This window comes from Taudactylus pleione, unplaced genomic scaffold (genome assembly GCF_031769625.1).
Source record: "Taudactylus pleione unplaced genomic scaffold, aTauple2 ptg000149l, whole genome shotgun sequence".
NCBI classification, from domain to species: domain Eukaryota; kingdom Metazoa; phylum Chordata; class Amphibia; order Anura; family Myobatrachidae; genus Taudactylus; species Taudactylus pleione.
The window spans coordinates 1,592,600-1,736,778 of NW_028284551.1; the positions used below are offsets into that span (position 1 = coordinate 1,592,600).

The window sequence follows — 144,179 nt, forward strand, 5'->3', positions numbered from 1 at the left end:
TCACGCTGAACGATCAACCACTGTCTGCCCACTATAGCTGAAAGCTCTCAATCACAGATTAAAACAACAGTTTATTGTTAGATCTTTTGCAAATTGTTCAGAGTGGAAGATCATATTTCAAGGGAAAATCGTTAAGAGGTTGGACAGGGATAAAATCGTCTAGTGGATGCCCCCCATTAGACTACTACATCCTTTACTCTCCCTGCAGCTCATCCTTTTGTACATATTGCTGCCTCAGTACTTTCCTCTTCTCTTACAAACACATATGAGCTTTTAACTTATCTAAACACATTGACAATAACATCCACAACCTCTCGCCATAACAAACATTCAGTCAAATCCCACAAATATATTTATATCTCGCTCCTGTTGCTTCTATTAGCTGGTGACATATCTCCAAATCCAGGCCCAACCCACATGCCACACCCACAACAAACTATAAATCCAGCTAACCTCATAAATATTGCATGCCTCCCTTCACCATCCAAGTCACTAAAATGTGCCTTATGGAATGCACGCTCTGTCTGCAACAAACTAACATCCATCCATGACCTCTTTATTTCAACCAACCTCAACCTTCTGGCAATAACAGAAACATGGCTAACACAATCAGACACCGTCTCCCCTGCACTTTCATATGGTAACCTACACTTCTCACACACCTCCAGGCCTGGCAATTGTAAAGGAGGTGGGGTAGGAATATTACTCTCCCAATCTTTCACATTCACAGTTCTCCCACAGGTACCTTCACTCACATTTACATCATTTGAAGTACATTCTATCAGGACTTTCACCCCTTTCTCTCTGCAAGTTGCTGTTATCTATCGCCAGCCTGGGCCACCGCACCAATTTCTGGAACATTTTTCAGCCTGGCTCCCTCACTTCCTATCCTCAGACATCTCCATCATCATTATGGGTGATTTCAATATCCCCATTGACAGTCCACAATCTCCTCATGCCTCCAAACTATTCTCTCTAACCTCCTCTCTTGGCCTCTCCCAATGGACTGACTCCTCTACTCATAAGGAGGGCCACTGCCTTGATCTTGTATTTACCAGACTATGCTCAGTTTCTGATTTCTCTAATGCTCCTTTCCCTCTCTCAGATCACAATCTTATCACCTGCACACTTTCCTCCATTACATCAACCTCAATGTCAGTGAAATCAACCAAACCTCCTAAAACCCGCAGAAATATTAATGTGATTAACTTTCAACAACTATCTACCTCTCTACAACAACTCTCACCAATTTCTGCACTCACTTCTCCTGAGACTGCTGCATCACAGCTAAACCAGATTTTAGTAAAAGCCCTCGATGAAGTAGCTCCAGCTACCCATCACACTCCGCGTAGACTCAGACGTCAACCGTGGCATTCTAACTTAAGGCATCTACAAAATCTCTCACGTAAAGTAGAACGTCAGTGGCGAAAGTCTCGCACTCCAAGTGACTTCCTCACATATAAGTCTATCTACAACTCTTATCGTACTGCTCTGGACACTGCCAAGCAAATATATTTCCAATCTCTTATCTCTGCTCAAGCCTCTAACCCCAAGCGACTTTTTAATACATTTAAACTGCTTCTTACCCCTCCCTCACCCAAGCCACCTGCTACTATCTGTGCACAAGATCTTGCTTCCTATTTCAAGGACAAGATTGATAATATCCGAAATGAAATGTTATTCTCTTCCTCAGCTAGTGACCTACTCAATTCCCTACCTGAACCCTCTGGCACATTCTCTTCATTTGACCCCACAAATGAAGATGAAGTATCTACACTCTTCAAATCCTCCTACTCTATTACCTCTCCTCTAGATCCTATACCCTCACAAATTAGTAAAGCTCTGTCTCCTGTGCTCATCCCAACCCTAACTAAAATCTGTAATCTCTCTTTCTACTGGCATCTTTCCATCACTGTTCAAGCATGCAGTGATTACTCCCATTCTGAAAAAACAAAATTCTGACCCTAACACTCTCTCTAATTACCGTCCTATCTCCCAGCTCCCATGCCCCTCCAAGCTACTGGAGAGACTTGTCTACACCCGCCTCACACACTCTAACACCCACAACTTATTGGACCCACTTCAGTCTGGCTTCCGTTCCCAGCACTCCACAGAGACAGCACTGACTAAGGTAGTAAATGATTTGGTCACTGCCAAGGCTAAAGGCCATTACTCACTTCTAATTCTTCTAGATCTCTCTGCTGCTTTTGACACTGTTGACCACTCTCTTCTCGTACAAACATTACAATCCCTAGGTCTTAAGGACACAGCCCTTTCTTGGTTCTCTTCCTACCTATCTGATCGCTCTTTTTCTGTTCGTTTTCTGATTCTGCCTCCTCTTCACTACCTCTATCAGTTGGAGTACTACAAGGCTCTGTCTTAGGTCCTTTGCTATTCTCAATCTATACCACCTCTCTTGGCAAACTAATCCGCTCTTTTGGATTTCAGTACCATCTGTATGCGGATGATACTCAAATCTACCTATCCTCTCCAGATTTATCACCATCTGTATTGGTCCGTGTCACTGAATGTATTTCTGCCATTTCATCTTGGATGTCATCTCGCTACCTGAAACTTAATATTTCTAAAACAGAATTAATTATATTTCCACCAGCCAATAACAGTTACCAATCTGATCTCTTTATCACTGTTGATAACTCAACAATCCACCCCACAAGCTCGCTGCCTTGGTGTCATCCTTGATTCTGAATTGTCCTTTGTTCCCCACATTCAATCTGTCTCAAAATCATGTTACATACATCTAAAAAACATATACAAAATTCGACCATATCTCACACAAGACACTGCAAAAACTCTAATCCATGCACTCATTATTTCCCGCATTGACTATTGCAATAGTCTCCTTACTGGTCTTCCCAAAAACAGGCTATCGCCATTACAATCCATTATGAATGCAGCTGCAAGGCTTATCTTCCTTGCCAAACGTTCATCGTCTGCTGCCCCGCTCTGTCAGTCCCTCCATTGGTTGCCGGTTTTCTACCGTATTCAATACAAAATACTGTTACTTACACATAAGGCCATTAACCGAATTACACCAACATACATCTCTTCACTCATCTCAAAATATCTCCCAACCCGACCTCTCCGCTCAGCACAAGAACTGCGTCTCTCATCCCCACGCATTACTTGCTCCCATTTACGGTTACAGGACTTTCTTCGGGCTGCACCCACTCTATGGAATGCCTTACCACACACAATAAGACTTACCTATACTCTTCAATCCTTCAAGCGTTCCCTGAAAACTCACCTAGTCAGACAAGCTTATCAGATTCCAGAACCGACCACATAACCTTCATAGCTTCCATGTCTTATCACATCCCCTCTCACAGTCCACACATAACCTCACATATTGTCTTTCTTTCACATACTCCTGACATTTTGCCGACATTCCTGTGTGACTGGATCATGCAGCCAAGCAAGAAACTGCATTCTGGCCAGACCAAATTGCAATATATATAGCACCTATCCTTGTGTATCAATGCCTGTTTCCCTATAGATTGTAAGCTTGCAAGCAGGGCCCTCTTACCTCTATGTCTGTCTGTTATTATCCTGTTTTGTTCTATCAATGTTTCCAATTGTAAAGCGCAACGGAATATGCTGCGCTATATAAGAAACTGTTAATAAATAAATAATACTGCATCTTGTATGAAATCCTGTGGGGATAACCCTACTTTGCAGGCCATACATGACCACAGCACAGGGGCAGCAGCCACCTGTTTCAGTTTCTCTGGACATATCTCTAAAGTTATACAAAGCCTGAGTATAAATGTGACAATGTTTCACACCCAATATATCCCACACATCTGTAGTAGAAACAGAAGTGATAGGTTATGACTGAGTTATTCAGAAATAAAAAAAAAGGCTGCATAACCGAAGATTTCATAAGCCACATGCAATGCAGATATACGAAATTATATATATATATATATATATATATATATATATAATTTCCAAACAAAATGAGGGTGCACTCACCAGACTTCATAGATATCAAAAAGATTTGTTTTATTTACGTCATCTTAAAAATACAGCCATAGATCGACGTTTCGGTCCCATGCTTGGACCTTTGTCGAGATATATATATATACATATATATATACACATACACACACACGCATATACACTAAGCTCTTAGCCAACTACCCATAGCCCAGGTAGGATATAGAGCTCTGTATGACCTGATCACCGCAGGAAAGGCATACAGGGAGACTGACCCAACCTCCTGAGCACACAGCCACCGAGAGAACCGGAGAAATGGTCTCTGGCAGACTCATATAGAGGGAGGCTCGGAGGAGCAACCAGGACACATGAAACTCGAATCTGAACCAGCATCTGGAGAGGGGCCGCCAGGGGAAAGTATACCTCCCCTTTGCTGTATGGATCCACCTGGCACATTGACATGGCCACCGTCATCAAGTCCCTGGCTGTCAGGATCCCTCATGTTAGTGTTGGGAGACAGTTTGCAGATGGCTCCTCACAACAGCGTCCCCCGGCGAGTCTCCACCGCTAGCGGCAAGGACATCCAAATGGTTCCCTGCGTCGGCGGCCGTGAGAGAACCACCATACCTGCATCCACGATGTTCCCGACTGCAATCCTGGGCCAGCTAAGCCAGCCGAAATCACCAGTTCCGTTACTGGTGTTGCGGCGCCGGTGGGGGAAGATGGAGCGGCAACACGGGCGTCTATCCGGATGCTTAGCTGCTTTAGGTTCTCCCCTTAGTCAGCACGTGCCGCTGCTCAGAAGAGAAAAACTGTCAGTAAGGTGCCTTCTCGCACCAAACCAAAAAAAAAAACTAACGGCCTGTAGCCAGGGTATATATGAAGGAGGACCCAGTGCATCCTGGGAGCTCAGCACTTGTTAACTGTTTGGTGCCTGGATCACTCCAACCACATACCCCAAGGTATTTTCTGTGGACCCTACGGACCCCGAAGAAATACGCTCGTTTCCATTTGTATGCAACGCAGCTAGTGGGGCCAGCGAATGACATGAGTACAACTCTGCATATGGGCAAATATACACATTTTCACCCATACACACACAATTTGGGAGAAACGTGCCAGATTTATTTCTCCACATTATGCTGCATTGTGAGAATGTCTGTTCATGCCATTAGTAATTTCTCTTTTATACCCCTCTGTGGTTTGTAGAACTGTCTACATAAAATGCTGGGAAATCTTTAATTACATTAACTATCATATGAATATGTGTGGGTGCTTATTTACTAACAAAGGGCACATGCACAGCAATCACCCTTTTGCCTTCCAATATATAAATACCAACTTGTAGATTGCCTAGTATGAGTTACAACACATTCTTACTTATTAAAATGAGACCTGATCAGTAATGTGTGAAAAACAATGCACTAATGTTACAATTTCTAATGCCTTACAAAATCTTTATTACTTAATATCCTCCATGTTTTTCTCAGGATGGCAAATCCTGTAGTATAGTCCCCGTTTTCAATTAGCACTGCATCTGGTAATTTGGATACATCAGGAGCCCTTGTTCTGAGAGCCACAGCACATAATTATGCATGTAAAAATATGTTAACTTGTATAGGTTTGCTCATGCCATTCCTTGTGTGAACACAAGCGTTGAATTCAAAGTAGCAAAATCGGTCATAGGTAGTTTGTAAGTTTGATGAGGGAAGAAGGAAAAAACACTACTTGTGCCTATAAATTGGGGAGATTTTGAGATAAAGAAGTTGGAATATCTTCTACAAATGTACATAACTCATTATCTTAAAATTTATACAACAGGTACGCTTGAGTAAAAACTGAGCCCACATTTTCTGACATAATAAAATTTATTTCCATTTCATGCATTACGGCAGCTACAAGAGTAATCATTTAAAACTGAAGGACAATAGCTTTTCTCTGGCCATACAATTTAGCCTCATTTGTGAAATGAATGGAAAATCCACAGATACAAAGAATCAAAATTAAACAATCTTCACTGTTTTCATCTGCAACCTGACAGCCACAGACTGCAGAGGATTCTGGGAGTTCAGCATCTTACATCTGAATACATTTCACTCTGAAGTTAACCATAATCAAAAGTCAAAAACTAACTCTTACAAAGTCAAGGAAATGCCCAATGTAACAAGCATATACTGTATCCCCCCCTCGCAAAAGTGGTTCTCTTTATTTTTGGCCCCTCTTAAGACTGTTATAATTGTACAGCTACAAATAGCTACACTATTGCTCTTCATATCCTGAGGATCACTGGAACGAAAAAAAATGCTAGTATGTCATTCACAGATTACCAGAGACATTTCTAATGCTTTCAGTTCTAGACAAGCCGAACTCTTGATATGCAATGTTTACCAATGGCAGAACTACCTTCTCACATATCCAAAGGTATAATATGTGCAAACTTGTATGAGCTCAGCAGTGATAGTTCTATGCTCATCTCAAGACACTTTTGAAGCAGCAAGAAGTCAAGCCTTTATATTTCACAACACAAAGACTGTACTACAACTGAGAAATTAAATCCTTCTCAGGTAGTATTTAAAATGTAGCTCTTTGGAAAAAAGCTACCTATGTCTTGTGAATTTTAAATCAAGTTGGATTTGAATCCCTTAAAATTTGTAAATAATCTGCAGATTAATACAGACTGATGCCCAAAAACATTCCACTTTCTTTTTATACAGAACTTACATTTGAATATAGAAAATACAAGTATTTTACTATACTTCTGAAATTACACTCCAAGTCAAAAAGGTAATTTGTCATAATGATTACTACAACTAAATCGGAGTCAAGTTTGCGTAAATTTAGTTTTAATTCAAGTGGGCTAATTAGTTTACATCAAGCCTGTAACAAGGATTTTTGTTTAATACAAAGCCTGTAATTCAAGCTTGTCTTTTGAAAACTGGGTTGTATCCAGGCTATTTTTAAGTCACTGTGGTGGATATTAGGGTCCAAAAATATCCATGCCAATATACTAATAAAATACTAGGAATTTTTATTTTATTTTTTTAAGTTAACGCAGCAGTGTTACTACATTCAGGTTAAAACAAAAAACAGCATTCAAAAGCAATTCAAATACTGAAAATTGGTTTTAATTTGATATTTTATTAACATGGTAGTTTTTTCTGTAACATGTGCTTACACATTTGCACGCTCTGAATGGTCTGCTTAGAATTATGGTGTTTATGTAATGGACACGAGAACAGGGTAGTATTGCATGTATATATAAAAAAAAATTATAATAGAAAAAAAAATATATCTTAGGTTTTCATTATTGTAGGCAATTTTGTCCACATCACTTACGAAGCTATTGCCAAATCTCTCCATCGATGCAGACTTTGGAAGGGATGAAAATAAAATGTTGAGTAAGGGAATTCAACAGTGGCATAGCAGAGCTCTCAATATGAGAAAGCTGACAATGTGGACTTGTTCTTTTCTGCTGTGTAATTTTGTCATAGGGAAGAGTGTTTTGTCAATGGGCAGAAAGTAAGAAGGCGATGTGAAGTAGGCTTCTGTAGAGTCAATTTTCCTCACAGTATTGTGCAGGGTCAAGAGGAAAGCTTAATCCTTTTCGGGAACCAGTTTCAAGACCTTTCCAATTGCAATGGTCTTACCTAAAACAAAAAAATGGTTACTAGCAATAATATTTGTAAGCAAAGACCGTTCTTAACACTAAACTTGTGTCTGGATTACTAATAATCCCTACGCTGAACGCAAACGCACCCACCATCAGAGACCGCATGTGTGAGTTTTCATCAGTCATCTATTTTCCAAAACGCTGGTGTACATTGGGTCCAGTTAGAACTCACTAGGGCTCGCATGTCAGCTAATGCCTTCAATGTGACAATTTGTTTTAATGCTATAACATTAGTATTAGGGATGTGCAGGCTCGGATAGGTTTGAGTTTGTACGCAGAGTTCGGATTTTTCCCTCCAAAAAACGGGACTCAAAGAGGCAAAAAGTCATCTTGCATGGACAAACATCATCATTCCTGAACATTTGTCCAGGAATGATTATTGTCCATGCAAGATGACATTTACAGCATTACCCGGTGCTACAGAAAAAAATAGTTTTACATACATGGGGGAAAGGCACATCGGACCCCATTCTCCCCCCTACAGCCTCGCATCCACATGGGGGAATACGTTCTGGAAAGAGGGGAGACTGATGTGCCCCCTAAGTAGTTGCCTGGTGACCACCAATCCATAAACAGTACACAAAATAAATTTTCAAAATGTTCCCATCTTGTAATAGTGCATATAACAGTAAGCAGTGATGGGCTACCATATTCTTCATACACATAGAAAGCATTTCAATAGGGACAGCAACAATAAAAAAAAAAAAAAAAGTGCAATTCCCCCCCCCCCCCCCCCCCCCAAAACCGACACCTATAGAATCCTGCTTTTTACAATTTGAAAAGGTGTATTATTGGTGAAACTAACCATTTCTTTGTTGCGTTTAGAGCAGTGGTTCTCATACTCGGTCCTCAGGACCCCACACAGTTCACGTTTTCCAGGTCACCCAGCAGGTGCACAGGTGTAGTCATTATTCACTGACATTTTAAAAGATCCACAGGTGGAGCTAATTAATTCACTTGCATTGCTGTGAGGAGACCTGGAAAACATGCACTGTTTGGGTCCTGAGAACAGAGTTTGAGAACCTGTGGTTTAGGGGACTACAAAAAAAAATAAAAAAATAAGTTTGCTTCCCTTTCTAGATGTGTCAATAAAAAACACTTTTGGCCATTTGGGCTAATTTTTCTTAATTTGTGTGTTAAGAGTAAGAAAGAAGACTAATGGCATTTTCTGAAAATACTAATGGGGGGTATCCAATTAGCCCCAAACATAGTTCGGGCGCTAATGGATCCCCCGGGACTATCCAATAGCCCTGAAGTCCGCCTAACGCCAGCACTTATTGGGTACTGAAAAAAGCCCCAATATGTCCCAAAAAATAATCCACAATAAGTGACTTTTTTTTCACCCCTGAAATGGCAAACACACATAGGTTCGTGAGCTTATCGCGGACCTGTGTTTTCGAGAGAAATATCCTATTATTTCTGATGAAATAATAGGATTGGGTGTGAAGAAAAAAAAAAAAAAAATCGGTGAAAAACGGGGATTTTTCGCCGATCATGCCTAATTGGATACCACTTTAAGTCTTTGAAAAGAAGGGGAGGGGCGGGAAAAAAAAAAAAAAAAAGGTATTTGTGCGAGTACCGCGTCAAAAATATTCAATAATATTGATGTTGGAATGTGATGAGCGCTAATGTCAGAAAATGGCCTCAGCACAAGGGTGAGAAATTCCTCAGTAGTGACATAATGAAACCATTGACATAGCTCTAAAGGAAAAATACCTGTTACTAACGGTAATCATGCACCTGCTTTGGATATTGTAGATGTTTATGATCATGAATTATAGCACTGCGGTTCTCACCTTCGTCTCGCAAGGTAAATCGACCCATCTGAGGGAAATCTTTGAATGTTTCAAGGCAGATAGTTCCCGCTGTCCTTAAGCGGGCGATGCATACTTGATCTTGTTTTACAAAGCGGGGCCGTATCTTACTTTTTTCCCCTGATTTTTTGTCTACCAAACAGATTAAGGCCTAACAAAAGAGAAAACAAACATTGTTAGTCCATTGATAAAGGAATTTTAGTAGATTATTTTGCTGGACATCGAGCTAAACTGCAGCTAAAACAGGATTTTTGGTCAACTTACCGTTGAGTCTTTTTCTCTTAAGCAGGCTGGGAACACTGGACCATGGGGATTGTAGGTTGCATCTGGAGCTGGCACTTAATGAAATGTAGCTTTAAATCCTAAACTCCTCCCCCCTGCAATACCACAATTCCAGTACTACTTTAAAAGAGTCCGGAGAGGAGTAGCAGAAACCCTGTGAAACTGTTTAGAACCAAACAAACTAGTAGGGAAAAGATCGGTCAAGAACCAAACACCAGCAGAGCCAGATTATCCCAGTCCCGGGAATTCACTGAAGGAGGAAGAACCGAAAGGACAATATCCTGTGTAAGCACAAGATCGAAGCAAGTGTTGGCGGGAACAAACCCTGTACGGAGCAACTGCACTGTCATCATCGAAGACAACAAAAAGGGTGGCTTGCCAACCCCAAACACTGAATTATGCCAAGGGAAGGCAATAGCCCTAGGGAAAACCAGCTTACTAACCGAAGATCCATTGAATGCCACGACGCCAATGGAGCTTGGATGAGAGCCGATAAGACTAGATTAAGATTCCACGGCTCAACCTGTGGATGAAACGGTGGCTAAATACGCAGCTCACCTTGTAAAAACGGTTTGGACCCTTGGAAGAGCCAAATGCTGCTGGAAAGAAAAGGGCCAAAGCCTGTATGTCCCAAAACGAAGTCGGTAACCGGCCTCCAAACCCTCCAGAAAGAAGGCCAAGAGACGTGAGGCGCAAACACGTAACTGGGACACCAGAGGTAGAGTTTCCAAACCCGGAGGTAAGCACGAGCTGGACACAGTGTGCTCGCAGCCTAGTACAGACAACGAGAGAAAAACCTGCAGCTTTCTCATTCACAGAAGTCCCGTTGCAAAAAACAAGGAAAGTGTTCTTGTAGAAACGGGCCAAGTCGCAGCAGGTCTGGATGAAATGGGAGATGCCACCCTGGACCTACCGACCTTGGGAGAACGTACACATACCATGACTAGTGTAGCCAGCCAGGAGCCAGCAGGATTACCCTCACTCGGGAAGCCTCAATGTCCCTGGGGACCTGAGGGAATACGTGGACGGCAGAAACAGATGCTTTGGAGGAAACATTCCCTGGAATAATCAAGGCAGCGACTCGTGGAAGCCAGCTAATATCCAGATCACATACCCAACTGTAGAGCCTCGCAAACATGACAGAGGTCTTCCTATCAATCGAAAAGGCAGGAAAACCACTGGTGAAAGAGCCCTGGGAGAAAAGTGAAGTCCACTGTCCAATCTCCCCTTACCGGTAATGACCACTGCTGAGAGAGACAGAACAAAGGACTCCACCCTGATAAGGCCTTAGCATTGTCGCCGCGTTCTTGTGGATGCCGAAGGATGTACATATGCCATCGCCAGGTCGTTTGTCCGACTGACTGCGACCGGGAAGCCAGTGAGGATGGACAGAGCCCCAATAGAGCTAGCATGACGACTTGTAAGCTCGAGTCCATCGAACAGCCGAGCAGTCTTGGACGGTGACCCAAGGCCCCAGTGGCAAAACGCAAATTCACAGCACCTCAGGAGGCTCGCGGCCATGGTCAGAATGAACCAAAAACGGAAGGACCAAGGATGGGACCCGGAGGAGGAGGAGGAGAACGGAACCCACCATCTATGGAGAGTGACGGGTGCTGTCGGGCAGGACAGGAACTGAGACGAGAGGGATGCCAAGCAACCCTTTCAAGCTTGGAGAAGTATCCACTGGGACTCCAGTGAGTAGAACCTGGACCACTGAGCGGTCCCAAAGTGGAGACCAACAACCAAATATTCCACAAGGTCGACAGACGAGGCACCGACCGAGCCTTGGACCAAGGTCAGTAGGGTCCATTCCCTGTCCGCTGCAAGAACACAGCTGGATAGGTGTCAGAAGCCACCCCCAGAACGCGGGTGTGCAAACAATGAAACCAGGGAGACACTGCCAAGTTGGAATACAGCACTGATCTGAACGTATGTGAAACAAGCGACCTAGGAAGGGCTGCAACTGTGAAGCCGAGGTATCCATCACAAACAAAACCTCTGAAGAGGGTCAAATTGTGATTCATTCTGTGCGCACCATGCGTGGCAGCACCAGCCGTATTGTATTGCAAACACACGGAGCCGGGGCTCCACTGGACAGTAGGGCCCGGAATAGACAGGGGGATGAGTTGACTACACACTGAAATATAATGACCTGCCCAGAACTAAACCCTAAGAGACACGTTTCCAACGTCTAGCGAGGATTTGTTGTCCTGCGCAGTGGATCCCTGATCTGATAGAGTTCATGCCAACTGAACTACCCACCCCCTAGTGCTCAAGGCATAAGGGGACAAGAGCGGTCGGAATGAGCTGTTCGCCATTCGAACCAGGAAGGCGATAGAAGCCCAGTTTCCGTACCTGTGACGGTACGGAGCAGAAAAATGGAGTGGAATGATACCACACCACAAGGTCACCGCTTATGCCGCTTCCCAGGGAAGAGCGATGTGAAAAAATATTAAAACAAACAATGCCTTGGTGGCGGACCTCTGAGGTCCCAGATGAAAACCTTGCGAAAGATGCCGAGCACCCAGCTGTCTGAAGACATCACTCAACGGTCACTGAACCGGAGCAACCGCCCTACCAGTTGCAAGCGAACTGGTTAGAGAAAGACACTTCGTTAGGCCCCAGGCTTCCACAGAGTTGTGTCCCTCAAAACGGAGAGTGTTACGAAACACAGCCCCCCTGGAAAACAAACCCCTGCCGGTGAAGACTCTGTTGTGTCAGACTGACCTTCCAAGGACTTACCACCTCGAAGGAGGAGTGAAAACTTGGATGCTCGGCCACCGGCAGAAAGGTGCTTTTCCAACTGGTGGGAATTATCCAGTTGTGGCCAAAGAGAACGTCCTTACCAAACAGAAGATAGTGTAAGGAACACACTTGGTAATTAATGCGTATGTGAAGCATGGAGCCAAATGGCCTTCAAGCCAAACCAGCAGTACCTGGAAGCCACCTGTGCCCAGTCTTGCCTGGCCTCCCACACAGAGCCAGCCACTAATGTCCCACCAATTCAACAGGGAATTCCAGGGCGAATCACTGTGAAGCCCCTAGACAGATTCGTCAGCAAAAGTGACCATAGCTCATGAAACAAAACAGACCGGAGAAAACCCTCAAATGGTCCAGCTAACAAATTCTTACTGAACGCTGAGCCCTGCACAGGAAGGGCGTGTGGCGATCCAAACGGCTGACGCCGCAACTACCGTTGGAGTTGCTTCCGCCTGGACATCCAATACGCTGGAAACTAATGTGCGAGGAACTGGCCCTCTGAATCCGGCGTCTCCTAAGTCTCCCTGAGGAGCCAAGAGAGATTCACCAAAGGGAAAGTAGTAACTTTCCGTCACCCATACTTGTACATACCCAGAGCCACTGCTGGGGAATCCATATGTAAACCTCCTAGAGAGTAGTGCCCAGCAGCGGTGAACCGAAAAGGTCAGGAGGTCCTCATTCTTTGGGGCAGTGCAAAACCGTGAAAAGTTGTGTGCATGCGAAACATCTTATGCCTGGAAGGAGAAAGACGCCTCCGAGACCACCCTCTACCTGCGCCTCATACAGCAGAGGATTCCTGAAAAGGCGTAGCAGGAACCTGGTGTAAATCATGCCGCCGCACGCTGCAAAGCACAGAGCTAGAGCAGGACATACCTTGGCTGGGAACTTAACCCTTTAGCGGGAAAGAAACCTGCGCCAGAGACAAAGGAGTAATCAAGCCAGAACTTACTCTCCCTGTGAAGCGTCACTGGCTTCACCAGGGTGTAGACCGACCCGCTGAGAGCCCCAGCCCCTGCAGGTCCGACCCTGGTGGATGCAGCACCCCAGAAGCCTATGTGTCACAGGGTCCTATACACACACACACACACACACAGCTCTCCCACCCCCGAGCGCAACTGTCCGACACCACCATGCATGGGAGTAAATATCCATAATACAGCAAAGTCCCTGCATACAAACTCCACACAGTGAGGGCTGTAGCGGGATGGTACCCCTAATCACAGTGCGGCGAGGCCATAATGCTAACCATTACACTGCCAGTGTTGTCAAGAGTCATGCCCAGGGTCTGGACAGGTTTGGAGTAGGCTGTCAGTCCTCTTCGATGCATCAAAGCTGCTACCACAGGGACAGCCGCAAATACTGAGCCCTGTGCGGGGGTGATCTCTGTGTCACAGAGGTGTACTGCTCTGTGCGGACCCGCCCGCAGCTGTGTTGGCACCGAGCACATCCCATGTAACTAGCCACACATCATACACAGACAGTACCATGTGTAATAATTCCTATGTGTACCTCAGCAGAGCAATTGGAGGCAGAACCATTGTTCCCTTGCAAATAATGACACCAGCAACACCGCACAGGTGATAAAACCCCAAAAATTTGTTTTAAATATATACATACATACAGCCTTCCCAGAGGAAAGGACTGCACCAACCGATTATCCCAGCCTGCCTGGTCCATAAACACTCAGGAGTACAGCAGACATCCACCTTATAGCAGCAGACACTACTGGAATTACTGCTGCTTGTATGTGCAGGGGAGGCCGGCAGCTACAGGCTCCGCCCCCGATCCACTCCCTGTCTGCAACAAGTGCTACTCGCCTGCCTGGGGAAAGCACTTGGTATGCTCTGCCTGAGCAGCCTGTGAGGCGCGCGCTCTTGCACCAGAGCCACCCTCTTCAAAATCCACCCTATAAAAAAAAGTGAGTGCACCCCATCCCTTGGTCCAGAGTGATCGCAAATACGCGCTATAGCGCGTATTTTACCCAAAAATGGGCACCGGGGACTTACTTTTTCAGAAGGAACAAGGTAAATGTTTAATAAGTGGGTGGCCAGCAGACGAGGGTGTCTTTAGGTTCGGTGTAGCTAATACTACAAATCAGGGTGGGAGTGGGGGGTGCTGCAGAGGCTAACACTCCAATTAATCAATGTGACAGGCGCACAGGGGGGTTCGTCCCACAGGACTGTCATTTAGTGTTCAGTCAGCACATTACCTCCTTCCTATACCCAGCACTTGCCTGTACCTAAACCCATCCTTGCCCCCCAGTACTTCCCAAGCTATCCACCCTTATCCCCCCAGCACTGCCTGCCCCTAACCCTCCCTGCAAACTACCCTTATCCCCGTCCTATCCCCAGCACTGCGTGCCCCTAAACCCTTCCTTGCCAGTACTGCCCCAGCTGCTACCTACCCTTATTCTCGTCCTATCCCCAGCACTGTGCCACTCTCATCCACTGGTACTGCCCCAGCTATCTACACTTATCCCCATCCAATACCCAGCTCTGCGTGCCCCTACCTCCTTGCCCCCCAGTACTGATCTACTGCTTACACTTAACACCCTTCCTACTCCAACTGCCACATGCCCTTACCCCCCCCTTCTACCATCTCCCTGCACCAAATGCTCCCTGCCTCAACCCCCAGCTCTACCCCAACTGCTGCCTGCCCTTACACACCTCTACCCCATCTGTTACCTGCCTCCAGACCTGTCCAAACTGCTGTCTGCACTTACCCCCTTCCCTATCCCCAGCGCTACCTGCCCTTACCCCCAGCTCTATCCCAACTGTTTCCTGCACTTAACCTCCTCTACCACAAGTGCTACCTTCCCCCATCACTGTTCCAACTGCTGCCTGCCCTCACTCCCTCCCTAACCCCAGCACTGCACCTGTTGGCAATGTAATATCCGTAATGACTTCCCATAGTGTATGTGTAGGGCATGTGGGGTTGTCTGATGCTATGGAGCTCAAAAGCATAATAATATGTGAAAGGACCCAGAAACTAGGGTAGGACCCCAATTCTTTAGCTGAGCACGATCACTGGTCCAGATGGACTCTCCGGGAGACCGAAGTGCTCTGTGGGGGGTGTATCGGGGGGTGTCCTGCGGGTGCGCACCCCCCGCGCCGCTGCATATCAACGAGCTGTTGCACAGTTCCTGCAGCCACCTGCACTCACGCTATGCGCGGCTACAAGCGACGCACCGCTCCTTAACTAGAAATAAAAAGAAAAGTGTTACAAATAAAATAATAAACATAGCTACCTAAAAGGGCTGCGTAACAGCCCATCCAAATGTGCCCTACTCCTCAGGCACTTAAAGACTGGAATTGCAGGGGGGAGGAATTTAGGATTTAAAGCTACATTTCATTGAGTGCCAGCTCCAGCCCCAACCTACAATCCCATGGTCCAGTGTTCCCCAGCCTTGCTGCAAGAGAAATAAGAAAGTACACATGTAATAGTTTAAAAAAAAATATGCGAAAAAAATAATAAACTAAATAACTTACTGTTATCTCAACTTCTTCAATACATGTATGAATATGCAGCACTGCATTGTAACCAGGACAAATAATTGACTTGTGCTCGATAATCACAATCTGAAAAAAGAATATAGACAGTTTACCAAATAAAAGCATAAAAATGTATTGGGGTACCATAGCAACAACATTTGAGCTAACTTCCTAAACTGTATTATAAAAAAAACACTAAATCCCTTTTGTTGCTAAAAGGGAGTTACCATTGACCTAGTCTTCGTAAAGGTCCTCAGAACAGTTTTATATGGCCTCTAAAGGACTTAGAATTGACAAACAGAAGATATCAATTTTACCTGGGCATCAAATGTGCGTCCAGAATGACAGAGGTTGTTCGGGTCGCAGAGTATAAATCCAGGAAGAATTTCCTCCTCTTCTATTCCTTTCAGCCGGAGCTTCAGATTTTCACCAGACGCTACAAGCTCTGTCTCTACTTCATCAGAAAGTAGTCCAAGAACTTCAACAGTGTGCTTTAAGGAAATATTGTGAGTAATGTTAGTACACAAGCCTGTATATTGCAAGCAAAACAAAAACCATACTGGTATTAAACAACAAGAGATATGGTAAGAACTTACCTTTGTTATCTCTGTTTCTACGAAGTCCATAGGGTCCACAGGGTTGACCTTGGGGTATAGGTTGGGAACCAAATCCAGGCACCACGCAGTTAAAGCTTTTAGCTCCCAGGTTGCACTTGGGTCCACTCTCCCTATAACCCCACCCCCCAGCCAGAGGCACCTCAGTTTGTAAGTAGCCAAAGGCCGGAGGAGGAGAGAAAGAGAGAGAGAGAAAACTGGAACACTCTAGAACGATACTCACAGAAAAGGAGACGGGAAACCGGTGACCAGTAACACAGCCCATATGAAGCCAGGTGCGTCAGGGTGGGCGCCCTGTGGACCCTATGGACTTCGTAGAAACAGAGATAACAAAGGTAAGTTCTTACCATATCTCTTGTTTTCTACTTCAGGGTCCATAGGGGGTCCACAGGGTTGACCTTGGGGATGTCCCAAAGCAGTTCAACCAAGGGTGGGGACGCTCCTGTGCTGAGAGGAGAATCCGTCGCCAAAAAGGAAGCATCCTGAGAGGCAAAGGAAACCAATGCCTAGAACCTTAAAAAGGTATGGACAGAAGACCACGTGAACACCTAGTAAGGCAAAACAGCCGAGGCGCCACAACGAGCCGGCCACAAGGGTTACATGGCCCGAGAAAAAACAAACCTCAACGACATAAATGCCTACCCATGGGTAGGCCCCTGAGGAAGACATACGAGGCCATCCAGCCAACGTTTCATTATAGGCCGGCCATCGTTTCCTGTGAAAACCAGAAACCGCAGACCACCAATAAGGAGTCCGATTACCATAAGGAACTTGAACGGATCATATAAAGCCAAAGAGGCCGGACCACAGTCAATGAGGCCACACCAGCCGAGAAGACTGGGGACTGAATGGCCGTACCATAAGTTCCAGAATATGGAACCTAAAAACCACTCTAAGAAGAAATACAGGGCGAGAGCAACTCACACCCTGACATGATGCCCTCCAGAAGAGGGAGCCACATGAGAACGCTCCCAATTCAGACACTCTCCTGGTTGATTTAAACACCCTGAGAGAGAGAGAGCTTAAACAATAGACCATGTAATGGCTATCACAACCAGCGGTTCCATTGACTGTCCCCGGAGGGAACAAAGAACCACTACTAACTCCCCAGGTAGCCCTAGGGAGGACAAGTGGAGGCATAATCCAGAAAACACTCCAAAGGATGAACTGGATACCAGAGCGGAGCAATTCCATATCTTAACCATACCGACAGTGTAGAGATCCGCACTGTCAGGAAGGCCAGGCCAAGGGTGAAACCCAAGCCAGCCGGAAGGAATGCCAGAATATCTGAAAATCCTGGACACCGGAGGATCGTATCGACAGGTACGATACCATAAGAATTATGTATGCCACAGTCCGTGGCAGATCCCAGCAAAGTCTGGCCTATCTACTCTAAACATCTCAATGAAGACAGAGCCAGGGAAGCCCTAGGACCACAGTAGGGGCGCAGTCAAAGACAAACGATCCAGGTCCAGGGAAAAACAAGGACCGAGACAACAGGTCCAGATAGTGAAGCAGTAGGAATGGAGTATCGATGAGGAGACTCCGAAAATCTTAGTACCAGTGATGTCTGGGACGAACTGGAGCCCCCAGAAGGAAAGCCCCTCCGTCTCGAATTAAACTTCCGAAGACCTCGAGGAAGAAGGGAGACCGGAGGACACAGGTACACAAAGTGGAAGGACCACTTCACTGACAAAGAGTCACTGAAGGTAGCTTCAGTACTCCTGGAGCTGGACTAACACCGGTAATGTGTGATCAAGTCAGAAGGCCATGAGGATCAATCCCCTCAGGGAGGCCCCCTCTGCTCACCAGAAGTTGAAACCTCTCTTGGAGAAGAGACTAGTCCCCGGGATGCACGTCGCGACGGCTGAGGAAGCCCGCTTCCCAATGGAGAGCTCCGGGAATAAACACTGCAGAGTTGGCCAGGAGAAGACCCTTGGACTATGTCAGAATGGATGACATACCTGACATTGCCACCCAACTACCAGTGTTGCCTAGATGGAAGTCACTGTTGTGACACTGTCGGACTGAACCTATTCAGGTTTACCGTGACATATGGGTTAGGCCAGAGTGAAGGTCCAAGACAGCCTAAAGTATCAACAAGTTAAGTGGCAGGGCAGAAACGACAGACGTCCAACTGCCCCGAAACGAATGCGGACCAGACACTGTCTGTAGCAAAGAACACCCTGGACGAGATGGCCATAGCCACCCGGACAGAGACCAACTCGTCTCCGGAGAAAGTATCATCGTTCGAACAGCGATCCGATGGGAAAAACTCGATCCATCTGGAGGGGAGTCAATTATGGCAAGGCCTGGAATGGAACTGAGCACATTCCACCCTACCAAAAGGTAGACACTCTGGTAGACCGCGCATCACAAAGAGTAATGACATATGTCGAATGCGTAGATATCCGCACACTCCAAGTTGAAGAGTGGAGATCTTGTCTTATGCCAGAAAAATTCTCAGAGTCTGAGAATCCAGCAGTGCTCCCAAATGAAGAAAACCCTGTGAGGGATGTAGGGAGGACTTTTTCTCCGTTGACTAATTATCTGTGCCGAGAAGAAGCCACGGTTATCCTGACCTGGCGGTAAAGTACCTTGGTGATCCTGCTAAAAGCAGGAGACCGTCCAGAGAAAGGAGCATTCGGATACCCTGAACAGGTGAACTGTCAGAAAATCCATAAGGCTGGTAAACCCCGATGGACTTGAGGACAGTCCCAAAAGGCAGAGCCCGAAACTTACAAGTGTTGCTGTGGCACAGCAAACCTGAACCCATGCTGATGAGAGGGCTCTGTACGTACCCGTAGGTACGTATCCTGAATACTCAGATATACCCTAAAATCCCCAGGTTCCAAACGTCGGATGATGGAGCATGGACGATTCCACCTGAGTCCAGGCACCGTTGGAATCTGATTCAGGGATTTGAGACAGAGTATAGGCAAATGAGGACCAGTCGGTCACCGCCCCAGAAAGAAAGTAGAACCACCAGTCCCTCACTGAGATAGTGAGGTTGGCCGAAATAGCTCTGCTTACCACAAAGACTGTATAGTTTTCTGGGATTGTAAGGCCCTGATCAGGTCTGAAGAAGGGCCCGTTTAACAATGCCTGTGAGGAGGCTGCCTGAGCAATGAGAGGCCGTTGAGAATCAGTACCTCACTCTGGAAATTCCCCAGATGTAGACCTGTCCCGTCAGGCTGAGGGTATATCCTCAGGTGTAGAAACAGGGTCGTCCGGAAGTCCAGGACTGCTCGGTACTGGATATGGTGGCCCCCATGGAGGCCGACAGCCTAGGAAAAGACAGGCCTTTAGGCTGACCCTGAGGACAAAAAGACTTAACAGTTAGTCCGAATGTAGTGGGAGTAGCTAAAGACGGTATCTCCCCATTAGTGATACTGCCAATGATGCAACGATCTTGTCAGGACCAAACAAGATCTTCCCCATGGAAGGAGTGTGCACCTCTGCTTTCCCATAACGCAGCCATAGGGTACTGCGGCGGATACAGACGCCGCCGAAACCCTGAAAGTTAGAAGACCGGCATCCCATGAGGTAATCCCACATATGACCACTGCATATTTTATGTGAGCGGCAAAAGATATTTGAACCTCAGACGTGTTGGAGGGGAAAAACATCACAAAAGCATCACCATGCGATGGCCATGGTAGGACGGGCAACAGGCCCTGAAAACGAGTACATTGATTTCAGGCAAAGTTACCACCTACGGATCCGTAAAATCCGTCCAGGCCGGGATGGGAGGCGTATTAATGCCTGTAACCCGATGATTAACATACAAATCCATCCCAGAAGGGGATTTCCATTACTTGTGAGGACCCTCAGGGAATGGGAAACAGGAGGCCTTTGTGACTCCTCGTATCTGGCGACAGCCAGACTCCCGCTATGAGATCCACCCGCTGGGCAGAAAACGGGAGATGTATGATACAAGTGCAGGATCGACATTCTCTATATCCAGAATGAACCTGGCTACCAGCCCCAAAGCAGGGATAATAATACTTGAAATCGGCTCCCCCCATTTGAGAGGGAAAGAGCCGAATATACCATCCAGTTCACGGCAGAGCCACTGGTCAGTAACCACAGGGCGTATATCACGCCAATTAGTATTTCGTATAAAACGACATCCACCAGGGTGGCCGTTGTGGTAATCCCTGCAAGGGGAATGACAGACCGATGTGGTATCGGAGGTAATTCATGTACTGTGAAAAACCCCAGCGGGGAGCGACAGTCTGTTGCACAGGGGTAAATTGCAAGAAATTGCGAGATACCCCGAGTTCAAAAGGGCAGTATGGTGAAGTAACTCCAAGCGAGTGACGACAATGGGGCCCGCCCGGCGATCCTCAAAGGAGAGGATCCTGAGAAATAAACCGCCCTTTAAGGGGGTCGTGCAAGGGGCCCCGCACCAGATGGTGCCGCATACATAAACCTTTCTGAGTTAAAATCCTCCGCACTAATTTCTGCAGGCTATGACTTGCAGGATAGCAATAATGGGTGCAGTATCGTGTGCAATCTCCTGGTCAGATATATCTGACTATCTTGACGGAAATATTAAGCAGCGCCATACCGGTCCTGACTGACGCTAAGATTAGCTGCAGGGACCCATTATCAGCGTATGCAACTCACAGTTCCACCTAAAATATGGCAACGTGCAGCACGCAACAAACCTCACAGATATTAACAAATATATATGTGAGGTCTCAGAACCACCCCAGGTACACCTGTATTAGGGCAGATAAAGAAAAGGGATAGATATACACTGACAGGTGAGAGAAAAAGCAGACAGTCAGCACTAGCATAAGTCACATACAATGCAGAAAAATATATACACATACATTTGCATGACATATAATATACTGCACAATGTCGCTACATTCAACTGCCCAGATTCAGTGTCTGGGAAGGCTATAGCGCTGTGTACACTCACCCAAAATGGCCAGGTACGCAGGGGGACTGGGCTCACTGACATCCTAAGAGTTCTGCAGCACCACAGAGAGAAAATGGCCACTGGAGACCTCAGAAGAAGCGTGGCCCGCGGAGGAAGCAGCTCAGCGACGCCAGACTGTATTATTGAAAGGCGCGCTGAGCTGAGGGGAGGAGCCGCTAGACAGGGAAGGCTTCCTCCCCTGGCTAGCAATTAACCCCCCGGGATGCCGGCTCCCGCTGCCGCTATAATCCCTGGTGGGCTGTGGACACGCGGGGTATGCCTCCATGGAGGGGGAGCCCGCCGCCACCGCTAGCGCCTCCGGTCTGTCCCCAGAGACCGGAGGCATAAGGCTGCATATTCACACGTGGATCACCGCAAACGGTGACCACGCGACTCACCTGTCCCCGTCGATCCGGCAGCAGCCCAGGGATTCCTCCAGAGCCCGGCTAGTACAGACTCTGGGGTCCCGCTGCGATCCCCAGATCTGTACTGGCGTCGCAGCGCCGGCGGGGTGTAGGAGCGGCAGCTCAGACGTCCATTGGACAGTCTGATGCTGCCGCTCTGAAGAGTAGTAAAAAATAATAAAATAAAACTCTTAAGCTTAGGGGCTGCTAAGCAGCCCCCCTGCAGTAACGGTGACCCAACTCCGGCCGGGCACCAACTTAAACTGAGGTGCCTCTGGCTGGGGGGTGGGGTTATAGGGAGAGTGGACCCAAGTGCATCCTGGGAGCTAAAAGCTTTAACTGCGTGGTGCCGGGATTTGGTTCCCAACCTATACCCCAAGGTCAACCCTGTGGACCCCCTGTGGACCCCCTATGGACCCTGAAGTAGAAATTTTGCATCATCTTTAAGCTCCGATTAACAAAAAAATTAGGGTGCTACCAGTGCTAAATTGGTGGATCGAAAAGAATGTTCAGTTCCCCACCTCAGTTTCCCTAGACATTGCTAAATATAATGGTGACTAGATGGTCATGACTTGAATCTATCTTGAATCTATAAGCTTGAAAGAGAACAGGTACCCTTATTTTAGCTGCAGATTTTACCAGAGTTCTTAGCCTATTGTATTTTAAGCACAATAAAGTTCTTTATTACAGTTATACATTTTTAAAATATGCATTAGCTTCCACAGCAGACAGACCTAGCAGATGGACGTGACTTTCTCTAAACTGCAAATGTAAGTGACACTTGCATGATATCACACCTCTAAGCAGTGTGTTAAGAAAATGTAAAACAAATGATTAAGACCAAATATTCCTGTTAAGCGACTGTAAGAGGGTCTGTGTTCTGAAACTGTGCAAATTATTTTTTATAGCTGCTGACATAGAATTGCATGCTCTTATAGAACATGTGCTTGATTCGAATGAGAAACACTAAAGCACAGACTAACTGCTATTTAATTAGTGGGTTACAAACCTGTGTGGACTGGCAGCAGATCAGAAGTGGGCTGCTCCCCCATAAACTATTATACAACTAAAGGCCCCCATACATCAGCAATCGATTGCAGATTTTTATGCACAATGTATGGGCTTCACAGATCGCAACCAAAAAGTGATTGGAATTGTTAAATCAGACTGTCCAACATGTTGGATTTCACAGATGGATTGGGGCTGTAGATTGCTAGTGTATGGAGATGATCAGCAGATTTGCAGACAGCTACTAGTGAAATGATGGAACTTTCAAGATTGGCAGATCTGTGTTTGCTGAAAATGATCTGCAAATCACTGAAAAAGATCTGTAATGTATGGGCGCAGCTTGCTAGATTGGGAAATCCTAAAATCGGGCAATACATCTTCAAATTGTTCAATTGTGGTTTTCAGATTGCTGATGTATTGGGGCCTTATCCTAAGCAGAACCTACTCTGTACTACACATGCTCCTAACATGTACTTCTAATTTGCAGAAATTACTAGGTATTAAATAGGCATAATTTATATTATAGCTTACTTTAATAAAGCATGTCTGGTCAGTCTAAGAAGCTACTTAAATTGATATATTCCCTAAAACATCAGTACCATCACCTTTGTTGATATGAAAGTAAATAATTTAGAGCACAAAACAGGTGTCTCAAATTTTGAATGTCACGCTCAGCTTGAAGCATTACCAGAGTCTCTGAACTAAGAAATTTAGTTTTGAAATGACTATTGTCGGACACCATGTTTCAGATCAGTAAAGCTACATTCGTGAAGGCAGTTTTCCGCCAACAAACTAAAGCTTTTGAGAAATTAAACAAACAGATTAAATGGGAGCGGCAAACCTATTGTCCCCAAAAAGATTCCCAGCTCTCTCTTGGAACAAGACAATAGCCCAACTCACCTTGTTTGGCATCATGACAAGCTGCTGTCCTTTGCATATTGAACCAGATTCTAGCTTTCCTAGAACCACGGTTCCCATATCCTACAATAGAGTAATAAAATAAATTGGTTAAAAGCAGAATTGGATGTACAGCAGGACATACAGAAGGTAAGCGACAAGAAAGGACCTTTTGTTTTTACCATGAAGTCCCTTTGTCAAAGTCTGTAGGGTAGACAGATTGTGGATTATGTTCCTTCCCTGGGAACTGGGAAAGCAAGGAAACATCACCCCTATAACATCCACTTTTTCCCATCTGTTTACACTAGGCCCACAAGGAGATAAAATACCCATCAAAACAGTACAGAAATAGATTCCTGTGTGAGTTGTGCATGTCCTTCTACACCCATGGTAAGGGAATCAACCAAAGTGCCAAGCATCTTTCCACAATAGGTGGATACATGAAGTGGGAGCACCAAAAGCAACCTGCCATGAGAAAAGCCTAAGGGCGCACAACCTCCTGGAAGACTTAAGGGGAATGAGACAAAGATGGCACCACCAATCAGTATGAAAACCAGATAACACATTCGGTTGGAAGAATAGGCAAATAGGGGACACAAAAAAAAAAAAAAAAAAAGTGGATTCTGCACACACAGCATGGACTGTGATTAGGTCAGCAAGGTCTCTTTGATTAAGCATCATAGCTGGTTTTAAAATAGTGTATTTTAACGGGGTTAGGATTTGGCGAAAGAAGGGGATTTGAGATTAAACCTGGTTGAGGTGCAAAGCACAAAGTGACTATTTGTACAACTTCTGACCTTGACTCAATGGACACTGATTGGTATGAGACTCCTGTGGACACCACATACCCTGAGATGCAGATATGAAGGCTGGCATTAATAATGACTATATACAACACAGGAAATGAAAAAAATATCCTGGATGTATAATGAGATAAACAGTATTACCACCACTGTAAGAAAGCCACCCAGTGAGATAGTAATATAGGACTTTGTGGTGCCCGAGAGGTCCGTTTCACAAGGGCATATATGCGTTCTCAATAGAACGCATATGGACTTTTGTGGCTTCCCATGTCAAGACCACTATCCCTACCACTCTTCTCAATAATGTTCTCCAGAGCACAAAGTGGGAAAATTACTACCTGGAGAGAGGAACATTTTCCATAGGAAAGAAAAACAAGAGATATGGTAAGAACTTACCTTTGTTATCTCTGTTTCTACGAAGTCCATAGGGTCCACAGGGTTGACCTTGGGTATAGGTTGGGAACCAAATCCGGGCACCACGCAGTTAAAGCTTTTAGCTCCCAGGATGCACTTGGGTCCACTCTCCCTATAACCCCACCCCCAGCCAGAGGCACCTCAGTTTGTAAGTAGCCAAAGGCCGGAGGAGGAGAAAAAAAGAGAGAAAACTGGAACACTCGATAACCATACTCACAGAAATGGGAGACGGAAAACCGGTGACCAGTCACACAGCCCATTTGAAGCCAGGTGCGTCAGGGCGGGCGCCCTGTGGACCCTATGGACTTCGTAGAAACAGAGATAACAAAGGTAAGTTCTTACCATATCTCTTGTTTTCTACTTCAGGGTCCATAGGGGGTCCACAGGGTTGACCTTGGGGATGTCCCAAAGCAGTTCAACCAAGGGAGGGGACGCTCCTGTGCTGAGAGGAGAATCCGCCGCCAAAAAGGAAGCATCCTGAGAGGCAAAGGAAAACAATGCCTAGAACCTTAAAAAGGTGTAGACAGAAGACCAGGTGGCCACCTAGCAAGGCAAACCAGCCAAGGTGCCACCGCGAGCCACCCACGAGGGTTACATGGCCCGAGAAAAAAAACAAGCAGCAACAACAGAAAGGCCTACCCATGGGTAGGCCCCTGAAGAAGACATACGAGGCCGTCCAGCCAACATATGGCCATAGGCCGGCCATCCTTTCCTGTTAAAACCAGAAATCTCAGACCACCAATAAGGAGTCCGATTTCCGTCAGGAACTTGAATGGATCACATAAATCCACAGAGGCCGGACCACAGTCAATGAGGCCACACCAGCCGAGAGGACTGGGGACTGAATGGCCGCACCATAAGTTCCAGAATAATATGGAACCTGAAAATCACTAAGAAGAAACACAGGGTGAGAGCAACTCACACCCTAACAAGATGCCCTCCAGAAGAGGGAGCCACATGAGAACGCTCCCAATTCCGACACTCACCTGGTTGATATAAACTCCCTGATAGAAAGAGAGAAAGCCAAAGCAATAGACCATGTAATGGCTATTACAACCAGCGGTTCCATTAACTTTCCCCGGAGTTAACGAAGAACCACTACTAACTCCCAAGGAGACCCTAGGGAGGACAAATGGAGGCATAATCCAGAGAACACTCCAAAGGATGAACTGGATATCAGAGCGGAGCAATTCCATAACCTAATCATACTGACAGTGTAGAGATCTGCACTGTCAGGAAGGCCAGGCCGAGGGAGAAACCCAAGCCAGCCGGAAGGAATGCCAGAAAATCTGGAAATCCTGGACACCAGAGGATCGTATTGATAGGTATAATACCATAAGAATTATGGCTGCCACAGATTGTGGTAGGTCCCAGCAAAAGCTGATCCATGTGCTCCAATCATTCCAACGATGACAACGCCATGGAAGCCGTAAGACCACTATAGGGACGTAGTCAAAGACAAACGACCCAGGTCCAAGGCAAACCCCAGGACCCTGAGACAACAGGTCTGGGTAGCGAAGCATCAGGAATGGAGTATCGATGGAGAGACTCCGAAAAACCAAGTACCCCTGACATCTGGGGCAATCAGGAGCCACCAGCAGGAAAGCATCTCTGTCTCTATTGAAACACTTCCCTCGAGGAAGAATGGAGACTGGAGAACACAGGTACGCAAATTGGAAGAACCCCTTCACCGACAAAGAGTCACTGAAGGTTGCTTCAGAATCCCCAGAGTTGGACTGTAACACCATAGTGTGATAGAGTCAGAAGGCCATGAGTGTCACCTCAGGAGGGCCCCCCCCCCCTGCTCACCAGGAGATGAAACCTCTCTTGGGGAAGAGACTAGTCCCCGGGATGCACGTCGTAACGGCTGAGGACTCCCGCTTCCCAATGGAGAGCACCCGAAATGAACACTGTCGAGATGGTCGGGAGGAGACCCTCAGACAATTCCCGAATGTATGACATACCTGACATTGCCACCCAACGAACAGTATTGCTAAAAAGGAAGCCACTGTTCTGACCCTGTCGGACTGAACTTTTTCAGGTTCACCTGGAAACAAGGGCTATGCCAGAGTGAAGCCCAAGACAGGCTAAAGTTCCAACAAGTTAATTGACAGGGTGGAATCGACAGACATCCAATTGCACTGAAATGGATGCGAACCAGACACTGTCCTTAGCAAAGAATACCCTGGACGAGATGGCCATAGTCACCCGAAAAGGGACCGACTTGCCTCCGGGGAGAGCATCATCGTTTGAACAGTGATCCGACAGAAAAAACTCGTTCCATCTGTAGATAAGCCAATTATGGAAAGGCCTGGAATGGAACTGAGCCCATTCCACCCTTCCAAAGGCAGACACTGAATAGTGGACCATGCATCCCAGAGTGTAAAGACATATGGCGACTGCGCAGACATCCATGTACTCCTAATGGAAGAGTGGAGATGCCGTCTTAAGCCAGAAGAATTCTCAGATTTTGAGAATCCAGCAGGGCTCCTAGGTGAAGAATACCCAGAGAGGGATGCAGGGAGGACTTTTTTCCCCTTGATTAAACGTCTGCACCCTGAAGAACCCACAGTCAACCAGACCCGGCTGTAAAGTACCCCGGTGATCCTGCTAAGAGCAGGAGGCCATCCAGGTACAGGAGCATTGGGATATACTGAACAGAAGAACTGTCAGAAAATCCCAAATGCTGGTAAACCCCTGTGGGGCTGAGATCAGTCCCAACAGGCAGAGCCCGAAAAATCGTAAGTGCTGTGATACAGCAAACCTCAGTCCATGCTGAGGTAAGGTCTCTGTAAGTACCCGTAGGCACGCGTCCTGTATATCCAGTGATACCATAAAGTCCCCGGGTTCCAAACATAGTATGATGGAGCATAGGGATTGCTTCCTGAACCCAGGTAGCTTTAGGAACTGGTTCGGGGAATTGAGACAGAGAATAGGCCAAAGAGGACCATTCAGCCACCGCACCAGAAAGAAAGCAGAACAACCAGTCCCTCGCTGAGAAAGTGGGGATGGCCCAATTAGCTCCGCTTACCGCAACAACTGTATAGCTTTCTGGATTTGTAAGGCCCTGTTCCGAATAAGGGCCTGCGTACCATCACATGGAAATAGGCCGCCTGAGCAAAGAGAGGGCGTACCCTCCTACCCACGTAGCCGCGGCAACTAGACACTAGTACCGGGCAAACTGAGAAATCGCCATCTCCCAGTGGTAGGCCTGTCTCGTCAGGCTGACGATATATCCGTTGGTTCAGAAGCAGGATCGGCTGGCAGTCCAGGCCTGCTCGGAACTGGATATGTCAGCCCTTGTAAAGGCCGACAGTCTATGAAAAAACAGACCTTTAGGCTGACCCAGAGGACAAAAAGACTTAATAGTCTGAGGCCCCGTAGTGAGCATAGCTGACGGCGGGAAATTTGTACTGCCACTGTCAAGGTCAGATATACCCTATAGATGGTATCTGCACCTCTGCATTCCCAGAGCGCAGCCATAGGGTATTACGGAGGATACCGTCGCAGCCGGAACTCTGAAAGTTTGGAGCTGGTATCCAATATAGGCATGTCCACCTATGACAACTGCATATATTACGTGAGCGACCAAATACACTTGAACCCCAGACGTGTTGGAGGGGAAAAACATTACAAATACATCAGCTCAGTATGCAATAGTATTACCCATCCTACCATGGCTATAGCATGGTTGGTTAACAACCCCTGAAAGCGAGTATACTGATTTCAGGCAGAGTTACCACCTACGGATCAGAAGAATCCGACCACGCAGGAATGGGATGCGTAGTAACGTCTGTAATCCGACGAGTAACACGCCCATCCACCCCAGGAGGGGCTCATGATGACCCTCAGGGAATTTGGGACAGGAGACCAAACACTGTTGTAATACCTCATATCTGGCAACAGCCAGAGTCCCGCCCTGCGATCCACCCGCTAGTCAGCAACAGGGACCCAGAATGCACGTAATACTGAGGGTGTATGATACAGGTGCAGGTCAACATTCACTCTAACCAGAATGGACCTGCTACCAGCCCGAAAGCAGGGATAATAATACTTGAGATAGGCTTCCCCCCCGTGTAAGAGGGAAAGAGCCCAAAACAGTATCCAGTTCACGGTAGAGCCAAGTGGGAAGTAACCACAGGGCGTCAACCACGCCAATTTGCGTTTCATAGAAAAACGACTTCCACCCAGGGTGGCTGTTGTGGTAATCCCTGCAAGGGGCATGACAGACTATTGTGGCACCAGGGGGAATTCATATACTCGAAAAAACCCCTGTAGGGAGCGGTAGTCTGTGTCACAGGGGAAGAGTGCAAGAAACTGCGAGATACCCTGAGATGAAAAGGGCAGTATGGTGAAGTAACCCCAAGTGAGGTACAACAATGGGGCCCGCCCGGCGATCCGCAATTAAGAGGATCCCGAGAAAACAAACAGCCCAAGGGGGTCGTGAAAGGGACCGGCACCCGATGACGCCACATACAAAACCCTTTAAGAGTTAAATCCTCCGCACTAACACCTGCAGCACATGGCTTGCAGGATAGTAAAAATGGGTGCAGTATAACGCTCTATCTCCTGGTCAGACATATCTGACCAAGCCTTGTGATCAAGCAGCGCTATACTGGTCCTGACTGAAACTAAAAATTAGCTGCAGGGACCCATTTTCAGCGTATGCAACACACAGTTCCACTCAAAATATGGCAACGTGCAGCACGCAACAGTATGTGACAAACCTCACAAATATTAACAAGTATATAAATGTGAGGTCTCAGAACCACCCCAAGTACAGCTGTATTAGGGCAGATAAGGAAAGGGATAGATATACACTGACAGGTGAGAGAATAAAGTACAGTCAGCACTAGCATAAGTCACATACAATGCAGATATACACATATATACATAAACATGTCATATAATATACTGCACTATTACACTGCATGCAACTTACCCAGATTCAGTGTCTGGGAAGGCTACAGCGCTGTGTACACTGACCTAATGGTGAGGTACGCAGGGGGACTGGACTCACTGCCATCTCCAGAGATTTCTGCTGCACCACAGAGAAAATGGCCGCTGGAGACCTCAGAAGAAGCGTGGCCCGCGGAGGAAGCAGCTCAGCGACGCCAGACTATGGATACTGAAAGGCGCGCTGAGCTGAGGGGAGGAGCCGCTATAACAGGGAAGGCTGTCTCCCCTGGCCGGCTATTAACCCCCGGGACGCCGGCTCCCTGCACCGAACACTAAGTCCCTGGTGGTCTAGTGGACACACGGGGTATGGGGGGCCCGCCGCCACTGCCGGCGCCTCCGGTCTGTCCCCAGAGACCGGAGGCACAGGACTGCATTTCAAATGCGCGGATCACCGCAAGCGGTGACCCGCGCCTTACCTGCTCCCCGTGAATCCGGCAGCAGTCCTGGGCGCCCGCAGAGTCCGGCTAGTACAGACTCTGGGGTCCCGCTGAGATCCCCAGATCTGTACTGGCGTCTCAGCGCCAGCGGGGTGACGGAGCGGCAGCTTAGACGTCCTATGGACAGTCTGACGCTGCCGCTCTGAAGAATCCAAAGGAAAAATAAAAAACTCTGTCCTTTAGAAAAAAATAAAGCTTAGGGGCTGCTAATCAGCTCCCCACTGCACTAAACGGTGACCCGACTCCGGCCGGGCACAACTTAAACTGAGGTGCCTCTGGCTGGGGGTGGGGTTATAGGGAGAGTGGACCCAAGTGCATCCTGGGAGCTAAAAGCTTTAACTGCGTGGTGCCCGGATTTGGTTCCCAACCTATACCCAAGGTCAACCCTGTGGACCCCCTATGGACCCTGAAGTAGAAACAGGATTTCCTATAACCCAGTGATTCACCAAGGTCTACTTTGATTTGTGACCAATATACTATAACCCCTCCTGATAATTTCAATAAGTGGTAAATTACCACTAAAATCACAAGAAGCTTGACACTTTTTCAATTTGCTTTTCTAAACATTAAAAGCCACAGTATGTGACAGTCTGTTTGGCTGACAGCATATTTCTAAAATGTGTGTTAAATGTAAAAGCTAAAGTACTTCATATTCACCTTGTATTTATCCACAATTGGAAGTCGGACAGGTCCATCAAACGATCTGTTAAAGGTTGGCAAGTTATCGAGATATGGGATAAATGGTAACCCACTGAAAAAAAAACAACTCACCATTATTTGTGAAGAAAAAAATATATAGATATAGAGAGCGATAGATATCTATCTCTATCTATATATAGCAAATCCAAAAGGAAACTGGCACACATTTTACACACACTACCAGTCAAAAGTTTGGACACCTTCTCATTCAATGGTTTTTAAATTATTTTCAACATGGTAGATTAATACTGAAGACATCAAAACTATGAAAGAATAATGTTGTAACCAAAAAAAATATGAGATATGGTAAGAACTTACCTTTGTTATCTCTATTTCTACGAAGTCCATAGGGTTCCACAGGATACCTTGGGGTATAGGTGTGACGTCAGTCATCGGGCACCATAGAGTTAAGCTTTCAGCCTCCCAGGATACACTAGGGTCCCCCTCCTATACCCCGCCCCCGGGCCAAGGCACCTCAGTTAGTTACCAAGCCATAGGCCAGAGGAGGAGAAGGAAGAGAGAAAAAAGATCTGGACACACACAAGAATCATATTCTCACCAGAGGGAGACGGAAAAACCGGTGACCAGGGCAAAGCCCATCTGCAGCACAGGTGCGACAGGGCGGGAGTCCTGTGGAACCCTATGGACTTCGTAGAAATAGAGATAACAAAGGTAAGTTCTTACCATATCTCATATTTTCTACTTCAGGGTCCATAGGGTATCCACAGGATACCTTGGGGATGTCCCAAAGCAGTATCCTTTAAGGGTGGGGACGCTCCTGTGCTGAAAGGAGAATCCGCCGCCCGAAGGAAGCATCCTGAGAGGCGAAGGTGTCAAACCTGTAATACCTCACGAAGGTATGGACAGAGGACCACGTAGCAGCCTTGCAGATCTGGACTGCAGAGGCACCACGTCGAGCTGCCCACAAAGGACCCACAGACCTAGTGGAATGAGCCTTCACAGAAGGAGGAACCGGCAGGCCTTCATGAAGATAAGCTTCCGAAATAGCCATACGGATCCAGGCTGCCAAAGTTTGCTTTGAAGCAGGCCAACCCTTTTTACGGAAGCCATATAGAGGACAAACAAGGCGTCCGACTTCCTAAAGGAAGAAGTGCGGTCAACATAAGTCCTTAAGGCCCGCACAACATCCAAAGTGGCCTCACCCACTGAAAGACCAGGTGAGTTAAAGGCCGGAACAACTATTTCCTCGTTAACATGAAACTGGGAAACAACTTTGGGAAGAAATTCAGGTTGAGTGCAGAGCACTGCCCTGTTCCCATGAAAAATCAAGAAAGGGGGTCTACAAGAGAGAGCCCCTAAATCAGAAACACGTCTGGCCGAAGCTATGGCCAGAAGGAAAACAGTCTTAGCCATTTAAGATCCACTGAGCCCAGTGGTTCAAACGGCGGTCCCTGGAGAGCCCTCAGGACCACAGCCAAATCCCAAGGCGCCACAGGTGGAACAAAGGGCGGCTGAATGCGGAGAACACCCTGCATAAAGGTGCGCACATCCGGGATTGTAGCAATCCTACGGTGAAACCAGACAGACAGGGCCGAAACCTGTACCTTCAAAGAAGCAAGGCGAAGCCCATGATCTAGTCCCGCTTGTAGGAAGGCGAGTATCCGAGACAGACGAAATTCCCGTGGTGCATAACCTCTCGGTTGACACCACTGGAAGAACGTATGCCACACGCGATGGTATATCCTCGCGGAAGACGGCTTCCGAGCTCGTAACATGGTACGCACCACAGAGCTGGAAAACCCCCTGGACCTCAGCATGGCTGTCTCAACAGCCACGCCGTCAAAGACAGCCGAGTCAGGTCCGGGTGATGACAGGGACCCTGCGACAGAAGGTCCGGTCGTAGCGGCAACCGCAGAGGACTGTCCACGGACAGACCTTGAAGGTCTGAGAACCAGTGCCGTCTGGGCCACGCGGGAGCTATCAACAGGAGCGTCCCTCCTTCCGGTTTGAATTTCCGGATTACCCGTGGAAGAAGGGAAATTGGAGGAAACAGGTATGCGAACTGGAACGTCCACCGGACGGACAGAGCATCCACCAGACACGCCCCTTCGTCTCTTGTGCGAGACCCATACACCGGCAACTTGTTGTGCCGGGACGCCATGAGATCGATCTCTGGAAGACCCCATCTGTCCACCAGCAGTTGAAAAACGTCCGGTGCAGGGACCATTCCCCCGGATGAACGTCCTGGCGACTTAGAAAGTCCGCCTCCCAATTTAGCACTCCCGGGATGAAGATCGCTGATATGGCCGGAAGATTGCGCTCCGCCCATACCGGGATCCGAGAGACCTCCACGAGAGCCGCCCGACTGCGGGTTCCTCCTTGCCTGTTTATGTAGGCCACGGTGGTAGCTTTGTCCGACTGGACCTGTACCGGACGACCCTGGAGAACCCGATGTGCCTGCCGGAGAGCATTGAAGACCGCACGGAGTTCCAAGATATTGATTGGAAGCTCCGCTTCTGTCGGGGTCCACCTGCCCTGGAATAAGTGTGGACCCGAAACTGCTCCCCAGCCCCGAAGACTGGCGTCCGTTGTCAACAGGACCCAATTTGGAACCCAGAACGGACGTCCCTTGCTGAGATGGGTCGTCTGTAACCACCAGGCAAGGGACAGGCAAACCTCCGGGGTGAGCACAATCGTCTGGGACTTCAGAGACTGAGGCAGCCCGTTCCACTTGGACATTGGATCAGGTGCTGCAGAGGTCTGGAGTGAAACTGGGCATATTCCACCATGTCGAACACCGACACCATGGAGCCCAGTAACCTCATCGCCGAGTGTAGAGACACCCGGCGGCTGTGCAGACAACTGCGCACCTTCGACTGTAAAGCAGAGATCTTTTCCCCCATCACGAAGATCCTTTGCTGTCCTGAGTCCAATAAGGCTCAGAGGTGCAGAATCCGCTGAGACGGGATTAGAGTGGACTTCTGCCAGTTGATTAACCAGCCGTGCCGTTGCAGTAGTGCAATGGTCAGGTCCAAGTGGCGTAGAAGGAGCTCGGGAGATCCTGCCACTAATAAAAGGTCGTCCAAGTACGGCAACATACGGACTTCCTGCAGCCGCAGAGAAGCCGCCATGACCGCCATCCCCTTGGTGAACACACGTGGCGCTGTCGCCAGGCCAAAAGGTAACGCCCGAAACTGGAAGTGGTCGCTGCCGATTGCAAACCTGAGGAACTGTTGATGGCGCGAAAGAATAGGGACATGCAGGTAAGCGTCCTGTATGTCCAATGACACCAAGTAGTCCCCAGGTTCCAGCGCCAGAATGATGGACCGTAGGGTCTCCATCCGAAACTTCGGCACCCGCAAAGACTTGTTGAGAGCTTTGAGGTTGAGAATCAGACGATACGACCCATTGGGTTTCTGCACCAAAAAAGATTTGAATAGAAACCCTGGCCACTCTGGGAGAATGGAACAGGCACTATAACTCCAGCCTGGATCATAGTGTGCAAGACCTTCCACAGCTCCATGGCCTTGTTCCGGTCTGATGGTAGACCCGTGGTGAAGAATCGAGCCGGGGGTCTGTGCCGGAAAGAGAGGGCGTACCCTTGGGAGACCACCTCGAGAACCCAAGTGTCTGTCGTGGTAACCGACCAACACCGGGCGAACTGCAGCAGGCGGCCTCCCACTTTGGGATCCCCCAAAGGGAGACCCGACCGTCAGGCCGCAGGCTTGTCATCTGGCTTAGGGGCCGGACGTCTGGTACTCCATGCCTGCTTCCGGGGCTTGGCCGATTTCTTAGGACCAGCCTGTCGAGGAAAAGACTGTGGTTTGGGCCTGCCCTGGGCCTTATAAGACCGAAAGGACGATGGTCCAGAACCAGAAGGAGCAGCGGCCGACGGGAGACATGCCGATTTGGCTGCTGCCAGCGTGGCCACAATCTTGTCTAGATCCGGACAGAAGAGAACTTCTCTGGTAAATGGCAACGCCTCCAAACCCTTTTTGGAATCAGCGTCCGCCTTCCAGGATCGCAACCACAAGGTGCGACGAGCGGCCACCGCTGCTGAAGAAATTCGAGACACCAGGGTACTAATGTCTAAGGCCGCCTCGTTGATATAAGTGGCCGAATCACGGAGATTACCAATCAACTCCGCCTGATCGGCCGGACAGTCGGAATCAAAAGACGCCTCTAATGAATCCGCCCAGCGCTCTGGCAACCCAGCAAATGGCCATAGCCGGCCGTGCTGCCCCCCCCGCAAGGGAATAAGCGGACTTCAGGCAGATCTCCACTTTGCAGTCCGTAGCATCCTTAAGGGAGGACATGGATGGCATCGGCAATGTGGCACTACGGACAAGACGGGTCACGTGAGAATCCATCTGTGGAGGGGATTCCCACTTTGCAAAATAATTATCCTCGAACGGATAAGCCACCGCCAGGCGCCTTTGCGGCTGGTAACGTTTGCCAGGCTGTTTCCACGCCTCCTCTAAATGGTCCATTAACTGACCCGAAAGAGGAAAGACTGTGGCATCGCCCTTCACATCTTTAAAAAAGGCATACTTGGATTTAGCCGCTGGGGGAACTTCGTCCTCAATCACCAAGGTTGTGCGGACTGCCCGAATAAGTCCAGGAATATATACTTTGGACTTGGCGTCAGCGTCCTTAGTATGGAGAGGTTCCTGATCATAAGGATCCAGAATCTCCCCATCAGACGTCCCTTCGTCATCCTCATAAGGAGCCGACAGACGCCACCGGCCGTTTATGTGGCCGCATCACAGACTCCCCTTGCAACACATCCGACAAGTGCTGTACAGAACTCGTCAGGGAGTTAACCCACGCCGGCTCTTGAGAAACCAGGAGCGGGGAAATAGGGAGACTGTGGGGTACCACCAATTGTCGTGGGAAACCCTGCATGGGTGACGACACCACTGACTGCTGGGACAAACCCATCTGTGTAAACGCGGGCTGCGGAGCTAACTGGCCCACTAAGGTCGTAAGCGCCTGAGCGAAACAAGCCCAGGGCGGCTCCTGTACCGGTGCTGTAACCGTAATAGGCCATGCCATCGACAAACACTGCCGGCAGAGGCCCTCCGCGCTACCCTCCCCCTCCGCTAACGGTACTTTACACGTAGTACACTGTAGCCGGAGAGGAAAATCACTTTCAGACATGATGGCACCAAGTATGTGACCCCTCTCACCAATTATATATTAAATAGGCGAGAGACCACCCTGCAGCACCGCACCGCAAGGGCTTAGCAGAAAGGACAGGGACAGTAATAAAGATGACAGTCAGAAGAAAAGTTACAGGCAGCAGTGCTAGCAGTCATATACAATGCAAAGAAATATAAATTCCTGCACTAACAGCGCTGATCAATCAACTACACAGACACAGGGCCTGGTAGGACACAGCGCTGCATACACAGACCTGCCACAACAGAGGAGAGGTATGCGGGGGGACCCAGACCACGATGCTTCTGTCCAGTGCTTCCAGCAGCGTTCACCATGCGTTCTGGAAAGATGGCCGCCGAGGAGCAGAGAGGAGGCTGGCCTGGGGGAGGAGCGCTGCTACAGGACCAGTCGGCAGTGTGCAGAGAGGGCTGTGTGCAGCGGGGGAGGCGCCGGCTGTGAGACAGGGAAGGCGCGCTCCCCTTGCATGCATTTAACCCCTGGGACGCCGCAGCGCTACCGCTCTGCTGCGGTCCGCTGTCCCAGGGGGGTAGTGGAAGCGCAGGTTCTTACCTGGCTCCACGCTGCAGCCAGTCCCCAGGGAGCCCCCTGCCTGGGGACTCTGGACCATGTAACAGCGGGGACCCACCGCGGGACCCCGCTGCTTACCTTGCTGTCCCCCTTGAATCCGGCCATGGTCCGGAACAACTGGGGTCACTGCTAGCTGTGACCCCAGATGCTCACCAGCATCCCCGGATCGGTACCGGCGTTCTGGTACCGGCGGGGGTGTAGGGAAGACAGCATGGACGTCAGGACTGACTGTCCATGCTGTACATCCAGATGTGCAGCCACAGCTGCATGAAGAAAAGCTTCAGGGGCTCTTCTAGCCCCCACTCCAACAGGCGCACCCGACTCCGGCCGGGCACCAAACGAAACTGAGGTGCCTTGGCTCGGGGGCGGGGTATAGGAGGGGGACCCTAGTGCATCCTGGGAGGCTGAAAGCTTACCTCTATGGTGCCCGATGACTGACGTCACACCTATACCCCAAGGTATCCTGTGGATACCCTATGGACCCTGAAGTAGAAAGTGTTAAACAAAGCAAAATATGTTTTATATATTTTAGATTCAGAAATCCCCTATAGGATGAAACGCGTTGAGGCAAGCTGACCCAGGCTCTCTAAATATTGGACACATATACCCAAGAGGACTGGGTACCATCCTAAAAGATGAGCATATTTTTTTTTTTTTACACCGTTTGTGTGTTTCCCTAAAACGGTCTCCTTATGTTATTATATCCAAATAAAACCATTGTTAAAATGTACGGACGGGGGATCATTTGTATCCATTTCAAAGCTTGTGTGTATTTACCACACACATTTCCAAGAAATACTGAGGGAAAAAGGGATACTAGGATATACTTTGGAATTACATACTACAGGCTTTTAATACAGCATTATTTGTACGCAGTTTTTTTGTAGTACTTTCCAGCTACTCACATAAAAAATACTACATTAGATCATCCCTTTCCCTTGGGCTTGAATGAGCTCCTTCTAGGGTGATCCAGCAGATGACATCTTGTCCACCCCATCCAGTGTGAGCCCTGTAGCTTTGGAATTCAGATAAGCTTTAAAACAAGAGATATGGTAAGAACTTACCTTTGTTATCTCTGTTTCTACGAAGTCCATAGGGTCCACAGGGTTGACCTTGGGGTATAGCTGGATCTGGATCCACGGGCACCACGCAGTTAAAGCTTTGCTGCTCCCAGGATGCACTTGGGTCCGTCCTCCTCTATACCCCGCCCCTGCCACAGGCACCTCAGTTGGTAAGCAGCTAAGGCCGGAGGAGGAGACTAAACAGAGAGAAGGAAGACTGGAACACACAAGAAACCATACTCACAGAAATGGGAGACGGAAAACCGGTGACCAGCCACACAGCCCATTTGAAGCCAGGTGCGTCAGGGCGGGCGCCCTGTGGACCCTATGGACTTCGTAGAAACAGAGATAACAAAGGTAAGTTCTTACCATATCTCTTGTTTTCTACTTCAGGGTCCACAGGGTTGACCTTGGGGATGTCCCAAAGCAGTTCAACTAAGGGCGGGGACGCTCCTGTGCTGAAAGGAGTACCCGGCGCCCAAAGGATGCATCCTGAGAGGCAAAGATGTCAAACGCATAAAACCTCAAAAACGTCTGAATTGAAGACCAAGTAGCCGCCTTACACAGCTGAACAGCAGAGGCGCCACGTCTAGCAGCCCAAGAGGGACCCACAGAACGAGTGGAATGAGCCTTAACAGAGGCTGGCACAGGTAAACCCTCCTGCGCATAAGCCTCACAAATAACTGAACGAAGCCAACGGGCTAACGTTTGCTTGTTGGCAGGCCAACCCCTCTTGTGAAAACCGAAGAGGACAAACAAAGAATCCGACTTCCTAACCGAAGCAGTCCGGTCCACATAGATTCTAAGTGCCCGGACCACATCCAAGGAAGCCTCACCAGCAGAAAGATCAGGTGACTGAAAAGCTGGCACAACAAGTTCCTGATTAATGTGGAACTTTGAAACCACTTTGGGCAAAAACTCAGGACGCGTGCGGAGCACTGCCCTGTCCTGGTGAAAAATCAGAAAAGGAGGGCGACAGGAAAGCGCCCCCAATTCTGAAACCCTCCTGGCCGAAGCAATTGCCAGGAGAAAAATGGTCTTAAACGTCAGCCACTTGAGCTCCACCGACTCAAGCGGCTCAAAAGGAGGACCCTGCAAGACCCGCAGTACCACAGTCAAGTCCCACGGAGCCACCGGAGGCACGAAGGGAGGCTGGATCCTGAGAACACCTTGGAAAAAGGTGTAAACATCTGGCAGTGTAGCAATCCGTCGCTGAAACCACACGGACAAAGCAGACACATGAACCTTCAGAGAGGCCAGGCGTAAGCCGAGGTCCAAACCCGATTGAAGAAATTCCAAGATTCTGGAAACCCGGAACACCTGCGGATCATAGTTTCTGGATTCACACCACTGAAAATAAGTGCGCCACACCCTGTGGTAAATCCGCGCGGAGGCAGGCTTGCGTGCCCTAAGCATGGTACCAATCACTGAACTGGAGAAACCCCTAGACCTCAAGACGGCTGTCTCAAGAGCCACGCCGTCAAAGACAGCCGACCCAGATCCGGGTAAAGGCAGGGCCCCTGAGACAACAGGTCCCGACGCTGAGGAAGGTACGGAGCGTCGATGGAGAGGCACCTCAGATCGGAGTACCAAGGACGTCTGGGCCACGCCGGAGCCACCAGCACGAGCGTGCCGCCGTCCTGCGTGAATTTCCGCAGAACCCGAGGAAGTAAGGATATCGGAGGAAACAGATACGCCAGGTGAAACGTCCATTTCACCGACAGAGCGTCTACCAGACAGGCGCCTGCGTCTCTTGTCCTTGACCCGTAAACGGGCAACTTGTGATTGTGACGGGAGGCCATCAAGTCCAGCTCCGGCAGCCCCCACCTGTCCACGAGTAGCTGAAACACCTCTGGGTGAAGCGACCATTCCCCGGGATGCACATCGTGACGGCTGAGGAAGTCCGCCTCCCAATTGAGGACTCCGGGAATGAAGACTGCCGAGATCGCTGGAACGTGACACTCCGCCCAAGCAAGAATGCGAGACACCTCCGACATTGCTGCCCGACTGCGAGTTCCCCCTTGGTGGTTGATGTACGCCACCGTGGTAGCGTTGTCGGACTGCACCTGAACCGCCCTTCCGTGAAGAGCGGGGCCGGACGACTGCAGGGCCCTGTACACAGCCCGCAGTTCCAGGATGTTGATGGGGAGAAGTGCTTCTTCCGCGGACCAACGACCCTGAAGCGATAATGAGCCGGTCACTGCCCCCCAACCCCGAAGACTGGCATCCGTCGTGAGCAGGACCCAGTCCGGGATCCAAAAGGGGCGCCCCTCGACCAGATGCACCGTCTGAAGCCACCAAGCCAAAGACTGCCGAACCTCCGCGGACAACACCAGCATCTGAGAGCGGATCCGGTGAGGTAACCCGTTCCATTCCGATAGAATCAGCGCCTGCAGGGGCCGGGAATGGAACTGGGCAAATTCCACCATGTCGAATGTCGACACCATGGACCCCAGAACTCTCATAGCTGAATGGACCGACAGGCGGCAACTGCTCAGGCAACTGTGTATCCGCAGCTGCAGGGAGGAGACCTTCTCTGGAGTCAGGAAAATCCGCTGCTGACGAGAATCCAGCAGGGCTCCCAAATGAACCATCCGCTGTGATGGAATCAGGGAGGACTTCTTCCAGTTTATCAACCACCCGTGTGCTTAAAGACAAGCAATGGTCAGGTGGAGATGTCGAAGAAGCACCTCCGGGGAGCTCGCCAGCAGCAGAAGATCGTCCAGGTACGGCAACAGACGTAGACCCTGACCCCGAAGGTGGGCAGCCATAACCGCCATCACCTTGGTGAACACCCTCGGAGCCGTGGAAAGGCCAAAAGGCAACGCCCGAAATTGGTAGTGATGGTTCAGGATAGCAAACCTCAGATACCGCTGATGTGCCGGTGCTATGGGCACATGGAGATAGGCGTCCTGGATATCGAGGGAGACCATATAATCCCCGGGTTCCATCGCCAGAATGATGGAACGTAACGTTTCCATCCTGAACCTGGGAACTCTGAGGTATCTGTTCAGAGACTTCAAATTCAGGATAGGGCGATGAGAACCATTGGGTTTCTGTACCAGAAACCGAGTAGAATAGTACCCCGTCCCGCGCTGAGACTGCGGAACGGGAACAATGACCCCTGCTTGTAGCAAGGATTCTATAGCTACCTGAATCTGACCAGCTTTGGTCTTGTCCAGAGAAGGACTCGTACAGAAAAACTGGTGGGGCGGCCTGAACCGAAAAGACAGGGCGTACCCCTGAGAGACTACTTCTCGAACCCAGGCATCCGTGGTGGTATTGTGTCAACACTGGGCGAATTGGAGAAGTCGGCCTCCCACTCTGGGGTCCCCCAGAGAGAGGCCCGTCCCATCAGGCAGCAGGCTTATCCTCCTGCTTGGAAGAAGGGCGTCGAGCACTCCATGCTTGCTTCTTGGGCTTGGGTGCGGCCTTGGTCGCCGAATGTCTCGGGAAGGACTGGCCCTTGGCCTTACCCTGAACCCGAAAGGCAGAGCTCCTCACTTTAGCCGGCGCAGAGGCCGAAGGGAGAAAAGCCGACTTGGACTTAGCCAAAGTATCCACTATTCTGTCCAAATCCGGACCAAATAGTAAATCACCATTAAAAGGCAAGGCCTCCAGACCCTTTTTTGAATCTGCATCAGCCCTCCAGGACCTCAGCCACAGGGAGCGCCGAGCAGATACCGTGCAGCCGACACCCTAGAAGTGAGCAGGCTGGCATCCAAAGACGCTTCCCCAATATAGGAAGCTGCATCCCGCATCTGTCCCACTAACGCTCTCTGGATATCCGGAGCCTCATCAGGAAAGGTATCCTCCAAGGCATTGGCCCATGCCTCAATGGCTTTAGCCACCCAGGAGATAGCCATTGACGGGCGAGCCACCGCCCCGGAAAGAGAATAAATGGACTTTAAACAAGTCTCCACCTTCCTGTCCGTGGGATCCTTCAAAGAGGAGATAGACGGCAATGGCAACGTCGCGCTTTTGATCAAGCGGGTAACGTGGGAATCCACCGCCGGCGGAGTTTCCCATTTCCTGCAATGAGCTTCAGGAAAAGGATAGTTTGCCGCCAACCTCTTCTGTGGATGGAACCTCTTACTAGGTAATTGCCAGGCCGCCGCCATATGATCCGATAATTGATCAGACAGGGGGAACACAGTTGAGGTCACCTTGGCCTTTTTAAAATTAGGAAACTTCGACCTAGGAGCCGGCGCATCATCCTCAACATGTAGGATAGCCCGCACCGCCCTAACTAAGGCTGGAACATTAATGGAAGACTTAGCTTCCACCTCCTGCCCCATGACATCAGAGTCAGAGTCCTCATGGATTTCTCCATCATCTGAGGACACTTCCGAGTCCGACAACTGCGCAGCTAGTGAACTCACAACCGGACGTTTAGACACCCTTGGTGGCACATCACCTTGCAACATGGACTGAAACGCCGAGGATGAAGCCGCCAGACTCTGTACGGAGCTGGATAGAACATCCACCCAAGGCGGAGGCTGCAAAGGCACTACAGACTGACACGACCCTGGGGAAGACTGCACATACACAGGCAGTCCCGAGTAAGGACCCACAGTCTGGGCCCCGGGGGAAGACCGCAACATTTGTGGAACCCTCTGGGAATGGGGGATGGTGGGCTGCGGTAACGCTCTAGAAGGGACCGCTGATGGGACCGATAACCGGTCCGCAATAGACGCCAGCACCTGTGAAAACATCGCCCAAGGAGGGTCCTGTGATACAGGGGGGTTGGAGGGGCCCGGTACCAGCTGGCACCGCCCGCACAGACCATCCTGAGATAAGTCCTCCCCATCAACTCCAGCAGCACAGCGTCTGCAGGAAAATAACACAGGAGCCACAGAGCGCTCAGTCTCCTCATCAGACATGATACCGTAAATCACAAGAAACAGGTATCACCAGAGGAATTACGGTTTTAACACCCGCGCACTCACCAGTAAGCGACACAACAGCCCAGATATGGTACTGTGTAGCACACAACAGTATGTGACTGACCCCACAAATACGTGTTTTATATAAGTGAGGGTCTCAGAAAAACGCCCTTCCCCCACACACCTGCCGGGCCGTAGGAGAAGGAAAGGGATAGGTATAAGCTGACAGTAAAGGAGAATAAGTCACAGACAGGCAGCACTAGCAATAGTCACATACAATGCAGAAAAGTTATACTCACTGCACCTTCCGCTACAATCAACCGCCCAGATTCAGTGTCTGGGAGGGCTATAGCGCTGTGTACACTGTCCTTTAGCAGGGGAGAGGTACACAGGGGGACCGGTCCACTTGATACCGCCTGGGAGTCTGCGATGTGCCAGTAAAGATGGCCGCCGGAGACCTCAGAGGAGGAGTGGCCGTAAGATAAGAGCAACTCAGCGACGCCAGACTGCTAGTTGAAAGGCGCGCTGAGCTGAGGGGAGGAGCCGCTAGACAGGGAAGGCTGCCTCCCCTGGCTAGCAATTAACCCCCGGGTTGCCGGTCCCGCTACCAGCCTGATACCCTGGTGGTCTAGCGGACACGCGGGGTATTCCTCAATTGAGGGGGAGCCCGCCGCCGCCGCTAGCGCCTCCGGTCTGTCCCCAGAGACCGGAGGCTCCTGACTGCATTGAAGTATCCGCGGGCCGCGGCACGCGGCGACCCGCGGCTTACCTGATCCCCGTCGCGTCCGGCAACAGTCAAGGGAGTCCCCAGAGCCCGGCTAGTACAGGCTCTGGGGACCCGCCGCGATCCCCAGAGCTGTACTGGCGTCGCGGCTCCACCGGGGAGAAGGAGCGGCAGCGTGGACGTCCTAAAGGACAGTCTGATGCTGCCGCTCTAACAGTGTAAAAACAGAAGAAAAAAAAAAAAAAAAAATTTCTCTTTTAAAATAAAGCTTAGGGGCTGCTCCTGCAGCCCCACTGCGACAGGTGACCCGACTCCGGCCGGGCACCAACTAAAACTGAGGTGCCTGTGGCCGGGGCGGGGTATAGAGGAGGACGGACCCAAGTGCATCCTGGGAGCAGCAAAGCTTTAACTGCGTGGTGCCCGTGGATCCAGATCCAGCTATACCCCAAGGTCAACCCTGTGGACCCCCTATGGACCCTGAAGTAGAAATATTTTCTTTTTGGTACGCACAATTATTTAGAGCACCGAACTTCACTTTAATCAACATTATTACACTATCAGGCGCATGTCTTTTTAACCCTCTTTTCAGAACCACGCCAAACGGGACGCCAAGACGACTGCTGCCGCCTGTATTTTAAGTATCAGTGACTCTTATTACAAGGATCAGTGACTTGACTTTATCATACAATTTAATCACCATATTGCACTAGTTGCATGTTATCTATCATTTAACTGAACCTGAGGGAATCCTTTATTTGTGCGCTGTCCACACACACACATTATATATATATATATATATTTTTTTTTTAATAACCCTGCATCCAATACTTCAGGTCTTTCACTCATTACATCTAAACACATACTGCACTTACTTGTACCATGTGCATGATTCCACTGGCTCCTTCAAATTGGAACCAGTCAGGCCTGAACATGGCATAAAGTGAATGTCTTTTTTAGGGTTGAAACCAACTTTCTTCAAGAAGGGTACAAGCTTCTCTTTACATTCTTCATATCTGAAATTGAGAAAGATCTTAAATGTTAAGAAAAACAATTCTGAGTTGTAGTGAAAAATCAGAAATATGCATGTCAAACAATTGGATCCATATATAGGCACAAAAGCATTTACCGTTTCCTATGTTCTGTGAATTCTACGACAGAGCCCATAAGGGCTTACCTAATACACATTACCAGGTAGCCATAACACCTTACACATGGGGAGCCAAGGCTTTGTGACTCCAGCAGAGCGCGTTGGTACGTCTTCTCTGCCCTGACTATACACCATTTTGTAATTCCACAAAAAGCTCTGCACATAGTTCAGGCATTCTGAAGATCCAAATTTACACATACACAGTCTATGATCTCTCTGATCAAACAGGCTTGGCGGTGCCATGTTATTACACAGAGGAGCTGATGTATGATCAGTTTCCTCTAAATAAAGAGGAATTATAAGTCTAATATTGTACAGATGATGAGGACCAATTAGACTAGAATTACAGGATAGGATGGCCATAGTGATGAAGAGGACAACGATGAAGGAACACTAGGAAAAAGAAAGGATTAGTAGGTAATGAGGCTGCTATGGGGTGGGGAGGGGGGGAATCAGTTTGCGGAATGAGGGAAAGCACAGAAATTCGTCAAGTTCCCGATAGTCAGGAAAGTGGTTTTAGACAGTGGTAAAAGCGAAAGTGGAATGTACAGAATTAAAAGTGTGTAGCAGTATGTGGGTAGGAATTAAAGGCAATAGTGCTTTAGTATTTAATGGCTGAACATGCTGAAGCCACAGAGTATAAGGTAAGAAAATTGGATTTTTGGTCAACTTACCGTTGAATTCTTTACTCCTAAGCAGGCTGGGGAACTAGTGTTCACTCTAGGTCCGGCGGCAGGCAGGGCGCCGAACCTAGAGAAAGGGCACTTTCGCAAGGGGGCATGTCATTATGACGCGTCCCCATTGTCACTCTTGGGGGGTGTGCCCGGCGCTGCGGTCACTGTAAATGGATGCCGGACGCATCTGCCCGGCATCCATTCACCGGCGGTGACCGTTGCACAGCTGTTTTCCCGACCGGCGGGAGGGGACAGAACCCACAGGCTGTTTCAGCGGACGCTGCACTGGAGGGCAGGGTGGTTTCTGCCCTTCAGAAATAGGGCAGGGTGCGGCGCCCCACTCCACTGAAACAGACTAGCAGGAACGCTAGGAACACTGGACCATGGGATTGGAGGTTGGGGCTGGCTTTTAATAAAAACTGCAGAGAGGAGTAGCAGGAACCCTGTGAAACTTAACCAAACCAGTAAGGACAGAAACAGAAATCTCAGGTGCACAACTCCAAATAATTAATAATATATATAAATGCAATAAAATTTTGCAATCTATAGAGGTTTTTAGCATAATCATGGCCAAGGTTATGGGCCTACCCACCATATCCAGGTAACCTCTTTCGGGTAGGTCCCTAACATACTAGGGTTCAAATCCAGAGCGCAGGACCCCCCAAAAAACTGGCCCAGCCAAGCCGCCCCAGGGCACCACCATAGTAAGAAAATTGCAGTGTACAGAGATAGTTAGGAGCAGCTGCATATAAAGAATGAAAATAAAAAAGTGAAGTACATAATATATTAAACACACAGTGAAGGGTTAAAATTTTAACCCTTCACTGTGTGTTTAATATATATGTAGCCAGATCCCCGTCCCGGGAATCCGCCAAAAGGAGGAAGAACCGGAAGGACAATATCCAAAACCATTGTCGGCTGGAAACATAAAACCTGTACAAGGAACTGCACAGTCTTCATGGAGAACGAGCAAGGGCAGCTTGAAAACCCTAAACACGATACTATGTCGACGGCAGGCAATAGCCATAAGGAAGACCAGCTTCCAAGCAACTAACGGAAGATCCACTGCAAGTAATGACTACCATGGAGCCTTTGTGAGAACAGAGAAGACTAGATTAAGAATCCATGGCTCCAGTCACCGGTCTGCCTCCAAACCCTTCAGAAGGAAGGCCAAGCCATGTGTGGCCAAACCTTGTAACGGTTACACCACAAGAGGTAGAGATTCCAAACCCGGAGGTAAGCGTGAGATGGAAACAGAGTCTGGGCTTGAAGCCAAGTACGGACCACGAGAGAGAAAAACCTGCAGCTGTATCACTCCCAGGCACAGAAGGCCAGGCGTGAGAACCATCCAAGGAAGTGCCCTGGTAGAAACGAGCAAAGTTGCAGCAGGTCGGGACAAAGGGAAAGATGCCACCCTGGGCCTACCGACCTTGGGATAACGCTCATGTACCATGACAAGCGCAGCCAGCTAGGAGCCACCAGGATTACACTTACTCAGGAAGACAATGCCCCTGGAGATGTGAAGGAAGTGTGTAGAAATGTAGTTCTGCTGAGGAAGTCCACTGTCCAAAGTCCCACTACCAGTCTGACTGCCAGAGAGACACGGAACCAAGGTTTCTGCCATGGACAGAGCTCTGCACTGTTGCCTGCCGGAAGACGTACCTATAGCATTACCAGGTTGTTGTCCGCCATACTGGCAACGACGGACATGGCCCTTTAGAATGATGGCTTGGATCTCAAGCCTACTTAACAGCCGAGCTATTGTGGACGGTGACCCAAGGCCCCAGACCCGAAAAGCAACATCACGTCACCTCAGCCCAGTAGACTCGCGGATGTGGTCACAATTAGCCCATCCGAAAAGACCAAGGAGTGGACCTGGAGGAAAAGAACGGAAACCCTCCACCAATGGAGACCGACTTATGCGGCTGTACAGAATGGGAACTGAGACAAGAGGGATGCCGAGCAACCCTGTCAAGTGTGGAGAATCACACACTGGGACTCTTGTGAGTAGAACCTGGTGTACTGAATGGTTTACGTGGGGACCAACTTGCCCAATAACAATGTTCTGTAAGGGCCATGGACGAGGCATCGACAAAACTGTTGAGGTTGGTAGAGTCCCTGCACTGTCCGCCACAAGAAAACGTCCCTGGAGAGAGGTGTCATAGGCCACCCCCAGAACTGAAAGCGCAAACACGGAAGGAAGACCTTGCAAAAGTCGGGACACAGCCCTGACCCGAATGTACTTGAAACAAGCGACCTAAGGAGGTCCGTAATTCTGAAGTGACTACCATGGAAGGTTCTTCCCTGTGGATACTCAAGCCGCTGGAAGCAACTGCGTGAAGAACAGAGCCCTCCGAACCTGGCGGCTCCTAAGTCTCCCTGATGAGACCGGAGCGATGCGCTGAATGGAAAGTAATTACTTTCCTTCGCCTATGCTTGGACAGACCCAGAGCCATGGGAATCCAGAACTAAACCGCCTACAGAGTGGTGCACAGCAGCAATGAGGTGGAAAAGACAGCAGGTCCTATTCCTTAAGGACAGCGCAAGGTCTTTCCTTTGTGAAAAGGCTAATGAGTCCTGCGGAGGAAGAAGACGCCTCCACCTGCGCCTCTCGCACAGCAGAGTATTCCGGCAAAAAACGCGCCAAAATAGAGAAACCTGACGTAAGTTGTGATGCTGCATGTTGCAAAGCACAGAGCCAGAGCGGGACATAACTTGGCTAGGAACTTAACCCTATAGAGGGAACAAAGCCCGTGTCTAAGATGAGGGAATACCCAAGCTTGAACTTGGTCTCTGTTAAGCGCCACGCTCTGCACTAGGGCACACCCCGCCATGCTGAGAGCCCCAGCCCACGCAAATCCCAACCTGCTGAATGCAGCTTCCCGGATGCCTATGCGTCACCATGTCCTATACCCACAAGGCCACTGAGGGCAACGTCTTGTTACCAGCTGCATGGGAGTAAACAATGCCCAAAATACAGCAAAATCCCTGCATACAAACTCCACAGTGTTAGGGCTGTAGCGGGAATTGAACCCATGACTACAGTGCGGTGAGGCAACAATACTAACCATTATGTAGTCATGGTCAGGGTAGTAGATAGATCCTCTTCAGTAGATGGACAGTAACTGATTAAATCAGGGTACGTCAGTGGCACTAGCCACATGGACATACAGGGGGTATATAAACCTGTGGCAATTCAGATAGGGGATATATCAGATATTAAACTGTTAAGAACAGATACTACACTTGATCTTAGCCAAAAGTCCGAGAAGCGATGTGTGTTGTCAGAGCCCCCCCACTTCTGTAACACCTGACATGAGGTGTGCATCTAAACCCTATTAGTAGGCAGAAATAAAAAAAACAGGTACATGAAAACAAAAAGGCAGCTAATACAGCAACAAGGGTACCTAGCCTTCCTGGAGACCAACACCGCAGCTGCCTGGAAGAGGATGTGTGCTGTGCAGTGCAGGCGGATGTAACAGTGTCGGCTGAGGGATGATTCATCCATGCATTCCCTGTTCACTGTACCGCTGCAGGAGAGGGAGAGCAGCGCTGGAAGCTCCGCCACCTCCAATCTGCACTCTTCCGGGACACAGAACGTCTCCGTGTGAGGGGAAAATGCTGGTTAAGCCCGGCTGATCCGGGCAGTCTGTGGAGTGAGCGCTCCTCCTGCATCTGTATGCGGAGAACCGCTGCCAAACAAACCCGCCAAAATGTAATGCGCAGGGGAGGCCAGCAGCTACAGGCTCCGCCCCCCTATTCCCTGGCTTCACTCGCAAGTGCTACTCCCATGCCTGGGGAAAGCACTTGTTAAGCTCCAACTGAGCTGCCTGTGAGGTGTGCACTCCCGCAATGGAGTTGTCCTCATCACACCTGGCAAGCACTGCCACCCAGGGGTGCGAGCGCGCACTATCCCCGGGTCCAGGCGGTCTCTTCTAGAGACCGGGGCGATCTGTAGGGTGGTCCCAACGGCACGCACCACCCTCCGCATATCGGCGAGCTGCGTCACAGCTCCCACACTCTGTGCGCTGCTACAAGCAGTGCACATCTCCTAAACTATAAACAAAAAGTTTACAAATTAATACAAAATAGCTACCTACAAGAGCTGCAGGACAGCCCATCCAAAACGTGCCCTACTCCTCAGGCACTTAACAAAGACTAGAATTGTGGGATTGCAGGGGGGGAGGAGCAAAGGTTTTAAAGCTAGTTTTATTAAGTGCCAGCTACAGCCCCAACCTACAATCCCATGGTCCAGTGTTCTCCAGCCTTGCTACAAGAGAAAAGTATAGTGAAACAAAATGCTTAGAAACACAGTAGAGATTAAAAATATTGCATGTTAAATTCAGTATCAGTCAGGGGCCTGCATAATGTATCAAGCATATAGAATTGTTCTCAAACTGGGGTATTTGGTCCAGTAAGCAGTTTTCTCATAGTCTGCTTTGTTGAGTGCAGTTAGAACTCTCCAGAGTTTTCACAACATGCGAAAAGTGGCACATTTATAGATCTTTAAAACCATTTTACTATATTCCAATCTCTATATTTTAGTCTATGGGGGCAATCCAATTCGGTGCGAGGTTGCAAAAGTTTGTTTTATGATACTCAAACATCACGAATCCGCACTTCTGAGAACAGCGAGATCAAATAAAAAATGCCGATAAAACCACAAACTATCAGCTTAATTTAAAAAAAAAAAAAAAACAACATTAAATTTGGGTTGCATAAACTATAGAAAAGGTTGATTTTGGGCTAATTTAAGGCCTTTTTTATTTTTAACACCCAAAAATGACATGTAACTGGCCCAATTAAGGTAATTGAAAACTTTCAAATGCCTATTAAGTCAATAAGGGGGGTGTCTGAAATATTTGACCTTAAAAGCAATATTTTTCATACAGTCAGGGGGGTGGAACAATCTACCTCTGGAAAAAAAAAAAATTGAGTTTGGAATTGAATTGCAATTCACAGTGCGAGTTTAACGAGAGAACTGCTCGTACAAGCCAACTCACACCTAAATTGAATTGCCCCCTATCTCTAAAAAAAAAAAAAAAAAAAAAAAAAAAAGTGGTTTGCTATGCAAAATTTTGAATACCATTTGATGAAACTAGGGCATTGAGAATAATTTAAGAGACATGGGGAGTATTTTGGCAAGGTTACCTTCAAGATAACAAAAATAGTTTAAAAAAAGCATTATAAGGCTACAAACCATATCATGTGTTATAGTTTGTAGTTTTTATCCAATCCACTTTTCATCAAAAGTGATGAAAAGGGTTGCGTCTTAGAGCCACATCCCCTTTTCACATGCGCAATAGAGTGCCCTTTTTAGGTTCGGCACTAGAGTGAACACTAAGAACTTTTGGGGCACACTGCTCATTTTAATTTGAAATACTGGTTTCTTTGTCTGATCCTGTGCCGGAACTTACTCCCAAATGTTATATTTTAATGCTTTTCAGAACATGGTGACATTATCAGTGTCACTATAGAAATACAACCTTCAACATAACTAAAGACTGCTGTAAACATGTAACCATTTAATACATTTTAAGAGGTGTGTGAACATTCTAAAACAAAAAGGCCTTCTTGAACAAGCAAAATATACGCTCTAGTTCAAAACTTATTTTAGATATACCTGTCGTTGCTCCAGTTTACTGTTGGATCGTCCATTTTATTCACAAGAACTATTAAATGCTTTACACCAGCTGTTTTTGCCAACATGGCATGCTCTCTTGTCTGTCCTCCTTTTTCAAATCCGGTTTCAAATTCTCCTTTTCGTGCAGAGATTACCTAAAAAAGGAACACATTCAGAAATGATGTCTAGAAAACTCAACAGCAAAACATGACAGATGAAGAATGCAGAATGAACAATAGTGCGCTCAAGGGAATGAATACAGCAGCATACCAATCACCACATGGTGAGTTTGGGATGTTGGTCACAAGATATGTAATATGCTTCTGTTAACCAAGACCAGGTCTTACTACAAATTAATAAGATTCCTTGCCATTACACCAACTTTACATAATTACATGCAAGTATATTCCTTAACCTGCATAATTTAAATTTAAGAGTTTATAGATAATTTTTATTGTTAATAGACACTTAAATTCACCAGCAGTTGGTGGCACAGACTATGTAATGTCCTGAATAAATGTTTAAACCTGCAGGAGTTTTTCAGCCAAAGGCAAATCTCCCACCTTGCAGAATATGGGAAAAAGGGGGGAGGATAGTGTTATGTATCTGCTCTGCAAACCTTGGCCACCGAAGGCACAAAGAAAAAGTCAAAAGACCAACAACAGTGAGAAATGTAATTGTCTCAGTAACTAATAAAAATAAGTAATCTTTCAAGCAACACAGGAATGAACTACTAAGAACAGACTCTGGGCCTGATTCAGAGCCGGACGCTCTTTCAGAGCGCTTGTTCTGAATCAGTGCCCGCCTATTGTATTTTTAGAGCGGCCTCCTGGCCGCTCGCATAGCTGTGGGTGACCACCCACAGCTAGTGCGAGCGGCCAGGATGATGGTCAAGACCATCGGACTTGCGACGAGACCCTTGTGGGGTATCGTCGCAAGAAGTCCACCCACTGACATCACTTGTGATGTCAGTGGGGCCGGCCCTAGACGGTAGGCGTTCCCATGGGAACGCCTCCGTCTGGGCAACCACGCCCACCAAAGGGGGCGTGCTGTCACTCAACATTGACAGCACGCCCCCTTTGTAGCGAGACCCGGAGCGACGGCTTGACCGTCGCTATCCGGGTCTCGCGCATGCACACGACGGAGCCGCCTTCGTCGTGCGCATGCGCACTGGGCCAACATCGACCCGCTTGCGAGCGCTGAGTTAGAGCGGGTCTGAATCAGGCCCTCTGTTCTTGGAAACATTGCACTGACTGTACCAGGCACAGATACCAAGTCAGGTCGTGAAATGCTGTCAAAATAGAGGCCCCAAGAGTCTGGTCAGAGACCCCAACAATGTATTTTACTGTTAGTGCCATGACTACTGATGGAGGGAACCATGGATAAAAAATCCAACTCTGCTCCAATGGAGCTATGAGAGCTTTGCAATAAGGTGGCTCCGCCATCTCAGGGTGTGCACCCGCAAGCAAGCATGGTCCACTGGTCATCCACCTCCCATGCTGTGCAAGGGTATCACACTGTACTAGAAATGAGGGAATTTTAGTGGCATCCTGTGCAGGCAAGATGTTTTGCCACTGTATCTCCCTCCCTGATCTCTGAACATACTTTGCTTCGCAGACATAGAAAATGAGGGAGGAAAAGGACAGCTGCTTAACCCAGGAAGATATGGAGCTGTAAAAGCTCAGACATGGAAGAGCCCATAGAAAGCATAGCACACAAATGTGCCTCACCAGCTAAGGAGATGCTGCTGATCCCAGACAATGGCAGAGGAGGTCCCAAAGGGATGGTTCCTAACCCCAGCACCGAAAGATGGCAGTTGTCCAAAAGTTGGCTCCCCCTTAGCCATTCTAATGGCCACATGCTAGACAGAATTGAAGTTCTCGGGCAGCCAATGCGATATAGAGGGGAAGTTTTTTCCGGTAAATTTATAGTGCCCAAGTGCCATAAGCCACACTATACCCCTCAGTGTTACCCAATGGATGAAAAGAGAATCAGTGTAGTCAATTACAAGGTTATTGCCATCTTAGAGTGAGCTATTTAAAAGCACATATAAAAGTTACCAATTCTTTATAAACTATACTTGCTAGGCCCCATTTTAGACAGACGATTGATAATCAGCTCTACTACAATGTGGTGCACCATGCAGGATATTGGTCTACCATTACTAAATTATTCACAAATAATATGGAAAGCACACACAAGTTATAGTGTTCCAAAGGATCTTACCAGTACAGCTAAATCTGCTTGCGAGGCTCCCCCAATCATATTGGGAACAAAGCTTTTATGGCCAGGGGCATCAAGGATTGTGAAGTGCTTCTTCTCCGTTTCAAAGTACGCACGGCCTACCTCTACAGTCTTTCCCTTATCTCGTTCTTCCTGGTTTGTGTCTAAAGCCCATGACAGATACCTGGAAGAGAGAATATGTTAGCACCTGGATGACAGATGTTCACAACAGAAAAGCATACAAATTTGTGGGTTCGAAAAACAAACATTAACCAAAATTGGGCCAGCCATAAGGTCCTACTCTTTTGGAAAACACTGAAAACTAAATTCCCTTCTGCCAACACACAAAGCTAAAACAGAGGGCTGTTGACAATGTAGCTACTTCAACACAATACACCTCTTACCAGGTTTCTCTGTTTTTCTCTTTTGCTTCCCTTTCATATTTCTCAAGTGTTCTTTTGTCCACCATGCCAGTTAAATACCTGAAATGTGAAAGCAGGTACACGTAAAAGCAGGAACCAGTCTACATGAATATCTTGGAAAACGCTTAAAAAGTTTGGTCCTCACATCTGTTATCCTGTCCAGTGTGCAAATAATCTGAAGGCCAATGTGACTGCTATGCTGAAATATGCTGCAAGATTTGGCAACAAAAATGCCACAAAACCCATTAATAATTGCCAACCAGAGCAAGAGCACTGATGTACAAACCAAGCAGTTACTTCATCCATTTCAAATCTACAAGACTTTTGCTAGTATTGATTTAGAATGATGCATATACTTACATAATTTGTCCACCAATAGTTGATTTTCCTGCATCTAAAAATATAAATAAAAAAATATAATTTGAATCATCCATGTTAAATTGTAACACAATTATAAAAATACTAACACCTAGTAGGTCAAGTTATTACTAAAGTTACTTAACCGTCCTAGATAAATGATTATGGGAAACCAAACATGGCTAGTAAATAACCATCTTAATAAAAACTAATCATTGTTGTTCTATGAGTATTAAGTTTATTCTAGACCATGTATCATTTAATTACACTTAATGCCAGGTCTACTAATTTCTAGATTTTAACCACCTACAAACATATGAAACAGACACCTATTATGTACAATAAAAAAACAAATTACACAGTGGTGCTTGAAAGTGTGTGTACACACTTCTGAATTTTCTATGTTTCTGCTGAAATTTGGCCTAAAACTACCTCAAACTTTCACACAAGTTCTAAAAGTAGACAAAACCAAATCATGCAAATGAGAAAAAAAATTAGACGTGCTTTTTTTTTTTTTTTTTTTAAGGAAAATTATCCAATATATCTAAATGGCAAAAATATGTGAACCTTTAGGCATAGCAGAAATTTTGAAGGTGAAATTAGAGTCAGGTATTCTCAATCTATGGGATGACAATCAGGTGAGTGGACAACCTGTCTTTTTAAAAGAACTGGGATCTATCAAAGTCTGATGTTCACAACACGTTTGTGGAAGTGTATCATGCCACGAACAAAGGAGATTTCTGAGGACCTCAGAAGAGCTGTTGATGCTCATCAGGCTGGAAAAGGTTACAAAACCATCTCTAAAAAGAGTTTGGACTCCACCAATCAACATACAGATTGTGTAAAATGGAGGAAAATTCAGACCATTACCACCCTCCCCAGGAGTTGGTCGACCAACAAAGAGCACGTCAAGAGCAAGGCATTTAATAGTTTTCAACGTCACAAAGGAACCCAAGGTAACCTCTCACATTAGCTAACGTTCATGAGTCCACCATCAGGAGGACACTGAACAATGGTGTGCATGGCAGGTTTGCAAGGCGAAAGCCGCTGCTTTCCAAAAAGAACATTGCGGCCGTCTGCAAGATCACCTGGACAAGCCAGAAGACTATTGGAACAATTCCAAAATAGGAGCTTTTTGGCATAAAAGAAGCGTTATGTTTAGAGAAAGGGGAAAACTTTACTAGTACTTCCTTAAAAGAGTTTGGAGAGAAGTAGCAGGAACCCCGTGAAAAACTGTTTAGAACCAAACAAACCAGTAGGGAAAAAAAAAAGTGTCAAGAACCAAAACATCGCACCACTGAGCGTGATGGAGGGCTCGCAGTGTTCCCCAGCCTGCTTGAAAGAAAAGGATTCAACAGTAAGTTGACCAATGACCCCATTTTCTCTTGCAGCAAGGCTGGGGAACACTGGACAATGGGACGTTCAAAACCGCCCCCAAGGGAGGGAACGCTCAGACTGTCTGACCGGAGAACTGTACGCCCAAAGTGGGTGCTGCCGGAGGCCAAATGTGAATACGTAAAAAAAAGCCAATGCGCGGACAAGGGACCAGACAGCCACTCGACGAACCTGTGCTGCTAAAGTCCCGCGACGCGCTGCCCATAAGATCACCACCACCCTAGCGGAAGGCACTGACACCCGGTTTGGTGGCATTCACCCTGCACCACAATAGGCTTGAGTGCTGACCGAGCAGTTCCGGTGCGCAAGGGTCTGCTGATAAGCCGGCCAACCATGGTCATGCGCATCCTAAAGGACCCACAGATAACAGTGCGGTGTACCAAGACAATGTATCCAAGGAATTCTGCAGAGCTCAGCCCAACGAGCAAAGCCAGATCATCACAGCCCCCCGAAGGAGGAAGAAATGGAAACAGCCTAGTAGGGACTCCCGAGAGAAAAACCTGCAGACTTCTCACGCTGGGACCCAGAAGTCCTTCGTCACAACCAGGGAAAGTGCCTTGTACAAAGGGGCCTATTTGCAGTAGATCTGGACGAAGTGGAAGATGCCCCCTGGACCTACGTACCCTGGGAGAATGGCAGCGTTCCATGACCAGTGTAGCCAGCCTGGAGCCCCTAGAATTACACTCACTCGGGAAGCCTCAACGTGCCTAGAGACCTGAGGGAACAGTGGGGTCAACGGAAACAGATGACAAATTCCACAGAGTAGTCAAGGCATCCTCTGCGGAAGCCTGCGAATACCTGGATCATATGGCACACTCCGGAGCAACGCAAACATGTCGAGAGGCCATGAGATCCCCGCACGGAAGGCCTCACGACCGAACAAGCGGTAGAAAGATCACTGGAAGAAGAGACCACTGCCCTGGGAAAAATGTGGTTCTGCTGAGGACATCCGTTGACCTAACTTCCCACTACCGGTATGACCACCACTGAGAAAGTCATAACAATATAGTCCATGCGCCGAATAGACTTAGGGTTGCCTCCTCCATCAACGCCGCACTCTTGTGCCTGCCGGTAGACATACATAAGCCAACACCAGATCAAGTCCGACCGACAGCGACCAGTGAGGGCGGACAGGGCCCCAAAAATTTTGCTTGTAGCTCGAGCCCTCGACCAGCTGAGCCTTTGTGGATGGCTACCCAATACCCCAGAGCCGAAAAGCAATTTCACGGCACCCCAGCCGAGGAGACTCGCAGCCGTAGCCACAATGAGCCAATCTGGAAGGACCAAGGGTTGGACCTGGAGGAGAAGAGCGGAAATCCTCCACCAATGGAGTGACGAGTGCTGTAGGACAGAATGGGAAACTGAGACGAGAGAGAGATATGCCGAGCAACCATTTCAAGTTTGGAGAATTACCCACTGGGACTCCCAAGTAGAACCTGGTCCACTGAATGGTCCCGAAGTGGAGATCATTATGCACAACAAGCGAATGTTCCACAAGGTCGGCGGACGAGGCACCAACTGAACCGTTGACTAAGGTTGGTAGGGTCCCTGCATTGCCCGCCGCAAGAACACACCGATGGACAGAGGTGCCGAAGGCCACCCGTAACTGAAGGCGCAGACAAGGAAGTAAGGGAGACCTCACAAAAGTAGGGATACAGCATGGATCCGAAAGTATGTGAAACAAGCGACCTAGGCTTCACAAGCAGAATCTCCGAAGCAAACCAAAGTATGATACCTTCTGTGCGCAGTATGCACGGCAGTACCGACCGTATTGTGTTCCAAACACACGGGGCCAGGGCTCTCCCAAATAGTAGGCCCCGAAATAGAGTGGGAACAGAGTCAATTACCCACAGAGGAAGTAGGACGACCTGCCCAAAACAGAACTTGAAAACACACGTTCCAGACGTCTAGCGAGGAAGTTGTTGGCATCCGCGCTGTGGATCTCTGATCGGAAAGAGTACATGAGAACTGAACTACTCAACCCTGGAGCTCAAAGCACAGCGAGACCAGAGTGGCCGGAATAAGCATTCAAAATAGGAAGGAGATATAACCTCAGTTTCCGTAACCGCGGTTGAACTGGAGCAAAAACATGATGGCTGAGAGGAGTGGATTGATAGCCCGGCCCAATTGTCAGCTCGTTCGCAGCTTCCAGGGAAAGAGCGATGTGAAAAAACAACGAAGGGGTGAAGAACAAAGCGTGTGCCTGAGAGGAGGCTTGACTTATCATCCAATTGAAGCGCAAGCAGCTTCACTAGGGCCTAATATTACAGGTGAACGAGGAGGGGATCATGATAATAAGCTGACCAAACGAGAAATGTTTTGGATTTGAGTTAAATACCCTCGTCCTTCATGGTCTTAATGATAACTATGAAATTGCCCCATTTTTATAAATTTTTCTAATTTTAAATTTATGATTATTAATTGATATATATATATATATATATATATACACATATACACACACACACACACACATACACACTTTGTATTGATGTTTTATTTTTAGAGATCATATTATAGTTGCTAAATCTTTATATAACCTCTCATATGCTTTTTATATAACCTCTCTTACATGTTTTTAATGTATGACGATTATTCTAATTTATGCATCAGCACTTTATCAGTTTATCATTATAGTAAATCTGTAGGATTTACTGTGTACCATGTTAGAGACATTAGAGATATTGGAGTTATCAGACTCCGACAAAATGGCCGCCGCAATAGAAATGCAATCAGTAGGAGTATGAGACTCCAAAATGGCCACAGAGACTCTCGCAAGAACTGAGCCTGGATGCCCGTGACCAGTGGAACTGGCGGCAGTGTGACCGCTATACACGGATCCACTTGGCACGGGTAAAGACGGGTGCGGGAAGCGCTGGAATAATTTGTTATTTAAGTATGATGCGGATGATAGCCGCGAGTATTAAAAGGCTTTTTTTTTGTGTCGCAGGAAGTGAGGTCACTTCCGGGATACTTCCGGTACATGGAACTCAAACCATGTTTCCGCGGTACACACGCCTACCAATTGTGCCAAGATAGGGGTACTTATAGGTGCAAAACATATCATTGTGTCATTCCTCCTGATGAAGTCCAAGGGTTAAGACAAGGACGAAACGCGTTGAGGTGACAAGGACATATACTATATCTTCTGCCGATTGGGAGATGATACATTTCAGATAAGCTTTTATTGAATTTATTTCATGTACGGGCATTTGATATTGGACGTTATTTGTTAATAAATTTGTGTGTGTGGAATTACACTATGCTATTCTAAATTTATTTCATGCTTGCCATGAGCCTCACTGGAAGGTTAATTACAGAATTGTGCCAAAAGGATAAGGATCTGATCGCTATTATTGGAGTCATTATACGTGAATTATCAAGTGGTGCATTCCACCATATAAGGTACACCTCCAGCACATAGAGGGTGATAAGTCCTGGTGAAGGATTCCTTTGTACTTTAAAATTACTGCACTAGGAGGCGCTGTTTTTCCACCTTATTTCAGATCACTATTGGAGCTGGTTGAACGACAGCTGTTTGGGAAGAAGAGCAGTCACCCCTCAAAACAGGGCAGTGCTTTTAAAGTGGACTAATATTTAACGGACTGTTGCTGAAAGACATTTGCATCTAGGACTAGACTAGCGCCATATACCACCATTTCGTGTGTGTATACACACACACAGAGTATATAAATATATCTAACAATCAGCCTAAAACCACTTGGATCTGTCACTAAAAAAGGACCAAAATTAAGTAGCAAAGAGAATGTATTTGGAAGTGTTTTTTTGGCACTAACCCCTATTCCCCTATTTATAGTGGAATATAATATAAAAATATATATAAAAATGATGAAAAAGGACAGAGCAAATATGAAAATCCAATGAAAGCCATAAGGAAAATTGCCCTCTTAAAAAGGGATAACACACTGGCACTCCCAATAAAACACAGGAAGTATACAACAAGGAGCTCAAGCCAACATACCTACATGCCCGATGAACACTACATTAACGTGTTCTTTTTTGGGTGCGTCTGGAGGAACAACAATAGTTTTGGGTTTTGGAATTTCCTCTTCTTCCTCCATCATTTCCTGGGCTGCTTCATCAGTGGACCTGCCATCTCCTAAGAAGCCACCTCCTGGTTCCGCTTCACTCGGTTCATCTTTGTGGTCCCAGGACTCTTCAGGCGACATCTCAGTCTCTCCATTTTCTACTGTACAAGATAGTGTATGTTATGTAGGGTGCGTAACCAAATTCAAAATACTAAAAAGTTAATTTGTAATACAGTGCTGAATAAAATTACAGTTCTTCACAGCAACTGAAAATAAACCAAGTGTTTTAGGTTGTGCAAAGGACATGACAATGTTAGAAGATAAACAGCCTTCAATAAAATGTTCCGTCTACATGACAGACTAGACCCGGAAAGAAGGTAGGAGAGTCTTCTGCAAATAGACATAACTACATTATGGTGTGTTCTACTCTAAAATTTAAGGCGGCAGCTTTAAAAATACCACGTAAGGGAGGAGATGATTTGAACAACAGTAAAGGTAACACTTGCTCTTGGAACAAGATTCCAAGATCCTAATGCCAAACTGATGCTGGGTACACACTTGTCGATATATTGTTCGTTCCATCGACAGACAACGTATCACAAGTGCATCAGCGGGTGTGTACACCAGATGCAACAATATATCTGCATCTGCTGTATCTGGCTGTGGGTACGAGTGACCCACCAACAGCCCATACACTGGCTGCAGGGGGTGCCAACACTGACATCTCCACTGGGCAAGTAAAATTAGATACCCGTCCAGTTGTTGCGTCAGCCCACATCGAGCAGCAGATTGGTAAGTGTGTATATCTTACAAATAGGCCGCTCTGACAGCAGATCAATCTCCTGACGGATCCGTTGTCAGTGTACCCAGCATAAGACCCTGCTAACTGAGGTGGGGCCCCCTGCGTACTAGCCAGTAGTCTTATGCTGGGTACACACTGGCCGATGTATCGTTCATACAGCCGACAAACTATATATCGACCAGTATGTGCCCACAACTACATAGTTGACCAATATATCACATCTGCCGTGCAGCATAGCAGATGCAATATATTGTGCAGTTATATCATTTGCATCGCTCGGTGTGTACACACAAGTGATTTTGGATGCAGAAACCATAGAACGTCACAAGTCGGCAGGCATATTCAAATTGAGTCTGCTGGGCTGAAATATTTCGGGAGGACGAATGGCAAGTGTGTATGCAGAAGATCGTTTGTGCATAAACCATGCCAATCGATGGATCTGTCGCCTGGTCGTTCAGACAGCCGACCCATCGGATCTGTGTACCCCACATGAGTCCATCAGCAATAGGCAGGGTCAACACAATGCGGTTGAGTGTATTGTACTACACATGACAACTGTAATTAAATCAATGCGCATCATTGCATTAAGTCCCGGGCTGTAATGCAGACAAGGGTAAAAGGCAGACACCAGACATAGATGAAAAATGGAAAGGAGATTTGCAGATGCAGAATTTATTAAATATATAATAGAATCATCCCAAATGTATGCATGTCTCTAATCCAAGTATTTTTATTATACAGTTTAAACCTCAAATAAAAAAGACCCAAATATGATAAATACGCAGTGATAAACCCTAGACGTTAGAGTTCACCTTCCAATTTGTTTGGTACAGTAGGATTCCCAGAGTCTGCTATAACTATACGATGTGGGAAGTTGGTTCCCGGAGATATTCAATTCAGCGAGCTGGTAGGTTGACTAAATCATTTCTCAGGAGGGAGCGAGGAGAAATCAGACTAACGTGCCATCCGCGAGACTGTTTTCCGGTTTAGCGTGGCACTAAGCCTTGTGGAAAGCAAATTTAGTTTGAGAATGTCGGCACTTGCGACTAAACACCCAGGTTAAGTCGCGAGAACTGGCATTCTCAGACTTAACTTGTAATAGTCGGACTAACCAATGCGCTGAATTGAATAGCTCCGGGACCAACTTCCATGTGTCATTAAAATTGCAATGAATTGAATCTGCCCCAATGTATATGTGTATATGGTAGGGAATATAGATTGTAAGCTCCACTTGGGCAGGGACTGATGTGAATGGTCATATATTCTCTGTAAAGCACTGGGCCCAATCGTATGCAAATGTGTGTCAAGAAAAAAAAAATATTTTCTTTGAACCTTCACATCTTTCTCAACACATTGTTTTATGCACGGTATATAGACTATTTATTTGTGCTGTGGGTTGGAGGGCAAGAGGCATTCTCAATTATATGTAACAGATTAATGTTGCAGACACCAATTCAGTTCACATATCAACAGCGACCATGAGCTAAAATTTTTTATATCAAAATTCTCTTTAGAGAGGAATGTCTGAGTGCCAGAGTTGTCCACAAGGACACTCAAATATGCTGCTCAAAACAAATAGCCATCATCCGCCAGCCTTGCAATAAAGAACATTTATTCTCAAATGGTAAGGATAGCGTGTATCAACAGTAATCCAGCAGAGATTCCAGCATAATTGGATCTAGTCAATGACAAATTTAGAACCAGAGGTTATGTCTACAAGAAAATCCTATTCTTAAAACAGGTTCTGCCCATAAATAGATATGTTCTACAATATCCTACCATCAAAAATTACTCATTTCCCATTACTTGGACTACCACATATAACACAGCCAGTCCAATTATTCCTAGAGCCACCAAGGCATTGAGGCCTTTTGTATCTAGTGATCCGGACCGAACTGGTTTTAAAAACAATAGACCTATGTTGTGTTATAGTCAGGCAGAAACCTTCGCGATTACTTGGTTAAAACAGATATATTAAATATATTAGGGAAGGTGGCCTGGACTGCACACCCTAGCTCTTTATAATGGGATGTGCTACCTAGCTGAGACTTAATACAACAACATAAAAAAATTAAAAAAAAAGTAACCAGGTGCACCATACAACCATTAATAATTATACATTATATGCAAGGTTGTATAGTGCATCTGATCTTTTTTTCTATGTTGTAGTATGAAGTCTCAGCTAGGTAGTACATCCCATTATAAAAAACAAGAGATATGGTAAGAACTTACCTTTGTTATCTCTGTTTCTACGAAGTCCATAGGGTCCACAGGGTTGACCTTGGGGTATAGGTTGGGAACCAAATCCGGGCACCACGCAGTTAAAGCTTTTAGCTCCCAGGATGCACTTGGGTCCACTCTCCCTATAACCCCACCCCCAGCCAGAGGCACCTCAGTTTGTAAGTAGCCAAAGGCCGGAGGAGGAGAAAAAAAGAGAGAAAACTGGAACACTCGATAACCATACTCACAGAAATGGGAGACGGAAAACCGGTGACCAGTCACACAGCCCATTTGAAGCCAGGTGCGTCAGGGCGGGCGCCCTGTGGACCCTATGGACTTCGTAGAAACAGAGATAACAAAGGTAAGTTCTTACCATATCTCTTGTTTTCTACTTCAGGGTCCATAGGGGGTCCACAGGGTTGACCTTGGGGATGTCCCAAAGCAGTTCAACCAAGGGAGGGGACGCTCCTGTGCTGAGAGGAGAATCCGCCGCCAAAAAGGAAGCATCCTGAGAGGCAAAGGAAAACAATGCCTAGAACCTTAAAAAGGTGTAGACAGAAGACCAGGTGGCCACCTAGCAAGGCAAACCAGCCAAGGTGCCACCGCGAGCCACCCACGAGGGTTACATGGCCCGAGAAAAAAAACAAGCAGCAACAACAGAAAGGCCTACCCATGGGTAGGCCCCTGAAGAAGACATACGAGGCCGTCCAGCCAACATATGGCCATAGGCCGGCCATCCTTTCCTGTTAAAACCAGAAATCTCAGACCACCAATAAGGAGTCCGATTTCCGTCAGGAACTTGAATGGATCACATAAATCCACAGAGGCCGGACCACAGTCAATGAGGCCACACCAGCCGAGAGGACTGGGGACTGAATGGCCGCACCATAAGTTCCAGAATAATATGGAACCTGAAAATCACTAAGAAGAAACACAGGGTGAGAGCAACTCACACCCTAACAAGATGCCCTCCAGAAGAGGGAGCCACATGAGAACGCTCCCAATTCCGACACTCACCTGGTTGATATAAACTCCCTGATAGAAAGAGAGAAAGCCAAAGCAATAGACCATGTAATGGCTATTACAACCAGCGGTTCCATTAACTTTCCCCGGAGTTAACGAAGAACCACTACTAACTCCCAAGGAGACCCTAGGGAGGACAAATGGAGGCATAATCCAGAGAACACTCCAAAGGATGAACTGGATATCAGAGCGGAGCAATTCCATAACCTAATCATACTGACAGTGTAGAGATCTGCACTGTCAGGAAGGCCAGGCCGAGGGAGAAACCCAAGCCAGCCGGAAGGAATGCCAGAAAATCTGGAAATCCTGGACACCAGAGGATCGTATTGATAGGTATAATACCATAAGAATTATGGCTGCCACAGATTGTGGTAGGTCCCAGCAAAAGCTGATCCATGTGCTCCAATCATTCCAACGATGACAACGCCATGGAAGCCGTAAGACCACTATAGGGACGTAGTCAAAGACAAACGACCCAGGTCCAAGGCAAACCCCAGGACCCTGAGACAACAGGTCTGGGTAGCGAAGCATCAGGAATGGAGTATCGATGGAGAGACTCCGAAAAACCAAGTACCCCTGACATCTGGGGCAATCAGGAGCCACCAGCAGGAAAGCATCTCTGTCTCTATTGAAACACTTCCCTCGAGGAAGAATGGAGACTGGAGAACACAGGTACGCAAATTGGAAGAACCCCTTCACCGACAAAGAGTCACTGAAGGTTGCTTCAGAATCCCCAGAGTTGGACTGTAACACCATAGTGTGATAGAGTCAGAAGGCCATGAGTGTCACCTCAGGAGGGCCCCCCCCCCCCTGCTCACCAGGAGATGAAACCTCTCTTGGGGAAGAGACTAGTCCCCGGGATGCACGTCGTAACGGCTGAGGACTCCCGCTTCCCAATGGAGAGCACCCGAAATGAACACTGTCGAGATGGTCGGGAGGAGACCCTCAGACAATTCCCGAATGTATGACATACCTGACATTGCCACCCAACGAACAGTATTGCTAAAAAGGAAGCCACTGTTCTGACCCTGTCGGACTGAACTTTTTCAGGTTCACCTGGAAACAAGGGCTATGCCAGAGTGAAGCCCAAGACAGGCTAAAGTTCCAACAAGTTAATTGACAGGGTGGAATCGACAGACATCCAATTGCACTGAAATGGATGCGAACCAGACACTGTCCTTAGCAAAGAATACCCTGGACGAGATGGCCATAGTCACCCGAAAAGGGACCGACTTGCCTCCGGGGAGAGCATCATCGTTTGAACAGTGATCCGACAGAAAAAACTCGTTCCATCTGTAGATAAGCCAATTATGGAAAGGCCTGGAATGGAACTGAGCCCATTCCACCCTTCCAAAGGCAGACACTGAATAGTGGACCATGCATCCCAGAGTGTAAAGACATATGGCGACTGCGCAGACATCCATGTACTCCTAATGGAAGAGTGGAGATGCCGTCTTAAGCCAGAAGAATTCTCAGATTTTGAGAATCCAGCAGGGCTCCTAGGTGAAGAATACCCAGAGAGGGATGCAGGGAGGACTTTTTTCCCCTTGATTAAACGTCTGCACCCTGAAGAACCCACAGTCAACCAGACCCGGCTGTAAAGTACCCCGGTGATCCTGCTAAGAGCAGGAGGCCATCCAGGTACAGGAGCATTGGGATATACTGAACAGAAGAACTGTCAGAAAATCCCAAATGCTGGTAAACCCCTGTGGGGCTGAGATCAGTCCCAACAGGCAGAGCCCGAAAAATCGTAAGTGCTGTGATACAGCAAACCTCAGTCCATGCTGAGGTAAGGTCTCTGTAAGTACCCGTAGGCACGCGTCCTGTATATCCAGTGATACCATAAAGTCCCCGGGTTCCAAACATAGTATGATGGAGCATAGGGATTGCTTCCTGAACCCAGGTAGCTTTAGGAACTGGTTCGGGGAATTGAGACAGAGAATAGGCCAAAGAGGACCATTCAGCCACCGCACCAGAAAGAAAGCAGAACAACCAGTCCCTCGCTGAGAAAGTGGGGATGGCCCAATTAGCTCCGCTTACCGCAACAACTGTATAGCTTTCTGGATTTGTAAGGCCCTGTTCCGAATAAGGGCCTGCGTACCATCACATGGAAATAGGCCGCCTGAGCAAAGAGAGGGCGTACCCTCCTACCCACGTAGCCGCGGCAACTAGACACTAGTACCGGGCAAACTGAGAAATCGCCATCTCCCAGTGGTAGGCCTGTCTCGTCAGGCTGACGATATATCCGTTGGTTCAGAAGCAGGATCGGCTGGCAGTCCAGGCCTGCTCGGAACTGGATATGTCAGCCCTTGTAAAGGCCGACAGTCTATGAAAAAACAGACCTTTAGGCTGACCCAGAGGACAAAAAGACTTAATAGTCTGAGGCCCCGTAGTGAGCATAGCTGACGGCGGGAAATTTGTACTGCCACTGTCAAGGTCAGATATACCCTATAGATGGTATCTGCACCTCTGCATTCCCAGAGCGCAGCCATAGGGTATTACGGAGGATACCGTCGCAGCCGGAACTCTGAAAGTTTGGAGCTGGTATCCAATATAGGCATGTCCACCTATGACAACTGCATATATTACGTGAGCGACCAAATACACTTGAACCCCAGACGTGTTGGAGGGGAAAAACATTACAAATACATCAGCTCAGTATGCAATAGTATTACCCATCCTACCATGGCTATAGCATGGTTGGTTAACAACCCCTGAAAGCGAGTATACTGATTTCAGGCAGAGTTACCACCTACGGATCAGAAGAATCCGACCACGCAGGAATGGGATGCGTAGTAACGTCTGTAATCCGACGAGTAACACGCCCATCCACCCCAGGAGGGGCTCATGATGACCCTCAGGGAATTTGGGACAGGAGACCAAACACTGTTGTAATACCTCATATCTGGCAACAGCCAGAGTCCCGCCCTGCGATCCACCCGCTAGTCAGCAACAGGGACCCAGAATGCACGTAATACTGAGGGTGTATGATACAGGTGCAGGTCAACATTCACTCTAACCAGAATGGACCTGCTACCAGCCCGAAAGCAGGGATAATAATACTTGAGATAGGCTTCCCCCCCGTGTAAGAGGGAAAGAGCCCAAAACAGTATCCAGTTCACGGTAGAGCCAAGTGGGAAGTAACCACAGGGCGTCAACCACGCCAATTTGCGTTTCATAGAAAAACGACTTCCACCCAGGGTGGCTGTTGTGGTAATCCCTGCAAGGGGCATGACAGACTATTGTGGCACCAGGGGGAATTCATATACTCGAAAAAACCCCTGTAGGGAGCGGTAGTCTGTGTCACAGGGGAAGAGTGCAAGAAACTGCGAGATACCCTGAGATGAAAAGGGCAGTATGGTGAAGTAACCCCAAGTGAGGTACAACAATGGGGCCCGCCCGGCGATCCGCAATTAAGAGGATCCCGAGAAAACAAACAGCCCAAGGGGGTCGTGAAAGGGACCGGCACCCGATGACGCCACATACAGAACCCTTTAAGAGTTAAATCCTCCGCACTAACACCTGCAGCACATGGCTTGCAGGATAGTAAAAATGGGTGCAGTATAACGCTCTATCTCCTGGTCAGACATATCTGACCAAGCCTTGTGATCAAGCAGCGCTATACTGGTCCTGACTGAAACTAAAAATTAGCTGCAGGGACCCATTTTCAGCGTATGCAACACACAGTTCCACTCAAAATATGGCAACGTGCAGCACGCAACAGTATGTGACAAACCTCACAAATATTAACAAGTATATAAATGTGAGGTCTCAGAACCACCCCAAGTACAGCTGTATTAGGGCAGATAAGGAAAGGGATAGATATACACTGACAGGTGAGAGAATAAAGTACAGTCAGCACTAGCATAAGTCACATACAATGCAGATATACACATATATACATAAACATGTCATATAATATACTGCACTATTACACTGCATGCAACTTACCCAGATTCAGTGTCTGGGAAGGCTACAGCGCTGTGTACACTGACCTAATGGTGAGGTACGCAGGGGGACTGGACTCACTGCCATCTCCAGAGATTTCTGCTGCACCACAGAGAAAATGGCCGCTGGAGACCTCAGAAGAAGCGTGGCCCGCGGAGGAAGCAGCTCAGCGACGCCAGACTATGGATACTGAAAGGCGCGCTGAGCTGAGGGGAGGAGCCGCTATAACAGGGAAGGCTGTCTCCCCTGGCCGGCTATTAACCCCCGGGACGCCGGCTCCCTGCACCGAACACTAAGTCCCTGGTGGTCTAGTGGACACACGGGGTATGGGGGGCCCGCCGCCACTGCCGGCGCCTCCGGTCTGTCCCCAGAGACCGGAGGCACAGGACTGCATTTCAAATGCGCGGATCACCGCAAGCGGTGACCCGCGCCTTACCTGCTCCCCGTGAATCCGGCAGCAGTCCTGGGCGCCCGCAGAGTCCGGCTAGTACAGACTCTGGGGTCCCGCTGAGATCCCCAGATCTGTACTGGCGTCTCAGCGCCAGCGGGGTGACGGAGCGGCAGCTTAGACGTCCTATGGACAGTCTGACGCTGCCGCTCTGAAGAATCCAAAGGAAAAATAAAAAACTCTGTCCTTTAGAAAAAAATAAAGCTTAGGGGCTGCTAATCAGCTCCCCACTGCACTAAACGGTGACCCGACTCCGGCCGGGCACAACTTAAACTGAGGTGCCTCTGGCTGGGGGTGGGGTTATAGGGAGAGTGGACCCAAGTGCATCCTGGGAGCTAAAAGCTTTAACTGCGTGGTGCCCGGATTTGGTTCCCAACCTATACCCCAAGGTCAACCCTGTGGACCCCCTATGGACCCTGAAGTAGAAAGCTAGGGTGTGCAGTCCAGGCCCCCTTCCCCTAAAATATTTAATATATTATGTGTATGTATACACACATGAAGGCCGAGACTCCTTCAATCTGGACTAGCACCCCGCCCACCTGCCTCTGATGTTTTTAATTAGGGATCCATCATTTACTGACTGCACAGTCTGTAGAGCTAAGCCACAGGTAAGACCTATATGCATTTAGTACTATGTAGCAAGTCAGTTAAGAGGGGGAATTTTGGGGCATGGGGCCCCATGAACTGCTCTGGCTGGTCTTACTTGGGGCATCACCACTTATTTTTAACACTTTATATCACTGTTTATGTTACATTTTCACACATTTAGTTTTCATTTTTCTAACACTTTCAACACTAAGCAGCTACTTTCACTTACCTAACACTTCACTGCTATTTTTTATTTTATTTTGTGTGGTGCCCTGTGGTGGTTTGGCCGGGATGGTTTGGGGGTGCCCTACGTCCCAGACATGAACCCCCATAGTGTTAGGGACTTAACCGATGAGATTACCTTTACGCTGGTGGGTAAGCTCATCATTTTGTCCAAATTTATGCCAAAAACCTCACATTATGTATAATTATTAATGGTTGGATGGTGCATCTGGTCTCTATTTTTTTTATGTTAAAACGGACCATAAATCTAAAACCAATCTTTTTGAGGTTTCGTGTGTTACTTGTGAATACTTATTGACAGCCATACATTTAAACACCCACACTCCGGCAAGGAGTCTGAGATTAGATGAGTTCTTAATTGCAGCGCACTGTTCGTTATTCTATGCAAGGAGTCTCCTAATGGAAAATACATGGACCAGCCAGTGGATCGCCACTTCAAGGAACAGACATACGTTGGCATCATTGAGGTATAAAATCATCCATCATGTCCCCATTCCACTGCGTGGAGGTGACTGTGCCTCGATATTAGCAAGATTACAGTAAAGATGGATTTACAGATTAAACGCTGTACACACATGGGTACTTCATGAAAAGAATTCATGGAACACCTAATAGGAGCCTATTAAAATAATTTATATTAGGAGATTCCTTATTCATTATTTACATCTCTAATATCCCTTTCCAAGTGTTTACTGGCAATTATTTTAGTAGAAGTTTTACTTTCCATTTTTCTAAATTCAGTTTTTCCAATTTTTATGTTATTGGTATTCTGATAAAGTTTTGTAGCAATTGAGGTTGGTAAATAAATCTGTGTGTTATATTCTGTCCTGTAAGTCTTTCTTCTCCATTGTTTTCCCCTGCTGTTATCTTTGGTTTACTTAATAGAGCAACACACACACTGTGCTTGTGCTCCTTTGTATCAATCACGTTACGGGTGTTGTCTTCCCCTTTCTGCGGTATGAATTGCTGGCCCAGACAAACACGTTGTGGTCGTGTGATGATGTAATCAGTGCAGACCGGCGGGCGGTCAGCACCAGGACTCCAATTTTACTTGCACTGCTTGAGTACCAGTGGGGATAAAAAGTAAGGCCCGTACCTGTTCTTTTGTACATACTGTGTCTGCACCTTGACAACAGGGCTCTGTTGCAGGACTGCAAATTTAATGAAATAAATTACCTTCAGTATAGATGCCGGAATTGACTGGCAATTAGTCTCCTTATAATACTGGATAGTTGCTACTGGTCGACATTATGCCTATATGCCACTCTAACATCTATGCAGCCAGTATGTAATATTTTATTTCTTATAATTATGAGTAATTTGACTAACATCATAAGTTTTCTAAGTGTCTTGATTGTTTGACTCTGCCATGTCAAGTTTTTTTATTATAAAGAGCGCAGTGCCATGACGTCTCTCCCATTGTTCCGAAGAACAACGGACGGCAGTGGACGCAGGATCAGGGTTTAGGTAAATAACAAGAGATATGGTAAGAACTTACCTTTGTTATCTCTGTTTCTACGAAGTCCATAGGGTCCACAGGGTTGACCTTGGGGTATAGCTGGATCTGGATCCATGGGCACCACGCAGTTAAAGCTTTAGCTGCTCCCAGGATGCACTTGGGTCCGTCCTCCTCTATACCCCGCCCCCGGCCACAGCACCTCAGTTGGTAAGCAGCCAAGGCCGGAGGAGGAGACTAAACAGAGAGAAGGAAGACTGGAACACACAAGAAACCATACTCACAGAAATGGGAGACGGAAAACCGGTGACCAGCCACACAGCCCATTTGAAGCCAGGTGCGTCAGGGCGGGCGCCCTGTGGACCCTATGGACTTCGTAGAAACAGAGATAACAAAGGTAAGTTCTTACCATATCTCTTGTTTTCTACTTCAGGGTCCATAGGGGGTCCACAGGGTTGACCTTGGGGATGTCCCAAAGCAGTACAATTAAGGGCGGGGACGCTCCTGTGCTGAAAGGAGTACCCGGCGCCCAAAGGATGCATCCTGAGAGGCAAAGATGTCAAACGCATAGAACCTCAAAAACGTTTGAATTGAAGACCAAGTGGCCGCCTTACACAGCTGAACAGCAGAAGCGCCACGTCTAGCAGCCCAAGAGGGACCCACAGAACGAGTGGAATGAGCCTTAACAGAGGCTGGCACAGGTAAGCCCTCCTGTGCATAAGCCTCACAAATAACGGAACGAAGCCAACGGGCTAACGTTTGTTTGTTGGCAGGCCAACCCCTCTTGTGAAAACCAAAGAGGATAAACAAGGAATCAGACTTCCTAACCGAAGCCGTCCGGTCTACATAAATTCTAAGCGCCCGGACCACATCTAAGGAAGTCTCACCAGCTGAAAGATCAGGGGACTGAAAAGCTGGCACAACAAGTTCCTGATTAATATGGAATTTCGAGACCACTTTGGGCAAAAACTCAGGACGAGTGCGGAGCACCGCTCTGTCCTGGTGAAAAATCAGGAAAGGAGGGCGACAGGAAAGCGCCCCCAATTCAGACACCCTCCTGGCCGAAGCAATTGCCAGGAGAAAAACCGTCTTAAATGTCAGCCACTTGAGCTCAAGAGGCTCAAACGGAGGACCCTGCAGGACCCGTAGCACCACCGCCAAGTCCCAAGGAGCCACAGGAGGCACAAAGGGAGGCTGGATCCTGAGAACACCTTGGAAAAAGGTGTGAACGTCTGGTAGTATTGCAATCCGCCGTTGAAACCACACGGACAAGGCGGACACATGAACCTTCAGAGATGCAAGGCGTAAGCCGAGATCCAATCCTGACTGAAGAAATTCCAAGATCCTAGAAACTCGGAACACCTGAGGATCATAATGTCTGGACTCACACCACTGAAAGTAAGTGTGCCACACTCTGTGATAAATCCGTGCTGAAGCAGGCTTGCGTGCCCTGAGCATGGTACCAATAACCGAACTGGAGAAGCCCCGAGACCTCAAGACGGCTGTCTCAAGAGCCACGCCGTCAAAGACAGCCGACCCAGATCCGGGTAAAGGCAGGGCCCCTGAGACAACAGGTCCCGACGCTGAGGAAGAAGGTACGGAGCGTCGATGGAGAGGCTCCTGAGATCGGAGTACCAAGGACGTCTGGGCCACGCCGGAGCTACCAGCACGAGCATGCCGCCGTCCTGCTTGAATTTCCGCAGAACCCGAGGAAGCAGGGATATCGGAGGAAACATACGCCAGGTGAAACGTCCATTTCACCGACAGCGCGTCCACCAGACTTGCACCTGCGTCTCTTGTCCTTGACCCGTAAACGGGCAACTTGTGATTGTGACGGGAGGCCATCAAGTCCAGCTCCGGCAGTCCCCACCTGTCCACGAGTAGCTGAAACACCTCTGGGTGAAGCGACCATTCCCCGGGATGCACGTCGTGACGGCTGAGGAAGTCCGCCTCCCAATTGAGGACTCCGGGGATGAAGACCGCCGAGATCGCTGGAATGTGACCCTCCGCCCAAGTCAGGATACGAGACACCTCCGACATCGCTGCCTGACTGCGAGTTCCGCCTTGGTGATTGATATACGCCACCGTGGTGGCGTTGTCGGACTGCACCTGTACCGCCCTTCCGTGAAGAGCGGGGCCGGACGACTGCAGGGCCCTGTATACTGCCCGCAGTTCCAGGATGTTGATGGGGAGAAGTGCTTCTTCCGCTGACCAACGACCCTGAAGCGACAAAGAGCCGGTCACTGCCCCCCAACCCCGGAGACTGGCATCCGTCGTGAGCAGGACCCAGTCCGGGATCCAAAATGGGCGCCCCTCGACCAGATGAGCTGTCTGAAGCCACCAAGCCAAAGATAGCCGAACGTCCGGAGACAACACCAGCACCTGAGAGCGGATCCGGTGAGGTAACCCGTTCCATTCTGATAGAATCAGCCCCTGCAGGGGCCGGGAATGGAACTGGGCAAATTCCACCATGTCGAATGTCGACACCATGGACCCCAGAACTCTCATAGCCGAATGGACCGACAGGCGGCAACGGCTCAGGCAACTGCGTATCCGCAGCTGTAGGGAGGCGACCTTCTCCGGAGTCAGGAAGATCCTTTGCTGACGCGAATCCAGCAGGGCTCCCAAATGAACCATCCGCTGTGATGGAATCAGGGAGGACTTTTTCCAATTTATCAACCACCCGTGTGCTTGCAGGCAAGCGATCGTCAGGTGGAGATGTTGAAGCAGTACCTCCGGGGAGCTCGCCAGCAACAGGAGGTCGTCCAGGTACGGCAGCAGCCGTACATTCTGGTTCCGAAGATGTGCGGCCATGACCGCCATAATCTTCGTGAACACCCTCGGTGCCGTGGAGAGACCAAAGGGTAGCGCCCGGAACTGATAGTGGTGTTGAAGGATAGCGAACCTCAGATACCGCTGATGTGAAGATGCTATCGGAACATGGAGGTAGGCGTCCTGGATGTCCAGGGACACCATGTAATCCCCCGGTTCCATCGCCAGAATGATGGAACGTAACGTTTCCATCCTGAACTTGGGAACTCTGAGGAATTTGTTCAGAGACTTCAAGTTGAGGATAGGGCGATGAGAACCATTGGGTTTCTGCACCAGAAACAGAGACGAATAATACCCCGTCCCTCGTTGTGATAGAGGAACGGGAACAATGACCCCTGCTTTCAGCAAGGACTCTATAGCCTCCTGAACCTGTAACGCCTTGGTCTTGTCCTGAGAAGGACTTGTGCAGAAAAACTGGTGGGGTGGTCTGTGCCGAAAAGACAGGGCGTACCCCTGGGAGACCACTTCTCGAACCCAGGCATCCGTGGTGGTATTGTGCCAGCACTGGGCAAATAGAAGAAGTCGGCCTCCCACTCTGAGGTCCCCCAGAGGGAGGCCCGTCCCATCAGGCCGCAGGTTTATCTTCCTGCTTGGAAGAAGGGCGCCGAGCACTCCAGGCTTGCTTCTTGGGTTTAGAGGCCGTCTTACTCGCAGACTGTCTCGGGAAGGACTGACCTTTCGCCTTACCCTGAACCCGAAAGGAACGAAAAGCCGAACTCCGAACCTTAGCAGGCAGTGCCGCCGAAGGGAGGAAGGCCGACTTGGATTTAGCCAGGGTGTCCACTATTTTGTCCAAGTCCGGACCAAATAGTAATTCCCCATTGAAAGGTAAGGCCTCCAGACCTTTCTTTGAATCAGAGTCCGCTCTCCAGGACCGCAACCATAAGGATCGGCGGGCAGACACCGCTGCAGCCGATACCCGCGAGGTCAGCAGACTAGCATCTAAAGAAGCTTTTCCAATGTAAGAAGCAGCGTCCCTCAATTGTCCCAACAACGCCCGCTGGACATCCGGAGCGTCGTCCGGGAAGGTATCTTCCAATGCATTGGCCCACCCCTCAATGGCCTTGGCCACCCAGGAGATGGCCATGGACGGTCGGGCCACCGCCCCGGAGAGGGAGTAAATAGACTAAGCAAGTCTCAACTTTCCTGTCCGTGGGATCCTTCAGCGAGGATATCGACGGTAATGGTAAGGTGGCGCCCCGAGTTAAACGGGTGACATGGGAATCCACCGCCGGTGGAGTTTCCCATTTTTTACAATGTGCCTCAGGGAAGGGGTAATTAGAAGCCAACCGCTTCTGAGGAAGGAATCTCTTACTGGGCGCCTGCCAAGCTACCGCCATATTATCCGTCAACTGATCCGACAGGGGAAACACCGCAGAAGCCACCTTAGTTTTTTTGAAACTAGGAAACTTCGACTTAGGAACCGGTGCCTCATCCTCTATAAGAAGAATAGCTCGCACCGCCCTAACTAGTGCTCGCACATTAATGGACGACTTGGCATCCATTTCCTGGACCGAGGCGTCCGAGTCAGTGTCATCAGGGACCTCCCCATCATCTGAGGAACCCTCTGAGTCCGATACCTGAGCAGCCCGTGTCATGAGTGGGCGTTTTGAAATCCTAGAAGGCATGTCAGTCTGCAACATTGACTGAAAAGCTGAGGAAGCGGCCGCCAAATTTTGCACGGAGTTGGAGAGCACATCCACCCAGGGTGGAGGAGTCACCATAGGGGCCTGAAAAGGTACCACAGGCTGCTGCGGCACAGGGGAAGCCTGTATATACATAGGCAACCCCGCATAGGGACCCACCGACTGAGACCCAGGAGGACTCCGCAATAACTGCGGGACACCCGGGGAATGGGGGATGGTCGGCTGGGACAACGACCTAGTAGGGAGAGCAGTCGGGACCGACAGACGGTCCGCAATGGACACCAGCACTTGAGAAAACATCGCCCACGGTGGTTCCTGCGCCAGAGAAGGTCTGAATGGGCCAGGAGCCACCTGGCATCGACTACACAGGCCATCCTGTGACAAATCCTCCCTATCTACTCCTGCAGAACAGCGTCCGCAGGAGGCCAACACCGGAGCCACTGAGCGCTCAACCTCCTCGTCTGACATGACAGAATATATTATATATCTGGCACCAGGGTAGAAGTAAAACGCACTCACCGGTGTGCTGAACAACAGCCCACAATATGGCACTGAGTAGCACACAACTGTATGTGACGGACCTCACAAATACGTGATCTATATAAGTGAGGTCAGTAGAAACGCCCCTCCCCCACACACCTGTAGGGCTTGTAGGAGAAGTAAAGGGATAGGTATAAGCTGACAGTAACTAGAAAATAAGCACAGACAGGCAGCACTAGCAAAAGTCACATACCATGCAGGAAGATATACTCACTGCACCTTTCCACTACAATCAACCTGCCCAGATTCAGTGTCTGGGAGGGCTATAGTGCTGTGTACGCTGTCCTTAATCAGGGGAGAGGTACACAGGGGGACCGGTCCGCGTGCTCCCTGAAGATCTGCGCTGCCACTGTGAGAAAATGGCCGCTGGAGACCTCAGAGGAGGAGTGGCCGAGTAGCTGCAGCTCAGCGACGCCAGACTCCGTGCTGAAAGGCGCGCTGAGCTGAGGGGAGGAGCCGCTGACAGGGAAGGCTTCCTCCCCTGGCTAGCATATTAACCCCAGGGCTTGCCGGCATCCCGCTTGCCATATATCCCTGGTGGTCTAGTGGTCCCACGGGTTATTCCTCCTCAGAGGGGGAGCCCGCCGCCACCGCTAGCGGCCCCCGGTCTGTCCCCTAGGACCGGGGGCAAAGGACTGCATCTGCAGGCAAAACCCGCGAGCCGCCGCTAATCGGCGACTCGCGGCTTACCTTGTCCCCGGCGACTCCGGCAGCAGTCCAGGGAGGGACCCAGAGTCCGGCTAGTACGGACTCTGGCCTCCCGCCGCGATCCCCAGTGCAGTACTGGCGTCGCGGCGCCAGCGGGGAAGGAGAGCGGCAGCGTGGGCGTCTGCATAGACAGCCCGTCGCTGCCACACTAGAGCCTCTGTTTTAAAATAAAAATCTAACAGGCTCTTTTTTTTTTTTTAAATAAAAATAGAAAGCTTTTGGGGGCTGCTCCTGCAGCCCCCCTGCGCAGGTGACCCGACTCCGGCCGGGCACCAACTCAAACTGAGGTGCTGTGGCCGGGGGCGGGGTATAGAGGAGGACGGACCCAAGTGCATCCTGGGAGCAGCTAAAGCTTTAACTGCGTGGTGCCCATGGATCCAGATCCAGCTATACCCCAAGGTCAACCCTGTGGACCCCCTATGGACCCTGAAGTAGAAATTGGTTTTTTTTGTGTGTGTTCACACGTCTCTATTACTGGGGACACTATTACAGAGGCTGGTATGGACATGTGGCAGAATCTGATGACCATTAAAGAGGCGTGTGTGGCGATTTGATGGCATGTGGGGAGGTTGAAGGGCACTGAAAGGGCATGTGTGGTGGTCTATACAAGCGTTCATATATTGTGGTAATGGACAATGGTCTGGCTCCTAAACTTTTAAGATGGCTCCTAGATTTTACAAAAATTTGTCGAGCCCTGCATTAGATGGTCTCTGGGATTTACTCACAAATTACATAAAGGCGACAGTAAGAGTAAGTAGTGTTTATTTAATTTAGTAAATAGGAGTCACTGATAACATTTTTGATAAAAGAGTGCTTTTTAGTCACTGACTAATCAATGTACAGAGTACCTGGAGCCACACTGAAAGCTGCAGCAACCTCTGCTAGTTATGATCTTAAATATCACATTTTTATACCAAATGTTCTTAATTCTCAACATATCAAACCTGTCACTGCCAAGTGAGGCTGAAATTGTAAAATTAAATCAATTTCACCTTTGTGATGGAAAATTGTACAAACTAAAACTCCACCATCCTTGCAATCCCTGAACTGTATGGCTTACGCAAGGTATCATAATTGGTGTTCCTGCTAGGCTGTTTCAGCAGGGCGGCATGCCATGCCCAATTTTAAAAGGCTAAAATGCGTACTGTCCTTATGGAGGCTGTCTCGCTTATCACAGTCCAAAGCCGGCAGGCTTGGGGCCCCAGTCTCCTGATGCACCTCTCCCTGTCCCTTCCCGCCCTTGTGGACCGCAGTGTCCCATGGGGGCTAAAAGTTGGGGTGGATCAACGAACAAAGGGCGAATAGATGCCATGGAGAGTTTGGGGGCAGTCCAGCATCTCCATGAGTGTTGGGCAACCCCCTATAATGATGGCTAGGGGCCGTGCCATGAGACCACTCCCCTTCACCCAAGAAGTCTTTGACGCATTCAGATGTTCCCTGTTTCTTGATCGCCACCCTGAATGATCAAGAAGCTAGTATGAACACTACATAACCACACTGAATGTGAGCAGCTTTAGCACCATGTGAGGCCGACATAGTGGTCTGTTTGAGAGCCTCATTTGGAGTAAGCCACAAAGAAAGTACTCGTATAGTTAAGAAAAGGGATTTCAATAGGGACAGTGGTTAGTTTATAAACATTTCCACCAAAAAGGAAAGATTATTCTGCAAGGAGTACAACATTTCGATCACTTCCATACGTAATGAATAGTGCACATAAAGTGACTTCAAAATTACTTATTTTACGATAGTTCCAATGCAGAGACTTCCCCCCCCCCCATCTAGTACAGGTTGCAAAACTATCATGAACCACATTCAGCCCACACAAAACAGCCCTGAACCATCACCATGTACTCACCAACAGGTTCGGAAATCTCCATGCCAACAGCATTGGAACCTGAAAGTAATTAAAACTGTGATGCTTGAGCACAAAAATACTGTTCATACATTTGGCAAGACTTAATATGGAATACATTTGTGGCCGCTAAAATGAAGAATTGATTACATAATGTAACCAACGCATGCATTTAATTTCCCACAAAATGTTCACAATGATGTGAAATGAAAAAGTCTGCATAGCAATATATTTAACCGAGGCATTACTGGATATATCTGACCATAGGGAGCATTGAGGAATACTAGTGGTCAGCACTCACTGACCATTTCAAAGTCAGACCTATGAGCATGAAAATACTATGGGGGGAATTCAATTGAACGTAATGTTGAGTAGCACTGTGAATGAGTGCTTGGAGCTATTCAATTGTGCAAATCACACATGACAAGTCAGGAGAAGCAGTTTACCTCGCCTAATGCCAGGGGTTTAGTCGTGGAAAGCAGCATTCTCAGATTTATGTGCTGGGTGTGATTCTGAGTGCAGGAAGCCCGCAACAAGCACAGTGTGATTTCTGCCTGCCCCTCAGGAGGATGCAAGCAGGAATACTCTAGTCGCGGGTTTACAGTGTGGCCAATTTAATAGATAGATTGTAAGCTTGCAAGCAGGGCCCTCTTACCTCTATGTCTGTCTGTTATTACCCTGTTTTGTTCTATAAATGTTTCCAATTGTAAAGCGCAACGGAATATGCTGCGCTATATAAGAAACTGTTAATAAATAAATTAAATAAATAAATCCAGGCAGGCATTCCTGGCGCTGTTCATCATATTCAAATGAATTCCTTAAATTGACACTAAATTTTATCTATTTTGTATATACAAAATATTTCTTCATTTGATTATTTCATTTTTATCTCTATTCATACAGCTAGTGCGGTTTGTATTTTATATTTTTATATGTTTGGAATCCGTATATACATTATATACTGAAGTTAAATTAAAAGCTTTAAAATTTAAACATCTAGTGTTCACTTAGTACCACACAATATTTCATATTGGTGACAATGACACTACCCCACATTTGTAGTTTTTTTCTTTTTCATACAGGGGAGAACTTGGGCCCTTTGCATGTGGGCAGGCAGCTTTCCCCAATATATATATTTTAATTATTCACATTTTATATAATTTTGCATATTTATAAAGCAATCCAAATTTAGGACTCATTTCAGAGCCACTTGGAGATAATCTTTTGCTAATGATGTGGAATAGTTGGCAGCCAAAAATAAAAATACGTAGAGAGAATGAAAACTATATAAGAGCCAAATACCTTCAGAAGACTGAGACTTTTCTTCTTGTGCAGAATTATCTGTGGCATCTGGTTAAAAAAACAAACAAAAAACACCACATTATTAGGAGGAACAGCACTGCTTGGCAGACGCAATATTTATGCAGAGGACTCCTGAATGTATTTCATTATCCATTATAGATCAAATATAGCCTTTTTTATTGTTTAATAGAGGTGGCGCACATCTGAATCAGCAGCAGTTAAAGCAGATAGGACATTTTTAGACAGATTAACATTTTACCAGTTAATTTTTAAACAGAGAAATTCAAGACTCACATGTAGGTTAGGTCAAAAACTCAACTTGCCCACTTAAAAGTGGAAAACCCAAAATTGAACACATGCATATACCTTCTGTGGAGTTACTGTACTCGTTGGTACCTACAGAATATATACATGAATATAATTTTGGGCACGTTTTAGCGATTGCCCCCTGGTTTATCAGCTACTGAAAACTCCTCCCAATTGTTAAATTTCAAGGTCACTGCATTCTATAGAGCAGGGGTGGGCAATAAGCGGCCCTCCAGCTGTTATTGAACTACACATCCCAGCATGCCTTACAACAGTTGCAAAACTGTGGCAGGGCATGCTGGGAAGTGTAATTCTGCAACAGCTGGGAGGCCGCTTATTGCCCAGCCCTACTATAGAGTGGGTAACATAAGACATCACTGCTGTCAGTGGCTTACTTTTTATTTTTACAACTTTTCAAAAGAACAGAACAATGATTTAGTTCATTTTTCCACCTGTGTAAATGTAGGCTACAGGTAGCATAGTTTAAGTGAAAATTTGTCTGGCAATAAAGGGGGGTGGGGGTTTAATGTACAGATGTGTCCTTTTTTACTGTGGCTTCAGTCGCGTCAAATAGCTCCTCGTCACAGTGTCCAGTGCACCTCAGCCGCCCCACTTCTCACAATATGCTCTTTATATAAATAATTAAAACACATACAAGCAACAACTGCATTGCTAGCATACTCTGATCAATAGGGTGTGCAATATTTGTACGTGTGCAACAGAGTCTGGATCTGTGTAATAAGGGACCTCATGCCACAGTGGCCACGTCTTTTCCTCATGCCAGGTGCTGCTGCGCTTCATCTGAGACATTGTACGTGTGTAAACCCAATTCCTGTGCAGTTAAAGTTGCAGCCTAGTGTCTCTAGTACACTGAAGGTGGCTTTTAGCTACATCTGCCATGCAAAATTTAAAGAGGAAAATTTTTTTTTTTTTTAAAAATCGGTAACTACTCCTCTGAGCTTCTGTCGCGCTGGGCGTCTTGCGCCATATGGAGTCTGGATACCAATTAAGTCATTAAACATCTGTAGCTATTAAGGGAAATAACCAATGCCACTTTCACACAGAAATCCCCCCCCAAAAAACCTGGCTTTTATCCGGTATTTGATGCACATGTTTTTTTTTTTTGCCAGTTGCTGCCTGTACCCCCTTCACACAGAACAGCATTTGGATTAGATAATTTGTGGATCAACCCGGGTATTTCTTCTTTAAGAATAGGTCAGCCCTGGTCACAATTCCTAGGACTGCGACCCTGGTAAAAACCAGGGTTGAAGTCCCGGGAATTTTCACCCGGTTTGACCCTTTCACACAGAAAAAAAGACCAGTATTGACCTGCAAATTACCGGGTCCAAATGCTTGACACGGCAATTTGCTTTTCTGTGTGAAAGGGGTATTAGATATATATTTCCAACATGCCAGACTAGTGTTGCACTATCCTTGCACCAGTATGTGTTACCTTCTGAACTTGGACAAGGCCAAAGAAAATCTGTTGAGGTTATCCCTTTTTTTAACATACAGTCAGGTGCATAAATATTGGGACATTGACAGAATTTTCATATTTTGGCCTCTATTCACCACCACAATGGCTTTGAAATGAAACAAACAAGATGTGCTTTAACTGCAGACTTTCAGATTTAATTTGAGGGTAATTACATCCAAATCAGGTGAACGGTGTAGGAATTACAACGGTTTCTATATGTGCCTCCCACTTTTTAAGGGGCCAAAAGTAATGGGACAAACTAAACATTCCTAAATCTAACTTTCACTTTTCAATACTTTGTTGCAAATCCTTTGCAGGCAATTACAGCCTGAAGTTTGGAACGCATAGACATCACCAGATGCTGGGTTTCATCCCTGGTGATGCTCTGCCAGGCCTCTACTGCAAATGTCTTCAGTTCCTGCTTGTTCTTGGGGCATTTTCCCTTCAGTTTTGTCTTCATCAAGTGAAATGCATGCTCAATCAGATTCAGGTCAGGGGATTGACTTGGCCATTGCATAACATTTACACTTTTTAGCCTTAAAAAACTCTTTGGTTGCTTTTGCAGTATGCTACGGGTCATTGTCCATCTGCACTGTGAAGCGCCGTCCAATGAGTTCTGAAGCATTTGACTGAATATGAGCATATAATATTGCCCGAAACACTTCAGAATTCATTCTGCTGCTTTTGTCAGCAGTCACATCATCAATAATTACAAGGGAACCAGTTCCATTGGCAGCCATACATGCCCATGCCATGACACTACCACCATCATGCTTCACTGATGAGGTGGTATGTTTTGGACCATGAGCAGTTGCTTTCCTTCTCCATACTCTTCTCTTCCCATCACTCTGGTACAAGTTGATCTTTGTCTCATCTGTCCATAGGATGTTGTTCCAGAACTGTAATGGCTTTTTTAGATGTTGTTTGGCAAACTCTAATCTGGTCTTCCTGTTTTTGAGGCTCACCAATGGTTTACATTTTGTGGTGAACCCTCTATATTCACTCTTGTGAAGTCTTCTCTTGCTTGTTGACTTTCACACATATACACCTACCTCCTGGAGAGTGTTCTTGATTTGGCCAACTGTCTGTTGAAGGGGTTTTCTTCACCAGGGAAATAATTCTTCCGTCATCCACCACAGTTGTTTTCCGTGGTCTTCTGGTGTTGCTGAGCTCTCCGTTGCGTTCTTTTTAAGAAAGTTCCAAACAGTTGATTTGGCCACACCTAATGTTTTTGCTATCTCTGATGGGTTTGTTTTGATTTGTCAGCCTAATGATGGCTTGCTTCACTGATAGTGACAGCTCTTTGGATCTCATATTGAGAGTCGACAGCAGCTGATTCCAAATGCAAATGTCACACCTAGAATCAACTCCAGACTTTTACCTGCTTAATTGATAATGAAATAACGAGGTAATAGCTGGGTATACACTAAGATTTTACCCAACAATGCTAACAACTAGACCAAAGCAATCCCGAAAACCCAAACAATCCTTTCAATTACAAATGGTCTCGTCCCTGCAGGACCTGTCAGATAGTTGTGCTTTCAGAGAACGAGAATGCCAATTAGCAGACATTGGGGGAGATGTAAGAAGCCCTGGAGCGGTATCAGTGCACGTTATGTGCACTGATACCGCTTCTCCCCGATGTATGATCGAGAGGTTGGGCGGTAAATGACAGAGGCGCTATGCGCCCATTATTATCGGCGTTTCCATCTACAAGTTAGCAGCGCCGTTAACCTGGGCCATGTATGAACGGTCAGATCGCCTGACAGGTTGGTCCCGCTGTAGCAGTCGACAGTTACAGCGCTGCCCTATCCCCACAGCAGGGAGAGCGCTGTTCCTGCTGCCGGCTCCAGGCTGTACGAACGGATCTTGCGACACTTGCGAGATCCCGCGCATGCTCAGTGGAGCCATCAGGGACTGACAGCGCATCAGCACTAGGCTTCCCCTCTCCGGCCGATGAGATGTTTATACATCTCATCGGTAGTACTTCTTACTTCGCCTCGGTAAAGAGGCGAAGCAGGAAGCGATATAGCAGCATGTTAAGGGCCGCTATAATACATCTACCCCATTGGGCTGAGAGCCATACACACTGCATTTTTTCAACGATACCAAAACGGTGGGACAAACATAACGTGTGCAGCACACACTGTATCGAGACCCAACCAGATGGTTTTGAACCCAACATCAGGCCCCGGTGCCGAGTACACACTACACAATTAACCAACCCTCATATGACAGATACAGCCATGTCAGATTGAGAATCATATAGTGTGTACTCAGTTTATGCTTTAACTCTAAGTGGCGTAGCACAGGGTTCAAGCTTAATGTCTGAAATCTCCATGATAGGAGAAAGACTTTGTACAGGTTGAGGATATTAGGGTTACTTTAAACCAGAGCTTGGTTTGCTTTATCTTTTGAACATTATATCCTTCATAAGCAACCTTAACCATGATATGTGTATTTTGAGGTTTTAGCAAGCTTTAATATAAGAGCTGCATCTGAAAGTCAAATAAGGGGACAATTCAATTTAGTGCAATTTGAATAGCGCCGGGAATGAGTTCCCGGAGCTATTCAATTGTTCCCATCCTGCCCTGCACTTAATTCGGGTATTGCAGGTTACCGTGCCTTAAGTCAGGTGTTTAGTTGCTGCAACCTGCATTCTCCAATTTAAGTGCGGCTGCAATGCTGTTAGCACATGCGTTAAGCCAGAAAGCAGCATTTCGGCGCTAGTTTAGTTGGATTTCTGCTTGCATCTCAGGTGGGTGCGAGCAAAAATCGTCTAGTTCGGGTTAATAGCAGTCAATTGAATAGCTCCAGGAACTAATTCCCATAGCTATCCAACATTGCACTGAAGTGGAATCACCCCCAAATATTTAAGCTTACACTTCATATATTTAAGGATGCTAAGAGGGGAATTCAATATGAAACGTAATCTTCGCTGTCGAAGTTTACGTTTCATATCAGAGATTTTACCTGGGATAAAGTATCGGGCTCGCGCCCGCTTATCCCCGTATTCAATATGAAGGTAACGAAAACGGGACCTGGCGAAGTGGGATTTGCGTAAAGTTACGAAATTTTCCTTAAAAAAATTGTAGGACCCCCCTAAAGTTGTAAAAACATGGGGGATCACTATGGGTACCCCCATTTTAGCCTGCAAATGAAAATCGGGGATTTAAATAGCCGCAGCAGGTGTTTTTTTCCCAACATTGAAGAAGTGTTGCAGAAGAGCACTTAGGTGATTTTTTTTCGTTTTTTTTAAGTGGTCCCATCAAATTTGGGGTACATGAAAATGGGTACTAGCATATTTTTATGTACCTAAAGTAAGTTTTTAAAAATTCTGCATTTGTGCACCTGCCGCTAATAGCCTATTCTAGAAAACACCTGCCGCATACTTGCAGAATAGCCCTGAACCTATTTCCCTATTGTTAAACAATTTTTTCCCATTTTTTTTTTCACCCCAATTTTTAAAATAATTTTAGGGGTGTCCCTATTTTTTTTTAAACTTTTTTTTGACAGTTATCTTTAAATGTCATTTCCAGGGGTGCAGGCTATTTTTTTTAAGCCTGCACCCCTAAACCCCAATTCTGCACTTTTTTTCGCCACCTATTCATTGGTGAAAAGTCAACCCCGTTTTATTTCAAAGACTTTTCGAACCTGCGAAAAGTCTTTGAAATTGAATACAGTGTAAAAGGAAAACCTGCGATAATGACGTCATAGGTGCGAAAAGATCGCAAAAACAATGTTTTCGCTCCCATATTGAATTCCCCTATAAACCTTTGTATTAGCCATTACAAATAAAAAAAATAAAAAAAGACACCCTTTCTGCAGACCATAAACAACCTTGAAGCATTCTTAGAACTTGCTTGTCCATATTCTAGAGAAATGAAAAACAATTTTTTTTTATAAAGTATGTAAATGTTTCAATAACAAATTCACTAGTGAGAAAAAGAACAAGCCCCACAATAAAAAAAAAAAAAAAAAGAACAAAAATGAACGATAAACAGACACCTGCTGCTACAGATAATAAACACCAGCAAGTACAAGACTTTACACTTACAATACACTAAGCTACCAACAGAACACCAGATAAAATAGTCAAAAGGTCATCTTGACTCATATGTTTGCCCTAATCTGAAACTAACTGCAGTAGGGCCAACAAGGTCATTTTATGCTGTGCTATTAAAACAAAGCAAAACTACTGAACTCAACATATTAGAAGGGCTCTGAAAACATAATTTTTTAAATGGAAAACACCAAATAACCTTGGTCACATACTACCATATACAACGCAGGGTCTTTCCACATCAGATCACCCAATTCATAAAAAATTGAATGTCCACCTCCCATCTCAGATCCAATTTTGTAAAAAAAAAAACATTTATGCCAAATAACTCAACTGTCTGTTAGTTTCCGAAATATTGGTTTTTCAATGTATTAAACTATTTACTAATTGTGGATTATTTGGACCCCTAAAGTAACTTTCTCCTGAATCCAAATCAAATTACTTTATCTGCCTTATGTTTCGAGTTACAGCAAAAATGCAAGCTTTTGGAATAGAATTAAAAATACTAGGTTAAATCGACATTAGATATCCCAATTTTTTTTGCCAACCTCATTATTTATTTTTCTCCACTATGAAAGAGTACCATGCTGATTTTTTTTGTATGATAGTAATGTAGACCTTTGTTAAGCACCTAAAAAAAACTGGAATATCTAATGTTGATTTAACCTAGTGTTTAATTGTTCCAAAAGTTTGCATTTTTGCTGTAACTCAAAACGTAAGGCAGATAAAGTAATTTGAAATTTGGGAGGAAAAGTTACCTCACGGGTCCTAAATTTGGGGCGATTCCTTAATAAAGACACGTGATGCTTCAAATAAACTGGAATAAATAAGCCGCAATTAGTAAATAGTTCAATAAAAAAATAATTAAAAATCAATATTTCAGAAATGAATGGTCAGTCAAGATATTGCCAGAAATTTTTCTTTAGTTCAGAGACTGTCAAAATAAAACTAAGTTTAAAAAAATCTGAGATGGATGGTGGACACACCTGGTTGAACAGACATGAAATGACCCTGCAATCACTTTTTTGCAAGAAAAATGGGTCATTTATTACAGTATAATACAAAAAAGTAAAAATAATGGGTCTCAAGACTCAATTCAATGCAATTTGAAAGGCGCTGGGAAACAGTTCAGTTATTACATTTTCCAAATCACGCCCTGCTCTTAAGTTGGGAGATGCATGTTACCGCACCTTAAGCAGTCACAATAACCTGCATTCTCCAACTTCAGTGCTGACCATTAGCGCAAGCATGAAAACAATATCACGGCACTAGTTTAGTCTAATTTCTACTTGCACCTCTGGAGGGTGCGAACACAAATTCTCTAGTCAGGGTCAACAGCACAGTCAGTTAAATAGCTCCAGGAACTCATTCTAACAGGTTTAGTTCGTGGAACACATGCAGAAAAGACACACGCTTCAGTCACATTTCCAGGCAGACCTTTGTTATAATACGTCAGCAAGACAAAACACTAAATAAGCATAGCAGGATAAAATAGTTGGAAAACCAAAAAACTAATTACTTCCTAGAGCTCCACTCTGATGTGATTCAAACAAAACTTTTTTTGCCAGAAAACATTTAACCTCATACTTTAAATGTGCATTAAGCAGGCGGACTGAGGAATGTGTATAGATAATCAGACCTTACTATTTGGGTGTATGCATAATCTCAAACTGTGCTCACGTATAACCACGAACAGTAGTTTGACAAAGATAAAAACAGCTACACTGGAGGCAAAATTGAGAATGTCTTGGGCAAACTGCTGGAATGTGGCAAGCTCTGGCTTGTTAACATAATGGGGAAAAAAAAAAAAAGTTTTCTTAAGAGTGTTACATTCTATTTCATAGATTAGAATGTGAGAAAGCAGGTGTCTGTCATAGGGAACAGCGCTAACGTGGCTTTTTTCCCCCCATTAAAGTCTTCATACACAGTGGTCAAACACTTCCAAGCTCTTATATTTCAATGGGGTAATCAACATTATATAATGCATTTCCTACAGTGGTGGATCAACACCACTTGCTTTATCAAGCATGGTTCCAGCAGACAAATATAGTCATTTAATATGGAGATCACTTTAGCACAGCTTGGGTCTATCCATGGTCTGTGTTCAGATATACTGTGAACGCAGCATAACAGTAATTTGAAATAGGGATTATTGATCCCTCTAAAGAAAATGGAGATCATACATATATAGCAGGGGTGGAAAAAGCACACCCAGAATTAGGGTGCTGGCGACAACATCCTTGCCCACATCTGCCTTCTCTAACATCAACTGTTTTGTCAGTGTTGGACATAGGGTGTAGACATGTTTCCCTGCTGATGAAGGTCTGCAGTTAAACACCTCATCCTAAAGCCACATATATACTAGACGATAAGAACAATAACGATATCGTTCATTGCATACAATATAATCCAGTTTGTATGCATGAGAGTTAATGCGTGCTCCCGTGGATAGTTAACGATGTCTTTCATCGCCCGTACTTGCAGGACAACCAGATGATAACGTCAGGTTCTGCAAGTATGGGGATTAGGGAGGGTGCAGTCACTGAACGATATCGTGCACGACATCTTTCAGTGTGTATGCTCAATGTCGTTAACGACATTGAGCCCGGCAGTGCAGGAGAAACACTTAACGATATCGCTCATGGAGCATATCGTTAAGTGTGTATGTGGCTTTACTCTCCTTAGATATTTTTTCCCTAGAGAAGTACACAGACCTCACTACTCTTTTAGAACACCACAAATATGCAGGGACATTGCATCTCTGACGATAGCCACCTATCAGCACAAGGGGCTAACAGAAATAAGATACATAAGCTTCAATTATGAGCACATTACGTGCCATATACAATTGGATTCAATACTTAACGTACAAGGAAAAGGGCATGTACCCTCTGACTTTTACACCCAAAGCTATTCAATAACAAGCATTTTTCCTCGTGCAGTTAATCCATAGATTCAGGGATAAGTTTCCGGAGCTATGGGTTAACTCAATTGCGGCAGCCACGATAAGGGCAGAAAGCCCTACTTACCGAGGATTTCTGTTCAAGCCTCAGGAGGGGCAAACAGAAATCTGTTAAGTGTAGCCTGCAACTGAATAGCCCTGGGCACTGCTTCAAGGCTAATTGAAGCCATCCCTAAGAGGAAGACATGATAGTTTCTCAGTGGCCAGAGTGAGGAGCATTCAGGTTATTATAAGTGCTTATTTTCTGCATAAAGGTTATACAGACAGTTTAAACCATTAATAAAAAGTAAACAAATATTCATATTAAACTATTGTCACCTAATTAATTTCCCATCTTGATATAAATTACAAAGAGTTATCATAGGGTCAGGTGGGGTGCCAAGAGAGGTTTTATGTGGACTTCCAAAAATATCATGCTGGCTCCTAGGCTTCAGATCCTCATCCACCTGTGTGTATCACTAGCGAGATACTGGATGGACCTAGATATTAAGGGCTCGTTTCAATCGATTGCGGATTAAATAGCACCGGGAGGGAGCTCCCAGAGCTATTCAATTCAGCGCGCTGTTAGGTCGGAGAATGCCCATTCTCACGCCCACCCATAAACAGAGTGTTTAGTTGAGAGAACGAGCATTCTCCGATTAAACTGCCCGGCACGAGGCTGCTTCTACGGCGCTAAGGGCAGAAAACAGCATCGCGCCTGTACTTTTGTAGGATTTGGAGCCTGGAGGGGTGCGAGAAGAAATTCTTAACAGCGCGCTGAATTGAATAACTCCAGGAGCTCCCTCCCGGAGCTATTTAATTTGCATTCGATTCGAGCCCTAAGTGAGCAATTAAATTCCCAGCGTGGCGATGAAGCTACCAGAAAGTGCCCAGAACTATTTAATTGGCTACTCTGTTAATATGCGACTAGCGGATTTCTGCTCACACTTTACTGAGATGTGAGCACAAATCCAGCTTAACTAGTGCCTCAGGGCACTGCACCCAGTACTTAATTCAGAAAACAGCAGTTTAGCGCAACTATTAGTTGTATATTTTACAAAGGTGTCCCTCTACCAAGCAGGAGGCTGCTACATACTGCCATTTTTCATGGGGCTCTGCTAGTTCTTTGGCACTGAACAAGCAAATCCATTAAATTTAACAGTGGAAAGGTTTGAATGGGAGCAATCACAAGTATGGCCGGTATACACTAGACGGTATGTCGTCCGATCCGGCCGGATAAAATGACATATCAGGCACGTCGTCTAGTGTGTACCCTCAACGTCACTGACGATGCGCACTCGCACGCATAGTCAGCTATATCGCCCGTCTGACCTGCATGAAGGGCCGACATCGTTAGCAGGGGCAATGTGTATGCTATTGTAGCTTTAACAGTGTTTTTACCCACCACAAAACGAATACTCTATAAAGGAGAAAGCAATCAGTTGCTCTCAATCCATCTTACAACTTCTACAATGCCTTGTCAGCTAAAAAAACTATATTATATAATTTATTCAGCACAGTTAGGGCTCAACCAGGAGTAGACAAATTCCAGGTCACGATTGCGACAGTTACATGAGGTCTAGCAGTGAGAAAGAACCATCAATGCATTAAGTGTTTATGTTAAGAAAGCATACTACTAGACAGAATGACCTTTTATCCCACTGTAATGTCTCATTTAAAGCAGCACTGCCCTGCTGCTTTGTGAAGTTCCAGAAACAGTATGGTAAAATAGTGTTACCCGGTACCTCTCAATCTCTGCACTATAGGAGGCCACAAACCTTTTTAAAATTTCCTGTAGGGGTGGTAATGTAATGCGGCAAGCTCAATTTGTTTTGTTTATCTACATAGTTACTAATTGTCCATAGATTCACACAAAGGAAATGAATGGAAAAGGGATGAATGGTAGCCCCTGAAGAAAGACCATTGAGTAGGTTGATTTTATTGTCGCACTACCTAGATGTGCAGCTTTAAATACATTAAAGTGACGCACTGCTAGCCGCTAGAGTAAGTGTTTAAGACCTAGTGTCTTCACCTGGAGCTTGCAGCGGTTTGCAACCAGTGCAGGGGACCAGAGCCCACCATCACACAGCGGGGCTGTATTGCTGGTGTGTAGCACCCTATGGGTTGTCCCAGTACTACACTATTATTGGTGGACTGAATAGAAGCAGATTCATTACATCACTTTATACAGCTACAAAGATTTTTTGTTAAAGATAAATGTTTAAAATGTGAACTTCAGAGGGTAATAAGTAATTGCTAACATATGGACCCACATACTCTGGCATGCTTGTACCAATGGTTTGTTCATCTTGATACAGAAGGTATTAAACACTGTTTTTCTTAAACATTGGTACAAGCATGCCAGAATGCAGGCATCCTTATGGTAGGTAAATGAAACCAATCGGTTCCAATGGCCACATACCCACTAGCATTCGTGGCAATGATAAGGCTTGTTACAGCGGATGCTCCCAGGCTGTCTGCTTAGATTACTGCCATCTACCACAAGCAGGGTAAGTGGAGTGTCCTCCATTAGATGAATCCCACTAAAAACGCAGAGTTCCTGCCATTTACCACCACATTAGTTGTTAAAGCCCTATTACATAGGTCATTTGGAAAAGATGCAACAGCCTCATGAGCGAGCTTACAGAGTTGAAGAAATGTAATGTTTACAGTAGCTACATGCTTGTGCATTTTCTCACATAAGAGAAACATTGCATTACGAAGTATATGAGAGACTTTCAATAACTATGGCGAGGAAATCGGCACCACACTTCAGAGATTTTAAACCAGGTAGATAGCTTTCCATGACTAAAGAAATGATAAAATGACTGGTTGTGCCCCAATGCTTTACAATGTCCAGTACCCCCCATATTGCACTGAGGCACATTACACCCTGATCAGGCTAATTAGCTTTAAATATTCATAGAGCTTAACATCACATAACCGCCCACAGTACAGTAAAATCAGCTTTTGGCTGCGGTAATGACAGCTGCCCCAAGCACTGAGATACACCCCATGCTGTACTACAGCCTCCGACAATGCCTGAGGTGAGTGTGGAAGAGCCGGCTGGAGCCATTACGGTGCCTGTCTCCCATCAAACCGCCGGCACCTCCCTCACAGAGAGGAGACCTGGGCGGGGGGAGCGAGCTCCAGGCCCGGGCTCCTCAGTGTGCTACAGCCCCCCAACCATCAGCCCTTGGCCCGCTCTTTACCCTCCTCCTCCAGCCCGTCCGCAGACACGCTGCCCCGAACCAGGAAGGAAGGCACGAACTCCGCGGCGTGGACATTGGGGACGAACGGCTTGGCGTTGACGTTGAGCTTGGCCAGGGACGAGTTGAGTTGGGCCTCCGGGCCGTCCACGTCCGCCTGCTCCCAGGAATCCGGGGCTGTGTCGCTGGGGTCCATGGTTTCCGGGTAGCTGCTGGCGGTAGTGACGGAGAACAGCGTGGGGCGGAGGCGGACGGGCTTCCCGCTCAGGGCGATGAGACGCGGCAGCTGTAAGGCTGGAGACCCGGCTGCTGAACCCGCTGGCGGCGGCACTAACCCGACTCAGCACTCACTCAACGGCTCCTCGTGTGTTGCCGCGACGTGACTGACGTAAGCCGGCGCACGGGACGCGACGCAGAGGGCGCATGGTGGTAGTTCCGTCACACAACCTGCTCCATTCCCTGACATGGGGCGCGCCTAACCGTGTGCACCACAACCCCCACAATCCTTTGCGCGCGTAGAAGCGGAAGGCCTCCCATTTGCCTTCCCTATTGCGGCCTGAGAGGGTTGCTGGGAAATGTAGTTCTTTCCACTCAGACTGTGCAACGACTACGGTTCCTGAGGTGTGAGTGGCATGTACTGTACACATAGGAGTAGGCTATAAAAGCTCTATTCATGGGCACGGCCCACTTGTTTTATCCACTGGTGGTCGTTTTTCAGGTTATTGTAGCATGACATGATGTACTCCAGATGCTGTGGGCTGAGCAGCCTGAGTTTAAAATTCTGGAGAAATGTACAATGCTCTATTGTAAAGAGATGTTCAGAAATGGGAGAGCTAGTTTGTAGACAGTACTTTGGGGCTGTTGCAGAGTTGAATACAAGTCAGATGTGCATTACCTGGAGCCAAGCAACTATAGGCAACGCAGAGTATTTGCTCGTATACAGAGTTTAGCAAACCTGTGTCTACAGGCTGTGAAAAGTTGTGCATAACTAGATGACTAAAGAATGGTGTTGCGCTAATATATATCAAATAATGACAATCAATTGACACGGCAGAAAAAAAGATCAAGACGCCAATTTAAGTATAATAGATATAATATAATAGATATAATAATATATTATCCTTTATGTAACATGTATCAGATAAAACAAACACACAATAATATTACACTGTGCAAATTTCTTACTAATATTATCCACTATCTCTATAGAGACATAAAAACACTATTTCAATATATTATAAGAACTGATTGTTGTAAAAGGCCCCCTTTAGGAACCACCACCATATTTTTTGGAAACAGTCTGTCCAAAGCAAAAACCACGTTCTCACTGGTCCTTTGTATAGAAATAATTGTAATCTTTAATCCTCAAGTTTCAGACCTCCGGGTCGGTAGCCGTAGTCCGCCTAGGGAGACTGTGGTGCTGTGAAGGGCTGCTGCTGGGAAGGCACCCAGTGTTTAAGGCAGATAGCCGAATGATCCTGGCTTTTGCAGCTCCAAAGGCAATAATCAAGTCAGCTCGTGACCGCCTTTACCGGCCACCGTATCAATCCAAGTCCAGCATACCAGATAGAGCTTCGCTTCCATGCAAAAGGCGGCTCCCGCAGAATCAAATGAGAACAATATAGATAATCAGGTAAGTATCCGGCAAGATATAGCAAACCGCTGTTGCGTTTTGCTTCCGTTCACAGAGGCTTTAACAAAGAGCATTCAGTAAATGCTCCTATTATTAGATGGATCTCTTGTACGAGGAAAAGGGCTGATGCAAGTGCGTATTAATAATAATAATGATGGAGTAGAGATTTACTTATCTTTCCAACTGTAAAGTTCTGTAATCTGTTGGATAGTCAGAGGGAAAGATGTTATGGACATATTACTTTATTTTGATGAAGGTCTGTAGTCCAGAACCCCTATTGATATCCCTCAGAAGAATGGTATTTAGAATGATATCGCTCGTCCTCAGATTTCCCAAGTGCCAATGTTTGTGCAGTTGAGCGATTATTTGCTATTGCGCATGCACAGAAAGTTCTGAAAACCAAAACAACGCATGCGTTCACCTGAGTGTACACAGACGTGCTGTTGCATGTGTAATCGCTGACATTAGAACTGGCGGCGCAAGACCACGGGTGTTTCTGGGAAATAGTCTGAAGTGTGCACAGAAAAGCTCATCTCAGGGGTGTCAGGTTGCGGCCTAGGATCGGCCGTTGCTCACAGCGCCAGCTTCCCCTGACCTCCCGAGCAGTCAGATGCCAGGCATGGCGGTGGGTGACGCGCTGAGGCTTATACCTGGGGTCTGCTAGGACATCCATGTGCTCGCTCCATGATGTGGTTTCTGCGGTTACCGTCATGGGTACAGCCATGATAGTTTATATCCTGATATTCCCTTTACCCAATGGTAACATTGGTTGCTGTCAGCTGACACTATCCTCCAATGTACTGCTACCTTAGGGTATTTAACCTGGTTCTGGACAACAGGAAGTTGCCTGTACAATGTTGTTATTTCCAGTGAAGACTTGCTGTTGCAGCGTTCCAGGTTCCAAGCTCTATTGCTTCTAGTGACTTTTTCCTTCCTAGTGTTTATCCACAGTCTGTGTACTCAGTACTTCTACTGAATGCAATCTCCTAGAGTCATCTGTGCCAGTTCTGCGTCTGAAGCCACAGTGGATAATATATATTGCTACGTTAGTGATCATAACACCCAGATAAGCAACCAAGTGTAATGGTGCCCACACACATACCGACGTTTCATCCAATTTGGCCGACTTCGACGAATCGTGACGACAGATCATGTAAAAAATGGCCAAATTGTGAGTTTCTACTCTTTCTCACGATGCCGATGCGCGTCCCTGCTCGTCGTACATCTCATCTTCAGATCTGCCGTGCTGTAGGGCAGATTAGCCAATCTGGGATACAATGCACTGGCTGCACGATAGATATTTTTAACTCCAAATCGTGACCACGACTGCCTGGGGAGAGTTCAGGGGAAATCATGTACATCGGCTGATTGGGAGCAAGTCGGTATGTGTGTGGGCACCTTTAGGTGCCCTAGTGGTGAGTAAGAAGTAGATGAAACTAAAGTAGGGAGAAGCATAAGAGGGTAGAGGGCCCTGCTCGTAAGAGCTGAAATTCTAAAAAGGAGGGGAAGACAAACAGGTTTGACACAGATGGGGTAGATGGGGAGGAAAGAGCTTGTAGCAGAGAGAATGATAGCTGGAAGGCTTTGATGAAGTAGTGGGTCTTGAGAGCCCGTTTGAAGGATTGCAAAGAGGTGGAGAGTCTGATGGGGAGTGGGAGAGAGTTCCAGAGGTGGGGAGCAGTGCAGGCAAAATCTTGGAGGCGGGAGTGGGAGGAACTAATCAGCTGGCATGAAAGGCTGCGTGCATTAGTTGAACAAAGAGAGAGGAGAGTGAAGGGAGATGAGATCAGAGATTTATATGGGAGAAGATTGGATGAGGGCTTTGTAAACAAGCGTGAGAACCTTAAATTGGGTTCTAAAAGGGAAGGGGAGCCAGTGGAGGGCTTGTAGGAGAGGGGAGGCAAATGGAGAGGAGAGAGATGGGATTTGGGGAGGCCAGATAGGAGGAGGTTACAGTAGTCCAATCTGGATATGACCAGTGAGTGTATGAGGGTTTTAGTAGCATCCTGGGTGAGATAGGGTCTGATCTTAGAAATATTTTTGAGATGGAAACAACAGGACTGTGAAAGGTTCTGGATATGTGGTTTGAATGAGAGGGATAAGTCCAGGATAACTCCAAAACAGTGTACCTTGGGACTAGATGAGATAGTTATTCCATCAATTGATAAAGAAATAGTGGGAGGTGAGGTTATGTGGGAGTGTGGGAAGATGATCAGCTCTGTTTTAGACATATTAAGTTTAAGAAATCGCTGGGATATCCAGGAAGAGATAGCAGAGAGACAGTTGGAGATACGAGTCAGAAGAGAGGGGGAGAGATCAGGGGAGGAAAGGCAGATTTGAGTATCATCAGCATAGAGATGATAATGGAGGTCAAAAGAGCTGATGTGTTCACCTAAAGAGGAAGAATGGCGGGAGAATAGGAGAGGTCCAAGAACAGAACCTTGGGAAACACCTACTGTAAGAGGCTGTGGGTGGGAAGAGGAGTCATGAGAGGAAACTGAGAAAGATCGATCAGAGAGGTAGGACGACAACCAGGAGAGGGCAGTTTCATGTAGACCAAGGAAGTGAAGGATATGCAGCAGTAGAGGGTGGTCCACAGTGTCAAAAGCAGCAGAGAGATCAAGGAGAATGAGAAGAGAGTAGTGGCCTTTGGATTTGGCAGCAAGGAGGTCGTTGCTGACTTTCGCGAGGGCAGTTTCAGTGGAGTGGAGAGAACGGAAGCCGGACTGAAAAGGGTCAAGGAAGGAGTGGGAGGAAAGAAAAGCGGTAAGGCTGTTGTAGACAGTCCGCTCAAGAAGTTTGGAGGCAAAAGGGAGGAGAGAGATGGGTCGGTAGTTAGAAAGAAGGTTAGGACCAAGGGTAGGTTTTTTAAGAAAGGGGAAGATAAGGGCATGCTTGAATGCAGAAGGAACAGTGCCTGATGAGAGGGAGAGGTTAATGAGGTGGACAAGATGGGGGCAGGCAGAAGGAGAGAGGAGGCGGGAGGGGATAGGATCAAGGGGAGAGGTGGAAGGGGGGGGGGACCGGATGAGGGCCAGATAGGGAAATGGCTTGTTCAGGGCAGGACAGAGAGAGGATAGGGGAGAGAAGTGAGTCAAGCAGGGAAGAAAAGGAAACTGTCGATAGCGTCAATGTTATGCTTAGTGATGGTGGCTTTTGGAGGTAGAGGAGGGGAAGGAGAGAGGGACAGGTTAAAAGAGAGAAGGTGATGGTCAGAAAGTGGGAATGGGGAATTGGAGTGATCAGAAATATCACATCGGTGAGTGAAGACCAGATCAAGCAAATGGCCACTACATGGGAGGGTGAGGAGGTCCATTTGGAGAGACCAAGTGAAGATGTGATGAGTTTGGAGGCAGAGGATTCTGTGGGGATATCAATTGGAATATTGAAGTCACCTAGGATAATGGAGGGAAGGTCTGAGGATAGAAAGCGAGGGAGCCAGGAAGCAAAGTTGTCAAGTAACTAGGAGGGAGGGCCAGGGGGACGGTAAATGACAGCTACTCGGAGGTGTACTGGGTGGAAGAGGCATATAGCATGGACTTCAAATGTAGAAAATGTAAGGGATGGTTCAGAGGGAATGGGTTGGTATGAGTAACCAGGGCATAGGAGGACACCAACACTACCACCATGGCGACCCCCAAGTCGTGGGGTGTGGGAAAAGGTGAGGCCCCCAGAGGAGAGAGCTGCAGGAAAAGTGTCAGAGGGTAAAATCCAGGTTTCAGTAATGGCTAGGAGATTCAGGGAGTTGGAGATGAAAAGGTCATGGGTTGGGACCAGTTTATTACAGACTGACCTGGCATTCCAGAGGACACAGGATAGAGGGACAACGTTTGTTGCAGAGATTTGAATGAGATTATCAGGGTTGCTATAGCGTGGAGGTGAGATTAATTTGGGGGACCGAGATGAATAGAGTGTAGCGATGGTGTGGTCTCCAGGCTAGAAGGGGAGCCAGTAGAAGGTGGGCAGGGAGGGAGATTAATGATGTGGGGTGAAGTGACATGGAGAGGGGGGTGGGAGGAGGGATTAGCAGTGAGGTAGTAGGACCCCAGTGGAGTATAAGAGAATGAAAGTGGAGAAATGGGAGAAGATGGGGAGGAAGGTAAACAGAGGAGAGGAGATAATGGGAAGAGGAAGTGGAGGAGACAAGAGGGAAAGGATAAAGGTGGAAGCAAAGGGCAGAACAAAAGTAAGTAGACACTGAGTGAAGGTGGGAGTTGAAGAAATCATGGTAAAGGTAAGGATGATGTAAATAGGGGAAGAAAAAGTTGAAAGTAGGAATGAATGAAGAAAGAATGTAAGAGAGTGCAAATTTCCAGAAATGCAAGTAAGAGGGAAAAATGTGTCTGTAAAACAAAAGTTTATTATTGAGTATAATAAAAGTGGAGATTTGGTTGGAGCAGAAATTAAATAATAAAATAGACAGTGGTTGGAGCTAGATGATATAAGACTTTTAAGGCCCCCATACATCAGAGATTGATTGCAGCAATCGTGCAATTTGCAATCGATTGTGTATAAAAATCTTTCCCTTTTTCAATCGATTGTGGCAATTCTGCAATCGATTGAAAAAGGGAAAGATTTTTATGCACAATCGATTGCAAATTGCACGATTGCTGCAATCAATCTCTGATGTATGAGGGCCTTTAGAAAAGAGCTAAGGTAAAAGTACATTATTATAGAGGTAAACTGACACTAACACAGATAAGTATGCATTAGGATTAAATGTAAAGCACAGAGCCAGCGCAAATAGCAAGGGAGGCTCCAGGTTTATGTAGCCACCAAACTGGGAGTTCAGTAATGAAAGTCCTGGTTATGTAGTCCACAGGATCTTGTAGTATGGAGAATGTGAACTCACAAATGTTAATCCCACTTTGTCCAATTAATGTTTGGGTTGTTTGTAGATCGGTGGGTTTCCTTCTGTCTAACGCTGATATAACACCAGTAATCAATTTATAATGTAATTGGCACTTATGAGATAGGGCAGTCCAGCCAAGGCTATCCAGCCAACTAATGAACCTAAAAGCCCCATACATCAGCAATTGATTGCAGCAATCGTGCAATTTGCAATCGATTGTGTATAAAAATCTTTCCCTTTTTCAATCGATTGCAGAGATGCCACAATTGATTGAAAAAGGGAAAGATTTTTATACACAATCGATTGCAAATTGCACGATTGCTGCAATCAATTGCTGATGTATGGGGGCCTTTACATAGGAGACCTGGCATGTGAAACCACTTATTGCTAACTACCACCAAAACACTCCCACTAATATTGCTAGCAATAAATTACCTTAAACAAATAGCACATACCATTAAGCTAACATCTGGGTCTATATATTTAGAAGCTAACAAAGAAAACAAAAATACAAAAAACTATGGCCCTCATTCAGAGCCGTACGCTCTGAGCAGAGCGCACGCTCTGAATGAGGGCCGGCCTCCATGAAAATGGAGCGTCCTCCTGGACGTTCGTATAGCTGTGGGTCACCACCCACAGGCTATACGAGCGTGCATTTTGATGGCCGCGATGGTCTTGACCATCGCGACCATCGAAACTGCGAGCCGGAGCCTGCGGTTGAGGTTTTCAACAGCAAGCTCCGGAGTGATTTTGGCTCTATCAGAGCCAAAATCACTCCCACTGACATCACTAGTGATGTCAGTGGGCCGGCTTCTGACGGGAGGCGTTCCCGTGGGAACGCCCCCGTCAGGGTGGCACGCCCCCGGCACGCCTACCAAAGGGCGTGCTGTCAAACAACATCGACAGCACGCCCCCTTTGATCAGACACAACGAGCGAAGGACTTTCCTTCGCTCGTCGCGTCTGGCGCATGCGCACGACGGAGCTCCCTCCGTCGTGCGCATGCTCTGTCCAGAACATCGACCCACTTGCGAGCGGACAGCCGCTCGCGAGTGGGTCTGAATCAGGCCCTATATTCCAAGCCATCAGCTACAGATAGTATGCAGTGATAAACTACTTAAGTTAACATTACTTCTAAGTTAATTGTTCGGAGCTGTAGTAATTTACCTAATACAGCTGAGGCTGGGACATACAAATACAATGCAGCAAGAATATGCTGGGAGCTGTAGTCATTTACCTAATACAGCTGAGGCTGGGACATACAAATACAATGCTGCAAGTATATCCTGGGAGCTGTAGTCATTTACCTAATACAGCTGAGGCTGGGACGGCCTCTAGACTGCTTATCAGGATTTCGTTCATGCACATCCCTCCCTTGTCCGACCTTCCATCCAGGGCAATCAGTTACCTCTGTCGGCTCTCTCATCCCGCTATATCCGGTTGTTCCACCCTGCACTGTGTTCTCACAACAGGGGGAAACCGGAGCTAGCAGGGACAGCAGAAACCAACTTAATTTTCCTCTCTCTCCCTTGTTTCTACTCTGCACCCAGGAGGTCTCTGTCTCCCTCTGACCCGTCCAATACCTCATGGTAAACGGGGACAGGGGTGAGAGGTCTTCGCCCATTAGGGCAGAGTTATATTTCTCCTATTATTATACAGAGACTGGTCCTCTTTTAGTTTTTTCTGCATACATCACGGATGTTTATATATGTATAAAATCATCCTGAAATTAGGATTAATAATATGTGGATGCACACTCTCATTGTTTGAGAGGTCTTCGCCCATTAGGGCAGAGTTATATTTCTCCTATTATTATACAGAGACTGGTCCTCTTTTAGTTTTTTCTGCATACATCACGGATGTTTATATATATATAAGATCATCCTGAAATTAGGATTAATAATATGTGGATGCACACTCTCATTGTTTGATGTAATTTAACATTATTCTCTTATTTAAGGATTTATGTTTTTCTTTTTAAATGTCACTTGATTGCAGGTATCCACTGACTGAAATATATATATATATATATATATATATATATATATATATATATATATATACATATATATATATATATATATATATATATATTAGGGGTGTGCACCGGCCACTTTTCGTGTTTTGTGTTTTGGATCTGGATCTTTCTTCGTGTTTTGGATCTGGATTGGTTTTGCCAAAACCACCCTTCCGTGTTTTGGGTTCTGGGTTTTGTTTGGATCTGTATTTTTTTTAAAAAAAGCATAAAAACAGCTAAAATCACAGAATTTGTGGGTTTTTCTGCTCCTATGCTATTATTAACCTCAATAACCTTAATTTCCACTCATTTCCAGTCTATTCTGAACACCTCACACCTCACAATAGTGTTTTTATATCCAAAAGGTTGCACCGAGGTAGCTGGATGACTATGCTAAGAGATACGAGTGGGCGGCACAAACACGTGGTCCATCTAGGAGTGACACTGCAGTGGCAGACAGGATGGCAGTTTGAAAAACTAGGCCCCAAACAGTACATAATTCAAAGAAAAAAAAGAGGTGCAAGATGGAATTGTCCTTGGGCCCTCCCACCCACCCTTATGTTGTATAAACAGGACATGCACACTTTAACAAACCAAACATTTCAGCGCCAGGGTCTGCCACATGACTGTGGCTGAAATGATTGGTTCGTTTTGGCCCCCACAAAACAAGCTGGCAATTAATCTGTCCCTGCACAAACTGGCTCTACGGAGGCAAGATGTCGTCCTCATCCACCGATTCCTCACCCTCTTCAGTGTTGTGTACATCCTCATCTCACAGAGTATTAATTTGTCCCCGCTGGAATCCACAACCACAGGTCCCTCTGTACGTTCTGGAGGCTGGTCTCCCATTTTAATTCATTTTATGAACATCATCTTCTCCACATTTTGTGGAAGCAACCTCCTACGCCTTTCGCTGACAAGGTTCCCGGCTGCACTAAACACTCTTTCGGAGTACACACTGGAGGGGGGGCAACTCAGGTAAAATAGAGCCAGTTTGTACAGGGACCTCCAAATTGCTTCTTTTTCCTGCCAGTACAGGTACGGACTGTCTGACATGCTTACTTGGATGCTGTCACCGATGTAATCCTTTAACAGACATATGCACGCTTGTCGCTGCTGCTTTGAGGATGCAAGTGCGGCTACAGCCCACACAATTCACAAAGACAGAAAAAAAAAGAAGAATTTTTTTATTGTTTGTGGAGCGCACTTTGAGGGTTACACCACCCTTTAACAGACAGACGCACGCTTGTCGCTGCTGCATTAAGGATGCAGGTGCGGCTACAGCCCACACATTTCACAAAGACAGAAAAAAAAGAATATTTTTATTGTTTGTGGAGCACACTTTGAGGGTGTCACCACCCTTTAACAGACAGATGCACGCTTGTCGCTGCTGCTTTGAGGATGCAGGTGCGGCTACAGCCCACACAATTCTCAAAGACAGAAAAAAAAAGAAGAATTTTTTTATTGTTTGTGGAGCGCACTTTGAGGGTTACACCACCCTTTAACAGACAGACGCACGCTTGTCGCTGCTGTTTTGAGGATGCAAGTGCGGCTACAGCCCACACAATTCACAAAGACAGAAAAAAAAGAAGAATTTTTTTATTGTTTGAGTAGCGCACTTTGAGGGTGTCACCACCCTTTAACAGACAGACGCACGCTTGCCGCTGCTGCTTTAAGGATGCAGGTGCGGCTACAGCCCACACATTTCACAAAGACAGAAAAAAAAAGAAGAATATTTTTATTGTTTGTGGAGCACACTTTGAGGGTGTCACCACCCTTTAACAGACAGACGCACGCTTGTCGCTGCTGCTTTGAGGATGCAAGTGCGGCTACAGCCCACACAATTCACAAAGACAGAAAAAAAAAGAAGAACTTTTTTATTGTTTGTGGAGCGCACTTTGAGGGTTACACCACCCTTTAACAGACAGACGCACGCTTGTCGCTGCTGCATTAAGGATGCAGGTGCGGCTACAGCCCACACATTTCTCAAAGACAGAAAAAAAAAGAAGAATTTTTTTATTGTTTGTGGAGCGCACTTTGAGGGTTACACCACCCTTTAACAGACAGACGCACGCTTGTCACTGCTGCTTTGAGGATGCAGGTGGAATCTAGACGGAATTTGGAACCGGGGACACAATACCTCCATCAATTGTCTAAATCCCACTGCACTAATGGTGGATACCGGACGCACGTCTAACACCAACATAGCAGTCAAGGCCTCAGTTATACGTTTTGCTTCAGGATGACTGCTGTCGTACTTCATCCTCATCGCTAGGGACTGTTGGAGGGTCAATTGTTTAGTAAAAGTAGTGGTGTTCCTACTTCCTCTCTGGGATGATGAACAACTCCCAGCAGCAGCAACAGCACTAGGAGGAAGTGGTTCTTGATCTTTCCCTATTTTATTTTTATCGGAGAAAGTTTGGTCCTCCATTTATGTTATATTGATATATACGTGCGGCTAAGGCGCACACAAACACAGAAAATATTTTTTTTATTTTTGCTGGAGAGTAGTGCACTTTGTGGGTTACACCACCCTTTAAGAAATGAGCCAGCCGGCTCTTTACTTATGGGATACAGGCGCACGCTTGGCGCTGCTCCTTTGTTGATGCACGTGCAGCCACAGTGCACACAATTCACAAACACAGAAAATATTTTTCTATTTGGTTTGGAGTGTACTTTGGGGGTTACAGCACCCTTTAACGGTCAAGCCAGCCGGCCCTTTACTTATGACACAGGCGCACGCTTGGCACTACTTTTGTGCGGCTACTGCGCACACAATTCACAAACACAGAAAATATTTTTTTATTTGGTTTGGACTGGAGTGTACTTTGGGGGTTACAGCACCCTTTAACGGTCAAGCCAGCCGGCCCTTTACTTATGACACAGGCGCACGCTTGGCACTACTTTGTTGATGCACGTGCGGCTACTGCGCACACAATTCACAAACACAGAAAATATTTTTTTATTTGGTTTGGACTGGAGTGTACTTTGGGGGTCACAGCACCCTTTAACGGTCAAGCCAGCCGGCCCTTTACTTATGACACAGGCGCACGCTTGGCACTACTTTGTTGATGCACGTGCGGCTACTGCGCACACAATTCACAAACACAGAAAAAATATGGTTTTTTTTAGCACTTGGGGGGAGCACCCTTGATGGACAGAGCACCCCCTGGACAACACTACAGCACCCCTTTAGGACTGGGACACTGCACAGGACTTTGGAGTGGACACAGCCCCTATGGAGAACTGACTGCACAACACAGTCCAGCCAGCCCCTATGGACTTTGAAGTAGTGGACACAGCCCCTATTAACAACAGCAGCACAGCACAACACAGCCAGCCCCTATGGACTTTGAAGTAGTGGACACAGCCCCTATGGACAACAGCAGCACAGCACAGCACAACACTACTCTGCACTACACTACACTACACAGCCCAGCCAGCCCTAACTCTCACCCTCCCTCTTCACTGTCCACAGCCGAGTGAGAAAATGGCGCCGACGCGGGTACCTTATATAGGATCCAAAACCCGCGAGACCCGGAAGGCGGGATGATGACGTTTTGCCTCGATTTCAGATCCGAGTCAGGCGGGAAAAGTCGAGCCTGACTCGGATCGGCCTCGGATCGGGGGGGCTCGGGGGGGTTCGGATTTCAGAAATCCGAACCCGCTCACCCCTAATATATATATATATATATATATATATATATATATGGCTCTGGTCATTATAATTTATCCAGCATCTAAATCAATCAGCACGGACAACAATCCGTTTTTAGGACATTAGCACAAGGGTTACATTTTGAGAGTGGATACCAGCGATTGAACATACTTGCACAATGTATGTGAGGAACTTTTCCTCATTGACAAGGGTTAATTAAGAGTATGTGATTAGTTTTGCAGTACTTAAAATCACTCTTATATACAGATTGTGACTCAGAGAAATGTTATACTTTACAACAGTACTTTTATTATTTTTTGATATAAGACACTTGATCATAATTTACAAACAATTACCCATGTCACAATCTGAGATGGGACTATTAATTTGAAGTGGTTTAAATGTTGTATTTCACCTTTTTTTGTTCAAGGAATGATCTGTGTAATTGGTAGGGGTGAGCGGGTTCGGATTTCTGAAATCCGAGCCCCCCTGATCCGAGTCAGGCTCGACTTTTCCCGCCTGACTCGGATCTGAAATCGAGGCAAAACGTCATCATCCCGCCTTCCGGGTCTCGCGGGTTTTGGATTCTATATAAGGTACCCGCGTCGGCGCCATTTTCTCACTCGGCCGTGGACAGTGAAGAGGGAGGGTGGGAGTAAGGGCTGGCTGGGCTGGTGTAGTGTAGTGTTGTGCTGCTGTTGTCCATAGGGGCTGTGTCCACTCCTCCAAAGTCCATAGGGGCTGGCTGTGTTGTGCTGTGCTGCTGTTGTCCATAGGGGCTGTGTCCACTCCTCCAAAGTCCAATAGGGGTTGGCTGTGCTGTGCTGCTGTTGTCCATAGGGGCTGTGTCCACTCCAAAGTCCTGTGCAGTGTCCCAGTCCTAAAGGGGTGCTGTAGTGTTGTCCAAGGGGTGCTCTATCTATCAGGGGTGCTCCCCGCAAGCGCAAAAAAAATAATAAATTCTGTGTTTGTGAATTGTGTGCGCAGTAGCTGCACGTGCATCAACAAAGTAGTGCCAAGCGTGCGCCTGTGTCATAAGTAAAGGGCCGGCTGGCTTGACCGTTAAAGGGTGCTGTAACCCCCAAAGTACACTGCAAACAAAATAAAAAAATATTTTCTGTGTTTGTGAATTGTTTGCAATGTGGCTGCTCGTGCATCAACAAAGGAGCAGCGCCAAGCGTGCGCCTCTGTCCCATAAGTAAAGGGCCGGCTGGCTTGACTGTTAAAGGGTTCTGTAACCCCCAAAGTGCACTCCAAACAAAATAAAAAAATATTTTCTATGTTTGTGAATTGTGTGCACTGTGGCTGCACGTGCATCTACAAAGGAGCAGTGCCAAGCGTGCGCCTGTGTCCCATAAGTAAAGGGCCGGCTGGCTTGACCGTTAAAGGGTGCTGTAACCCCCAAAGTGCACTCCAAAAAAAAATATATATATTTTTTTGTGTTTGTGAATTGTGTGCGTAGTATCCGCACGTGCATCAACAAAGTAGCGCCAAGCATGCGCCTGTGTCATAGGTAAAGGGCCGGCTGGCTTGACCGTTAAAGGGTGCTGTAACCCCCAAAGTGCACTCCAAAAAAAATAAAAAAAAATATTTTTTTGTGTTTGTGAATTGTGTGCGCAGTAGCTGCACGTGCATCAACAAAGTAGCGCAAAGCGTGCGCCTGTGTCATAGGTAAAGGGCCGGCTGGCTTGACCGTTAAAGGGTGCTGTAACCCCCAAAGTGCACTCCAAACAAAATAAAAAAATATTTTCTTTGTTTGTGAATTGTGTGCTCTGTGGCTGCACGTGCATCAACAAAGGAGCAGCGCCAAGCGTGCGCCTGTGTCCCATAAGTAAAGGGCTGGCTGGCTTGTCTGTTAAAGGGTGCTGTAACCCACAAAGTGCTCTAGTCTCCAACAAAAATAAAAAAATATTTTCTGTGTTTGTGTGCGCCTTAGCCGCACGTATATATCAATATAACATAAATGGAGGACCAAACTTTCTCCGATAAAAATAAAATAGGGAAAGATCAAGAACCACTTCCTCCTAGTGCTGAAGCTGCTGCCACTAGTCATGACATAGATTATAACATGCCATCAGCGTCGTCTGCCAAGGCCGATGCCCAATAGTAGAGGGCACATGCAATCCCAAATGATAAAGTTCAGGAAAATGACCTTAAAAAAACATTTAAATCATCTGAAGAGAAACGTAAACTTGCCAATATGCCATTTACGACACGGAGTGGCAAGGAACGGCTAAGTTCTTTCCCTATGTTCATGACTAGTGGTTCAGCTTCACATGATGATGGAAGCCCTCCTTCCGCTAAAAAAAATTAAACAAGTTAAGCTGGCAAAAGCACAGCGAAGAACTGTGCGTTCTAAGAAGATATCACAAATCCCCAAGGAGAGTCCAAGTGTGGTGGCGGTTGCGATGCCTGACCTTCCCAGCACTGGACGGGAAGAGGTGGCTCTTTCCACCATTTGCACGCCCTCTGCAAGTGCTGAAAGGAGCACCCACAGTCCACTTGCTGATATGCAAATTGAAGATGTCACTGTTTAAGTACAACAGGATGAGGATACTGGTGTAGCTGGCACTGAGGAGGAAGTTGGCGAGGAGGATTCTGATGGTGATGTGGTTTGTTTAAATCAGGCTCTGGGTGAGACAGTTGTCCGTGGGATGAAAAAGCCCATCATGGTCATGCCTGGGCAGAAGACCAAACATTTCACCTCTTTGGTCTGGCAATATTTCTATCCAAATCCGGACAACAACTGTCTTGCCATATGTACCATATGTAAAGGTGAAATAAGTAGGGTTTGGGACGTTAACCACCTAGGAACATCCTCCCTTATATGGCACCTGCAGCGCATTCATAAAAAGTTACTGTCAAGTTCAGAAACTTTGGCTAAGACCGTAAGCAGTCCAGGGACACCTAAATCCCGTTGTCCTGTTGTATCCAAGCGCCTGCAAACCACACCGTCAACTCTCTCCTCGTCACGTTGTCCTGTTGTATCCAAGCGCCTGCAAACCACACTGTCAACTCCCTCCTCGTCAATTTCCTCCTTAGGATCGGAAGTAGTCCTGCGGCCCATGTCACTGGCAAGACTGACTCTCCTATCCGGGATTCCTCCGGAGGATCCTGCATTGCTACGCCTACTGCTGCCGCTGTTGCTGCTGCTGGGATTCGTTCATCATCCCAGAGAGGAAGTAGGAACACATGGGAAAGATTTCTGGACTGCACACCCTGACTATATATATGATGGGAGGTGCTAACTGATGAGACTAATTGCAGGCACAGAAACAGACAAATCTCAGGTGCACAACTCCAAATTATTAATATATATAAATGCAATACAATTTTGCAATCAATAGAGGTTTTTAGCATAATCATAGCCAAGGTTATGGGCCTACCCACCATATCCAGGTAACCTCTTTCGGGTAGGTCCCTAACATACTAGGGTTCAAATCCAGGGTGCAGGACCCCCCAAAACTGGCCCAGCCAAGCTACCCCAGGGCACCACCATAGTAAGAAAAGTGCAGTGTTAAGAGATAGTTAGGAGCAGCTGCATATAAAGAATGAAAATAAAAAAGTGTAGTACATATATATTAAACACACAGTGAAGGGTTAAAATGTGTTTTAAAGGAAAATGTGTTATAATGCGGTGCCCTGAGACCGATCAACCAATGCAATCCAGGGGGACCCACGCCCCAAAAATGAACCAAAGTTGCACTACAGTATATAACTTGTAGGACTTATCTAGAATTGTGCCTAATACAGTGTGCATATACATTACCATACTCCATGCTTTTAAACCAATAAGGAAGAGTGCTAATCCAGAACGGGGGCATCTCCTTTCCCTCAGAAGTGCAATAAAGCACATTAAATGGAGTATATGGGATAGATTTCTGGGCTGCACAACCTGACTATATATATGATGGGAGGTGCTACCTGATGAGACTAATTGCAGGCACAGAAACAGACAAATCTCAGGTGCACAACTCCAAATTATTAATAATATATATAAATGCAATACAATTTTGCAATCAATAGAGGTTTTTAGCATAATCATGGCCAAGGTTATGGGCCTACCCACCATATCCAGGTAACCTCTTTCGGGAAGGTCCCTAACATACTAGGGTTCAAATCCAGGGTGCAGGACCCCCAAAACTGGCCCAGCCAAGCTACCCCAGGGCACCACCATAGTAAGAAAAGTGCAGTGTAAAGAGATAGTTAGGAGCAGCTGCATATAAAGAATGAAAATAAAAAAGTGTAGTACATATATATTAAACACACAGTGAAGGGTTAAAATGTGTTATAAAGGAAAATGTGTTATAATGCGGTGCCCTGAGACAGATCAACCAATGCAATCCATGGGGACCCACACCCCAAAAATGAACCAAAGTTGCACTACAGTATATAACTTTTAGGACTTATCTAGAATTGTGCCTAATACAGTGTGCATATACATTACCATACTCCATGCTTTTAAACCAATAAGGAAGGGTGCTAATCCAGAATGGGGGCATCTCCTTTCCCTCAGAAGTGCAATAAAGCACATTAAATGGAGTATTTGGGAAAGATTTCTGGCCTGCACAACCTGACTATATATATGATGGGAGGTGCTACCTGATGAGACTAATTGCAGGCACAGGAACAGACAAATCTCAGGTGCACAACTCCAAATTATTAATAATATATATAAATGCAATACAATTTTGCAATCAATAGAGGTTTTTAGCATAATCATGGCCAAGGTTATGGGCCTACCCACCATATCCAGGTAACCTCTTTCGGGAAGGTCCCTAACATACTAGGGTTCAAATCCAGGGTGCAGGACCCCCCAAAACTGGCCCAGCCAAGCTACCCCAGGGCACCACCATAGTAAGAAAAGTGCAGTGTAAAGAGATAGTTAGGAGCAGCTGCATATAAAGAATGAAAATAAAAAAGTGTAGTACATATATATTAAACACACAGTGAAGGGTTAAAATGTGTTATAAAGGAAAATGTGTTATAATGCGGTGCCCTGACACAGATCAACCAATGTAATCCATGGGGACCCACACCCCAAAAATGAACCAAAGTTGCACTACAGTATATAACTTTTAGGACTTATCTAGAATTGTGCCTAATACAGTGTGCATATACATTACCATACTCCATGCTTTTAAACCAATAAGGAAGGGTGCTAATCCAGAATGGGGGCATCTCCTTTCCCTCAGAAGTGCAATAAAGCACATTAAATGGAGTATTTGGGAAAGATTTCTGGACTGCACAACCTGACTATATATATGATGGGAGGTGCTACCTGATGAGACTAATTGCAGGCACAGGAACAGACAAATCTTAGGTGCACAACTCCAAATTATTAATAATATATAAATGCAATACAATTTTGCAATCAGAGGTTTTTAGCATAATCATGGCCAAGGTTATGGGCCTACCCACCATATCCAGGTAACCTCTTTCGGGTAGGTCCCTAACATACTAGGGTTCAAATCCAGGGTGCAGGACCCCCCAAAACTGGCCCAGCCAAGCTACCCCAGGGCACCACCATAGTAAGAAAAGTGCAGTGTAAAGAGATAGTTTGGAGCAGCTGCAGCTGCATATAAAGAATGAAAATTAAAAAGTGTAGTACATATATATTAAACACACAGTGAAGGGTTAAAATGTGTTATAAAGGAAAATGTGTTATAATGCGGTGCCCTGAGACAGATCAACCAATGCAATCCATGGGGACCCATGCCCCAAAAATGAACCAAAGTTGCACTACAGTATATAACTTGCAGGACTTATCTAGAATTGTGCCTAATACAGTGTGCATATACATTACCATACTCCATGCTTTTAAACTAATAAGGAAGGGTGCTAATCCAGAATGAGGGTGTCCCCTTTCCCTCAGAAGTGCAATAAAGCACATTAAATGGAGTATATGGGAAAGATTTCTGGACTGCACAACCTGACTATATATATGATGGGAGGTGCTACCTGATGAGACTAATTGCAGGCATAGAAACAGACAAATCTCAGGTGCACAACTCCAAATTATTAATAATATATATAAATGCAATACAATTTTGCAATCAATAGAGGTTTTTAGCATAATCATGGCCAAGGTTATGGGCCTACCCACCATATCCAGGTAACCTCTTTCGGGTAGGTCCCTAACATACTAACATAATCCGGACAACAACTGTCTTGCCATATGTACCATATGTAAAGGTGAAATAAGTAGGGTTAGGGACGTTAACCACCTAGGAACATCCTCCCTTATACGGCACCTGCAGCACGTTCTGAAAAAGTTACTGTCAAGTTCAGAAACTTTGGCTAAGACCGTAAGCAGCCCAGGGACACCTAAATCCCGTTGTCCTGTTGTATCCAAGCGCCTGCAAACCACACCGTCAACTCTCTCCTCGTCACGTTGTCCTGTTGTATCCAAGCGCCTGCAAACCACACCGTCAACTCCCTCCTCATCAATTTCCTCCTTAGGATCGGAGGTAGTCCTGCAGGCCATGTCACTGGCATGACTGACTCTCCTATCCGGGATTCCTCCAGAGGATCCTGCATTGCTACACCTACTGCCGCTGTTGCTGCTGCTGGGATGCGTTCATCATCCCAGAGAGGAAGTAGGAACACCACTACTTTTACTAAACAATTGACCCTCCAACAGTCCTTAGCGAGGAGGATGAAGTATGACAGCAGTCATCCTGAAGCAAAACGTATAACTGAGGCCTTGACTGCTATGTTGGTGTTAGACGTGCGTCCGGTATCCGCCATTAGTGCAGTGGGATTTAGACAATTGATGGAGGTAGTGTGTCCCCAGTTCCAAATCCCGTCTAGATTCCACTTCACTAGGCATGCAATACCGAGACTGTACAGAAACGTCAGAAAAAGTGTCCTCAGTGTCCTGAAAAATGCGGTTGTACCCAATGTCCACTTAACCACGGACATGTGGACAAGTGGAACAGGGCAGACTAAGGACTATATGACTGTGACAGCCCACTGGGTAGATGTATCACCTTACGCAGCAACAGCAGCAGCGTCACCAGTAGCAGCATCTCAGAAACGCCAGCTCGTTCCAAGGCAGGCTACGCTGTGTATCACTGGTTTCAGTAAGAGGCACACCGCCGACAACCTCTTAGGGAAACTGAGGGAAATCATCACCCAGTGGCTTACCCAACTTAGACTCTCCTGGGGATTTGTGATATCTGACAACGCCACCAATATTGTGCGGGCATTACATCTGGGCAAATTCCAGCACGTCCCATGTTTTGCTCACCCAATAAACTTGGTGGTGCAGAATTTTCTGAAAAGCGACAGGGGCGTGCAGGAGATGCTTTGGGTGGGGCGAAAAATTTCTGGCCACTTTTGCCATTCAGCGACTGCGTGCTGAAGACTGGAGCACCAGCAAACACTCTTGAACCTGCCCCGCCATCACCTGAAGCAAGAGGTTGTGACACAGTGGAACTCAACCCTCTATATGCTTCAGGGGATGGAGAAGCAGCAAAAGGCCATTCAAGCCTATACATCCACCTATGACATAGGCAAAGAAGGGGGTATGCACCTGACTAAAGCGTAGTGGAGAATGATTTCCGTGTTGTGCAAGGTTCTCCAGCCCTTCGAACTTGCCACACGTGAAGTCAGTTCAGACACTGCCAGCTTAAGTCAGGTCATTCCCCTCATCAGGCTTTTGCAGAAGCAGCTGGAGAAAGTGAAGGAGGAGCTAAGACGGATCGATTCTGCTCGGCATGTGGGACTTGTGGATGAAGCCCTTCATTCGCTTTGCCAGGATTCCAGGGTGGTCAATCTGTTGAAATCAGACCACTACATTTTGGCCACCGTGCTGGATCCTAGGTTTAAAGCCTATGTGGTGTCTCTCTTTCCTGCCGACACAAGCCTGCAGAGGTGCAAAGACCTGCTGGTGAAAACACTGTCAGCTGAAGCGGAACGTGACACGTCAACAGCTCCTTCTTCATTTTCTCCCGCAACTGGGGCTGCCAGGAAAAAACTTAGGTATCCTAAGCAACCCGCTGGTGGTGATGCAGGGCAGGCAGGACCAAGTTTGGACATCTGGTCCGGACTGAAGGACCTGGCAACAATTTCTGACATGTCTACTGTCACTGCATATAATACTGTCACCATTGACAGAATGGTGGAGGATTACATCGGTGACAGCATCCAAGTAGGCATGTCAGACAGTCCGTACCTGTACTGGCAGGAAAAAGATTTGGAGGCCCCTGTACATACTGGCTCTATTTTACCTGAGTTGCCCCCCCTCCAGTGTGTACTCCGAAAGAGTGTTTAGTGCAGCCGGGAACCTTGTCAGCGAAAGGCGTAGGAGGTTGCTTCCACAAAATGTGGAGAAGATGATGTTCATAAAAATGAATTATCAACTCTTCCAGGGAGACCAGCCTCCAGAACGTACAGAGGGACCTGTGGTGGTGGATTCCAGAGGGGATGAGTTAATACTCTGTGAGGATGAGGATGTACACAACACTGAATAGGGTGAGGAATCGGTGGATGAGGAGGATGAGGACGACATCTTGCATCCGTAGAGGCAGTTTGTGCAGGGACAGATTAATTGCCAGCTTGTTTTGTGGGGGCCCAAACGAACCAATCATTTCAGCTACAGTCATGTGGCAGACCCTGGCTCTGAAATGATTGGTTTGTGGGAGGGCCCAAGGACAATTCCATCTTGCACCTCTTTTTTTTCTTTGCATTATGTACTGTTTGGGGCCTAGTTTTTCAAACTGCCATCCTGTCTGCCACTGCAGTGTCACTCCTAGATGGGCCACGTGTTTGTGCCGCCCACTCATATCTCTTAGCATAGTCATCCAGCTACCTCGGTGCAACCTTTTGGACATAAAAACACTATTGTGAGGTGTGAGGTGTTCAGAATAGACTGGAAATGAGTGGAAATTAAGGTTATTGAGGTTAGTAATAGCATAGGACCAGAAAAACCCACAAATTCTGTGATTTTAGCTGTTTTTATGCTTTTTAAAAAAAAAATACAAATCCAGAACCCAAAACACGGAAGGGTGATTTTGGCAAAACCAATCCAGATCCAAAACACGAAGAAAGATCCAGATCCAAAACCACAACACAAAACACGAAAAGTGGGCCTGATTCAGAGCCGGACGCTCGCTCTGAATCAGGGCCCTCCTACCTAATCTTGGAGCGGCCTCTTGGACGCTCGCATAGCTGTGGGTTACCACCCACAGCTTATGCGAGCGTCCATGATGGTCAAGACCATCGCGACCATCGGGCTTGCGACGATACCCTGCGGTAGGGTCTCGCTGCTGCAAGCCCTGGAGGGATTTTGGCTCTATCGGAGCCAAAATCACTCCCACTGACAACACTAGTGATGTCAGTGGGGCCGGACCCAGACGGTAGGCATTCCCATGGGAACGCCTCCGTCTGCCAGCCACGCCCCCGGCACGCCCACCAAAGGGGGCGTTCTGTCACTCACCATCGACAGCACACCCCCTTTGGTGCGAGACCCCGAGCGATGGCTACCCCGTCGCTCGCCGGGTCTCGCGCATGCGCACAACGGAGCTCCCTCCTTTGTGCGCATGCGTATTTGGGTACCATCGACCCGCTTGTGAGCGTCCTGCGCTCGCGAGCGGGTCTGAATGAGACCCAGTGGCCGGTGCACACCCCTAGTAATTGGGCAACATGAGATTTACAATTACAAATTTCAATTACAGTAAAAAAGAGATAAGCATGTTGCTAAATTAACAGACCCCATATATTAATTGAGACATAGGCCCTCATTCAAAGCCGTACGCTCTGAGCAGAGCGCACGCTCTGAATGAGGGCCGGGCTCCATTTTCATGGAGCGTCCTCCTGGACGCTCGTATAGCTGTGGGTCACCACCCACAGGCTATACGAGCGTGCTTTGTGATGGCCGCGATGGTCGAGACCATCGCGACCATCGAAATTGCGAGCCGGAGCCTGCGGTTGAGGTTTTCAACCGCAAGCTCTGGAGTGATTTTGGCTCTATCAGAGCCAAAATCACTCCCACTGACATCACTAGTGATGTCAGTGGGCCGGCTTCTGACGGGAGGCGTTCCCGTGGGAACGCCCCCGTCAGGGAGGCACGCCCCCGGCACGCCCACCAAAGGGGGCATGCTGTCAATCAACATTGACAGCACGCCCCCTTTGATCGGACACAACGAGCGAAGGACTTTCCTTCGCTCATCGCGTCTGGCGCATGCGCACGACGGAGCTCCCTCCGTCGTGCGCATGCTCAGTGCATAACATCGACCCACTTGCGAGCGGACAGCCGCTCGCGAGTGGGTCTGAATCAGGCCCATAATTTTTAACAACTAACTTTAATTCTCCAATTAAGGAGAACACTGCAGCAATATATATGTTTAAATTGCCTGCAGATATGTCTTGTATGTATACTTATTTTTTCATTTACCTGTCTTAAAAGGGAATCGGTATGAAATACCGCCGGCTGCATGGCCGGCGGTTCGATTCCCGGCAGCGGCAGCCCGACAGATGAACAGAACCCGGCGGCGGCAGCCCGACAGTGCTGGAAATCCTGATCGTCCTAAGGTAAGTAATTACTAACCTAACTCTCTAACCCTAAACCTCCTTAGGAGTGCCTAAGTCTAACCTCTCCCACAAGTGCCTAACAGTAATCCCCCCTGTAAGTGCCTAACCATAACCCCCCCTTCTCCGCTGCCTAAACCTAAGTCCCTCGGGGGGTGCCTAACCCTAAGTCCCCCCCCGGGTGCGCTAAACCTAACCCTCCCCCCCACGGCTGTCCGCTCGCGGCGCCAGGCATCCCTTCGATCGGGATGCCGGGCGCCTGTCTCCCGGCGTCGGGAAAATGACAGGCGTCTAGATATAGACGATTGTCATTTAACCCACGCCGGGATAATGCAGTTGGGAAGCCGGCTGTCGGGATCACGTCAGCCGTTTTTTCCGATTGCATCCCCTTAAAAGATATAATTAAAAGTTAAGTTTTATACAGTTTTGTTATATGTAATGAGTGCACCCAAAATTTTTTACTCTTTGTTTGAATCATCTCTTCGTGATCCAACACCCCACATAGCTGTAGTCATTTACCTAATACAGCTGAGGTTGGGACATGCAAATACAATGCAGCATGAATATGCTGGGAACTGTAGTCATTTACCTAATACAGCTGAGGCTGGGACATAAAGAATACAATGCAGCAAGAATATGCTGGGAGCTGTAGTCATTTGCCTGCAGGTGACAGAAGACAGAAGGATGTGTCAATTCACAAGCAATAGCAGCTGTAGATATAATTAATAACGCCAATAATCGATTTAAAATGTAATTGGCACTTTTGAATAGGGCGCTTATGAGATAGGGCACCATCTCATCATACCATTCTCCTGTGCCAGTTCTGCGCCTGAAGTCACAGTGTGTGTACTTAGTATGTCGTCCAAGTACCATCTCATAATATCATTCTCCTGTGCCAGTTCTGCGTCCGAAGCAGCAGCATATATACTTAGTGCGTCATCCAAGTACAATCTCCTAGTGCCATTCTCCTGTGTCAGCCTTGCGTCTGGATCAACAGAGTGTGTACTCATTACATTACCCCAGTACAAACTTCCAGTTTTTTTTGCCTTTGCTTTCCTTGTGATAGGGTTTTTCCATTTCCTACTTGTGCCGAATACCTGACCAAAGGGCCGCCACCTGCTTGCTGTGTGCAGCTTAAGCCCAAGTCACGCTGGAGGGGTCACTGGTGAACACCTCCCAGTAAGTTAGACTCCGCACCTTTGGTCAGGTCTAGCCAACATCCGGTACTAGTGGATGAGGAAGTCATTTATCCAGGCCCCTCGCCTCCTGTTCCTTTCCCAACCTGGATCCACGTCTTCCAATACCTAGGCAGAGGGTCAGCATAGCCTGAGCATGACAGTATGTACAGGCCCTATGGAAGCCGCTGGATCGCAGGGTGCAGGGGCGTTACAAGATCATGCATCGAGAATCAGGAGTGTCACGACCAGGATTTCCCAGCATAGGGGTACGACGGGTATTACCTGAGGGCGCTGTGGCGTGGTCCTTCCGGCGAAGGGGCTGGCGGCAGGCGTTGGCTGCGCAAGGTGTTCCGCAGGTGCTGTGTCATTCTGGCTGGGGTAAGCCTGGTGGTGTTTCCATTCTGTTCTGGTATGGGCGCCTCCATATTGCTTCTGGTCATGTGACTCAGTCGCTCCAATCCTGGCATGTCATATGCTCTCTCCGACCATTCACGATCCTGCACTGAGTACTTAAGGGAGTTCAGAGCTCCCCATAGTTGTGTCACAACCCTGGCTAGTTTTTTACCTTTTGCCTTGAGACTTACCTCTACCAGCTGCTCCATGGATCTGTATGTGCTATTTGGCTGGAGGATCTTCTCTGATCATGCTGGCTGCAACACTTCTCTGTATGCATTCCCTTCCACACTGATTGTTCACGTGGGCTCTCCTCTGTCTGTGAGCATTGCTAGTCTTGATTGGAATCGCAGATGTGGTTCTGATTCTCAGTGCTGTAGAGATGAATACTCCCTCTGCATGTTGTGCCTTCCACCACTCAGAATGCTACTGCCAGACCACCTGTCTGTATCCACCAATTGCTGCCAGACCCAGGGAATGTATATCCTCCCCTGATGGCATTCTGGGCCTGAACATCTCATTACTTCCCATGGTGTATGGTTCGTGCTGCTTCTGTGTACTAGTGTATCCCTGGCTCCTGCTACTGCAATACCTGGCAATCCAGAAATCCTACCAGTTCCCAGGCCAGTGCATTATGTCCATTGTTGTTGCATGACTTATGATCCTGAGTTCCCTGTGTGTTACCAGTGCTCCCTAGCACAGCCCACGATACTCCAGTCCGGAGTGATATTCCAAGTCAATCCCACGATACTCCAGTCCGGAGTGATATTCCAAGTCCATTCCACGATACTCCAGTCCGGAGTGATATTCCTAGTCCGTTCCGCGATATTCCAGTCCAGAATCAAGTTCCAAGTTCATCAGTTCAATCCACGTTATTCCAGTCCAGAGTCAAGTTCCAAGTTCATCAGTTCAATCCACGTTATTCCAGTCCAGAGTCAAGTTCCAAGTTCACCAGTCCAGTTCAGCAAGTCTTCCTGCCGGTCCCAGTCCGGTTCCTCCAAGTCTTCTTCTAGTTCCAATTCAACGTTACAAGTTTCCTGTTCCTGTCATTTATCACCAAAGGCAGTTCTCACTGCTATACATTTCTTTCGCAAATAGAGCTATTTACCTCCACCATGGTTCCAGTCAAGCCGGTCTCCGCTGAATCCACTTCAACACCTGAGTCAGGTAATTCACAGACACCAACCGTGACAAGTTGCCAGTGCAACGTGTTTCACAGCGTATGATGTGAGAGAGTTCCTGTGCTCCTGAGACCTATCTGTTCCTGTGCTTGCCTGTGCTCTTGCTGGATCCCAGCTTCCTAGCAGCCTGCATCACTCTGCCTGCTCCCAGCCTCCTGCTGGAACCACCCTGCACCTTCTATTAACCCTCTCCCTGCCAAAAGACCTGAGTGTGCAGTTAACCCTGTACCTACACTGCCTCCATTTACCTGGCTCTCTGTTGGCTCATATCATAGCTGATCCAGTTTCTACACTGAGCCATCTCAGTACAACTCTCCACTTAACTCATCTGCTACTACTAATCAAATTACTCCATAATCTCTCTGGATTCCATCTCACCAGTGTCAATCAATAAACTGTTATCCTGTCTGCAGCCTTGCAGTGTCCATTTGGATTACTAAGACTTTTATTAGCTCTGCCACTACCTGGACATTACCCATTCATACTTCACTACAGTTCTAGTCATCACTTCCCTCTCTATATTTTGGACTTCATATTATTCGTGTACATGTCTGCAAGTTCACCCATTAAACAACCCACTTTTCAGTTTAAGTCTGTTCAGGTGTCTGCTCCTATTTCCACCCCGGGTCCACAACAAACCCAGATCCTAACAAGGAGGCAGCACAACACCAGGTGGTTCAATATCTCCAGGAACTCTCCGGTCAGTTACTCTCCATTCAGTCAACTCTGGCCACTATACTTCCTACTCCTTCTGGATCTGCTCCTGTAAATCCTCCTGTAGCAGTAACTCAAAGATCTCATCTGCTGTTGGCCTCTCCTAAGCATTTTGATGGAAACCCCAGACAATGCCTGGGCTTCAGCAATCAGTGTGAGATATAGTTCGAGTGCCTACCCCAGAATTTTCCCACTCCAAGGTCAAAGGTGGCATACATCATCTTACTATCTGGGATCGCCTTGGACTGGGTCTCCTCATTGTGGGAGTGAGCTGATCCTCTCATCTCTAATTATGATAGTTTTATTTCTTCGTTCAAGAAAATAGCCAGGCCGGACTGCCTCGGCCTCCTCTGGTCTCCTTCAAGTTCGACAAGGGACACTTACAATGGGCCAGTATGTGGTGCAATCCCAGACGATCACTTCTGAGTTAAGGTGGAATGATGAGGCACTTAGGGCAGTATTTCTGCATGGATTATCCAGATGTTCCTGAGTCCCTATCGGAAGTAATATCGTTATGTATTAAGATAGATCTGCGCCACAGAGAATGGCAGGCTAGTAAAGGGCGTAAAGATTATCTCAAGGATCAATTTCTGCCAGCTGCACGTTCTTCCCCTCTTGCACCAACTAAAGAGAAACCTATGCAGATCAACAGGTCTTGTTTGACTCCGGCTGAGTGGACCCACCAATTCCAGAACAAGCTTTGCCTCTACTGTGCGGCCCCTGATCATATTCTTAAAGTTTGTCCTCTCCTCTCAGGAAAAGCAGAGACCCTAACTAGCTCTGGGAGCGTCTGGTTGGGGGTATTAACTAAGCCTTCTCATTTGTTGGATAGCCTTCTTCCGGTGTCTATTCATCTCAAAACTCGAACAAAAAATATTAAAGGCACCATAGGTCTCACCATCGACTTCAACTCTATGGCAGGTGCAGTTTTTCCTTCCGAGTAGTGGAAGGAAAAACATTTCTGAGATCGAGCACCTCAATCGCAGCTTCTACTCTGGGTGCATACTGTCTGAACGTGTGCGCAGTGCAACGTAGACGCATGGGCAGAAGAAAAGAAATTGCTCCACTGCATCCAACATTGGAAAAACTACTCCAATTGCCCTTTAATAAATTTATGTGATACTAAAATAATGTGAAAAGGGTGTGAAACACCTGTTTTCACCAATGATAATGTTAATAAATATGTCCCTTATGCCTGATTCAGACCCGGTCGCAAGCGCTGAGCGCTCGCAACCGGGTCGATGTTTGCCCACTGGGCATGCGCACGACGGAGCCGGTTCCATTATACACATGCGCGAGACCCGGCTATATATTTACTAAAGGTCGATTTTGATCAATATAAATCGCTAAAAATGTATGTTGTGTATCTGGGGATAACTCACATTTTATTAACACACAATTTTTTATTTGGAATTTTAGGTACTAGTCAATGCGTGATTTAACCCCAGAAATACATAACCGATGATGAACGATTTCTATCAAATTTTATTAATTTTATGTAGATTAAAATCGACCATTTGTAAATATACCCTTAAGTGTCACGAACACTTAAACACACAACCAAACAAAGAAGATGGATCATTTTATAGATGTACTATCAGTGTAAAATAATCAATACATTCCTTATGTAGAGTAACAGAATGGTCTCCACTGTAGTGATCCTCTCCTTGTGGGTCACAGTCCCATCATCTAAATAAGTGATAGAAAATCACCATAGTGTGATAAAGTCATTATATCCTTTTGAAAGTCGCTCATGTACAGTATAAAAGAATCCACAATCTGTAGAGAATATCCTTCCGGGTCACCCCTAAGGTATTGAACTCATGAGATTTATGTTGAATGAAGACTCATCAATATATCATACAAATGCACATTGGATCTGGACTGTCCCAAAGGGCCTCAGTTTCTCCTCCAAAGTACTTTTCTGGTATTGTAGTACCCTAGTATTAAAGGGACAATATTGAACAGTGTAAAAACACTTTAATAGAGCACATGCAAAAACACCAAACAGGCGAACTAACATGGCATCAGACCATAATTGTAAAAGTAGGACTCCTACCAGATAAACACAAGGAACGAGCACCAAGGAAACAGGGTGGTTTAAAGATGGTTAGTCCAGGCACCTCTACCACAAACCCCACTACCCCATCTTCCTAGGTAGCTGTGGTCCAAGAAATGTCACTCCTTCACCAACATGTTTACATCTGTAAAGTAGCTTTTTCAAAGTATAGAGGAGTTTACCAAAAAGACCCAGTATTTATACTGGGATTAACCAATCAAAAATATCCAGTAATATAAACATGTACACACAAAAAAATAATATGTTGTAGGTAAAATAATGAGCAATACATAAAGAATAGTGACAATCAGTCCAAATCTACTTGTGTCAGAAAACATCTTATTCTTTAAAAGTATGAAATAATAATTTCTACAATAAGTCAACCTCTTCAAAGCTCTCATTAGCTAAATCCTAGATGTCCATCACCCGTATTGTGTGTCTGCAAAACCAGAAGTGGTCTTGGACGTATTCAATTAGCCACATGGTTTACCCCGCTACTAATTGCTGGCCAAAATCCTCGCGGCGCGGAAAAAGGCTGTTCAATTAAGTAGCCTTTTTCCTGTGCTGAAAAATCGTGACTCACGAGCATAAACACACTGATTCCGCGTAAACTGCGGAATCAATGGGTTTTCTTTCGCACACGCGAGCCCAATTCGATGCCTTTTCTGTGGACTTTACCTCGCACCTCCATGAGCTGCAACTGTCACGACCAGGGTTTCTCGGCATAGGGCATGACGGGTATTGCCTGTGAGGGTGCTGTGACGTGGTCCTTTCCAGCGGAGGGGCTGGTGTCTGGCAGTGGGCGTTGGCTGTGCGAAGTGTTCTGCGGACACTGTGTCATTCTGGCCAGGGTAAGCCTGGTGGTGTTTCCATTCTGCTCTGGTATGGGTGCCGCCATCTTGCCTCTGGTCATGTGACTTAGCTGCTCCAGTCCTGGCATGTCACATGCTCTCTCTGACCTATCACGATTCTGCACTGGGTACTTAAGGGAGTTCACAGTTTCCCATAGTTGCCAGTGCAAAGTGTTTCACAGCGTTTGCTGTGAGAGAGTTCCTGTGCTCCTGATAACCTGTCTGTTTGAGTGCTCACCCATGCTTTTGCTGAATACCAGCTTCCCAGCAGCCTACATCGCCCTGCCTGCTCTCAGCCTCCTGCTGGAACCATCCAATACCTTCTATCTACCCTTTCGCTGCCAAAGGACCTGAGTGTGCAGTTAACTCTGTACCTACACTGCCTCCATTTACCTGGCTCTCTGTTTCTACACTGAGCCATCTCAGTACAACTCTCCATTCAATTCATCAGCTGCTGCTAATCCAATTACTCCATAACCTCTCTGGATTTCATCTCACCAGTATCAATCAGTAACTGTTTGCCTGTCTGCAGCCTTGCAGTGACCTTTTGGATTCCAAAGACTTTTATTAGTTCTGCCACTACCTGGACATTATTTATTCTTACTTCACTACAGTTTCTAATAATCACCACCCTGTTAATATTCTGGACTTTATTTTATCCATGTACGTGTCTGCAAGATCACCTATTAAAAAACCCACTTTTCAATTTAAATTTGTTCAGGTGTCTGCTCCTATTACCACCCCGGGTCCACAACAACCCCAGATCCTAACAGCAACGTTCAGTCTGATTGCGGGACTTGCACGTGGGGTAATCCCGGCTATGTGTACATCTACTCCATGTGTTTAATCTTGTCACCAGGACCTCACACATATGTCCAAAACAATCCCCTTTGTTTACATTGGGTACAAGCAGGCTTCAGGCTATCATGCCAATCTTTACTTAGTTATGGTAACCATCTGGCTTTAACAAGTGAAGTGACAGTAGGGATCTTTGGGACTAATATAAATTGCTCAAAATATGAACTGATAGGGGGGCATAACCAATTGGCCACAAGGTTTTTCTCGCAAAAAATTATGCAGACCTCGTGACTAAAGTTAGATTTCCGCGGGTATGCACACTCCCGATACCCTCGGTATCCATTTTATAAAAACTGTTCTGTGATGCTGGAGAAGAGATGGAGGACGATAACAGTGCTGCAGAAGGTGAATATTGACTAATTAAGCTTATTGGAAACTTCCAATTCCTTAATTAGTCATTATGGGAGGTGTCCAAAAGGTTCCTGAGCAAGTGCAGACATTTTTTCCTTAAAATATGGATTTTAGCAGACATTAGACCTGCTCTGGTGGTGCTGAAAAAAAAAAAAATCAAAACCCTGCACCCAATTGAATACCAAAAATCTCACACCCGTGGGACAAACCCAGCAGATGCAAGATTTTTGGCAAACTCACATCTAATTGGATATGCCCCAGGCTCGTCTACTCTGCTGTTACCACTGGTCCCATTCCGGTTCAAGTCTCCGGTTCCACTCCAGCTACTCTGCTGTTACACTCCGGCCCCATTCCGGTTCAAGTGCCAAGGCTTCAGCCACAGTGACATCATCTTCTAGCAAGTCTCCTGAGTACATCTCTCCTGCTCATTGCAATTTCTAGTGGACTTTGGGCCTGATTCAGACCCACTCGCGAGCGGCTGTCCGCTCGCAAGTGGGTCGATGTTATGGACTGAGCATGCGCACGATGGAGGGAGCTCCGTCGTGCGCATGCGCCAGACGCGACGAGCGAAGGAAAGTCCTTCGCTCGTTGTGTCCGATCAAAGGGGGCGTGCTGTCAATGTTGATTGACAGCACGCCCCCTTTGGTGGGCGTGCCGGGGGCGTGCCTCCCTGACGGGGGCGTTCCCACGGGAACGCCTCCCATCAGAAGCCGGCCCACTGACATCACTAGTGATGTCAGTGGGAGTGATTTTGGCTCTGATAGAGCCAAAATCACTCCGGAGCTTGCGGTTGAAAACCTCAACCGCAGGCTCCGGCTCGCAATTTCGATGGTCGCGATGGTCTCGACCATCGCGGCCATCACAAAGCACGCTCGTATAGCCTGTGGGTGGTGACCCACAGCTATACGAGCGTCCAGGAGGACGCTCCATGAAAATGGAGCCCGGCCCTCATTCAGAGCGTGCGCTCTGCTCAGAGCGTACGGCTCTGAATGAGGGCCTTTATCCTCACTGTACTTCAGTTTACTTTCTGCTCTGTATTATATTGCTCATACTCAGCATTGCAGTTCCTGATCTACTTTGGGACTCTCTACTCGCTATACCATTGGTACCACAATCGATGGTGGTTGCTGCTCTGTGGGTCCTTGTTACTAATCGCGGTCACAACTCATATCCTTCGAGCAGTTTACCTGGTCAGGACGGGGTTAAGCCAGTTTCTCCTGTCACTAGGCGATCGGCACGCCTCAGGTAGGGACGTGTCGTTCACAGTGCTGCGTAATTGGTGCTGCCTCCTATTTGTAATCATTGGATTTTTGCTGCCTCACCGGCTATAGCGTATCTGTGAGTTCCATCGGCTTGGCTGCATGATCAGCGCTCTGCTCCTCCTCGTGGTACAGAATTGGGTTTTTCCCCGAAGTGGCTTCCGTGCTACCTCCGGCCCTCCAGCTTCCTCTACGGCTTCAAAGCTGCACCGACACCACCGTGCGGCCATCAGCTCTCCAAGCCGCAGCGCCAACTACTATCTTTGCTTTCATTGGCTCTTGCCGCACCTTCGGCATATTTGCCACACCAACAGCTTCCATGCTGTTACCAGCTCTCCAGATTCCTCTACGGCTTCCAAGCCGCACCTACACCGCTGTGTTGCCATCGACTCTCCAAGCCGCAGCACCAACTATTCACGCCTTCACCATCGGCTTTTGCCGCACCTTTGGCACATTTGCTGTACCATCAGCTCTCAAAGCCACAACTTACCGTATATACTCGAGTATAAGCCGAGTTTTTCAGCACATTTTTTGTGCTGATAAAGCCCCCCCTCGGCTTATACTCGAGTGATGCTCCAGGACCAGCGGGCCGCGGTGCAGACTGTGTCTCTGTGACACAGCTGCACCGCGTTTGTAGCGCTGACCGGACAGAGTTCGGTCAGCACTACACAGTGCCAAACACACAGCCACCAGCAACGGCAGCTGTGTGTTTGTTGTAATCAGCAGCCGATGAAGGTCTGTCAGACTCTCATCGGCTGCTACTGCTCCCACTGCGGGAGCCATCTTCCGGATCCCGCGGTGGGTAATGGGAGAGACGTCATGATGTCATGACCTCTCCCATAATGCAAAGCGGCCGGAGGAGCCAGTAGCAGCGTCGGCACCAGGAGCGGGGTTTCAGGTAAGTGTTTTTTTTTTTTTTTATTACGGCTCTCTCTACTGGGGGGGCTGCTACTGGGGGCAGTACCAGGGGGGGATTACTACTGGGGGCACTACCAGGGGGCGATTACTACTGGGGGCACTACCAGGGGGGGATATTACTACTGGGGGCACTACCAGGGAGGGATATTACTACTGGGGGCACTACCAGGGGGGGATTACTACTGTGGGCACTACCAGGGGGGGATTACTACTGGGGGCAGTACAAGGGGGGGGATTACTACCAGTAGCTGCTGCATTTCCCACCCTAGGCTTATACTCGAGTCAATAAGTTTTCCCAGTTTTTTGTGGTAAAATTAGGTACCTCGGCTTATAGTCGACTTATACTCGAGTATATATGGTACTACCTGTCTATCTACTAATGGCTATTGCCACACCATCGGCACATTTGCTGCACCATCGGCTCTCAAAGCCACAACACACTACCTGTCTATCTGCTAATGGCTATTGTCGCACCATCAGCACACAAGCCGCATCATCAGCACATTTGCCGCACTATCGGCACACAAGCCGCATCATCGCCACATTTGCTGCACCATTGGCTCTCAAAGCCACAATTTACTACCTGTCTATATACTAACGGCTATTGCCGCACCATCGGCACACAAGCCGCATCATCTGCACATTTGCCGCACCATTGGCTCTCAAAGCCACAACGTACTACCTGTCTATCTAAAAAGAAGAAATAACTGTCCATTGCAGTGCACTAAACAAAAATGATACATAAAATATAACTTTTATTGATTTATACACTTAATATCTGAGGACTAAAAAGCTAAATATTAAAAATGGGGATAATGTGTGTAATGTAAATGAATGTGTTATTAAAAATGCGTACGCTCCTAATCCACTAGATGCCCTGATGTTAGTATCAATAACCGGTTAGCATATATAAACTGAGATGAGTGGAAATAGTGTCACCTAAAAATATTGGCCACACAAGGGCATGATTGTGTGGTCTATATAGTGTATAGGATTTATCTCAATCTGAGTGATGTAAAAAACATCATCCTCTTATGACTGTCAAGTTGTAAATTCCTACTCACATCACACATCTAAACAGTTGCTCAATAATTTCCACTGTTAGAGGGAATAATCCCTTCCTCTGGTATTTTCATATATATCGCTGCTTAAGTTGTATCATCTATTGCAGCATATAACGAGTACCATTCCACTGTTCAGGAACGTAATGGAGAACAATTCCCCTACTTGTGTTATTATTGATCGGTTATCACCTTATATTTAATACAGTGTTAATAAAAGATTTGATTTATGTGGTGTATTTCAACATGTGACCAGTAGGATTCTCTATACACAAATGCAGAGTTCTTTATTTCTATTATTGAACCCAGTACTATCACAGCACGTCTACTGTGTAGTTCTTCTCTGTTGCTGTCACTCTCACAGTGATGGAGTCCTATGCTTATATCCTGGACATTTCACCGTATTTAGTATCATGCAACTTCTAATGTGGTTATATATCTCCCACACAGATTTGTGACCTTATTTTATGTATCCCATATCATATATCCTCCCCTCATTGTATATATGGGTATTGCTGGGAAATGATTTATGCAAATACTGGGTGTCTCTATTTCCACTATCCTGCTCTATTCGCAAATCTCTATGTACTGAAGTGAATGTCCGGAGGGGTCCCTCCGTAGTACAGCACTGCACCGAGTTGCTGTATCAGCAGTGGTCAGAGTAATGGATGATATTAATACACATTATCACAGTTTCAAATAGGTTTAACAGCAGCAGCTTCTAGCTACTAGTGCTGCAATACACACATCTCTATATGCTAACAACAGTTTCCTGCTGGTCGCGCTGCGACATACATATTTGTATTAGGTAAGTATTCCATATTTTGCAGCGCTGACTAGCAGAGTATCATATTAGGACATAATAGTGTATGGAGCGCCGCTAACCGACGCAGTGTTTCGCTAGGTAGCTTTGTCAAGGTAAGCCGAGCCGCTTACCGGAAGTATCTTAAATACCCTCACATTTCTCTCATAGCCAATCCAGGACTCTCTCACACTGTATAAACTCTTCTCACCTCAGGATTCCAGTTGACACTCCTGTAAACTGCTACTTCTCTGAGCAGTAAGTCCAGACGGCTGCCTAAGTACCGGTAAGTTAATTATCTCTAAGGGAACAACGGGCGGTTATTTTTGGCGGAAGACCTGGTGGCCTGAAGTTCTAGTTGGCTTACTAGGGGTGGTCACTGGCAATCTTAACAGTCCTCTCCTAGATGTTTTGGAGTTCGTTCTGAGTTTCTGCTACAGTGGTAATTCTTGTTGTTGGGGACTGGGTGCTGGACCTAGGCTCCTCCTTGAAGATTTAGGCTCCAGTGACCCAGATCTGATAATCAGTCTACAGTATCTGTTAGCATATTTTAGACAGGCTACCGATTACCTGAATTACTCACTGCTCTGCTACCTGAACTCTCAAACACTGATTCCGGCTCCTATTCCCTACATTCTGGATAATGGGTTGCGTACCACTCAACTGGTTGCAGGGGCAGACTGGGAGCCTTGCAGGTATCACTGACCTCTCTGAAGGCACCAGGCATTTACCACATGGGTATCTTCCATGAGTAGACCTCTGATTCAACCACCACTATCCTGCTACAACCCATCTGCCCAGTCCACAGGTCCTGCCTTGGATCTAGAAACCCTGACAGTGTACACTATATGGTATACACAATGTTTTTTAAGTCACATGTAATAAAGTCTTTAATTTTATGTATTTTTTTTCCATTAATCTGTATTTCCTCAGTTTTTTGTGTGATGTTATTTTTTACTCCTTTACAGCCTATACAAGTCCCACATCTATAGAACCGCATAGATCTAATTAAACCCTGGTTACTTGGCGTAAGTGGAAGTGAACTCTTGACAAGAATTTATAGATTTGGTGCTCTCCTTTAAATACACATGCGCCACTTCTGATCCAATAATAGGGTTCTTTCTGAAAATTGGCCTGTTTTTTTGGTAGCTCTTTCTCAATATCTTTGTGTTGTGAACTAAATCTGCGTCTCTCATCCCCGCGCATTACTTGTTCCCATGCACGGTTACAGGACTTTTTTCGGGCTGCACCCACTCTGTGGAATGCCCTCCCACGCACTATAAGACTTTCCACTAGTTTCCAAACATTCAAGTGTTCTCTGAAAACTCACCTCTTCAGACAAGCTTATCAGATTCCAGAACCGCCCACCTAACCTTTTTATAGCTTCCCTATCTAACTCTCTTCTCATGGTAAACACCTATCACATCTTCTCTTTTTTCGAATTTAACATCCTCCTAACCCTAGGCCAACTTTCCAGTGTGATTGGATTATACAGCCCACCAAGAACATCTGCAATCGGGCTGGACCAATTTGCAATATGTAGCACCTATCCTGTATCAACACCTATTTCCCTATAGATTGTAAGCTTGCAAGCAGGGCCCTCTTACCCTTATGTATTGTCTTTTATGTATGTCTTGTATGTATGTATGTCTTTTACAACCCAGTACAATGTTAATGTTGATTCAAATTGTAAAGCTCAACGGAATTTGCTGCGCTGTATAAGAAACTGTTAATAAATAAATCCAGTCACAAGTCCAATCAAACTTTTCCTTATTTTTAGTTGTCCATTTTCCAGAACTCAAAGTTGATTCATATAAATCCTCAGTGTATCCTCCAATGCTCTCACTACCTTGGATTTATTATAGCCACATGCCAAAAATCTGTCCCACATTTCTCCTGCTTGTTCTGAAAAAACCTTATCAGTGCAATTTTGTTACAAATCTGGGTCTTAGCATGCCTTAAAGATTAAGACTTTCATTTATTTCGGCTTGCAAGACATCACAGGGACGCCTCCCTGTGATTAACTAATGCACCTGTGTGCTCACCTGGCCAGCTAGACCAATGACTATTGACCGCATCTAAGCGCCTAAACCTAACTCCCCCGTCCACGCAGCCTAAACCTAAGTCTCCCGCAAGGTATCCAGGGCCGGTGCATTCCACTAGGCAAGCTTAGGCAGCTTCCTAGTGCTGCCGGTCACTAGAGAGCGCCCAGCCCTCCGGCCCAGCGATCACACCCCACACTTGCCGGGTGCCTGCTGAGATTGTGTTACCAGCGGGCGCACAGCTCCTTCTCTCCCACCCACCCCCCGGAGCCAGCGGCAGCCGGAGGACGGAGCTCACTCCTGAGCTCTGTTTTCCGGGTCCCGCAGTGCACTATGGGAGTGACGTCATGACACTCATGCAGAAGTTTTTCCTAGGGTGCCTAGAAGTCTAACACTGGCCCTGCTTGTATCCTGTGATAGTGTTCCCTGTGACTCTGCTACTTGGAGGATTCTCACTATTTACAATCTGCCTCTGTGTTCCGTTACCTGTCAGCGCGTCTTCCACACTGCAGAGAGACCTCTCCATCTGCTGCTGTGTTCAGTTACCTGTCAGCGACGCAGTTCCCATGCTGCATATAGACCTGCTCCAACCACTTTGTCTCAGCCAGCAAGTATACTGTCTTCCATCTGCCTCTGTGTATCGTCACCTGTCAGCATGGCAGCTTCCACACCGCATGCCAAGTTACTACTCCTCAGCACAGAGCTGACGAGTACAGCCGTGGTCTTCATTCCACATACCGCTGGGACAGTGCATGCAAGTTACCTGTTCTGTTTTACTCTGGACTTGGTGGTTGTCCAGGTTATAAGGTTATACTATTGTCTTGACCTTGTATTGGTTTCCCTGTGCTGTGCGCTATTGTCTTGGGCTGGTTCAGAGAAGGGTGCTGGTTCCGGGGCTAGGGTTAAGTGTGTAGTATTCGGTCTGTACGGGATGCAGTCAGGAATCCTGATGGTTGAAATGCCAACCACCGGCTTCCCAACTGTCAAATCTCGGCAGGGGTCTAATGATAGGTGTTTATATCCCGACGCCTATCATTATCCCTATGCCGGGAGCCCGACACCCAGCATACCAAACGAAGGTAAGCTGGGCGGCGGGTTCGGACAGCCGCAGGGGGGGTTAGGTTAGGGGCTCCCGGGGGAATTTAGGATTAGGCAACCCCCTAGGGGAAGTGGGGGTTAGGGTTAGGCACCCCCGGGGGGAGGTTTCGGTTAGGCACCCTTGCGGGAGACTTAGGTTTAGGCTGCGTGGATGGGGGGTTAGGGTTAGGCACTAGGGGGGAGGTTAGGGTTTGGCACCCCTAAGGGAGGGTTAGGGTGGGGGAGTAGGGTTAGCTTTACTTACCTTAATCCCCTGTCGGGATCTTCATTCTGGCCGGTCTTCCAGCATCGGGATTCATACTGATTCCGGTCTGTACATTGCATTGAGGTGTCCAGTAAGTTGTATTACTTATCCTCTCTGAGTTCCTCACTGGTTACAGTTCCAGCATCAGAGCAGTACCAGTGTCACAGCTTCCTCAAGTTGCACTCTGACTACATAAGACACAGGTTCCTGGCTTGAGTTCTGAGTTCCAATCTACCAGTACTATACTGTTCTGAGTCCTGGAGTTCACCATTGCTTCTGGCAGTGTCTCCCTGGTCTTGCTGGCCTTCACAGGTCACTGTCACATGTCGCTCCAGAGACCCCAGAATCAGACCCCGTCACTTACCTTTGCGGGCGCTGACCCGCGGTGTCTTCCGGCTCCTGCACTGTGCGCTGCTTCCTCCTCTCTCAGGGCGGGTCCCGCTGTTGTCCTCTGCTGGGTCCCACTGCTGTTCTACCTCCACGCTGGCTCCTGCTGACTGCTTGGTCCCCGCTGCTAACATCCAGGAAGCACTGTCCCCCGGTTCATGGGCGTGGCCATCTTGGATTTGCCCATGTGACTCCACTACCACCAATGAGGAGCCTTCTCCTTCTCTCTCAGCCTACTGCTCCAAGTAGCTTCCTCGCTACCAGCTTCTCTACACGGCTATCCAGCCGCTCCAAGTAGCTTCCACACTACCAGCTTCTCCACATGGCTATCCAGCCGCTCCAAGTAGCTTCCACGCTACCAGCTTCTTTACACGGCTATCCAGCCGCTCAAAGTAGCTCCCACGCTACCAGCTTCTCTACATGGCTATCCAGCCGCTCCAAGTAGCGTCCTCGCTACCACCTTCTCCCCACGGCTATCCAGCCGCTCCAAGCAGCTACCACGCTATCAACGTCCCGATACGGCTCCTTAGCTGCACCAAGCTCCTTCCACATTACCCAAATCCTCTAACAGTCTTCTGCACACTCTCATGCGGAGAAAATTTATCAAGCCGAGTAATACAGGTCCAAGGCCCAGCCCGGGAACACAGCCTCAAAATCCCATGATTGTGACAGTCACTAGGCAAGGGGTCACCCAGTGGACCTGGTCTGTTCACTCCAGTTCAATTTATGCATATCACAAGTCTGTGGTTCCTACACTGTCACTAGTGTACCTGTACTCTTGGTTATACTCATATGTAAGAGTTACATTAAGCCTCCTCATTTCGTCTGCACTTCCGTTCAGTCCAAGGGTCCCAAACCGGATCTACAGAATACCCAGACAGTGACAAATTATTTGGCCTCCTGGTATGAAGTCCAATAAATTCATGTGGTCAAAGCTGTGTGCATTGATGTAGGATTTAGAGTCTGTGGTTTTAGTAAAATTATTTGTCTTAATTTTATCCTGGATATAAATAGTAGTATCCAGGAAATTAATGTCCGATTCTTCTGTCTCAAATACAATATTTATGTTTTGATTGTTATTATTTATAACCCAAAGCTACTTTTCTAAGGATGTGTTGACTTTTTCACACAACTTTTTATCACTAATTTTGAGTTTGGGATTGTGCCCTACAAAGAGGAGGATCACCACATCTTGTACCTCTACATAAGAAATGTATTGGATTTTTTACAATTACATTGGTAGTGGAAAAAAAAGTTTGCGCTGAGTCCCACTTTCTGCTCTCCAATGAGTTTGATTGTGAATTTCTCCACTTGTCTCATTGTATAGACACCTCTTTAAGATCAGCTTTTCTGATCTAACAAATTTCGAGTCCGACTTGAACTCTTTTTTCAAAGTTTCTTGTCAGCGTGATCTTTATGTCAAGCTTGTGCCTGTAACAAATGTCTGTAACAAGTTTGAATATATCTTTTTCCAAACTTCTTGGTTTGTATGGAGCTATTGGAATGCTAAGACATTACTGGAAGTATTTGAATACAGGAAGGATTGTGGGTTAAAAAATGTATTGAACAAAGTAGATGACTGTTGTGCGTTGTTATATGCGAATTCTGCCAAGGTAAAATTCATTCCCCAGTTACTGTACATTCACAAATACTGTTCAATTTGAATCTAATTTAATTTGTAATATATCATAAAAAAAACTTACCAGAAACAGGAAGAAAATTGTGGACTTCGATTGGATATTATGGAATTTGGACATCCAGAGTCTATAACAGGGTTGCCGACATTCTGGCTGCCCCTTCCGGGAGGGAGCAGCCAGATTGGCATAACAGGGGATGTGACCAACATAAGGGGCGGGGGCGGACAGCTTACCCGACATTTATGGGCGGAAAGGGGGCGTGGTCACACAATTGCATAATTTTGGCCCCATCCCCGCTACACAATGCCGAGATTACCTGCTGTAACTGTCCACTGTAAAGCGCATATTGCATGTTTTTCTGCCACAAACTGAGCACACAGTCACATAACGTTGAATTGACTTGATAAATTGTGAGCACCAGAATAATTTAGCAATTAGTTCAGTGGTTTTATTCATCTCGGGGGTAACCAGCAGTCAGGGATTTGTGATATAGTGAAAGAAATGACCGCTGGAGCTGCAATGAGCCCCGTTACAAATAAGTTTTTCTTTGACCATACTTTTGAATTGCATGGTTGCTAATGAAATCAGTGTTTTTAATACTGCAGGAGTTAAGGATGCTATGATCTTTTCTTCAGGAAGTATATGTAAAAATCGTTGTTCTTGATCCTGTATTATCTCAAATTGTTAGGATAAAGCATCCGCCTTGATGTTTTTAGAACCTGGCCAAAAAGTGACTATAAAATCAAAGCAAGTGTTTGTCTTGTGTTTGGCTGTGGTTAGGATTCCAAATTATGATGATCAGTAAAGACAGTAACAGCACGTTGTGTGCCCACTAAGAAATGTCTATATTCCTTTAAGGCCATTCTGATAGCAAGAAGTTCACGATCATGTATGGTGTAGATATGTTCAGGACGGGTTCACTTTTTGGAGAAAAATGCTCAATCATGTAAGATTTGCTTAATACTCTTGCACTGTGATAGGAGTGCTCCCATTGCTGTTTCTGAAGCATCAACCAATGTGACTGAAAACTGGGGATCCAGTTAAGCTTGCACTGGGCAGATTGGAAAGCTCTCTTGTGCTGATTGAAAGCATGTTGTGCCTGACTGTTCCAATTAAATGGTATACGCAGGGCCAGATTAACAATGGGGCAGATGGAGCTACAGCTCCAGGCCTCCACATAAAATAGGCCCATTGTCATGACAACATGATGTTGAATGGCCATCTGCTGTCCACACAGTCAGCCATAAATCATAAGTAGTAAAATTGTATTTCTATTTACCTCACAAAATGAAGCATTTTTTTCTTTTACATATTTAGGGAGACATTGGGGCTGAGAGTATAGGAATGTACATCCCACATTTCACTGGCCACACCCACACAGCACTGGTCACACCTCCTCTGCTTCTCATAATAGGCCCTTGGTCATTTTCAGCTCCAGGCCCATGTGGCTCTCAATCCGGCCCTGGGTATACGAGCTGTGAGTGTTAAGGGCTGAACAATTTTCGAAAAAATTCTAATTAGCAAAGCCAAGAAAGGGCTGGACTGTGTTGACGTCAGTTGGTCCTGGCCAGTCCTGCATTACCTGTGTCTTATTTTTGTCCATTTGTATTCCTCAAATGGGATCTATCTGTCCAAGGAATTCTGATTCATTAATTTAAAACATATTTTAAAACCCAGGCTAAATTATCATCTATGTATTCCTTAACCATCTTGAGTTCAGGTTCAAGCGAGAGAATATATTTGCCAAAGATATTTGAGCCCTTGGAAGAATGTCTATGGGGCAATCATAGGTCCTATATGGGGGTAAACTTATGGCCTGCTTCTTGCCAAATACATCCAATAAATCCTGATAATGCTGATGTAAAGACGGAAGGGATAATTGTTGAAGATTCCTGAGCGGTTCCCACTAAATATTGCTTAGGACTTGTACTTGGAAAGGTAAGCTTTCTAGTCCTCCAATTTATTTCAGAATTATTTTTCTTTAACCAGCACATGCCAAGGAAAACAGAACATTTTGGGGTATGCACATTCTTTAAAACTAACTTTATGGAATGACCTTGTGTACAATTAACAAACAGAGAAATTGTGTCTTGACATACAGGACCAGAGTCTATTGGGGAGCCATCTATGGTTTCTAGGGGTATGCTTTCTTTTTTATCTATTAGAGGTATTGAATATTTTTCAACTAGACCTTTATCAATATAGTTACTATGGAACATGAATAAAAGCCTCTGTGACAGTACCATCACTATGGGGGGAGTCACTATGGCGGTGACACCCAGTGCGGCACTTGGGGTATTCTCGCACGCACCATAGACACACGATGAGAGGTATAGCCATGTGCCCTGCGAGTCCACACCCGTAATGTGACATTTTGAGGGCATGGACTCGTACCCTGCTTGTCACGGCCCCATTCTCGACACACTGTGGGCTTGCCCAGCGTTCCGGGAGCTACTGGGCCGCCCCCAGGTTCTCCCTGCACAGTAAATGATGCGCACATGTGCGCATCCACCATCATCGCTGCAGCAAAGTGCTTTGATAAAGATATTTAGTGAGACAATAACTGCATCATTAGTACTAAGTAATTGTGGACAATTTCTAATACGCAATATAGCAGCCTAGGGTGGATATTCTAAACGAGGCTTCCCTAACCTCCAAACAATATTGACAAATAAGAAAAGAGTAATCCTCCCTCCGGCACTTACTAACATATCAGACCATATATAATAAAAGATATGATTACATTCCTTTATAGAGAAAAGTCATGTGAGTCTTTTCATCCCAATGGATTTTTCACATGGTACACCTTCTTAATAAATCCTTCTTCAACAAAGGTAATTTCCTCTCATAAGTGCAGATAAATCCAGTATATAAAAACAAAATGGAGAGAAAAAATAGTGTAATACTATTTAATAAGACATGTATGTCAACAATTAAAATATGAGAACATAAAAAACAGCAATCCTGTCAATGGAATGTAAACAAATTACCAGCAGGGTTTTTAGAACTATAAGTAACATCCAGGTTACAAGTTCTAAATCGCAAGATGGAAAACGGTCGTGCTGGAGTCCCGGGGCTCCCTCCCAGATTCGCGTTCTCTGCTAAGCACCGTCTCCTTCCAAAAGTCACTTAACCACGCCAGGGCTGAAACCCAGCGTCTGGTGATGTCTATGCGTTCCAGACTTCAGGCTGTAATTGCCTGCAAAGGATTTGCAACAAAGTATTAAAAAGTGAAAGTTAGATTTAGGATTGTTTAGTTTGTCCCATTACTTTTGGCCCCTTAAAAAGTGGGAGGCACATATAGAAACCGTTGTAATTCCTACACCGTTCACCTGATTTGGATGTAATTACCCTCAAATTAAATCTGAAAGTCTGCAGTTAAAGCATATCTTGTTTGTTTCATTTCAAACCCATTGTGGTGGTGAATAGAGGCCAAAATATGAAAATTGTGTCAATGTCCCAATATTTATGCACCTGACTGTATGTATAAAATGTGTATAAAACAGAAAGGATATCAGCTGCAAATCCAAGTGGTGAAATCTCTGCTGCGTCCTCAACTGTCAAATCCACTTTGAAAAAAATAACTGTCATCTGCGTGTGTCACCCTCCATGCTCTGCTGTGATGATGTCACCGCTTACAGGTATAGACACCTGCACACAGCTAACGCCTGTATCACAGAACCTTCTCTTTACAAATAGGGGCTCATTTCCTCATTCATCCTGGGTTTGGGCTGAGCGTGATCTTAGATGAGAACTTTATACAGATCAATCTCTGGGTGTAGCAGGAGTTATGCTCTGTAGCAGAGGAACCTATTTAGGTTCAGGTAGCAGCCGCTCACACACAGCATTATGTAATGTGATAAAGAGACACTAGGGGGTATATTTACTAAGTGGTGGCTTTTCAAAGCTTCTGCTTGTCAGCAGTTCTGGCCATGGGAATTAGAAGGGCAATAATATTATATGCAAAACCAGGAGTGGTTTTCCATTATCAGAACTGCCAAAAAGCTGTCACTTGTACTATACATCTAGTATTAGTGATATTTCTATACACTGCTTTCAGTTTTGTGTTCCTGGCATTCATTAGTTTAGGGAAACAGAGATAAGTATTGTCAAAGTCAGAAAAAATATTGGATACACTACAAAATAACCTATATCACATATTGTACCTTTAACTGGCATATTCTCATAGATTTTAATGCAATAGATAATTATGGGTTAGCCAGTTAACCTCCAAGGAGTTGTGGGTTATGTTTGCTGGCCCGGGTTGGATGTTTCTGCTCAAACAACCATGGTGTCATAAAATGTGGAATTTCTATTCACCAACAATCCCCTGTGTTTGATGTACAAATAAGCATGTGATGCCTTGGGTCCTTGGCACCAATATATAAATGACTTCTTATCTGCTGTTATCATGGCCCCTCTTCTGACCCATACTGAACAATGGATGAACTGGTTTATGACTGCCCCAGGTCTGCTACACTATGATTTTGAGCTTAATTATACGTATCGCCTACATGCCTGTGCATACAAGTGCCCATTCCATTGTTTTGTGACATGGACAGGAAACCTGTCTCACAATGAGACAGATACATCTGCATGCATTCTGTGCAAGCATTTGATATATATATTTAAACCTATTTGATTTATTACTTTCTTTGAAATGTATATGTGCAGTATATCTGAAATAACAATTGGTGATGTTTTATTTCTGGTGATGTCTCTCATTCTCATATTCCTAGAGATATATTTAATTTTACAAATGATTACCAGCTAGCTGCGGTAACAGTTCCCCCTTGTGGCCGTGAGAGATTTATTTGATTGGCCACACATTAATCTTCTAACGTAATTGTTCTCAATGCATTTTCAGTCATTTGTTCATACCAAACTTTCCTTTCATTATCATTATCTTACTCTATTATATTTTCAGTGTATATATATATATATATATATATAGAACAAATTAGACATTTATATTACATATCCATTGTATTATTATATATATCCCAGCTTTCGTGGCTCACACAATACATATAGTCCAGGGATGGAACCACATATTAACATCATGTTTGGGGTCATAATGTACAGAATTGTGTTAGCATAAATCCGGTGGTTGCGAATAGATTGTCGCACATTATTAGATATTAGCAATGCCGGATTTATGTTTAATAATAGCATATAACAATGGTTGATTTGAGCTAATTTTTCAGAGGGAACCCAGAGGTGAACTCCTGTAAAAGCATCCTGAGCCTAGGCATTGTCCACTGTTTGAGCCAACCAATGACCCCCAGTGAACTGGAAATGTCCCACCCCTGGACCAATGGAAGATGACACAGCCTGCTATTATACACACCCATAATTTAACTGTATAAATTAGGCTCCCTTGATCTAGAGAGCAGTAGCTGTATTCTACCAGTCATCTGGTGAAGACTATACTCTGGATCCAGGGAGCGCATGTGAATGTATGTATACTGGTTTGTAACTCTGACCTCTTTCTTGAACTATATTGTACCACTGTATAACTTGTAATAATAATGTTATATATACTCTCAATACAATATTTACTTTTGTGCATTGGACCACATAAACTGGTGTGTGTGTGTGTTCACTTGCTTTCACATAAGGTTATTATATATATATATATTTATATATATATATATATATATATATATATTGCACTGTAATTCATATTGTATTTTTGATATAAAGATAGCGACTATTATGCATACTAGTAAGGTTACAATAAGGGAAGGTATTGCATATGCATCACGTTGCGTGCACCGTGCATACACATTTTCATATTGCCATACGCAAGGTGCGTCCACGTGGTGTCAACAGCCGTGGTGAGATTTATAGTAGGCTTCCACAGTATAATAAAAGGAAGTACTAAATACAAATCATAAACCAAGGGATACAGCCGTCACGTTGCGACTTTCCTTCTCTACATCACAGTTAGTAATATTACAAATGTAATTGTTGAAGGTGCATTTAGTGTGTCACCATATTTCCTTTCGTAATTCTGCTCCCAAGTACAGAACACAATCATTACCTTACACCCATTAGGATCAATAATATTTCAATAAAGGAATTTTTAAGGTTTTAAGATCTTCAACCTTAAATCTAGAAATACATTCGCTTTCTATGTATCTTAATAATAATAGACACCAATACAGAGATTTTTATATTAGAAACTATTATTGATACAGCTACAACACATTAGTTCTGTACAGGGGGTAAAAAAAACACATTCACCTTTAGATAGACATATTAAATTGTTGGAATGAAGGTGTACAGGAGGACACAGGAGATGTAAGACAGCAGTTTGGGCTGATGGCGCATGAGGTAGGGGTACTTAGTAGTATTACAGTAAGTAGGACCATGGAGAATAGGGTCAGATTTTTCTAAAGAGATGATTTTCAATGAATGTTTCAAAATGTCAAGGGTTGTGCAGCACGTGATAGATGGGTTGGTAGTTATATAGATGTGGAACTGCATGAGAGTAATGTTCTAGTATTATGTACAGTGGCACATTGTATTAGGATTGTTGCTCAGAGCCCATGATGGCTGTATCCAAGTTTTCATTAAAAAAAACAACTTCATTTACATATACAGTACTTCTCTTTGGTTTGGTAGTTACATTTCTGGGTTTTATTATTTATGTAACACTTAAAATTCCTATTGTACTGTACCTTGATAAATCTGTTATTAAGCTATCCACATAAGACTCCATCTTGTCACAAGATGGTGTGTGCCTTTAAATATTCATAGCTTTAAATGTGAATTATTACAAAGACTGATTTCTGCTGAGCTATGAGCTAAAGAATCTTGAATGTATAAACATGCAGATAGCATTATGAATAAGACTGTATCCTTACCCCCCTAACACTCCCTCATGTACAGATAATAATGTAATGAATGCTAATAAAGACTGCTATAGTGAGATATAAGGTGTGAAAATTCTGATATGTTGCTAATGTGAGAACACTGCTTTAGATTATTGTCTACACGCAAATATAGTCAGAGCAATCTTTGAACACATGACTGATGGATGTGTCTTGATTTGCCTCTCCTGAAATCTCAGTAATGCAGGGGTCTGACAAACACTAATGAACTTGGGCTGGTGATTAATTACAGAAGATTGGTTCCGATCTATCACTTGGAGGTCCTTTCACCGAGATTTCCTGCACTGATCAATGGATGGACACGTTGGGAGTGACCAGAACAGTGGATTCTAATTTTCATCCTGGGATCAGTAGTTTTCTACTTAACTTGGTCTGCACTTTTTGGGAAACTCCCATGCCTGTCTAGGGTTTCAGGTACGGAAATCTGTGTATCTCAGATTCTTGTTTTTATTTTTTTCGTTTTTGTTTTGGGTTTTGTTTTATGGAATGACATGTCCAATGAATCTTTAAAAATGTATACAGATTATGGCCCTGATTCAGAGCCGGACGCTCTGACCAGAGCGCTCGCTCTGAATCAGGGCCCTCCTCCATTAAAATGGAGCGTCCTCCTGGACGCTCATATAGCTGTGGGTCACCACCCACAGCATATATGAGCATCCAACAAGATGGTCGCGATGTTCTTGACCATCGTGACCATCGGACTTGCGAAGGAAACCCTGCGGTCGGGTTTCCCAGCCACAAGCCCTGGAGTGATTTTGGCTCTATCAGAGACAAAATCACTCCCACTGACATCACTAGTGATGTCAGTGGGGCCGGCTTCAGATGGTAGGCGTTCCCATGGGAACGCCTCCGTCTGGCAGGCACGCCCCCGGCACGCCCACCAAAGGGGGCATGCTGTCAATCAACATCGACAGCATGCCCCCTTTGGTGCGATACCCCAAGCGATGGAAAGCCCGTCGCTCGCCGGGTCTCGCGCATGCGCACGACAGAGCTCCCTCCGTCGTGCGCATGCGCAGTGGGGAACATCGACCCACTTGCGAGCGTACTGCCGCTCGCGAGTGGGTCTGAATGACCCCCTATAATCCTTATAGATTTGAATATGAAGAAATGTGTTATTGTGTTTAACAGTCTGATAATTTGTTTCCCTGATTAGCATAAGTATTGTCCCTTGATACATCCTGTGATCTTTATACTTCCAGATTGAATATACAAAAAGGAAGAGAAAAAAGGTTTGTTTATAGTAAGGCGCACAATTTACAAATTTCTTTATATTAAAATTATATTCTTTATTGGATATACATTAAAAAATTTCCTTAATCCTATTATATGATGATTCTACATATTAAGAAAATTAAAGTGCATTTAATATAATTAAAGTGAAACTATGTGTAAAAAGTGAATTAAAAATGTAAAGAATTGGTGAACAATAAAAAAGTGAATAAAAGTGTATTGTGAATATCTTTATCAGTCGTTATTGTAGATATTCCATCTAACCTTGTAGTGATCCTACATATTTGTATCTCTTGATACATTATGTATCCCATATACTATGTTGGTTAATATTCAGGGCTTCAAATTATCAAATTCATCAAAAATATATCAAAGATTGTGTAATGAATATCCCATATCCGTAATATTATATGAGTAGATATTTCCTCATTAAATCTTACTCTTTTTCTTCTATCTTTCAGAATTTTAAGAATAAATTCTATCCATTCAAAAAACTACCTATCAGGACCATCCGGTAAGTATAATATGTTGTTAAGGTAATTCTGATCCAAAATTATATTAGGACGTATATCCCAAGTCATAGTCAGAGAATCTCACAAGAATGAGACATAGCTATTATTCTGATTTAGCCCTTTAGGGTATACACTGTCCATTAAAAAGATCATCTTGGCTTCAATTTTTAATAATTTATTATCTATATTTCCTCCGTGAATCCCCATTTGAATATGGTTCATCCCAAATGCTTTCATGAGATTAGGGTTGCTGTCATGAAATTTATAGAAATGTCTAGCTACAGATGTTAGTGGTTTGAATTTTGCTAGATCTTGACTGGCGTTTCTAATTGTGCCTGCATGTTCCAGAATTCTTATTTTTAATGGTCTTGATGTTTTTCCCACATATTTTTTACCACATGGGCACTCAAGTTGGTAAATTGTGCCCACTGTGGTACAAGTGATATAGGTTTGAATTGTCCATTTCTTACTATATTTGTCATAAAATCGTTGTTTCGGGACCATATACTTACAGGCCTTACAATGGCCACATCCAAAGGATCCTGTTTTGTTATACAGTGATTTTTTTTTTGTAATTAGATGACTATGAACTAGTCTATCTTTAATATTACGAGACCTCCTCCAACTGGTCTGTACTCTTGGAGGCAAGATCATTGATAGATCATTGTCAGTTGACAGTATTGGCCAATGTTTCTGGAGAATGTTGTTTATTTCTCTCCAGCGTACTTTAAAGGTCCCAATATATCTCACTGTGTCATCTTGATGTTTTTTCCTCTTTGGTTTCAAAAGTGAAACTTGAATACTTCTCAGTTTCTCTTGTTGTTTTCTTAATTAATCTATTACTGTACCCCCTTTCCCTAAGTCTGTCACATAGTTGTTGTTGTCTCATTGTTTGTGATTCCGTAGTGGAGCAGTTTCTTTTGGTTCATAGCATTTCTCCTTTCGGAATGGGTCGAATAGTGGCAGGTAGATGAGAACTAGCGGAGTGTAAGATACTGTTGGTTGCCGTATCTTTTCTGACCACATCAGTCGTAATGCGGCCAGATTCCTCAATCCGTGTTATTAAGTCTAGAAAGTGTATCTCTTCTTGACTCATGGTATATGTCAGCTTAAGGTTAAGATCATTTATATTCAAATTTTTCATGAATTCCTCCAAACTGTTTTTATCACCTTCCCATAGTATCAGGATGTCATCAATATAACGTAAGTAAACCAGTATATTATTGGTATATTTTTCTTGACTATCACTGAAGACCACCTCCCTCTCCCACCATCCCAGATAGAGGTTGGCGTACGTGGGGGCACATGTTGTCCCCATTGCCGTCCCTCTTACCTGGAGATAATTCATTAATTAATTAATTAATGGTATTGATAATACCAATATATGTAGTGACAAATTATTTGTATGCTACATAATATCAAGTTAGAAATGGATATCATCCACACATTATTGAAAGGTTCCAGTTGATCTATCTCCTTATATTTAATATATTAAACATATTATCTAGCATAATACTATAGAATAATAAAAGAGGACACACAGCGAAGGAAAATAAATTTTATTTCACATTTCTGTCTTTATACACACTGCCTATTTTTCTATTATTTTAAAACTATTATTTCGCTGAATATTATTCCCTCTTGGGATTAAGGACATTTTTAAATGTATATCCAATAAAGAATATCATTTTCATATAAAGAAATTTGTAAATTGTGCGCCGTACTATAGACAAACCTTTTTTCTCTTCCTTTTTGTATATTTGTTAACAAGGTATTTAGTACCATTTGTCTGTTGGCAGCGCCCCCTAAATATATACCATTATTTGGACATTGAATATGTGGTTATACTATGTAACGAATGGGTGTGTGTGGATATAAACCCTTTCCCATCAGTATCTTCTACTTCCAGAGTGAACAGACATAGAAGTACATTTTGTTTGTTGGTAGGTTGCCATATGGATGGAGATTATCTCCACACTATAGTATTGGGATTTGTTTATAACAACTTTGCCAATAAATTTACATCCCAAAGGTATGGTAATAGTGTGCCCAGAATTGCTAAGGAGACCCACTTTAGTAACAGAAAGTATACAAAAGAATATGTGTCTGGTTTCTTCCTCTAAATAGAAGTACCTCAGAGTAGAGTTTTGGTAAACCTACCAGGTACAGAATAGGATTTGGTAGGCCCTCAGAATAGGGTTTGGTATGCCCTCAGAATAGGGTTTGGTAGGCCCTCAGAATAGAGGTTTGTAGAAACCACAGATATGGAAAATGCAGACAGTAAACACCTGTCCCACTCTCAAACCCTCATGGATATTATATGTATAGTGTTAGGTCCTGGGGTGACAGAAGGAATGGAAATGGCACACTTAATTCAATTAAAATTACAACAGATACGTAAGTTACATGGCTCCTGCATAAAGAGTAACACATTTGAAGACAAACTTGAAGGCAAGCTTTTAAATTGAATAAAAGTAATAAAACAGATCTTATCAAAGAAAGATTCACAAGAAAGAGAAAAAGAAATTAATTGTATGTACTCAAGATTATTTTAACCACTTAACTGACAATTTTTTTCCAAAAACCGCTCCAAAATTGTTGTTTTTGTTTTAAGAGTGAATTAGGTCAAGAACACCCTTTTAAAACTTATCCAACACTATTTTGTAAAAATTTTTTTTTTTAAATGCTGTGTACCATAAAAATGCCAATTTTTATGGTATATAGTAGTGATGGCCATCAATAGTAACAATCAATGGTAACATCGATTGATACCACAGCTGCCAATGTTTCCTTAACATCAGTTGGGGGGCTGCCGTCTATTTACGTGTATATATATATATATATATATATAAATATATATATATACAGTCAGGTGCAAAAATATTGGGACATTGACAGAATTTTCATATTTTGGCCTCTATTCACCACCACAATGGCTTTGAAATGAAACAAACAAGATGTGCTTTAACTGCAGACTTTCAGATTTAATTTGAGGGTAATTACATCCAAATCAGGTGAACGGTGTAGGAATTACAACAGTTTCTATATGTGCCTCCCACTTTTTAAGGGGCCAAAAGTAATGGGACAAACTAAACAATCCTAAATCTAACTTTCACTTTTTAATACTTTGTTGCAAATCCTTTGCAGGAAATTACAGCCTGAAGTCTGGAACGCATAGACATCACCAGACGCTGGGATTCAGCCCTGGTGATGCTCTGCCAGGCCTCTACTGCAAATGTCTTCAGTTCCTGCTTGTTCTTGGGGCATTTTCCCTTCAGTTTTGTCTTCATCAAGTGAAATGCATGCTCAATCGGATTCAGGTCAGGGGATTGACTTGGCCATTGCATAACATTCCACTTATTAGTCTTAAAATACTCTTTGGTTGCTTTTGCAGTATGCTTCGGGTCATTGTCCATCTGCACTGTGAAGCGCCGTCCAATGAGTTCTGAAGCATTTGACTGAATATGAGCAAATAATATTGCACGAAACACTTCAGAATTCATTCTGCTGCTTTTGACAGCAGTCATATCATCAATAAATACAAGGGAACCAGTTCTATTGGCAGCCATACATGCCCACGCCATGACACTACCACCACCATGCTTCACTGATGAGGTGGTATGTTTTGGATCATGAGCAGTTCCTTTCCTTCTCCATACTCTTCTCTTCCCATCACTCTGGTACAAGTTGATCTTTGTCTCATCTGTCCATAGGATGTTGTTCCAGAACTGTAATGGCTTTTTTAGATGTTGTTTGGCAAACTCTATTCTGGTCTTCCTGTTTTTGAGGCTCACCAATGGTTTACATCTTGTGGTGAACCCTCTATGTTCACTCTTCTGAAGTCTTCTCTTGATTGTTGACTTTGACACATATCACCTACCTCCTGGAGAGTGTTCTTGATTTGGCCAACTGTTGTGAAGGGGTTTTTCTTCACCAGGGAAATAATTCTTCTGTCATCCACCACAGTTGTTTTCCGTGGTCTTCCAGGTCTTTTGGTGTTGCTGAGCTCTCCGGTGCGTTCATTCTTTTTAAGAATGTTCCAAACAGTTGATTTGGCCACATCTAATGTTTTTGCTATCTCTCTGATGGGTTTGTTTTGATTTTTTAGCCTAATGATGGTTTGCTTCATTGATAGTGACAGCACTTTGGATCTCATATTGAGAGTCGACAGCAACTGATTCCAAATGCAAATGTCACACCTAGAATCAACTCCAGACCTTTTACCTGGTTAATTGATAATGAAATAATGAGGGAATAGCCCACACCTGTCCATGAAATAGCTTTTGAGTTGATAGTCCCATTACTTTTGGCACCTTAAAAAGTGGGAGGCACATATAGAAACCGTTGTAATTCCTACACCGTTCACCTGATTTGGATGTAATTACCCTAAAATTAAACCTGAAAGTCTGCAGTTAAAGGATATCTTGTTTGTTTCATTTCAAAGACATTGTGGTGGTGAATAGAGGCCAAAATATGAAAATTCTGTCAATGTCCCAATATTTATGCACCTGACTGTATGTATATATATATATATATATATATATATATATACATATATATATATATATATATATATATATATATATACTGTGTGTGTGTATATATTAGGGGTGTTCACCGGCTACTTTTCGTGTTTTGGTTTTGGATCTGGATCTTTCTTCGTGTTTTGGATCTGGATTGGTTTTGCCAAAACCACCCTTCCCTGTTTTGGTTTCTGGGTTTTGTGTTTTGGATCTGTATTTTTTTGAAAAAAAGCATAAAAACAGCTAAAATCACAGAATGTTTTGGTTTTTCT

At 46.1% G+C, this 144,179-nt stretch overlaps 1 protein-coding gene and 1 non-coding gene across 4 annotated transcripts; both read right to left on the bottom strand.

The window, feature by feature from the left end:
• Positions 1–7,078: 7,078 nt before the first annotated feature.
• On the bottom strand, positions 7,079–91,416 carry GSPT1 (G1 to S phase transition 1). Of its 3 annotated transcripts, none has more exons than XM_088474225.1 (15): positions 91,023–91,416; positions 79,024–79,071; positions 77,725–77,763; positions 59,349–59,573; positions 53,975–54,008; positions 53,597–53,674; positions 53,196–53,376; positions 50,970–51,124; positions 44,398–44,538; positions 31,104–31,197; positions 23,837–23,917; positions 16,295–16,468; positions 15,975–16,064; positions 9,427–9,595; positions 7,079–7,607 (listed from the first exon to the last, which is right to left on the bottom strand). In XM_088474225.1, the coding sequence occupies exons 1-15, from the start codon at positions 91,213–91,215 to the stop codon at positions 7,555–7,557; spliced, it is 1,755 nt and encodes a 584-aa protein (XP_088330351.1). In that variant the 5' UTR covers positions 91,216–91,416; the 3' UTR covers positions 7,079–7,554. The 3 variants fall into 3 exon arrangements, with proteins under 3 accessions (XP_088330351.1, XP_088330350.1, XP_088330352.1); XM_088474224.1 differs by having other exon boundaries at positions 59,349–59,576; XM_088474226.1 differs by having other exon boundaries at positions 59,349–59,576; positions 91,355–91,374.
• Positions 48,439–48,622, bottom strand: LOC148522236 (U2 spliceosomal RNA). The gene has a single exon (XR_015878767.1). It is a non-coding gene; the product is annotated as a U2 spliceosomal RNA (small nuclear RNA).
• Positions 91,417–144,179: the final 52,763 nt, after the last annotated feature.

What these genes read in the sequence shown, in the direction of transcription:
- GSPT1 (XM_088474224.1), bottom strand. Translation starts at nt 91,215, where the DNA reads ATGGACCCCAGCGACACAGCCCCGGATTCCTGGGAGCAGGCGGACGTG. An exon ending in TTGTCATGATGCCAAACAAG is followed by an intron (nt 16,469 to 23,836) that starts GTGAGTTGGGCT and finishes ATTTCCTTAAAG; the next exon opens with CACACTGTTGAAGTTCTTGG. An exon ending in ATTTACCTTGCGAGACGAAG is followed by an intron (nt 7,608 to 9,426) that starts GTGAGAACCGCA and finishes TTTTTGTTTTAG; the next exon opens with GTAAGACCATTGCAATTGGA.